A 139,071-nucleotide genomic window follows, 5' to 3' on the forward strand; every position below is an offset into this window, starting at 1 on the left:
TTCTAGATGTTGGGTGAAGGAAAAGGAAAAAAAGATGCTCAGAGTCCCATTGGGATTTGAATTTGAGCTAGTATTCTGAGTGGTTGTCAGACTCCCATGGGGCCATGCAGTGGCAACTCTATAGGCTGTCCTGAGTCCCAGGCTTGGTTGAGCCTTGCTGGATGGTGATGATGATTGCCCAAAGGGCTTTGGGAAATTCCTATTATAGCTCTACCTGGAGTAGATTTTTCTTATGTAAAATAGACTGGCCCAGGCCAGAGTAATGGCCCATTAGCAAAGGTGGGAGGCTGAGTTCTGCCTCTGAGTTTCTAATTTTCTTTTTAGGGGAAATATTCTGTCTTTTTAGCACATCCTCAAATATTTCGCTTTCCTAGGAGAGGGGTGGATGCCAACTTCCAAGAAAAAAAGTGACAAAAAGATGGGAGACATTGCAAGGAACATCTTGCCAGGAAGAAAAAAAAAAGATCAAAGGGATATTTTGGAAAACGAGGACTATGACAGGCATCTCTTTTGCCTGGCTGCCCTCTACTTCCAAGGGAGAGACCCCACGGTGAAGCGAAAAGCTGCAGCCCTTAACCGAACCAGCTCCATGCCTCCCGTCCGCGCCAGACCCAGCCATCCCTCGACACTGCGCAGGCGCCATCTGGCTGACTGAGGAAGGGCGACGCCGATTGGTCGTTCGGGGGACGGCGGCGATTGGCAGGGAGACTGCTTGGGGCGGTCCCTAAAGCGGAACAGGAGGAGCGTGTAGGAAAGGGCGCGCAACGAGGTCCTGCCTTCACTTCCGGAATCACACGCCTGAGACGATTAATGGATTCTGTTGCCGACGGGCTCGGAGACGCCTCTCCCGCAGAAGGGAGCCCGAGGCCTGGCCTGGCGCTGTGAAGTGGAGGCTGCATCCGCCTCGGGCCTCCCCGGGAGGACCGCGAGAGGCGGAGATTTTGGCCTAAGACTCCCCTGCCGGGAAGGGGACACAGCCGTGAAGCGCCTCTCTTTCTCCCCCTCAGGAGGACGGAGGAGCCCGGCGGGGGAAGGAAACTCCGCCCGAGTGGAGGAGGTTGAGGAGGAGACCGGGCCCCGCGGAGCAGCCATGGCCGGTCCCGAAGCGGCTCCCACGGTAGACGGCGGGGAAAGGCCGGGAGGCTCCGGGGCTGCAGGAGGGATGAATCCAGGTGGACCCCGGAAAAGGGGGCGGCCCACAGGACGATGCCGGGAGAAGGAAACGGGCGGAGACCCCGAGACATGCCTGGAGGCCGGAGGGTCCCTCGGAAGCTCCAGGAAGCCCCGAAGGATCCAGGAGGGAGAATCAGAATATCAGTGCCCGGAATGTGAAAAATCCTTCCAAAGAAATGAGTATCTTGAAATCCATCTCAGGACCCACTCGGGAGAGAAACCTTATACATGCCTGGAATGTGGAAAGAGCTTCAGTCAGAGGGGAAACCTCTCTAGACATCGAAGGATCCACTCGGGAGAGAAACCATACAAATGCATGGAATGCGGAAAGAGCTTCAATATGAGGGAAAGCCTTCATAGGCATCAAAGGATCCACACTGGAGAGAAACCATACAAATGCATGGAATGTGGAAAGAGCTTCAATGAGGTGGGCAACCTTCATACACATCAAAGATTCCATTCAGGGGAAAAGCCATATAAATGCCTGGAGTGTGGAAAGACCTTCGCTCTGAGCGGACATTTGTATACACATCAAAAAATCCACGCAGGAGAAAAGCCGTATAAGTGCCTGGAGTGTGGAAAGAGCTTTACTGAGGGTGGACAGCTCCATGACCATCAAAGGATCCACAGTGGAGAAAAACCATTTATCTGTTTGGAGTGCGGAAAGAGCTTTACTATGAGTGGACAGCTCCGTCGCCATCAAAGAATCCACACTGGAGAAAAACCGTATCAGTGCCTGGAGTGTGGAAAGAGCTTCAGTCAGAAGGAGCAGCTTTATCGACATCAAAGTGTCCATACTGGAGAAAAACCATATAAATGCCTGGAGTGTGGAAAGAGCTTTGGTCAGAAGGACAAGCTTTACAGACATGAAAAAATCCATACAAAAGAAACACCATAAAAATACCTGGAGTGTGGAGAATCCTTCACAGCAATCAGAATGCTCAGAAGTCATCAAAAAAATGCACTTGGAAAATTCTAACCTCTAAAATGGAGTGTAAAAAGTTTGTCAAAATATGTTTCAGTACAAATTATAAATTTTACACACTCAGAAGAAATTTTTTAAATACAGAGTCCTTCTGAACAAATGGCAATTCCAAAACCACCTAAAAATCCCTGTGAGAGAGAAACATGCTGGTAAATGGGCTGATTGTGGCTAATATGCTGCCAAATGTAGCCAGCAAACTGCAACCCTGGATGACATGCACAAGGGTTTCCCTAGTCCTAAGAACCTGCTTAAATACCTATCACAGACCTTTATTTATTCACAGGTGTAAATACCCATTCAAGCTGTGAATGTGTGTCAGTTTTTAAAACTATGTTGCATGATCATTATTTTCTTAGAAAATGGTCCACCACGGGTAGGGCTTGCCCATAACACAAAGAGGTTGGTGTAGAATCTGCTCCATTTCTTTCTTAACAACTGGATGGTGATCCCATGAATTTGTAGCCTCCAATCTCAGGCATTCCGGATTTGGCCTGGAGCCGATAATAACTTTACCCCTGAATTTGAGAGAAACTTTGACCTTTGGAAAGAGCTTATCTGCCCATTCAAAAATATGAATCTCCAAATAATTCAGGCAAAGCAAAAAGCATTTAAGGGGGAACCAAGTCTTTTTATAGGGTACGGAAACAAATGATAACATACATTCAGTATATTTGATGTGTCTGAAAGCAAATGATCAAGTGATATTGATTACATGTGAGACCTGAACAGCAGAAATCAGGGAGTCTACATCAGAGGTCCTGAATCTTTGGGCCTTTTGGTCACTGGACCATATTAGTGGCTGGCCAGTGCATGGGCACAATCCTTCCTCATGACATCGTGGCTCCAAAAGTGCCCGTGCAGCAGCTATAGCGACAACAGCATGAGTGGAGGGCTTCTGCGCTCAGAGATGCAGGCATACTAGCCAGTCACTCATGGTAATCCAAGAATATTTTTTATTTTCATTTTTTTATATTTTTTCCACATGGAAAAGATATTATTAAATACTTGAATTAATTTTGAAATAATCCTAGAAATTTGAAGGATTTCCTTTTTTGTGGATGTTTTGAAATACAGCAGCTACCTCATTCTGAATTTTAGGAAAGCTAGAGAAGATTATGTTACTTTTAAAAAAATTACTGTTGACCTTGATATTTCTGTAAATTGTTTGGATTCTAAATGTATTTAGCTTATTAGAACTTGCAAAATATATATTTCACGTTTATTTTTTTGCAAAGAACTGAAGGCAGTAAACATATAGTTCTATTTTTCTCACAAAAACCTTGTGAGGTGGGTTGGGCTGAGACTGACACCCAAGGTTACCCAGCTATCTTTTGTAGCTAAGGAATCACTTGAACATAGAACCTTGTGCCTTAATTACTAGACCAAATGTCTACAAATAAATAAAATAAATTGGGTTAAAATTTAGTAAAAGGTGATTGATCAGTGATGAGGTTCAGGTGGGGAATGTGGGAAGAAGGCCCAAAACCTTAGGGGACTCAAAGGGTCGGTGGGAAAATGGAGGGAGACAGGGGTGTCTGTGTGTTGCAGAGTTCTTTGGCTAATGGTGGGGAAACACCTGGTAGTACTAAAGTGGCTGTAACTTTGAAACTGGGTTGTCACTAAGGAACCAGTCGGAGGTAGAGAACTGCCTGTAATTGAAGCTGACACTCAGCCACTGATTCTTTGTGGCATACCACAAACGCACCAGGAATCTAGAGCCAATATATAAGCAGAACATCTAGAATCTGAAATCCAGATTGGAGAAGGGGTAGCTAAATTCCAGAGCCACCAAAGTCTTCTTTGGCTGGAACCCAAACCTGCTCCAGATCCTCAAGTCCTTAAGATGGTGGCAAGGAGTCTGGACAGCATCATTCGGTCGGCTGGATAGGGATGTAAATCTAGGTGGTCTCAGTGAAATAATTCTAATTTTCTAATTTCTATTAATGTTAGTATAAAGTGGTATAAAGTTACTACAGGTAGTCTTCGACCTATGACCATAATTGAGCACAAATTTTTGTTGCTAAGTGAAACATTTGTTAAGTCAATTTTGCCCCATTTTATGACCTTTCTGGCCACCATTGTTAGGTGAATCACTACAGCAGTTATGTTAGTATCACAGTGGTTAAGTTACATGACCCCGGCACACTGCAACGGCCATAAATACGAGTCAGTTGCCAAGCATCTAAGTTTTGATCACATGACCATGGCGATGCTGCAAGTTGCTAAGTGTGAGAAATGACCGTAAGTCACCTTGAATGGTCACTAAACGGACCATTATAAGTCAAGGGCTACCTGTAGTTACCTGTATCCATGACTAATAAAGATTTGATTTGGATAAGAGATGGGAAAGGGCTTTTCCTGCACCAGGGATCCAGTACCGAGGGAAATTTACCCCCTTTCTCTGGTAGATTGGGGCAAGAACAATATTGTCAATAGACATCAAGAGATTTAAACCTCCTCTCCCACTGCTGCTGACAATATTTGTGAAGGAAAGATAATGTATCAATAAAGGAGAATAAAGTGCCACGTGGATCTCTTCCTCACAAAGCATGGAGCAGCTCAAAATGCTAATCAGAATTGAAGCGTATGTCCAGTTTAGAGTCTTTCCCTTGCGGTTTCCATTTGCATGTTTAAAGGTATAAAATTGTGAAATCACATCTGGTTTGAACGCTAAGTCCTGTTTTTGAAGAGATGTAAGATCTTTGCTGTATGTGCAGTTAAATTTGGGTCTTCAACGAAATGGTCTGAAGTGCCAAGAACTAAACCTGGTTTCTGACCCTGGTTGTAAGAGTATATTATATCTACATAAACAGAAAGCACCGATATTATTGGGATGTCAAAGGAGGAATTAACAGATTAACAGAGTTGAAGGGGACCTTGCAGGTCATTTAGTCCAATCCGCAGCCCAACCAGGAGACCCTACACCATTTCTGACAGATGGCAGTCTGTTCTTGAAGGCTTCCAGGGTTCATCCCACAACTTCTGAAGGCAACATCTGTTCTATCGGTTGATTGCTCAGAAAATTCCTCCTTATTTCCAGGTTGAATCTCTCCTTGTTCAGTTTCCATCCATTATTCCTTGTCTGGCCTTCGGGTGCTTTGGAAAATAGCTTGACCCCTTCCTCCTCTCTGTGCAGCCCCTCAAATATTGAAAGGCTGGTCTCCCGTCTCCCCCAGGTCCTTCTCTCTAGAGTAGCCATGCCCAGTTCCTGGAACCGTTCATGTTTTAGCCTCCAGTCCTCTCACCATTCTGGTTGCTCTTCTCTGCACTTTTTCTAGTCTCAAACTCTTTTTTAAAAATGTGACCAAAAGTGGATGCAGTACTCTAGGCGTGGCCTTACTAAGGCTTTATAGAGTGGTATTAGTGCCTCCCTTGATCTGGATTGTATCAGAACGGATCTGTCCCAAATGGCCTGCTTAGAAAATGAAAAAGATTGGAGGGAGTCTGGCGGTGGGTTTGTGCTCGCTTGTTAAGAAAAAAGTGGCAAAAAGCGGGGAGACATTGAAAGGAGCATCCTGCCAGAGGGGGAAAAAAAGATCAAAGGGACAATTTTGGAAAACGAGGTTTCTAATGACAGGCATCTCTTCTGCCAGGCTGTTCCCCCACCCTCCCCTTGCCAAGGGAGAGACCCCCGGATGGGGAGGGAGGGGCAGAGACGCAGCCCCAGAAGGGACCCTCGGCTCCGGCTGCCTGGATGCCCCCCACCCGCCTTGCCTAGGGAGAAACCCCGGCCGAGGGTGAGCAGAAGAGCTGCGGCACCAGAACCTCCGCAGGACTGAATTGTGGGGATGGGGGTGAAGAGCGCACCAGGACGGCCCTCGGCACCGCGCAGGCGCCATCTGCCTGACTGAGGAAGTACGCCGCCGATTGGTCGTTCGGGAGACGGCGGCAGGGGATTGGCAGCGGGACTTCTTGGGGCGGTCCCTAAAGAGGAACAGGAGGAGCTTCTAGGAAAGGGCGCGCAACGAGGTCCCGCCTTCACTTCCGGACTCAAATAGACGCCTGAGGCGATTAATGAATTCGGTTGCCGACGGGCTCGGAGACGTCTGAGGGGGAACTTTCCCTCAGAAGGGAGTCGGAGGCCTGGCCTGGCGCTGTGAAGTGGAGGCTGTATCCGCCTCGGTCCTCCCCGGAAGGACCGCGAGAGGCGGAGGCTTCGGGAAGGGGACCCGCCTCTCTTTCTCCTCTTCAGGAGGACGGAGGAGCCCGACAGGGGGAAGGACGGAAGTGCCGCCCGAGAGGAGGAGCAGGAGAGCGGGCCCGGCCGAGCAGCTCTGCCCGGTCCTTGCGCAACTCCCCCGAGCAACGGCGGGGAAAGGGAGGGAGGCCCCGGGGCTGCACGAGGGATGAGCCCAGGGGGACCTCGGGAAAGGGCGCTGTCCGGAGAGCGATGCGGGGAGAAGGAAATGGGCGGAGACCCCGAGACCGGCCTGGAGGACGGAGGGTCCCTCGTAAGACCCGGGAATCCCCAGGGGATACATGAGGGAGATAAGAAATATCAGTGCCCAGAATGCGAAAAGTCCTTCAAAAGAAATGACTATCTAGAAAGCCACCTGAGGACCCACTCGGGAGAAAAACCTCACCAATGTCTTGAGTGTGGAAAGAGCTTCAGTCAGAGGAGCAACCTTTCTAGACATCAAAGGATCCACTCGGGAGAGAAACCATATGAATGCCTGGAGTGTGGAAAGAGCTTCAGTCAGAGGGGAAAACTTCATAGGCATCAAAGGATCCACACTGGAGAAAAACCATACAAATGCATGGAATGTGGAAAGAGCTTCAATGAGGCGGGCAACCTTCATACACATCAAAGATTCCATTCAGGAGAAAAGCCATATAAATGCCTGGAGTGTGGAAAGAGCTTCGCTCTGAGTGGACATTTGTATACACATCAAAAAATCCACGCAGGAGAAAAGCCGTATAAGTGCCTGGAGTGTGGAAAGAGCTTTACTGAGGGTGGACAGCTCCATAACCATCGAAGGATCCACACTGGAGAAAAACCATACAAATGCCTGGAGTGTGGAAAGAGTTTCAGTGAGAGTGGAAGTCTTTCTAAGCATCAAAGAATCCATACAAAAGAAAAACCATATAAATGCCTGCAGTGTGGAAAGAGCTTTACTGTGGGTGGACAGCTCCACAATCATCAAAGGATCCACACTGGAGAAAAACCGTATAAATGCCCAGAGTGTGGAAAGAGCTTTACTGAGGGTGGACACCTCTGTCGACATCAAAAGATTCACACAGGAGAAAAACCTTACAAATGCTTGGAGTGTGGAAAGAGCTTCAGTCAGAAGGGACAGCTTTGCAGACATCAAAAAAATCCATGCAGGAGAAAAACCATATAAATGCCTGGAGTGTGGAGAATCCTTCACAACAATCAGAAATCTCGGAAGTCATCAAAGAATTCACCTGGGGGGGAAATCCCTAAACATTCATGGGAGTATGGAAAAAGTTGTCAAAATATGATTCAGTAAAAATTATAAACTTTACACTCAGAAGAAAGTTTTTAAATGCAGAATGTGCTAAATCCTACTGAACAAATGGCAGTCTCAAAACCCACCTAAAAATCTAATGTAAATGTAGCCAGCAAACTCTGCAACCCTGGATGACATTTACACACAGGTGTAAATACTTTTTATTGCCCATTCAACCTGTGAATGTACACTGTATTATCAGCCCAAACCTTCAAGGATATGGAAACTTGGGAACAGAACTATTTTATTATTTCTTTTATTTGATGGTTTGTTTAATGTCCTAACTTATGAACATTAATATTTGAATCACATTACAATTTTTAAAAACATGTTGCGTTATCATTATTTGCTTACAAAATTGTCCCCCTTTTGCAAATTCTGCAAAGGGTGCAAAAACCTATGAATTCAAATGTATTCACATACTGACATCACAAACTTACTAAATCCATCGGAACAATGTGGTTGTAAAATATGTAGCCTTTAACTCAAACAATTTCAGCACTGCAGGAAATAGATTTCTTGCCTTGGCTATGAAAGAGCTCCTTCGTATAAGCTATATGGGTTTTCTAAATGCCAGTAGCATGTAGTACCATCCCAAATATTTAAAATTCTGAACTTGTCATGGATTCCCTCAGTGCTCCATTGATGCTTTGTTGATTTTTTAGTAAAGAAAAAACAAGAAACTTTCTACGGCCAACTAAGATTTGTGAAATATTGTCATCAAATATAAGAAAAGTACAATTGGGCCCACTGAGTGAGGCAGGTGTAAGCTGGGGACATAGCCTGTTGGGGAATGTAGGTTAAAATATACAAAGCCCACATTTAATAGAGTCGTTAATGATTATATCTCAATTATGAAAGAATTGAAGACAAAAGCATAAAAAGCAGCTCAATGGTAGCATACCTAGAGCAAAACCCAGTATTTTGTTATGTTTACACAGTCCTGCGATTCCCTATCTAGAGGACTGGTACAGAATGTACTACAGATGGTCTACACGAAACTACATCATAGCTGCAAGCTGGCTGGAGGCTAAGATGGCGACAAATAGGAAAACCCAAATGTTGAGCCACAGACTAATCATGCAAAGCTCTCTTAAGAAGAGGCTTTCGAACTCAGCATCCTGCTTCCTGAGGAGAAATGAACGTATTGAGTGGTGCAAACTGGGGGAGGGCTTGTCCGTTTAAAAAAAAGGATTGATAACAAGAATTGGCTCCATTTCTTTGAACAACTGGATGATGTTCCCATGAATTTGTAGCCTCCAGACTCGGCCATTGCAAGTTTGGCATGGAGCGGATAACCTGATCCCTGAATTTGAGAGAAACTTCGACCTTTGCAAAGGGGCTTATTTGCCCACCCAAAAATATGAATCTGGAAATAATTCAGGCAAAACAAAAAGCATTTAAGGAGGAACCGAGTCTTTTTATAGGGTACAGAAACAAATGATAATACATTCAGCATACGCCTAGAAGCAAGTGATCAAACAAAGATACTGATTACATGTGCGACTTAGCAGCAGAAAACAAGGAGTCTACATTAGACATTTGTTACTTGAGTTTTGCCTTATTTTACGACCTTTCTTGCAGTTGTTAAGTAAGTCACTGCTTCCATGGCCCGGTTCCGAACCGCTCATGGCTCAATAGTGGGTTGGGGACCCCTGATCTACAGTAAAAGGTGATTGGTCAGTGATGAGGTTCAGGAGGGGAATGTGGGACTCAGCAGGGTGGGAAGAAGGCCCAAAACCTAAGGGGACTCGAAGGGTGGGTGGGAAAATGGAGGGAGACGGGCTGTGTGTGTGTGTGCGTGTGTGCCAGAGTTCTTTAGCTCATTGGTAGGGGAAACATGGTAGTACTAAAGTGGCTGTAACTTTGAAACTGGGTTGTCGCTAAGGCACCGATTGGAAGTGGAGAACTACCTGGAATTAAAGCTGACAAAATCAGTCTTTGTGACTGTGGCATACCACATAAATGCACTAGGAAGCAAAAGTAAAAAGAAACAACAGCCAATATATAAGCAGAACATCTCGAATCTGAAATCCAGATGGGGGAAGGGGTAGCTAAACCCTAGAGCCACCAGTCTTTGGCTGGAACCCAAACCTGCTCCAGATCCTCAAGTCCTTCAGATGGTGGCAAGGAGTCTGGACAGCATCATTCGGTCGGCTGGATAGGGATGTAAATCTAGGTGGTCTCAGTGAAGTAATTCAAATTTTCTAATTGCTATTACTAATGTTAGTATAAAGTTACTATAGGTAGTCCTCGACCTATGACGATACTTGAGCAAAAAATTTTGCCGCTAAGTGAAAAATTTAAGTCAATTTTGCCCCATTTTATGACCACCATTGTTAAGTGAATCACTACACCTGTTATGTTAGTATCACAACTGTTAGGTTACATGACCCCAGGACACTGCAACGGCCATAAATACGAATCAGTTACCAAGCATCTAAGTTTTGATCACATGACCATGGGGATGCTGCAAGTTGCTAAGTGTGAGAAATGACCATAAGTCACTTCGAATGGTCACTAAACAGACCATTATAAGTCAAGGACTAGCTGTAATTACCTGTATTCATGACTGTAATAAAGATTTGACTTGATTGGCCTTACTAAGGCTTTATAGAGCGGTATTAGTGCCTCCCTTGATCTGGATTGTATCAGAACGGATCTGTCCCAAATGGCCTGCTCAGAAAATGAAAAAGACTGGAGAGAGTCTGGCGGTGGGTTTGTGCTCGTTAAGAAAAAAGTGGCAAAAAGCGGGGAGGCATTGAAAGGAACATCCTGCCAGAGGGGGAAAAAAGATCAAAGGGACAATTTTGGAAAACGAGGTTTCTAATGACAGGCATCTCTTCTGCCTGGCTGCCCCCCCACCCCTCTTGTCAGGGGAGAGACCCCCGGATGGGGAGGGAGGGGCAGAGACGCAGCCCCAGAAGGGACCCTCGGCTCCGGCTGCCTGGATGCCCCCCACCCGCCCTGCCCAGGCAGGGAGCCCGGGTGGGGGTGAAGAGCCCCTTAACCCCCGCAGGACAGAATTGGGGGGAGGGGGAAAGAAGACGGAATCCCCCCACGGCCTCCCCTCCACGCCGGACCCAGACGGCCCTTAGCACTGCGCAGGCGCCATCTGCCTGACTGAGGAAGTACGCCGCCGATTGGTCGTTCGGGAGACGGCGGCAGGGGATTGGCAGCGGGACTTCTTGGGGCGGTCCCTAAAGAGGAACAGGAGGAGCTTCTAGGAAAGGGCGCGCAACGAGGTCCCGCCTTCACTTCCGGACTCAAATAGACGCCTGAGGCGATTAATGGATTCGGTTGCCGACGGGCTCGGAGACGTCTGAGGGGGAACTTTCCCTCAGAAGGGAGTCGGAGGCCTGGACTGGCGCTGTGAAGTGGAGGCTGTATCCGCCTCGGGCCTCCCCGGAAGGACCGCGGGAGGCGGAGATTTCGGGCTAGGACTCCTCTGCCGTGAAGGGGAAACAGCAGTGAACCGCCTCTCTTTCTCGCCCTCAGGAGGATGCAGGAGCCCGGAGAGGGAAGGAACTGATGCCCGAGAAAAGGAGGTTGAGGAGGAGACCGGGCCCCGCAGACCCGACCGAGCAGCCATGGCCGGTCCCGAAGCGGCTCCCACGGTAGACGGCGGGGAAAGGCCGGGAGGCTCCGGGGCTGCAGGTGGGATGAATCCAGGTGGACGCCGGAAAAGGGGGCGGCCCAGAGGACAATGCCGGGAGAAGGAAACGGATGGAGACCCCGAGACGTTCCTGGAGGCCGGAGGGTCCCTCGGAAGCTCCAGGAAGCCCCGAAGGATCCAGGAGGGAGAATCAGAGTATCAGTGCCCAGAATGTGAAAAATCCTTCCAAAGAAACGAGTATCTTGAAATCCATCTCAGGACCCACTCGGGAGAGAAACCTTATACATGTCTCGAGTGTGGAAAGAGCTTCAGTCAGAGGGGAAGCCTTCATAGGCATCAAAGGATCCACACTGGAGAGAAACCATACAAATGCATGGAATGTGGAAAGAGCTTCAATGAGGCGGGCAACCTTCATACACATCAAAGATTCCATTCAGGAGAAAAGCCATATAAATGCCTGGAGTGTGGAAAGAGCTTCACTCTGAGCGGACATTTGTATACACATCAAAAAATCCACGCAGGAGAAAAGCCGTATAAGTGCCTGGAGTGTGGAAAGAGCTTTACTGAGGGTGGACAGCTCCATGACCACCAAAGGATCCACAGTGGAGAAAAACCATTTATCTGTTTGGAGTGTGGAAAGAGCTTTACTGTGAGTGGACAGCTCCGTCGCCATCAAAGAATCCACACTGGAGAAAAACCGTATCAATGCCTGGAGTGTGGAAAGAGCTTCAGTCAGAAGGAGCATCTTTATCGACATCAGAGTGTCCATACTGGAGAAAAAATATAAATGCCTGGAGTGTGGAAAGAGCTTTGGTCAGAAGGACAAGCTTTACAGACATGTAAAAAATCCATACAAAAGAAACACCATAAAAATGCCTGGAGTGTGGAGAATCCTTCACAGCAATCAGAATGCTCAGAAGTCATCAAAAAATTCACCTGGAGAAAACCTCTAAAAATGTATGGAGTGTAAAAAGTTTGTCAAAATATGTTTCAGTAAAAATTATAAACTTTACACACTCAGAAGAAATTTTTTAAATACACAGAGTCCTCCTGAACAAATGGCAATTCCAAAACCACCTAAAAATCCCTATGAGAGAGAAACATACTGGTAAATGGGCTGATTGTGGCTAATATGCTGCCAAATGTAGCCAGCAAACCCTGGATGCCATGCACAAGGGTTTCCCTAGTCCTAAGAACCTGCTTAAATACCTATCACAGGCCTTTATTAATTTACAGGTGTAAATACCCATTCAAGCTGTGAATGTGTGTCACAGTTTTTAAAACTATGTTGCATAATCATTATTTTCTTAGAAAATTGTCCACCACGGGTAGGGCTTGCCCATAACAAAAAGAGGTTGTTGGTGTAGAATCTGCTCCATTTCTTTCTTAACAACTGGATGGTGATCCCATGAATTTGTAGCCTCCAATCTCAGGCATTCCGGGTTTGGCCTGGAGCCGATAATAACTTGACCCCTGAATTTGAGAGAAACTTTGACCTTTGGAAAGAGCTTATCTGCCCATTCAAAAATACGAATCTCCAAATAATTCAGGCAAAGCAAAAAGCATTTAAGGGGGAACCAAGTCTTTTTATAGGGTACGGAAACAAATGATAACATACATTCAAATGATAACATACGTTGTTTGAAAGCAAATGATCAAATGATATTGATTACATGTGAGACTTGAACAGCAGAAATCAGGGAGTCTAGATCAGAGGTCCTGAATCTTTGGGCCTTTTGGCCACTGGACCATATTAGTGGCTGGCCAGTGCATGGGCACAATCCTCCCTCATGACGTCGTGGCTCCAAAAGTGCCCGTGCAGCAGCTATAGTGACAACAGCGTGAGTGGAGGGCTTCTGCGCTCAGAGATGCACGCACACTGGCCAGTCACTCATGGTAATCCAAGAATATTTTTCATTTTCTGTTATATTTTCGTTTATATTTTTTCCGCATGGAAATGATATTATTAAATACTTGAATTAATTTTGAAATAATCCTAGAAATTTGAAGGATTTCCTTTTTTGTGGATGTTTTGAAATACAGTAGCTACCTCATTCTGAATTTTAGGAAAGCTAGAGAAGATTATGTTACTTTTTAAAAATTACTGCTAACCTTGATATTTCTGTAAATTGTTTGGATTCTAAATGTATTTAGCTTATTAGAACTTGCAAAATATATATTTCACCTTTATTAATTTTGCAAATAACTGAAGGCAGTAAACATATAGTTCTATTTTTCTCACAAAAACCTTGTGAGGTGGGTTGGGCTGAGACTGACGCCCAAGGTTACCCAGCTATCTTTTGTAGCTAAGGAATCACTTGAACTTATAACCTTGTGCCTTAATTACTAGACCAAATGTCTACAAATAAATAAAATAAATTGGGTTAAAACTGAGTAAAAGGTGATTGATCAGTGATGAGGTTCAGGTGGGGAATGTGGGACTCAGCAGGGTGGGAAGAAGGCCCAAAACCTAAGGGGACTCACAGGGTGGGTGGGAAAATGGAGGGAGACGGGCTGTGTGTGTGTTGCAGAGTTCTTTGGCTAATGGTGAGGAAACACCTGGTAGTACTAAAGTGGCTGTAACTTTGAAACTGGGTTGTCGCTAAGGAACCAGTCGGAAGTAGAGAACTGCCTGTAATTAAAGCTGACACTCAGCCACTGTGATTCTCTGTGGCATACCACATAAACGCACCAGGAATCTGTATAAGCAGAACATCTAGCATCTGAAATCCAGATGGGGGAAGAGGTAGCTAAATCCCAGAGCCACCAAAGTCTTCTTTGGCTGGCACCCAAACCTGCTCCAGATCCTCAAGTCCTTCAGATGGTGGCAAGGAGTCTGGACAGCATCATTCGGTCAGCTGGATAGGGATGTAAATCCAGGTGGTCTCAGCGAAATAATTCACTTATTTAGCCCTCCTGCTGTCCACATAGCTTGCGAATGAGAAGAGGACAGGTTGGAGATGAGCCAATTCTCCACTTCTCCCTCCAGGTAGCAGACGAGGTCAGGCGTCTTCAGTGTCTGTTGTCGCTTCCTGAGGAATGTTCCCAATAAGCTTCGTGATAGCGGCACACTTGCACCTGGTTGTAGAGCTCTCTGTAAGGAGATTCCACATAGGTTTAGAGGAAGAAACATGAATGCTGCCTCCGTCTGGCTAAAAACATATAGATGACCTCTGGCAGCTCTTTGCCAGTTTGTGGCATTTCCTTCTCATCCCAATCATCATCGCTGGCCCCGCCCCTCTTCTGTCCTCAAAGAATCATGGATGTTTGGAGGCCATTACGGTATACATACCCAGGGCACCCAGGACAATGGAGTGGTACCGCCTAGAGGTAGAGGTCTTGCCTTCCAATCAGGAGGCTAAGAGTTCAATCCTAGGTAGAGGCTGATATTTCTTTCTCAGGGCACAATATATCTGCTGCAAAAACTCCACAATGGCAACAGGAAGGGCAGCTGGCCAGTAAAGACTCAGCTCCATTCAGTTGTCCCGACTCTACCCTGCAAGGGATTATGGCATCGTTAAACGACAAACAACAACCACCCAGGACAATTCTACCCTTTCTTGCTGCTTGCAGGGGCTAATCCTGCTACGAGAGGTCACGTTGCCAGGTTCTGTGCAGCAGTATTTAAATTCCGTCGGGAGATAACCGTGGCATCAGCACACATTAAAGAGCCTCGGATTGATTACTCAAGAGTGATTTCTGTCCTGTTCCATCTTTTATGCTCCTGCACATTGCTAATTTTCTAATTGCTATTACTAATGTTAGTTAGTATAAAGTTACTTACTATAGGTAGTCCTCGACCTATGACCATAGTTGAGGACAAATTTTTGTTGCTAAGTGAAACATTTGTTAATTTTGCCCCATTTTATGACCTTTATGGCCACCATTGTTAAGTGAATCACTACACCAGTTATGTTAGTATTACAGTGGTTAAATTACATGACCCCAGGACACTGCAACGGCGACAAATACGAGTCAGTTGCCAAGCGTCTAAGTTTTGATCACATGACCACGGGGATGCTGCAAGTTGCTAAGTGTGAGAAAGTGACTTACGAAGTGACCATAAGTCACTTCGAATGGTCACTAAACAGACCATTATAAGTCAAGGACTAGCTGTAATTACCTGTATCCATGACTGTAATAAAGATTTGGCTTGATTGGCGTTACTAAGGCTTTATAGAGCGGTATTAGTGCCTCCCTTGATCTGGATTGTATCAGAACGGATCTGTCCCAAATGGCCTGCTCAGAAAATGAAAAAGATTGGAGGGAGTCTGGCGGTGGGTTTGTGCTCCTTGTTAAGAAGAAAGTGGCAAAAAGCGGGGAGACATTGAAAGGAGCATCCTGCCAGAGGGGGGAAAAAGATCAAAGGGACAATTTTGGAAAACGAGGTTTCTAATGACAGGCATCTCTTCTGCCAGGCTGCCCCCCCCCCAAGGGAGAGACCCCCGGATGGGGAGGGAGGGGCAGAGACGCAGCCCCAGAAGGGACCCTCGGCTCCGGCTGCCTGGATGCCCCCCACCCGCCTCGCCCAGGCAGGGAGCCCGGGCGGGGGTGAGGAGAAGAGCCCCTTAACCCCCGCAGGACTGAATTAGGGGGAAGAAGAGCGCACCCTCAGCACCGCGCAGGCGCCATCTGCCTGACTGAGGAAGGACGACGCTGATTGGTCGTTGGGAGACGGCGGCAGGGGATTGGCAGCGGGACTTCTTGGGGCGGTCCCTAAAGCGGAACAGGAGGAGTTTCTAGGAAAGGGCGCGCAACGAGGTCCCGCCTTCACTTCCGGACTCAAATAGACGCCTGAGGCGATTAATGGATTCGGTTGCCGACGGGCTCGGAGACGTCTGAGGGGGAACTTTCCCGCAGAAGGGAGTCGGAGGCCTGGCCTGGCGCTGAGAAGTGGAGGCTGTATCCGCCTCGGGCCTTCCCGGAAGGACCGCGAGAGGCGGAGATTTCGGTTTAGGACTCCCCTGCCGTGAAGGTGACACAGCCGTGAACCGCCTCTCTTTCTCGCCCTCAGGAGGATGCAGGAGCCCGGAGAGGGAAGGAACTGATGCCCGAGAAAAGGAGGTTGAGGAGGAGAGCAGGCCCCGCGGAGCAGCCATGGCGGGTCCCGAAGCAACTTCCACGGCAGACGGCGGGGAAAGGCCGGGAGGCTCCGCGATTGCAGCAGGGATGAGTCCAGGTGGACCCCGGAAAAGGGGGCGGCCCAGAGGACAATGCCGGGAGAAGGAAACGAGCGGAGACCCCGAGACGTTCCTGGAGGCCGGAGGGTCCCTCGGAAGGCCCGGGAATTTCCAGAGCATCCAGGAGGAAGGAAAGAAATATCAGTGCCCGGAATGCGAAAAGTCCTTCCAAAGAAATGACTATCTTCAACGCCATCTAAAACTCCACTCAGGAGAAAAACCTCATCAATGTCTCGAGTGTGGAAAGAGCTTCAGTCAGAAAGGAAAACTTTATAGGCATCAAAGGATCCACACTGGAGAGAAACCATACAAATGCATGGAATGTGGAAAGAGCTTCAATGAGGCGGGCAACCTTCATACACATCAAAGATTCCATTCAGGAGAAAAGCCATATAAATGCCTGGAGTGTGGAAAGAGCTTCGCTCTGAGCGGACATTTGTATACACATCAAAAAATCCACACAGGAGAAAAACCGTATAAGTGCCTGGAGTGTGGAAAGAGCTTTACTGAAGGTGGACAGCTCCATGACCACCAAAGGATCCACAGTGGAGAAAAACCATTTATCTGTTTGGAGTGTGGAAAGAGCTTTACTATGAGTGGACAGCTCCGTCGCCATCAAAGAATCCACACTGGAGAAAAACCGTATCAATGCCTGGAGTGTGGAAAGAGCTTCAGTCAGAAGGAGCAGCTTGATCGACATCGAAGTGTCCACACTGGAGAAAAACCGTATAAATGCCCAGAGTGTGGAAAGAGCTTTACTGAGGGTGGACACCTCCGTCGACATCAAATGATTCACACAGGAGAAAAACCTTACAAATGCCTGGAGTGTGGAAAGAGCTTCAGTCAGAAGGGACAGCTTTGTAGACATCAAAAAATCCATGCAGGAGAAAAACCATATAAATGCCTGGAGTGTGGAGAATCCTTCACAACAATCAGAAATCTTGGAAGTCATCAAAGAATTCACCTGGGGGGAAACCCTTAAACAGTCATTAAACATTCAAGTTTGTCAAAATATGATTCAGTAAAAGTTATAAACTTTACACTCAGAAGAAAGTTTTTAAATGCACAGAGTGTGCTAGATCCTTCTGAACAAATGGCAGTCTCAAAAACCACCTAAAAATCCACATGGTAGACAAACATTAATGGGCTGATTGTGGCTAATATGCTGCCAAATGTAGCCAGCAAACTCTGCAACCCTGGATGACATAGGTAAGGGTTTCCCTAGTGCTAAGAACCTGCTTAAATAAACACAGATGTAAATTCTTTTTATTGCCCATTCAACCTGTGAATGTATACTGTATTATCAGCTGAAACCTTCAAGGAAACCTTCATTACCATGGTTTGTTTAATATCCATACTTGTGAAATCTAATAGTATTGATTTGAGTCACATTACAGTTTTTTAAAGTATGTTACGTGATCATAATTTTCTCGCAAAATTGTCCACCTCTTGAAAATTCGGCAAAGGGTGCAAGTGTATTCTGCATACCGTCATAAACATTCAATCCATCATCGGAACAATGTAGCTGTGAAATATGTGGGTTATAAACTCAAACAATTTCCGCGCTGCGAGAAATATATTCCTTACCTTGGCTATGGAATAGCTCTGTGCTAATTCTGTCATAATTTATATGGGTTTTCCAAATGCCAGTAGTATGTAGGACCATTCCAAACTTGTTGTTTCGATTCCCTCAGTGTTCCATTGATGCTTTTTTTATTTTTTAGTAAAGAAAAACTACAAAAAATTTCTAAGGCCAACTAAGATATGTGAAATAATAATGTCATTGAATGTAAGAAAACTACAATTGGGCCCACTGAGTGAAGCAGGTGTAAACTGGCAACATGACCTGTTGGGGAATGTAGGTTAAAATTACAAATCCCACATCTAATTTACAGACCCCTCACATCCTGGACATAAACTGTTTCAACTCTTTCCCTAAAACAATGCTATAGAGCCCTGCACATCAGAACAACTAGATACAAGGACAGTTTTTTTTCCCAAATGGCATCATTCTGCTAAACAAATCCCTCAACACTGTCCAACTTTTCAAAGTCTACACTACTATTACTATTCATCTCATCACTCCTTATCGCCCATCCCTCCCCCACTTGCGACTGTATGACTAATTTTGTCACTTGTATCATTTATATTGACTGTTTCCTAGTATGATTTGATTGCTTATTGTACCTTGTAACTATTAAGTGTTGTATCTTATAATTCTTGACTCTTGGCAAATGTATCTTTTATGTATATTGAGAGCATTTGCACCAAGACAAATTCTTTGTGTGTCAAATCACACTTGACCAATACAAATTCTTATCTAATGGGGTCATGATTATATCTCTCAATTATGAAAGAATTGAAGACAAAAGCATAAAAAGCAGCTCAATGGTAGCATACCTAGAGCAAAAGCCAGCATTTTGTTATGTTTACACAGTCCTGCGATTCCCTATCTAGAGGACTGGTACAGAATGTACTACAGATGGTCTTACACGAGACTACATCATAGCCACAAGCTGGCTGGAGGCTAAGATGCCGACAAATAGGAAAACCCAAATGTTGACCTACAGATTAACCATGCAAAGCTCTCTTAAGCAGAGGCTCTCGAACTCAGCATCCTGCTTCCTGAGGAGAAATGAACGTATTGAGTGGTGCAAACTGGGGGAGGGCTCGTCCATTTAAAAAAAGGATAACAAGAATTGGCTCCATTTCTTTGAACAACTGGATGATGTTCCCATGAATTTGTAGCCTCCAGACTCGGCCATTGCAAGTTTGGCATGGAGCGGATAACCTGATCCCTGAATTTGAGAGAAACTTCGACCTTTGCAAAGGGGCTTATTTGCCCACCCAAAAATATGAATCTGGAAATAATTCAGGCAAAACAAAAAGCATTTAAGGAGGAACCAAGTCTTTTTATAGGGTACAGAAACAAATGATAATACATTCAGTATACACCTAGAAGCAAGTGATCAAACAAAGATACTGATTACATGTGAGACTTAGCGGCAGAAAATGAGTCTACATTAGACATTTGTTACTTGAGTTTTGCCTTATTTTATGACCTTTCTTGCAGTTGTTAAGTAAATCATTGCTTCCATGGCCCGGTTCAGAATGGCTCACGACTGAGTAGTGGGTTAGAGACAGGAAAAGGTGTGATCAGTGATGGGCTTGAGGAGGAGGAGGGTGTGGGACTCAGCAGATGAGAAGAAGGCCCAAACCCTTAGGGGACTTGAAGGGTGGGTTGGGAAATGGAGGGAGACAGATGGTGTGTATGCTGCAGAGTTCTTTGCCACAGTGGTAGGGGAAACACCTGGTAGCATTAAAGTGGCTGCAACTTTGAAACTGGGTTGTCGCTAAGGCACCGATCGGAAGTGGAGAACTACCTGGAATTAAAGCTGTGTGACTTTGGGCGGCATACCACATAAACGCACCAGGAAGCAAAAGAAAAAAGAAACAACTAATATATAAGCAGAACATCTAGAATCTGAAATCCAGATGGGAGAAAGGATAGCAGCAGCTAAACCCCACAGCCACTGGGTTGTCTTTGGCTGGAATCGAAACCTGCTCCAGATCCTCAAGTCCTTCAGATGGTGGCAAGGAAGCTGGACAGCATCATTTGGTCAGCTGGATAGGGATGTACATCCAGGTGGTCTCAGCGAAATAATTCACTTATTTAGCCCTCCCGCTGTCCACATAGCTTGCGAATGAGAAGAGGACGGGTTGGAGATCAGCCGATTCTCCACTTCTCCAGGTAGCAGACGAGGTCAGGCGTCTTCAGTGTCAGTGTTGTCGCTTCCTGAGGAATGTTCCCAATAAGCTTCGTGATAGCGGCTCTCTTGCACCCGTCGTAGAGCTCTCTTTCTGCAAGGAGATTCCACATAGGTTTAGAGGAAGAAACACGAATGCTGCCTCCGCCTGGCTAGAAACATAGATGACCTCTGGCAGCTCTTGCCAGTTTGTGGCATTTACCTGGCCTTGAAAGAGGAGGCTATGCCTGGAAGTTCAGCTTCTCCAGTGACTGGCCATTGAAATGAAGCTCAGCCTTTTGTTCTCATGCCAACCACCATAGCTGCCCCCCACCCGCCTTGTCCTCAAAGGATCGTGGATGTTTGGAGGCCGCAAGCAGGAGCCGCATCTTTGCGTCTTGCAATCTGCCCTCACAATGCAAAATTCAGCAAGTTTTTGAAGTCTGCAGCTTGCTAAACTGCCATGGTTTCTCTCAGGAGTGGCACACAAAATGCTGGTTTGGGTAATAATTATTTTCCTCTGTCTTCAAAATAACGGATGGTCCCAACAGGTGTTCTGCCTCTCCCATGGCACCCTTAACTAACCTTGAAATCTGTGTCTTGGAGGATCTTTGACAAGATGTTCCCCCTCCCCTCAGGGATGCTTGAAGGCTGATCTAGGAAGATTCCTTCCCCAGAGAGGCAAAAGCCTTGTGACTCTGGACGCACAGAAACAACAGAGCAAGTACTTCCCCTGTGCCTGTACTACAGAGACTCACCATTACTGTATAAATACCCAAGGCACCCAGGACAATGGAGTGGTGCAGTGGCCTAGAGGTGGAGCTCTCGCCTCACAATTAGGAGGCTGTGAATTTGATTCTAGGTACAGGCAGATATTTCACTCTGGGCACAATGAGAATATATCTGCTGCAAAAACTGCATTGGCGACAGGAAGGGCATCTGGCTAGTAAACAGCTCCGTTCAGTTGCCCCAACTCCAATCCACAAGGGATTATGGGGTCATTAAACAATGAACAACAACAGCCCAGGACGATTGTACCCTTCCCTGCTGCTTGCAGGAGCTAATCCTGTTATAACATGTCTGTTGTGGCTCGCCAACTGCCAGCGGAGCTGGTGGCAGACTAGGACGTGGAGGAGGATGGGGAGGAATTTGGGCCAGTCCTGGAGTCTGGGGAAGTCTCTGAAGGATGCTCTGTGTTGGAAGCAGAGAAAGAGCCAGGGCCCTCCAACACTTCCGAGTTGCCTTTGGAGTCGGAGTGGGGAAGAAGAACAGCTGGGGCTTGTTCCAGATGTGCACAGGCACAGAGCTGTCAGGAGAGGAGAACTGAGGACCAGGTTCTGACTCGGGAAGAAAGGCACACGTGGACACTGAATGCCCCTGGCTGGGGAATAAATAGAAGAAAAAGGGGAGTGGTATCGTAGAAGACAACCTGCTCCTGTGGTTTCTATTCTCAGAGACTGCTTGAGAGCGTTTAATTTACACCTTTGTGGCTGGAAGCTCCCAGCCTGGCAACTATCCCAGGAACTGATAAGTTCTGTACTTCAGTTAATCCTTGGAAGGATTATTGCCTGGACTTTTCTGTGAATGCCATGAATTCACAGTAGCTAAATAAAAAGGGGTTTTTCGGAAGCAGGAGTCTGTTTATTGGTTTTGCTAAGGCTGGGTCAGAACAGTGTCATGTTGCCAGGTTCTGTGCAACAGTGTTTAAATTCCGTCAGAGGGTCACAGTGGCATCACCACATATTAAAGAGCCTCGGATCCATTATTCAAGATTTCTGTCCTATTCCAACTTTTATGCTCCTGCACATTGCTAATTTTCTAATTGCTATTACTAATGCTAGTATAAAGTTACTTACTATAGGCAGTCCTCGACCTATGACCATAATTGAGCACAAATTTTTGTTGCTAAGTGAAACATTTGTTAAGTCAATTTTGCCCCATTTTATGACCTTTCTGGCCACCATTGTTAAGTGAATCACTACACCTGTTAGTATCACAACAGTTAGGTTACATGACCCCGGCACACTGCAATGGCCATAAATCTGACTTGCCAAGCCCCTGAGTTTTGATCACATGACCATAGGGATGTTGCAACGGTTGCTGAGTGTGAGAAATGGTCGTAAGTCACTTTGAATGGTCATTAAATGGACCATTATAACTCAAGGACTACCTGTAATTATCTGTATCCACAACTGTAATAACAATTTGGTTTGATTTGATTTGATTGGCCTTACTAAGGCTTTATAAAGTGATATTAGTGCCTCCCTTGATCTGGATTGTATCAGAATGAATCTGTCCCAGGGATCCAGTGCCCAGGGAGATTTACCTCCGATAATGCTCAAAACTGTCCTTCATTCGCCGATGTCCTTTCTCTGGCAGGTCCCCATCCACTGGGCTCCTTCCTGGAGGAGGAAAGCAGGAAGGAGAATTGAATAGTATAAAGGTACAGAATCAGGAAGCTCTCAGCAGCTCAAGAGAAGGTGAAAACTGCAAGACTTTTCCGCATGGAAAGTGAGTTCAAGGTTTGACTCTTCAAGTACGGTGAATTTGGAATTTCCGCAAATAAGGGAGTGGGAAGGATGATAATAAAGTCTGCAAACTGGCCACGTAAACACACTTAAGGGGTCTGCAAATGCTCCCCTTGCATACAAATCTGGTTCAAAAGTGTCGGGGAGAGAACCGATACAGTAAGACCAGACAAAACGGTCTTGTGGAATAAGGGATATTAGAATGTGCCCCAAGTGTCTGAATGGACAGTTAGCCCATTTCTGGACAGGGGTTCTGAAATAGGGCTAAGCTTATGCCCCAGACAAGCTTGGCTGACAATTCACTGGTGTAAAGGAAGGGTGGGTGTGGGGGTAGATCGTGGTAACCTTTCCTGATCAATTGGTAGGACTTCCAGGATCAAAACCCTCCTTGTGGTTGAATTGCAGAGCAGGAGAAAAGGAAGGAAGGAAGAAGGAGGGAGGGAGGAAGAGAGAGAGAGACAGAGAGAGAGAATAGCTAGTCACAGATAAACATACTTGGTTTGGTGCCTTTCCTATCTTCGTCCGGATTTCCATGGGGAGTCAGCTTTGGGCAAGAAAGGGAGAGAGGGGTGAAAAATGAGAACATATTCTATTTTTGAAGGAATATATTTTTTTTGTTTAGGAAATGCAAAAACAAATGATGTTTCCTGTAATAATTTTGAAACAAACCTGCATTTTAAGGAGATGTCGTGCCACAGAACTTTAAACTAAATCCACCCAATTAATGCAGAAGAGATGGAAATTTTATCTCATCATTTCAAAAATATAGTGAATTCCTGATGCTTGTTTTTTTTTTCCTGGTTCAACTGCGATGCAGCTGGTTTGTAGCTCTTAAAGTTGAAGTAAGCAGAAACCCAGCCTTTTTGCTTAATACTGTATATGATTTGGTGTAGTGTATTGGGCAAACCCACAAAAGATGAAGTCAACAAACAGTTGTAGTATGCTGTGTGAATGCAGTTCCTGCAATATAAGCAAACAGGGCTTGGACACTTTTCAGTTTCCCCTTCTTCTCCCATGGGCTGCCCCAGATAGTAACAGCAGAGCCTGAGGGTGCACGAAGCTGCAGCTCTACTCAAATGGGGGCAAGAATAGCAATAGCAAGAGGACTTAGGCTTATATACTGCTTCATGGTGATTTTGCAGCCCTCTCTAAGCAGTTTACAGAGCCAGCCTCTTGCCCCCCAACAATCTGGGTCCTCATTTTATCCACCTTGGAAGGACGGAAGGCTGAGTCAACCTGGAGCCGGTCAGGATCGAACTGCTGAACTGCTGGCAGTCGGCAGAGTTAGCTGGCTCTACTGCATTCTAGCCACTGCGCCACTATGGAATAGTTAAAGATAAGGAAGCAGAAACTCCTAACTCACCTCTTGAGAGCTGCGGGATGAGTTTTCTTCAAGATCGGAAGTCTGGAACAAGACGATGTTAATTGGCAAGATGTTAAAAACAGCTTAAGCACCGAAAGACTTACCTATACCCCAGTTGCCCAGAAAAAAAAAAAAGGCCACCGTCAGATCCGTGTATCTCTCGTTTCTTCAGTGGAAGAAGAAAAGGGGGAGAGGAGGCTGATGAAGAAATCCTTTCTTGATGTAACCTGAATATATTTAATCTTATATCGAATTTGTATAACCCACACATGATACAATGGAAGGAGAAAAGCCAGATGGCAAGAACCTATCACCTCTGAGAGGCACAACCAGGAGATGAGAAGATCATAAAAATTCCACAGTGAGATATGTCCTGGGAATCTCTGGAAAAGTTTGTTCTAAAAGGGGAGTGGGGAGAAATTAGGTATGCCCTGGGAAACTGTGAAAAAGATCTTTCCTTAAAAAAAGGAGCTGGGGAGGAATTAACATACTGGCTTTTGTTTCACTAAATACACATCGAGATAAGGGGAGCGGTTCTAAACTCCCTTATGTATCCCTGTATGCCTGAGGGACCTCAGTCCCTGCTTTGAACTCCTACAGGAATTGTCTCATCTCAGTAAAGGATCCTTTTTTGATACGTTTGGATACGTTTTCAGAAGTTCATTCTAGTTGAGTGAATGGGAAAAGTTCGGTCGCCTGACAGCCACACATTCAACCAGTTTTTTTTACTTACCCTCAATTAAGGTTTATTATAATACTACATATTTATTATTCCTGCCTGCTGCCCAACTCCCAGCAAAGTGTTTGGTAGTTTTTCCACGGCAGGAACCAGCAAGGGACATGTCATCTCTCACATCCCATCCCTCATAACTGGCCAGGAAGGAACACGCACATGAATAGCAATAGCCCTTAGATTATTGATTTCTCCCAACAATCTGGATCCTATTTGACCCTCCTCGGAAGGCTGGAAGGCTGAGTCAACCTTGAGCTGGTTAGGATCGAACTGCTGGCAGGGGGCAGAGTTAGCCTGCAATACTGCATTTTAACCACTGCGCCACCATGGCTCCTAATGCACATCCAATCGGCTATAATAATGGCCATAGCATTTAGACTTATATACCGCTTCACAGTGCTTTACAGTCCTTTCTAAGAGAGTCAGCACATTGCCCATAACAATCTGGGTCCTCATTTTACCGACCTCAAAAGGACAGAAGGCTGAGTCAATCGTGAGCAATGAGCAATCCTGCAATCCTGCATTCTAACCACTGGGAAGGAAGGGAGAAAGGAAGGGAAGGGAAGGAAAGGAAGGAAGGAAGGAAGGACAATGGCCCTTAGATTTATATACCGCTTCACAGTGCTTCTTAGCCCTCTCTAAGCAGTTTACAGAGTCAGCCTCTTTTTCCCTCAATAATCTCGGTCCTCATTTTACCAACCTCGGAAGGTCAGAAGGCTGAGTCAACCTTGAGCCAGTCAGGATCGAACTCCTGGCTGTGGGCAGACTTTGCCTGCAATGCTGCATTCTAACCACTGTGCCACCCCGGCTCCTTTCCCGTTGGCCCTTTTCCCAACAACCTTACCATGGTGGAGGGATCGCGGCACAGCCGTTTCAGCTGGGTTTCGGCACTCAGCAGCCGTCCCTCTTTCTGGAAGAGCTGAAGCTGCAGTTCATCACAACGCTCCCCGAATTCCCGGATCTGCTTTCGGTAGCTGTCTTTCTCTCTCAGGCCTTGGGAATATTGCTTGTGGCATTCCTCCTGGGTCAGAAGAGCCTGCAGCGATCCCATCAGGGAGCAGACAAAGAGAGCTGCTAGAAAAAGCCCACCAGTAACTCAGACCAGATGGACGGATTATTATTACCTTTATTATCCAAGTACAAGACGTGCACAATGAGATTGGCTGAGCCTCCCTTCGCGCACAATCCCCCCAATGCAACTCACAGTGAGGACAGAAGTCCCTAGCCCAGTCCCAATCTGATTGCAACACGTGACCTTGTTGCACAATGTGCCCTCCCTGCAAGTTTATCCTACTATGTTGACATGAAGTTATTTTCCATTCACGAGTCTGACAGCCCACGGGTAGAAACTGTCCTTCAGCCTGTTGGTGAGGCTGGCTGTGCTCATCTCCTACCCGATGGCAGGAGAGTGAAGGAGGGGCTGACCGGTGTGACCAAGCAGTGCTCTGCAGTTCCTGAGTACCTACACTCAGTCAACAGGGGGCAGAGTTTCCCATTGATCTCAGCATTTTCCCAACCGTGGCAACTTTCCGGTGTGCATTTTGATTCCCAGAATTCTCAGCAATGGCCACGCAGGCTGGGGGATTCTGGGTAGAGAAGCTCACACGCTGAGACATTGTAAGGTTGACAAACATGGAGCAGTCCCTTTCTCTTAAAAAGCTGAGACCCATGGTATTCTTTCGTAATCATTTCTAATCACTGATTTTAGGAGCCTTCTTGGAAGAGGAGAAAACAGGGTGATGCATCCTGGGAACTGAAATCCAGCCCAATGGAGGGAACCAGGTTGGGGAAAGGTAGAGTGATCCTGTCCTGCCCCTGGTGGAGACTGACTCCGAGGAAGAGGAGGAACAGCCAACAGGGAGTGGGAGTGTGGCTCCAGAGGTGGTGGAGGAGGCTGGGGAAGGGCAAAGGCCGGCTGAGCAGTCAGGGGAGAACCCAGACCCATCCCCTATCCATCCTAGGTCACGCAGGGAGGAGAGAATCAGGGAAAAGTGAGGTCTACTCAAGAGGAGATTACCATGATCCTCCTCGTGGCTTGCAGGTGGGAGCTATGTATGTAAGTTTGCAACTGCGCAGTTAGAATTTGCAGGAGTCAATTTAGTGTTCACCTTGAAAGAGGTTTAGCTTTGCTGGCGTTCTTCCCATGGACTTTTCTCGGTTATTTTCCTGAAGTTTATGATTAGTTATCTTGGCTTGCTTCGGAGCTCTCATCAACGAGGTTTGTTTTGGTTTTCTGTTTGCCTCCTTATTTACTTTTGTGACTTTAAACTGTGCCTAATAATACAGTGAAGTTAAGTTGAAGGCCTTACCGGACTTTAACATATGTTTTGGGTTTGGGGTTATTTTGAGAGACTACGGGTCATGACATTTTGACTCCTGCCACCCCTTCAACTTATTTTTGCTTTTTGTGGGGTGACCATGGATCAGCTCAGAGCAGAGATTGCCCAGTTAACCCAGCAAGTGGTTCTTTTGACTGCACAGGTGGCACAAATGCACAAATATATGTTTTGGGTTTTGGGTTATTTTGAGAGACTACGGGTCATCACAGGTCCTTACCTGATCTCTTTCAGCAGCCACTTCTTCCAGCTGCTTTAAAATAGCCTTGATACGATTTTGGTAAATTTGATTATCATTTTGCAAGGAAGTACATCTCAGCTCCAGCAGCTCCTTCTCTCCCTCAAGCTGTTAAAATAATACAATATAAGTCAACGGGAGAATCTCTGGCTTTTAGGCAGAGCAGAGTTTCCTTAGCTAGATTGTGAGTGAGAAGACGAATGGACTAAGTCAACATCTTCTTTCTTTCTGTTTATTTTATTTAAAAAAAACAAAATTACAAATCTCTATTTTCTTCTTTTAACAACCCTATAATCCCTTGCGGGGTGGAGTCTGGGCAACTGAATGGAGCTAGCAGTTTACTGGCCAGATGCCTTTCCTGTCACCAATGCGGAGTTTTGTTCAGCAAGTATATTCTCGTGCCCAAAGAGAGAATATCTGCTTCTACCTAGGATCAAACTCACAACCTCTTGATTGTGAGGTGAGAGCTCCACCTCTAGGCCACCTCACCACTCCCCATAATTCACCTACATGGTCCTTTTAAAAACCGTTGAGAAAAGAAACAAGTGATTCTGCTTGAAACATCACCCATCTATCTGCTCGGGCAGTTTCAGATTCCAAGCAAAGCTCCGAGCTTGGAGTCCAGGTGAATGGCCTCCAGGACAGACCTTGGCCATTTTGATCTTGAGTAGAAGACAACCTTGTGAAGTGAGAGGAGATGCCAAAATTTAGGGTAAAAAAGTAGAAAGGGCTCATTTTGCCCAGGAAAGTCTCTGTATATTCTGGGGAAAATATGTTTGTGTGGGGTGGGATCCGCTTTTAATGAACAGGAAAGGTGCTGCCCTTTTCAAGATCACAAAACACTTTATTGGACTCATTTTTAAAGCAGGCTTAAAGCAGAAAATGTTGACGAGAAAATTACCAGGACTTGAACTTTTAGTTTCCAGTGATTTGAGACTGAAACCCCCCTCTCTCCCTGTAAATTAGCTGCCACGGAAGGGCAGAATGTGGTGTAGCCATTGTGGTTCACACAGCCCAGAAAACTAAAATAAGCAACCCATGGTAGTATTTGAATGAGATGTGCAACTTGAAGAGTTGGGTATTAATACTGTGGAAGAAAAATGTGGTGGTAGGTTGTTGATGAAAGGAGGGAGATCTCGGTTCCATTTTCGGGATTCCCAGGTCAGAAGAAAAAGAAAGAAGAAAAGAAGGAAGGAAGGAAGGAAAGAAGGAAGGAAGGACGGAAGGAAGGAAAAGAAAGAAAGAGAAAGAAAGAAAGAAAGGAAGGAAGGAAGGAAGGAAGGAAGGAAGGAAGGAAGGAAGGAAGGAAGAAAAAAAAATCTTCTGTAAATCCCCCTCACCCTAGGAAGAGGAAAACAAGTGAAACCACTTCTGAAAAAGTTGCCAAGAAAACTTCAGGGATTTGCACATTTAGTCTCCATTGATTTGAGACTGTAAATTACCTGGTTGTCTTTCCCATGGAAACAAAAAGTGCGTTGGAAGGTTTACTTCATACAGATTCAATATAAATATTCATCAGTGCCATGGAGACCATTATCCCCCATGTTGGCGGTCACTCCTCTCTCCTTGGACAGCATTTGGGGAGAGTCCAGAGCTTTGCCTGGCCTTTGTGTCCACTTGTGGGAATGACGTCCAGTCCGATTGGAAAGGACAAAGACATGGATGAAACCAGGTTCAACTCCAAATCTGATTCACTTTCATTTCATTCCCCTCGGATTCCATCATTAGCCTCCGCACACTAATAATTCTCCTCAGAATTGCAGTGTAGAGAAGGAAGAATTCCTTCATTCCTTCCAGATTAAGAACTGCCGTCAGAGGAATCTCCTGGAGGGAAGTGAAGGCACTTCCAAAGTTCTTGTCGTGGCCCCGTCAGAGCCTGGGTCTGAGGAGGAAGACGGGATGACGGAGGAGGATCGTGCAAGGGGGATTCCCCCCCTTCCTCTACTCCCCTTGCACGATCCTCCTCTGTCGGACCCGGCGCTATTTCGTCCTCCTCCTTGGATCCAGTCTCCAACGGGGCCATGACAGTTCTCAAGGGCTTCTCAGGGGCACCTGTCCAAGTCTTCCTACTCTTCCTGCTGCCTCCAGTTGTCTCCCTTGAGCCTCTTCCTGCCCACAGCAATCTCCCCGCTGCCTTCCCGAGGTGACCAGTTTCCCCTCCATGACTTGCCAAGATGTAACATTGTGGCTTTGTAGGCAGGCCTGGCTACTTACTTTATCCCGCCCGTCTTCGGCTCTCTGGAGCGCTTGGCGTAAATTGCAGGCGGTGTTCACCAACTCCTGCTGCTCCTTCAGCACCCGCCTCCACTCGGCCTCGAGAGCTTGAAGGGGGACCCCGTCCTTCTCGGAGCTGCCATTCTTGGTGACCTAGAAGAGAGGAAAGGCACAAAATAAGCACCCCTTCATGTTTTCCCCCACCCTTTGCAAGCCATGGTGGCACAGTGGTCAAAATGCAGTACTGCAGTCTACTTCTGCTGACTGCCTGGTGCCTGGAATTTGGCAGTTCGAATCTCACCAAGCTCAAAGTTGACTCAACCTTCCAGCCTTCTGAGGTGGGTAAAATGAGGACCCAGATTGTTAGGGGCAAGAGGCTGATACTTGGGGAGGGCTGTAAAGCACTGTGAAGCGGGATATAAGTTTAAGCGCTATTGCTATTGTGCTGACACCCTCTCTCCCACCTCTGCCTTCCTCCTTCACTTAGGGAGACAGCATATCGCCTGGGAGGGGTGAGCTGCTTTCCCTGCCTCTTGCAGGGAGTGGGATGACCAAGGATGGTGAAGCTTTTGGTCTTGGTGTATCAAAAGTTTAGGAAATGCATAATTTTACTTTGCAGGTGCATAACTCATACATACAGGCACACACACACTAACACTAGCACTTAGAAGGAAGGAAGGAAGAAAGGAAGGAAGGAAGGAAGGAAGGAAGGAAGGAAGGGCTAGCAATAGCACTTATATCATGATGGATGTCAGATCCGTGTATCTGTCATTTCTTCAGTGGAAGAAGAAAAGCGGGCAGGGAGGCTGATAAAGAAATCCTTTCTTGATGTAACTTGAATATATTTAATCTTATATCGAATTTGTATAACCCGCACATGATACGATGGAAGGAGAAAAGCCAGATGGCAAGAACTTATCACCTCTGAGAGGCACAGCCAGGAGATGAGAAGATCATAAAAATTCCAGTGAGATGCGTCCTGGGAATCTTTGGAAAAGTTTATTCGAAAAAGGGGGTGGTGGGAAATTAGGTATGCCCTGCGAAACTGTGAAAAAGATCCTTCCTTACAAGAGGGGTGGGGAGGAATTAACATATTGGCTTTTGTTTCACTAAATGCACATCGGGATAAGGGGAGCGGTTCTAACCTCCCTTAGGTATCCCTGTATGCCTGAGGGACCTCAGACGCTGCTTTGAACTCCTACAGGAATGGTCTCATCTCAATAAAGGATTCCTTTTTTATACGTTTTGATACGTTTTCTGAAATTCATTCTAGCCGAGTGAATGGGAAAAGTTCTGTTGCCTGACAATGACCCAAACTGGATGCAATGGCAATAGCTATTATATAGCTATTGCTATTGGTATATAGACTTATATACCACTTCACAGTGCTTTAAGCCCTCCTTAAACTGTTTACAGAGCCAGCCTCTCTTGCCCCCAACAATCTGGGTCCTCATTTTACGCACGTCGAAAGGATGGAAGACAGAGTCAACCTTGAGCCTGGTGAGATTTCAATCTGCTAAACTGCTGACAGCTAGCAAGTCAGGAATAGTAGCCTGCAGTACTGCACTCTAACCACTGTGCCACCGTGGCTCCTTATCAGTAAACGGGATCAGAATTTTTGGGATATTTAATCAGGTAAGCCGTTATAAGCTGATTCCACGAGTCTCTCAATGGGGGCAAACTAATGATAAACAGCCAACCTATTTGCTGAGATCCCTTTCAGTGAATCCCTCCTTTTTGCAAAACCTGTCAAACTCAAGTTCAAGAACTTAAGACTTTCCCGCAGAGTTCCCATCAAAATCTGCATCCCGACGATACATTTGATCTGCAGTTTTGTCCAAGGGGCCCCATATGTTTGCAGACACCCCCCCCCCTGCCTTCCACCCCGTTCTGCCGATCGCTCCGCCTTCCTGAGCCAAAAGAGACCTGCAGCGTGCTCTCCAGCTCCTTGTTCTTGGCCAACAACAGGTCCTTCTCCCGCTGGATTTCCCACACGGCCTCGTGGCTGGGCCGCTGCTCCATGGCTTGCTTCAGGTTTAGTGTGTGCTTCCGTTCCAGGCTGCAGTGATCTTCAGCCTTTGTCAGGCTGTGCCGAAGGCAATCGATCTTGAGGGGGGCAGGAAAGGGAGGACATTATCATACAAGGGGGCCAGGGGAGATCAATTCCTGCATGGGGCCTGCTTTTTTTTTTAACAAATTATTTATATATTTTCACATTACATATATAAGTGCTTAGTGAATGGTGTATTGACTGGGTCAATTTATTTTCATACAATAATACTCTTCCCACTCCTAATTTCTTCCTCTGTTGTCCAACCAAGTCCCATGTTTGAAAATACTCTGTCTTCTTTTTCTTTTCTTTTTAATGTCAATCTGTCCATTTCTGCACCATCTAATTTTTTTTTTTTAATTACAACTTCTGTAGGCATCTCCTAATTTTTCCAGTACTGTGCATAAACAATTCTTGCTGCTGTCAAAGCATGTAATATTAAATATAGATTCCCTTTATCAGGGATTTTCAGGTATTATGCCTATTATCTTACTAATATTCTTAGTAAGAATATTTCTGGCTTCTAATCTATGTGTTGTTTTTAACATTTTCTCCAACCATGTATGTATTTTTCTCCAATACTTCTTTGTTTTCACACATGTCCACCACATATGATAATACCTCCCTGGTGTCTGTTTATATTTCCAGCATTTGGCAGGCATACTTTTAAACATCTTTGCCGGTGGTAAATGCCACCTATAGAACATTTTATATAAATTTTCCTTATATGTAGTTGCCATTGTCAACTTACAATTTCTTTCCCAAAGCTTTTGCCGTTCATCTAAATCTATAGTATATCCAAAGTTCTTTGCCCGTACTATTGTGGTTTCCTTTACCTGTTCCTCTTCCATTTTTAAGCTGAACAAGAAGTTATATATTTCCTTTTATCATTTTTTTCATCTACTCCAAGCATTATTTGGTCAAATGTTGTAGGTTCATTGTAAAAACCATAATCCTTAGTGTCTTTCTCATATCTCAATTTTATTTGCATATATGGCCACCATGATAAGTCTTCACCTTGATTCCACAGAGCTTGTTGGGTTTTAAGGCATGCGGCCTACTGTTAACCCCCAATACAGCCTGCAAATTGGGGTTCCCAAGATCAGAATGGGACAATCACAACTACAAGCCAACATGCTATAAGATGACATGGCCAACTCACCCATGGGACAACTTGCTGCAGCACTATTTAACAATTTGATTTAATTATTTAAAATAATTGGGGAAAAAAACACCAAAATGTTAAATTTTGCCCTGTACATTTGATTTGGCACCATCCTTTCTTTAATTATTCTGTTATATAAAAGGACAACGGTCATTTAAAAGAAGAATAATTATCATTATCATTGAGGACCCATATACTACCCGAGCCAAAAAGAGGGTTGACACCCCCACCCCGCAAGATAGGATAAACCACAAAGAACATCCCAATGTGAAAATAACCAAACTCGTGGAAACGTGGGGCCAGGTTTTAAATCAGCCGGGCTAAATGGGTCATATAAACACAGGTCATGGTGTGTACCAACTCATGGAAGAGTTGGTTATCGGAATTCAGGTATTCCCAGCTTAAATTCACATCAGTCCTAACTCCCCATCAGGGATGGGGCTGCTGGGGGTTTGCAGGGGTTCGGGAGAGCCCCTAGCTAAGATTCTGTGCAGTTTGGAGAACCCCAAAATCCCACTCCTGGCTGGCCCCTCCCAGATGTCCCCACAGGGCCCATTTTGGATGCAGGTAAGTTCGGGGCGCGCATGGAGGCTTGGGGAGGGCGAAAAACGGGCCTCCTAGAAGTTCAGGAAGGCCGTTAATTGGCCCATTTCCAGCTTCCAGAGAGCCTCCGGAGCCCGGGGAGGGAACTCCGCCCCCCTGCCTCCATGGTGCAGGAGGCTGACTAGGCCACACCCACCATGGCCATACCCATCGAGCAACTGGGCAGAGAACCCATTGCTAAAATGTTTGAAGCCCAGCCCTGCACCCCATCCCTGGCCTGTTCTGTTTCCCCTTGCCCCAAAGGAAGCAAGGAATGTCAACAAAGCGTCCTACCTCCAGCTGTAGGTCCCGGTTCTTCATCAGGGCCACATTCTTCTCCTCACTCTGCTTGGCGTAGCTCATGGCCAGCTTGTAGTTCTCCTCTCGGCACAGCATCAGTTCCTTGCTGAGGGAATCCCTCTCCTCCTTCACCTTGTGTGCCCGCTCCTGGTACTTGCGCAGGACGCTGTCCCTCACCCTCATCTCCTTGATGGTGTCCTCCTTGGTGCTGAGGGTCATGCTCAGGTCCTGGACCTTCTGCCTCTCTTCTCGGACGGCCGCCTGCAGCTTTGAGACCTCGCTCATCAGTACTTCCATCAGGCCGGACTCTCCCGCCGTGTCTGCAGAGGAGAGCAACCCTGGTGGGTGGGAGCAGCAAGGCGGGGACCCGAAAAACATGACAGAAAGCAACACTAAGGTGTTTCCCAGGTTTCAGTACTTCAGTGCCAGATGCCTCCCATTGCTGAAGTCTTGACTGTCGAGCTTCAAAAGACATTTTTGCTATTGCAACTATTATTATTTCTCAGCTTGCCAACACACCATAAGGGAGGGGGGAAAGGGTACAAATAAAGTAAGAAAATTCCAGGCATCAAGATGGGAACCAGGGACACTTCAGCAGTGTTTGCCAGAACTTTACCAGATGATCCCATAACAATAGCAAGAAACTCCATTGGACAATGTAGAAAGGCGGGACGGGAAAGGGCACATAGAAAGTTCCAGGCATCAAGGTGGGAACCAGGGACACTTTAGCAGGTGTTTGCCAGAACTTTACCAGACATTCCCAAAACATTACCAGGAAACTCCACTGGACAATGGAGAAAAATCAAGGAGAGAAAGGGAGAACCAAAACCACATTTATCAAGCACCTCCACTTTCCAACCCCCCCCCCCCCCCCCACTTGGCGACTTGGTCTCATAGGGGGAGGAAGAACCTGAACTTGAACTATGTGGGTTTTGCTTTCATTCTGTGCCAAAATGATGTACTCAGTGAAGTTTTGCAGGAAGAGATTGGATCATCTCCTTTGTGCTTGCTAGATTGGGTCCATCAATCAGAACCTTGACGTTGACTTCAGTTGACCAAAGATGGAACTATGATGTCACCATAAGACCTCAAGAGAGCTACCAGAGCAAACTATTACCTATTATCATGGAGAAGACTCGGGTGGGGTCGTTGCCGGTTATTTTCTTGTAGAGATGTGGGTAGTACAACTCCAGGCTCTCCAGAAAAGCCACAAAGCCCTTCTTGCCCGTCCTCTGGAGGAGATCTAGGAGCAGCCCTGCAAAGATGGACAGACCACAAACTCTTTAAAATCTCAACTTCTGGACTGGTCCGGTGGTTGGATTCATTGGTCCAAATCGTTCCTGCATTTCTAATCTTTTGCCTTTCTTTAAATGCCTAAAGATAACGAAGAAGCTCCAGACAGGCTCTCTGAAGCCCAGTTATAAATAAATAACAACAAAAAATAACAAGAATAACAACAACAAAAATTAAATAGAATACAGATAGAAGGGTCCCTGTAGGTCATCTAGTCCAACCCCCTCCCCAAGCAGGAGATTTGATGCTACACTCAATTCTCAAGAAACAGATTTCTCCATATCCTGTCAGATAAATATGAAGCCTATCAGATACAAAGTACAACTTTATCTTGGGTCAATTTCAAATTTCTAGTAAAGTGTGAAATTACCAACTATTACTTTCTACCAACCTGATAAAAAAGCTCTCCTAATTGCAATTCTGCATTTTGAAATGCAAAACTCAAAATGATCAGAACCAAGGAGGAGTCAAGGGTTTTGCAGCCATCGAAACTTCCAATTTTAGCAACAGATGTTAACGAAGAAGTTTATGATTTCAACACCAAACAGAAAATACTTTCTGATGTTGGCTTGACTCATTTTAATATTATTCAGAGTATTGCAGCGTAAATTCAGGGGCAGAAAAGTAAACATAGATGGCTGATGCTTCATTTAACTTCTTTATAAACATATAAAGTGAATTTTACAATACCAGTTGCGGATTTCTCCAACATGGAGCAAACTCAAACAGAAGCAGACACGTTACAGGTTCAGAGCAGAACAGCAGCTCAGGAGCTCAGAAACAGACGACCATTTCACTTTAGTTCAGCAGGCAAGCAAGCAAGTTAGTTTCTCTTTCACTTTTGTGCTGAGCACAGAAGAGAGACAAACTACGCCCAGATTCCCTCTTTAAGCTTCATCCCTCAATTCAGCTCTCATGTACGGTTTCATATATTCAGGAAACTATACAAAGGCAGGAAGAAATCTTCCTGAATGGGCCAGAGGTTTCAGCCAAGGGGATTGCGATCAAGGTCAATTTTAAAGAGGAGAATTTGGGACAGGATGAAAAGGAAAAAAGGCAGATTTTCTGGTCCCTGTCAGGTTCTCCCCATGAAGAGAGAAGGATGGAAGGTCAGATTAGATTGCCTCGCTCCTTTTGCTTCCGGTTCTTAAAAAGGGTGTCAGCTAAAACTCCATCCTGGAAGCTTCTTGTTTGATGTCTGTGGAGATTCTCAGTCATCCAGATCTTGGTTGTCCCAAAGGTGCTTTTTTCAAGAGGCAAGTGGACTTTCTGGTTTTTCTTTGAAGAGATTTTGCTTCTCGTTCAAGAAGCTTCTTCAGTTCTCACTGGATACTGGGAAATGGAAGGATTTATACTCCTTGCAGACAGCTGGTCATTTGCATCCTTTTAGAGAGTTGTTGAGGCCACCTGGAGGTTTATCTGTGTCCTTAGGCTCACCTGAGTGGTGCTCCTGGTTCCTGTAGTCTGCAATTTTTTCCCTCTGGAAGGCCATTCCTACTCCTACAACCCAGGGGTGGGATTCAACTGGTGTTACTACCAGTTCGGTAATTACATCTTCGGTAATTCGGTAATTATTGAAGCGAAATGTCTTCAAAAGAAAAAAAACAAGAAAGTCCAGTTGCCTCTTGAAAAAAAGTACCTTTGGGACAACCAGGACCTGGAGGACGGAGAATCTCTACAGACTTTTAGTCATACAATTTGGGATGAACCCCCTTAGAATGGTGTGGGAGTAGGAATGAATTTCCAGAGAGAAAAATTGAAGACTACAGGAACATTTGCACCACTCAGGTGACCCTGAGGACACAGATAAACCTCCAGGTGGCCTCAACAACCCTCTAAAAGGATGCAAATGACCAGCTGTCTGCAAGGAATATCAATCCTTCCATTCCCCACCATCCAGTCAGAGCTGAAGAAGCTTCTTGAATGAGAAGTGAAACACCTTCAAAGAAAAATCAGAAAGTCCAATTGCCTCCTGAAAAAGCACCTTTGGGACATCTTGCCTGAGATGGTAAACCCAGATTTCTTGTAAATCCAGAAAAATTGGCGGGTACCTGTTTTCCTTTTCCGGAGTACCAGGCTGGGATCATTCAGGACCTGCTCCTCATCATCATGGTTGATGACTCGGCACTGCCGGAGGTACGGCGTTATTCTGGAAGGGTCGACCACCGAAATCAGCTTCACACGGAAACTTTCCAGGTTGTTCCAACAAGTCTCACCATCCTCATCCTCTGGATCTGACATGGTGGAGGCCGAAAAGCTGAGGCTGGATTCAGGATCTTCTCGGAAAATGCAGGAGGGAGGTGTCTCCAATTGGGAAGCAAATGGGATGTTAGCAGAATTATAGCTTTTTCATTGACACTTGTTTTTCCTTCCTTCCTTCCTTCCTTATAGCTTTTTCATTGACACTTGTTTTTCCTTCCTTCCTTCCTTCCTTCCTTCCTTCCTTCCTTCCCTCCCTCCCTCCCTCCCTCCCTCCCTCCTTCCTCTTTCCTCCTTCTTTTCCTTCCTTCAACCATTCCTCATATGCTCATAAATGGTCTGTTAACAAAATACTCTTAATTTGAAATAAGCAATCCAGCACTTGATTCTTCTGTCCTTTCCTTCCACTCTCCTTCTTTCTCTCCCTCCTTTCCCTCCAACCATCCCTTCTTTCCCTTTCTTCCTCCCTCTTTTCCTTCCTTCTTTCCTCCCTCTTTTCCTTCTTTCCTTTCCTTTCTTCCTCCCTCCCTCCTTTCCCCGTTGCCTCTGACATCTTTACATCTCTCTCTCACCCTTTGTGTGTTTGTGCATGTGTGCTGTTTATCCAGAGTGTGTTAGGGCATCAGCTGTACTTCCTGTGAATAACCAAATTTCGGTTTGCAATAATCTAATCTCTAGACCCTCTAATATAATAAATAGAACAGCCAAAAACCCTGCCATAGGTGACCGGTGTTGTTCTTGGCATTAGCACAGGTATAACTAAGATTGGTAACTGATCTACTTATTTCTCAGATTTATAAAGCTGCCCCTCTGGCCAGGAGCATTCAACAATCCAATAAAACTAATATTTTTAATGAAGGAGTTAAGGAATTTTAGAATTAAGGAGGAACTTCCTAAAAGTGAGGACAATTAACCAGTGGAACAGCTCGCCTTCAGAAATTGCGGGCGCTGCATCGCTGGGGGCTTTTAAGAAGAGACTAGAGTAGACAATCACTTATCTGAAATGGTATAGTAGGTTCTCCTGCTTGAGCAAGAGGCTGGACTAGAAGACCTCCAAGGTCCCTTCCAGCTCTATTCTAATATAAAAGCAATTATTCTAACTAAACACGGTCACTGAAAAAATATAGAGATTTGCTATTAAAATTTTAAAACATTAAAACATTAAAATACACAAACCACAAATACAGAGAGGAATATCCAGGCACCACCAACAATAGGAGAATCACTAAATTGTAATTGCTTCCCTAGGACCTTTAAGCCTGGGGACATAACCATGTTTTGAGGGACCTCCTGAACATTAACCAGGATGGAGCTCTGTAGCGTTGTAATTGCAGGAATGTTCTTATCTTGGGTGGCAAACCTCAGATAAAGAACGTTTACAAGCAATTACAACTCAGGCAAACAAAGTCACTAATGTAAAGGAGGATTAGAGAGTGGAAGTAAACATATGTTAGACTTTAACTAGAGATAATTAATTGTGTTAATTACTATTATGCTAAGCAGTAACGAAAGTTAAGCAGTAACCAAAGTTAACCAATGTTGGAGGATTACTAAAAATGTGTATAAATGCAAGACTAGACTCCCAACAAAGTTCATTATGATTCAGTTGATCATGATCAAACAACTAGACTGCCTTGTCATTACAACAGAGCTCTGTTCCGTTTTAGGAGAATGTTCCATTAGATGGGTACTTGGCAGAGAACATGGCTCACCTTCTAGAACCCATCAATTGTAGGCATCTCACAGATGGAACCCATAGTATTCTCTCTCTGCTGGAATTAATGGGAGATGATGAGGTGGTTCCCGGCTATGAGGAAGGGCTGTGAAGGTTAAACTTTGACTTGACCCTTGAAGTTTCCAGATATTCTTCCAGAGCAGCTGTCAAAATCAGGAAACCCAGGCAGTCTAAAAGAATGTAAGGCTTTATTGCAAGCTTAAACTCTCTACAAGAATTACAAAGCAAATTGGTGGTAAATAAGATAGGGTGAACTTAGATACCTTGTGGGTGCCAAGGGACTCGAGCAGAGGTGGCATTCAGCAGGTTCTGACAGGTTCTGGAGAACCGGTCGCAGAAATTTTGAGTAGTTGGGAGAATTGACCAATACCACCTCTGACTGGTCCCTCCAGCCCCATCTATTCTCCACCTCCCATTGAGTCCCAAGCCACGCCCACAGAACCGGTAGTAAAAAAAATTGAATCCCATCATTGGACTCGAGGCTGATGACATGTTTGACTCCTCCCTCAGGCTTAGCCTGCTCATCTCCCACAGCAGCCTCGTGTAGAATGCATTACAGTAGTTCAGTCTGGAACTGAGTAGACATTCCCAGTCTAGGAAGAGGTACAACTGATGCACAACATGAAGCTGTGCTAAGGCCTTCCTAGTCACGACTGCCACTTGATTTTTGATTGGAGATGAGATGAATCTCCCCAACAGAGGGAATAGAAAGTGGACATAAAGAAAGTTTCCACAGCCTGACAAAAATACTCCTTCGTACACCCATTTTCCAGGCTGAGTCACTGGGATGAGGAAGACAAAGGAACGCTGCACCCTGAGTTGGGAAGGGAAGTCCCTGTTTCTTCAGCCCGATTTCTCCCTCACGGTTTCTCTGACTCATTTTCTCAGTGAGTAACTGGCATTGTGATCACCCAAGAAAGTGATTCCTTTGTGCCTCACAGACATTTGGTCCCTAAATCTCAACTTTCCTTTTGAAGAAATCCCTCCATCCAGGGGTTGGATTCTACCGGTTCACACCTATTCGCTAGAACCGGTTGTTACCATTCTAAGCAGCTCGGAGAACCGGTTGTTTGAAGAAATTACTGGCCTAATCCTGTAAGGAAGGCAGGAAGGAAACATTCTGGTGTTGCTTACAGAACCTGCCTCTCCGTTATCCCTTATTACATTCTTGGCAGGACTAGACTTTCTGTCTCAGGAACTTCTCTGGAGTTTTTTCCCCTCCTTTGCTGGTACTTTGCTTGTGTGGAGGGACCGTTCAAAGTTACAATGGCATTGAAAAAAGTGATTTATGGCCATTTTTCACACTTACGACTGTTGCAGCATCCTCACAGTCATGAGAGGCCAGGCGAGGAGATGCGTGCCTCGATGTGAGTGATGTTGAGTTGGCCACACCCAGCCAATAACATGACCACCAAGCCATGTCCACCCAGTCACATGACCACCAAGCTACGCCCACCACCTAAGCCACGCCCACAGAACCGGTTGTTAAAAATGTTGAATCCCACCCCTGGATTCAAACGGTGTTAATACTGGTTCGGTGACTGCATGCTGCGCACACATGTAAAAATCCTTAAGCTGTGCCTCCCAGACAGCTGAAAAGTGCTGTGCACATGCGTGCACAACATTTGAAAAGCCACTTTTCCCCTGCTTTTTTCAACCTCAGCTGTGCCGTGCAAAGCAGCTGAGGTTGAAAAAGCAGGAAATAAAAGACAGGTAAGAGCCCGGGCAGGTGGGTCAAACATCAGCAGACACAGAACTGGTTCGGTGTCTGCTGCTCTTCAGAGGTACTGGTTCTACAGAGCCAGGGATAACCAGTAGCATCTCACCCCTGGCTCCATCCCTCTGTCTCTTAAAGCAGGCCTCTCAAACGCTGCAGCCAGATAGCCAGAATTTTGGCTGTATAGTGTATACCACCATGCACCATTAGTAGCAGAGGCAATCCGATGTGGTTTGGAATGGGACGTCCATAGATACGCCTCTTCCTTCAATAATTGAGAGCTAGAGAATATATCTAGTGAAATCGTATGTCCTCACTCTTAGGAAGTTTCTCCTTAATACTACGTTGCTTCTCTCCTTGCTTAATTTCCATCCATTGTTTCTTATCTTGCCTTCTGGTGCTTTGGAAAAAAAAAATTAAACGGTGCCATTGGAATTAAGCAAAGAGAAAATTTTGTCCTGATGAAGTTGCCTAGTTGGGTCTACAAGGAAACAACCAAGCTGAGAGAGAGCAATAAGGAGTCCGCAAGGAAAAAAAATGACAAAATGAAAAAATGATGTTTAAAGGGAGGGTGCATTTTGCTGCTGTTTCCTGATATTTAGGCCACCAGGCCAGCTCTGACTCCAGGGTACTTAACTGGCATTTTTTTGGCAAAATATGTCAGATGGTTTTTCCCCTGACCCAAACTCCCCCAGTGGCTTCTCTGCTTCAGCCAGCTCAGGAAAAAAAATAAAGATTATTTGCTGGCTTTTAAGCCCACTCCTCTCAAACTGCACTTAGTCTTTCCTCATGTTTACGACTAGGAACTGATTCACAAGACAAGCTGATGTGGTAAAGGTTCAGCTTCTGAATGTCTACGTTCCATGGGCACCGTTCCAATTTATATTTTCAAACAGAAAAGGCTGTTTTGTTGAAATTTTCTTCTGGCGTTGCTCAATATCCTGTGTGGCCTTTATGGAAAGGAGGCCCTGAAATCATTCTGAAAAGTAATTGCGAAAGAGGCAAATAGGGAAGTGGACCTTCTTTTTCCAGAAGACCACCCAAAACTTGGGAGGACTGGACCGTCTCTAGTGGTAGGGAAGTGTTATCCCCAAAACTGGGCTCTTGCTTGGTGTTGAAGCCGATAAGACACCGGACACAAGGTGTGATACAATATACTTTTATTTTGGTACCAAGATAAGGACCACAGCTCAAAAGCTAACCAAAGGGTCTTGATGAGAATCTTACAGCAATTTTCGTAGTCAAGGGGTGGTCGCATTCGTCCCTTTGCCCTTCCCCTAATAATGCATGCATAACAGATAATACTGACTGGTTATTTGGATCTCAGCCCCCTACGTAGCTAAATGTGGCGTCACCTGCGTTTCACCCCAGATCACGGTTATCTTGCAAAGTGTCCTACTTTCATGTGCCAGCTATGTGGTTTTTGGGGTAGTTTTCTTATAAGCAAGCTATTCTTGTTCCTGATATCCTGGCTAGTGGTTTAAGGTGCTAACTTCTCCCTTAAGAATGTGCAGTTCCAACCCCTTCCCTATTGCAGAGCAGCTCGAGGCAGCTCCCCGATTCCCCGCGACCCCGCTCCTTCCACAAAGTAAAAGCAGTTTTAACTTTGTCTGAGGCAGCACCCCCCCCACTCCTGCGACCCCCACTCCTTTTGTAGGGAGAGAGAGAAGACAGGAAGGAGCCAGGCTGCTTAAGGCACAGAAACGAAGACAAGAGAAAATGTTTTGATCTACATTCATATTCCTAACTCTCGTGTCCATTCCATCCATACCTGGGTCCATATGACCCTTCCTCTGACCCCACCCCCCAGGGCCTCCTCTGTACATACATCCCATCATCTGACCCTTCAGAAGGATATGTCCCTGGGAGTGATTTGGGAAGGGGGCAGAGAGAGCTGGGCCAAAATGGGGGACCAGGATGGAGGCATTATAAAATAAGGCGGGGGGGAAGAGAGAAGAGAAACCACTCTCAGAACGCAAGATCTCAAAAGGGGATTTAAGGAGGATGCAGGATAAGGGAGAGATGTAACGGCCTGCTTGCCTCAAGTGTGGGTGGCATTCAAAAGTCATCAGAGCAGCCTGACGGGCAACCAGGATGGTGCTGGAGCCGTCTGTGGCAAGCGAGGCTCAGCCCTGTGTCTCCTAATTATTTCAATGTATGATTTGATTGGATGCGCTACCTGGCCATAATCAAACGCTGCTCAGGGACTCAAACAGATCCCCCATTGTTAACCAACATCCTTGATGTAACGTTACTCTTTTAAAAATGGGAGTTTGATCAAGGCCAGTCAGCAATCATGAAAATAATAAAAAGCGATAAATAAGAAGCGATAAATAAGTTAAAAAAAAAAAAAAGAGGCTATGATCACAACCCAAATGCTGGATCTCTAGGGAGATGTTCAGTCATCCGAGGCAACCCGAATTGTTTTCAAAATAACTCAGTTCTGAGATGGATAAAAATGCTAATAAGGAGTCGGGCTGATCGTATCTCAGAGAAAAAAAGTCGCCCATGGGGCAAGGAAGAAGCCCCAGAGAAGGTCTGTGGCCATTAGGCGGAGGAAGCAGGTTGGTTGTCTTTGGACTTTCCTGCTTAACAGTTGGGCTCTGCTGGTCTCCACCCCTCCAAAAAAAAATTATCTCTTCATAGACAACCAGGGACATCTTCATAGCTCCAGCACCTTCCACCTGCTGGAATCTGGTTGGCCTTCCTAGCTCTTGCTTCACTGATCCAGCAGAACTTTTATTTCATATAATTTTGCCTGAGAGTTCTTTCGGTTTTGAAATCACATGACCTCCCTGCCACCACCTCCAACAAGAGGACATTCCAACCCCCATCCCGCTCCCCAAATGCTTTGCATTTTTAGCTTCCAGCCAAGGATTTCAGCTCCTAATGCTAAGCTCCACAGTTTCTCCACTCCTAATCCCCACTCCTCTGTCCTCCAAAGGCAGGACAGAAGAGAAAGGTACACCCACCACAGGCACTCCGATGGCTTACTCACCTGTTGGGGAAAGATTCTGATATGGCAGATTCAGGCACAAATAACTGGACTCCCAAACTCTCCCACCAATCGCTCCAAGTTCTCTTACAAGAGCTGCTCCCACCAGGAAGATTTCCACCTTCCCCAGAGGTCTAAAGATGTCATCCATTCCTACTTCAGTGGGCCGATGGATCCCCCATTCGGCATCCAGAGAGCCCGTGTCAGCAGAGGGGCTCTCCTTCCCCTCCTTCTCAACACCCCAGGGAAAACGCTCCTGCTTTGCCCAGGAAACCAATCCCGCCCACCTGAGCAGGAGCTTGCGAAGCAGCAGTCCCGACTGACCTGACCAGGGTTCCAGATTCACAGCTCCTGGTTCCTTCCAAGCTGCCGGATCGAAGGAAGAAGCTGACTTTCCATGAGGCATCGGGCAGGAAGGAAGGGGTGTCAACTCCCACCCGGTGAAAGTTGTGTGAAGAATGAGAGAAAGAGAGAGAAAAGAGGAAGTGCAAGGACGGATGAGGAGTCTTGGATGAGAAGTGAAAGCTCTACTTATCCAGCGAAAGAAAAAATATAATCCAGTTGCCTTTGGAGGTGTGGGGAAAACCCCACCTTTGAGACAACCATAACTTGGATGGCTGAGAATCTCTGTAGACATGCAAGGACTGGTGATTTATACTCTTTATGTTCATGGCTGCAGTCCCACTCGGGCCAGCAATACTATTACTAAATTTGCAGATGATGCAACAGTGGTGGGACTCATCTCCGGGGGTGGGGGTGGGGGATGAGTCTGCCTACCGAGATGAGGTGGACCGGTTGCTTTCGTGGTGTGGAGACAATAACTTGGTCCTCAACACCAATAAGACCTGGGAGCTTATAGTGGACTATAATAGAAGGAACAGATCAGACATCCAGCCCTTGCTTGGCCAGGGAGACTGAGTGGAACAAGTGGCCAGTTTTAAGTTTCTGAGTGTTACCCTAAAAGAGGACCTGACTTGGGGTGCTCACATTGCAGCCCTGGTCAAAAGGGCCCAGCAGAGATTAGACTACCTGAGGCTTCTCAGGAAACAACAACTGAGTGAAAAACTGCTGGTGACCTTCCACCGCTGCACCATAGAGAGCATTTTAACATACTGCACCTCTGCATGGTTTGCCAATTGCACAGGGGCAGATAGGACAGCGCTCCAGAGGGTTAATGTCATTGCCCAGAGGATTACTAGTTGCCCTCTTCCCTCTTTGGAAGAGCTTTAGAGCTTCCGCTCCCTTAAGAAAATTCAAAACATTCTCGAAGATCCATCTTATCCTGGGAACCCTTTTTTTGAACTACTACCATCTGGTAGACGGTACAGGATAATAAAACAAGGACAAATTGGCTGAAAAACAGCTTCTATCTCAGGGCAGTAACTATACTGAATTCTATTGTAGAGTGCAATATTAATGCAGTATCAGGGGTTTTCATTTCAAATGTACAGAATGTGAAGGATGTGTGTTTGTGTTTTATTTTCATCGTTTTCTTGTGTATGATGTACACTGAAGATGGCATTTAATTTTGTTGTATGGGGTGCAATGACAATCATCATCATCATAGAAGAAAAAAGTGTGGATTGTCAACATTGCCATACCTGGTGACAGCAGAATCGATGAGAAACAATTTGAAACAATCACCAGACATCGGGACTTGAGAATCGAACTGCAGAGACTCTGGTATCAACCAGTGCAGGTGGTTCCAGTGGTACTGGGCACACTGGGTGCTGCTGTGCCTAAAAACCTAGGCAAGCATTTAAAAACAATTGGCACTGACCAGATCACCATTGGTCAGCTGCAGAAGGCCACCTTACTGGGATCTGCTTGCATAATCCGCTGATACATCACACAGTGCTTGGGAAGGGTTTGACTAGTGATTTGTGATACTAAACCCAGCATAGTTATCCCATTTGCTGTGTACACTGTCATTTTTGTGAATAATAATAATAATAATAATAATAATAATAATAATAATAATAATAATAATAATATTTGAGAATGACGCCTTCCACAATGCAGGGGCAAGATTAAATAGTAGTGGTTCCTGAGAGACTGTTTGAGGTAGGTTCCAAGGCTGCCATTACCTCCATAGAGATGTCACACTGGCAGCCTTTTCCAGGTGCCAACATCAAAATTGCCAAGCCATTTCCCCCCAGTTCTGCCCCCTGCTCTGGCTCCCACGGCCGACAGCATCTCTTCCTCCACAGCTGTGCTCAACTTTTGAACCACAGGTCCAGTGTGGGCTCCGTCTTTTCAGTCCCAGAAGAACCAACCTTCCACCCACTCTGCTTGGGGTCTCACCACAGCCCCATGGCTTCAGGGCGGCTCCTCCTATGCAGCTTGTACTAATCCCAGAGGGCAGAAGGGACCGTCTTGGCTTTGTCATCTGACCCAGACAAAGAACTTGCTCTCTTCTTTCCATCAGACCCTCCTAACCATCAGGTTGCTTAAAGTAGCTTTCCAATCTAAGGGGAGAAGCCAGTGTGGAACAAGAGGGATCTCCCCATAGTTTATTCCCTCTGCCCTACATTTAAAGGCGCTGCGTTAAAAGCAAAATTTGTGACCCTGAAAATTCCCGGTGGATGGGAACTCTTCAATCAGAAGTAGCAGGGAGCATCTCCCGTAGCTGAAAACAGTTCCCTGCTCATTGTTGTATCTTCCCTGTCCCACCAGATTGTTGCAATTTTCAGAAAACAGGATTGGAAAATGAAGATTTGCAAAGCAATTTAGGAATAATGAATGAGGGGATGAATCAACGGAGCAGGTCAAAGATGCATTCTTAGGGGGTGGGGGGAAAGCAAACTGAAGCTTGAGTGAATTTTTTCATTTGGAAGTCCGAGGGTTCAGGAAACAATTGCGAGTCAGAGGTCCAGAATGGGAAGCCAGGAAGGTGCAACCCGCCCCTTCCCCCAGGAGGATAGGGGGCCACCTGGAGATGCCCCGAAAAGTATCCCGCAAAAGGAGAATCGGGCAAGGAGAGAAACTACCCAGAAGTTCCTAAACCACGAAATGAAAGAAGAAGAAAAAGAGGATTTTTCCCGTCACCCCACCCCCGCCCCCCCGATGCAGGGGCCTCACAACAACGCGAGCGGGTTTGAGCATTTGCAAACGGCCAGGAGTCTCCGGGGATCAGGAGGCCTTTAGAAACTGCCATCATATTTCTTCTCACAGACGGAAGGATCGCTCTATTCGCGGCTTCTTTGAGGCTGGCAAGAACAGGTGGGACCTCGCCCTTCCTTCCAGCCGGGAGAGAAAGGGATGCCAGGCGGCCTGGAGCAGCTGGACTGGGGGTGCTTGGCGGGGAAGACTCAGTTGCAACCCGCCCTCTTCTCCCCAGGGGGAAAGGGGGCCACCCGGAGATGCCCACCCGGCTGCAGGCTCCTGGGGCGGGGGAGGGAGCAGCTCCCGGGGGGCAGAGAGGGGGGGGCTCCGGCACACGAAAGCCGAGGCCCGCGAGGGAAACCTCCCTCCATTCCCCTCCATTGAGGCCCCTTTGGGAATCCCCCATTCACCCCCCCATGCCGCCAAGCCGGGCAGAGGGGAGGGGGCGGAGTCAGCGGTGCAGGGGAGGAGCCAAGCGAGCGGAGGAACCCAGACGGGAAGGAAAGCCAGAAGGCAGGGGCGGGACCACGAGGCCCCGCCCGCCAATGGGATGGCGCAGAAGCCGCCCGATGCAGCGGGGGAAAAGTTCTTTCTTCCCGACTTCCGCAATCGGACTAAGAGAGCGAGAGCAACATGAGAGGTGGCTCAGCGCCAGCAGCGGAAGAGGCGGAGCTTGACCGAAAGGGGACGGAGGCCGGTCTGGCCCTTACTTTCGGAATCGAAGAGGCGACGGAAGGACTTTTTTTTTCGATTGGTGTGCGCATGCGGCCGGATGCAGGTGGGGCGCGTGGAACGCCGGGAGTCGCAGTCCTGGAGGGTCCCTCCGGAGAAAGGAGGGAGGGAATGGGCGGTGTCCGAGGCCTAGTCTGTCATGGGGACGCTGGGAGGGAGGCCCGTGAGAGGCGGAGGCTTCGGCCTGGGCCTCCCCTGCGGGGAAGGGGGCGCACCGGTGACCCTTTTCTCTTTCTCTCCCGCAGGAGGACAGAGGAGCTCGGCGGGGGAAGGAAGTAGAGAGGAGGAGGAGAGCGGCCCCGCGGAGCAGCCCTGCCCGGCGCGGCTTGCCCGGGGAACGGCGGAGAAAGGCCGGGAAGCCCCGGGGCTGCAGGAGGGATGAGCCCAGGGAGACCCCGGGAAAGGCGGCTGCCCGGAGGGCGCTGCGGGAAGAAGGAAACGGGCGGAGACCCCGAGACGGTCCTGGAGGGCGGAGAGCACTTCGAAAGACCCGGGAATCCCCAGAGGATCCAGGAGGGAGGAAAGAGATTTCAGTGCCCGGAATGTGAAAAATCCTTCAAAACAAATTCACATCTTAAAAGCCATCTAAGCATCCACACAGCAGAGAAGAAATACGAATGCCCGGAATGTGAAAAATCCTTCAGAAGAAACGACCATCTTCAAAGGCATCTAAGGATCCACTCTGGAGAGAAGCCTCATAAGTGCCTGGAGTGTGGAAAGTGCTTCCCTCAGACAGGCAACCTTTATATACATCAAAGGATCCACACAGGAGAAAAACCTCACAAATGCCTGGAGTGTGGAAAGAGCTTCAGTCAGACCAGCAGCCTTTACAGACATGAAGGGATCCACTCGGGAGAGAAACCTCATAAATGCCTAGAATGTGGAAAGAGCTTCAGTCAGTTGGGAAACCTTTATCGACATCAATGGATGCATTCGGGAGAGAAACCGTACAAGTGCCAGGAGTGTGGAAAGAGATTCAGTTTGAAGCAATACCTTTATAAACATCAAAGGGTCCACTCTGGGGAGAAACCGAATCAATGCTTGGAGGGTGGAGAGGCCTTCGGAAGACTCTGGAATCCCCAACGAATCCAGAAGACAGGGAGGATTCACAAATGCCCGGAATGCGAAAAATCCTTCAAAAGAAACGACCATCTTCAAAGGCATCTAAGAACCCACTCGGGAGAGAAACCTTATACATGCCTGGAATGTGGAAAGAGCTTCAGTCAGAGGAGTCACCTTCATGTACATCAAATGATCCACTGGAGAGAGAAACCGAATAAATGCCTGGAGGGTGGAGGGTCCTTTGGACGACCCAGGAATCCCCAAAGGATCCATGAGGCAGAAAAGAAATATCAATGCCCGGAATGTGAAAAATCATTCAGAAGAAACAGAGAACTTCAAAGGCATTTAAGGATCCACTCAGGAGAGAAACCTTATAAATGCTTTGAGTGTGGAAAGAACTTCCGTGACAGGAGCACCCATGATAAACATCAAAGAATCCACAGAGGAGAAAAACCTTATAAATGCTTTGAGTGTGGAAAGAGCTTCACTCAGACGGGCAACCTTTATACACATCAAAGAATCCACACAGGAGAAAAACCTCATAAATGCCTGGAGTGTGGAAAGAACTTTGGAGATAGCAGCACCCTTTATAGACATCGAAGGATCCACTCGGGAGAAAAACCTCATAAATGCCTGGAGTGTGGAAAGAGCTTCCATCAAAGGGGACATCTTTATAGACATCAAAGGATCCACTCAGGAGAGAAACCTTATAAGTGCCTGGAGTGTGGAAAGAGCTTCAGTCATAGCTGCAGCCTTTATAGACATCAAAGAATCCACTCGGAATAAATGCCTGGAGGGAGGAACGTCCTTCGGAAGACATTGGAATTCCCAAAGGATCTATGTGGGAGAAAAGAAATATCCATGCCCGGAATGTGAAAAATCCTTTAAAAGAGATAGAGAACTTCAAAGACGTCTATGGATCCACTCGAGAGAAAAGGAATACAATTGACCAGAAAGTAAAAAAATCCTTCAAAAATAATGGAAATCTGGAAAACCATCTAAAGATCCACTTAGGAGAGAAACAATTTAAATGCTAGGAGTGTGGAATGAGCTTCAATTATAGGAGCAGCTTTAGTAGATATCTAAAGATCCACTCGGGAGAAAAAATGTAATAAATGCCTGGAGGGTGGAAAGTGCTTCGGTCAGAAGAGCAGCCTTTATTAGACATCAAAGACTCCATTTACAAAAACCTTACCAATGCGGGGAATGTGAAAAATCCCTAAAAAAATGGATATTTTGAAAACTAAGCATCTACTCAGGAAGGAAATCTGGAATGTGGAAAGAGTCTGAGGGGAAGCCTTCATAGACATCAAAGATTCCATTTACAAAAAACGTACGAATGCAGGGACTGTGAAAAATCCTTCAAAACAATTCAAATCCTTGAAAAACATCTAATAATCCACAAACCATGTATATGCCTGGAGTGTGGAAAGAGCTTCAGTCAAAGGAGAAATCTTGATAACCAGCAAAGAGTGTGAAAAGAGCTTTACTGAGGGTGCAAACCTCCGTGAACATCAAAGAATTCACACAGGAGAAAAACCACATAAATGTCTGCAGTGTGGAAAGAGCTTCAGTCGGAGAGGGCACCTTGACTGACATCAAAGAATCCATTCGGGAGAAAAACCACATCAATGCCAGGAGTGTGGAAAGAGCTTTATTCAGAGTAGTAGCCTCCATCAACGCTAAATTATTCACGTGGGAGAAAAATGATAAACATGGCTGAGTATGATAATACCTTCAGTCACAGTGTGTATCTCAGGAATATATGTATTCAATTTGGCCAAGTGAATAGACACACTAGGAATTTGTCTCGAATGCATAAGCTCTCAGTGTATATACAAAGCAACAGAATAATGATATTCATAATAATTATACCAATAAGAGGATTGAGTAAAGAAGACAATAAGGGTAAATAACTACAAAATAAGGGACTTTCTCAAGCTGAATAATAAGGACTTTTTCAATCGGACATGCTAGATGTTTCAAGTGGCTGAAATTGCACCTTTTCACAAGAGACGTGATTCATGATGCCATTTTCCATCTGAACATTCTTTTAATCCAATGCTAATTTCAGTAGTTATGCTTAATATTATGGGATGTTACTGTCCATGTCTCTGGTGTAACTGTAAGTGAGCAGGATTATTTCTTCCATGCAATCAAGTCTTGTACTTTTTCCTACTGTATGGAGTATAATAATTGGTCATCAAAGTATAATATGGAGTATAATAATTGGTCATTAAAGTGACCATCCCATTTGGTGCCCAATTGAAGCGAGTGTTCCATGATTGAATCTAAGGTTAATTTGACCCATGTTGTGGGTATAAAAGAGCTTCTCCCAGTCATTGTTTGATATAATCTGTATTGTTTTTCCAAATGAATCTCCAAACATCTGAAACTCTTGTCAGTTGGATTCCCTGCATGGTCCCCCTTGTCTTCTAGTAGAAACTGCTAAAAGACGTTCTCTTCTCTAAAGCCAGCAAAGCTTTGTGAGATGCGAGCCGTATTCTAAAAAGGCCTCAACCCCTTTAGCCTTAAAACTCCTGGCTTTTCCCCAGGCGCTGGGAGATCAGAGAATGAGAAGTTGGCATGGATTAGTGCCCGGCTTTTTTGTTTTTTTTATTTTCAATATTTTATGTTTTAATGTGTTGGATAGTTTTTAAAACGGCTTTATGGGAGCTGCAGTGAGTTGACTGAAAGTGTTTTGACCCAACCCTGTTGCCAGCAAGAAAATCTCAAACGTAGCTTTAATCTACAAACAAATCTACTCTTTGTGGGTAAAAGATGGCCAATTAGTCCAACCAGAAAAGTCTTGACAGAATTCTTCAAATAAGCCGGAGTCTCTACACACAATGCTGAGACCGTAGAACATTTTTGCTTTCTGCAAAAGCAAAAACCTTTTGAAACTAGGCTTATATTCCCTTGAGGGAGGGGCATCCTTACTTCTGAGTTGCCTGTGATGCTCCAGAATCATCCTGCATTCACGCACACTTGGCACAGGCTCCTCGGGAACCTCCTCATCACTGCTGTCAGCCCCCACAATCCCTGAAGGCAGCAGTCCACTCCCTGATGGTCCCGGTCCCTCATCCGAGTCCTCGTTCTCCTGCACCGTCCGCACCTGCTGCCCGCTAACCACAATAGAAAGATGGGCAGTTAGAAGAATGTTTTAAATGAATAAGACTCATCAGGAACCCGTTTGCTCCCCCACTAGGTGCAGAGATGAGGTCTTTCCCACTTGTCAGGATAGTGAAAGTCGACCCGTTACTATGCATTCTGTTCCTCCGCTGAATGATTTAGCAAAAGGTTCCTCTAGTTCCTCTGATTGGGTAGTGCAGAGTATACACCTATGGCAATCTCATTCCAGTTTCCTTTCATATTAACACAAGTAAGGAAGAGTGGTGCGGTGGCCAAAGGCGGCACTCTTGCCTCACATTCAGGCGGCTGTGAGTTCAATCCTAGGTAGAGGCAGGTATTCCCCTCTCTGTACAATGAGAATATTATCTGCTGAAAAAAAAACCTCCATATTGGTGATAGGAAGGGCATCTAGCCAGTAAACACTCAGCTCCATTCAGTTGCCCAGACTGCACCCTGCAAGGGATTATGGGGTCATTAAAAGAAGATGTAGAGAGAGTAATGAAAATGAAGCCATGGAAGGTAATTGGAGGCAGAGGTTTATACCTAGGCCAAAGAAGGTGGTGTGAGGATTGCGGTTCCAGAATTTCCAGCTGTCATGTCCTGACGTTCAGGGAATAAAAGCAGCATTGAGGGAGGTGGAACAAGCATGCAAGTCAAAATAGGTAAGGAAACAGTAAGAGAATCCATCCTGAATATATACAAAACACCTGGCTGAGGAATTCTGGGAGTTGAAGTCCACAAGTCATAAAGGGGGCCATAGTTCCCCACCCCTGCCTTAATGGAACTACATGGCGGGGAAAGTAGGCAATGGGGTACCCTAAGCCAGGGCTCTCCAATCTCGGCTGCTTTAAGCCTGGAGGACTTCAACTCCCAGAATTCCCCAGTGGGGAATTCTGGGAGTTGAAGTCCTCCAGGCTTAAAGTGGCCAAGGTTGCAGACCCCTGCCCTAAAGTTCTGATTGGGCCCAATGCTCTTCCATTCTCTTCGTAAACAATTCAGAAGAGGTGTTAGAAGGGGAACTCACCTAACTGGCGGATGGCGCCGTCCCGCGAGACACTACTAGCGCTTTACTAAACGGGCTCAAAATTCAGGATGTGGACGGATTGAAAAGCCTGGGCCGCAACGGAAACGCAGCGCCGAGAAAGACGAGCGACTCTTCCTGTTTAGTAGCTCTCTGGTCCGGGGGGCGTGGCGCCGAGGTCTTCCGCCCCCCCCCCTTCCCGGAAGTCCGCCCCTCTGCCGGCAGAGGAGGAGGAGGAGGAAGGAGTCGCTCGGCCGTCTCCCGCGGCCCATGGCCGGGCACAGCGCTCTCCCGCCCGGCGCCACCGCCGCCGTCCTCGAGGAAAGCGGGGAGTCTCCCTGGGCAGGCCTTGCCGGTAAGAAGGCCGCCTGGATACCTTGCCTCTGAGCACGTGCAGAGTGTCTTCTGCCCTGTGTGTGTGTGTGTGAAATTCCTTCGGGATGCTGTGCCTCTTTCCTGACCAGGCTGGGGATGATGGTTCCTGGGAGGGGTGGAGGAGGGCTGGCCCGGAGGAGAACCGTCCTCTCTCAACTCTCAGAGAGGACTCCAGGCCCCATGCTGCCCACCCAGGGGGTCGTAGGGACTGGTGGTGGGGTGTGGCTGGATGGCTGGGTGTGGCGGTGGGGTGGCTTCAACAGGGAAGGGCGTGTGGGCCTGGGGTGCAATTCCCATTTTCTGCAACAGAGCCGAGGAAGAAAGTCCTTCTGAGCACGTGCAAAGTGCTTTTACTTGCATTTTTATTTTTTAATTAATTGCATTCTTAGTGCATAATAAGCATCGCATTGTCTGAGCGTGCAGTTTGCTTAACAATGCAGATTACATTTTTAATCTCCACCCCCTTTTCTTCCGACCTTTGACAAAACAGTTTTCCACGTTTGATAATATTCCGTATCTTCTTTCTGTTTAATTCTTAATGTAGGTCTGCCCACTTCTGCGGGCTTTTAATTTTTTTTCTTAATTATTTCTTCATCACACGGTGTTTCTTGGTTTTTTTTCCCCCAGCCTTGCGCAAATACAAATAACAATCCTCGCTGCGGTCAAGACGTGCAAGATTAAATGCATGCTTTTCTTACCAAGTTTACCCGATATTATACCTAATAAAAGTAATTCATGTTTGAAATCTACATGCTTTCCTATTATCTTTTCTAGCCATTTATGTATTTATGCTCTCTTGGGTTTGGGGGTTTTTTTTGGCTTCAAGCACAAGTCCACCACATGTGATACTATGTGCCTGTTTTATTTTTTATTTTTTTTTCTAGCTCGATACCTATGCTTCGCTACAAAACTATCTGATCAGGCTTAGATTTGGGGGAGGAAAATAAAGGGAGGAATTTGTCCTCTGCCTACCAGCATCCATTGGTATTCATCTGGCTAACGTCCTGTCAGTGTGCGAGAGAGTTGAGGGCTGTTTGGAAACTGAAACATTATTTGCTGTGTGAGCAAAGAGGAGACAGCAAGGAGCCTGGGCATGGTTAGCTCAACTGTTCTGTACTAAAGCTGCTTGGTGCTCTGAAACTCAAACTCAAACTCCTCTGCTTGTGTTTTGCATTCGGAAGAGATTTCTTTTCGGATGGGGAGGGGGAGTAGAACTCCTTAGTATCAGAGTATGTTAATAATAATAATATAGGAAATGGTAATGCTCTGATAGTCATTTCGAAAAAACCCTTTCTTAGTGAGCCCCTAGAAGCCAAGAGGAACCTACGTGCCAAATTTCACGTTTGTAGGCTTTACGGTTCTGGAGATTTTGTGATGATGTGGGAGGGGTATTTCGCATATATATATATATATATATATATGCGAAATACCCTCCCATCATCACATACATACATACATACATACACACACACACACACACACACACACACACACACATGCATACATATGTGAAGAGGAGGTGTTCATCCCAGCCTCAGCTTCTAAGGACTGATACTGGCAAGCCAAATTGCCTTGTGTGGGGAGAGGGGTGATTTAGAGCAGGGGTCTCCAACTTTGACAACTTTAAGACTTGTGGACTTCAACTCCCAGAATTCTGTCTTTCAAGCTGCCAAGGTCGGAGACCCCTGATTTAGAGGGTCTCCCTGTCCTATTCTGACCTGTTTTCTTACCTGCTGCAGGTGGGCCACCTGGCATCCTCGGGGAAGGAGCCAACCCCTTTTCCTTTAAGGCCTTCGTGAGGAGTCAGGAGCAGAAGACGTCCACACCCTCCTATGTGGGCACCAAGAATGGCAGCCCCGAGGTGAGGGGGAAAGCCGGGGAGGGGTGGGAGGTTGGGTTTTTGGGAGGGAGCCAGGAAAAGAGGGGGGGACTAGCCTTTTTCCTTTCCAGGAACCCCCCCTCATCCTGACACTGCCTCCCTCAAAATGATTCAGCTGGACAAAAAAATAAAAGCAGGGACATTTTTGCAGGAAGTCTAGAGTCAGTTATGAATTTGGGGAAGAGGAGCTGCAGGGGAGGCTTTGGATACTGATCGATTAATGCAGAACTAATCACTGCAAAATGGATTCCTAGAGGGAGAAAGCTGGCAGGGCCAAACTGCCTGCCTGTGGCTGCCGTAACCAGATCTGGCAGGTCCCCAACCTCAGGGTCCCAGTCCACTACCAGACCTTGAGCCTTTCGGAACCGGGCGGTGGAAGTGGTGGGTGAGCAGGTGCCCTCACTTGCACAAGCAGCAGGGGTCGGCAACCTGAAACGACAAGAGCCATTTGGACCCATTTTCCACAGAAAAGAAAACACCAGGAGCCACAAAACCCCTTTGACATCTACAGTGAAGATAACACTGCATATATCGTGTTTTTTTTTAACCTTTATGCTATATATAAAAAAACTTATAAGTTATTGCATTTATGAAATCAATAAACTGCTACCGAGAAAACATTTTTTAATTCTGCATGCAAAAAAACCATTTTGAACACTGGGAAAAAAACAAACTCTGGTTTGAAGGTTACTTTCAAATAAAATAATGTCTATTTGGGTTGTCCTCGTATTTATGAAATAAAAAGCAACACTTAAATTATCCACCTGCAGCAAACTAAAAATGCCTGCTCCTAAACCTCAACGCACAGCGCCTCCACATCGGGGCTGTAAGACGTCCAAAAGCTCAATAAATGGCGTGCTGGCGGGTGTCGCACATTGGCGGTTGTGACACATATTTTGAGCGATGGAGCCACAGCAGAGGGATGAAAAAGCCACGTGCAGCTCCAGAGCACTCTGTGCTAGACAGTTTGGTGCAGAAAGGTCCTATGAAGGCCTCAGCGTGGGAAAGGCGTGAGATGGTCAAAATCCCAAACGTTCTCAACTCATAAAATATTTCTTTTTAGAGTTGCCAACAGAAAGGGAGGGGGGAGCAGCGGGGCAGCTTTGTAACCTGAAAGCGCATTCCATAAATGTTTTCAAAGATAGTTTCTAGGTGACTGAAGTTTCTGCCAGGCAAAATTCTAACTGGAGAGTATGATCGTTGACTCTGGGCTATGGATGTGTCCCGTTGGAGAATATGAATTAGGATACACCCAGGGGGTGGGGGGAAAAACAGGGCCAAGGGTGACAAGGAATGATGTGTCTCAGAGTCAGCTACACCCAGGCAATGTCGGACCTTTTAACTCCCAATAAATCCTTTTGAAGTTTTGGAAGTTTGTCTCGAGACTCATGATTTAATTGGGGTAACTGCCGGAGCCCTGACAAACGTTTTGATTCACTTGCAGGGACCACTGAGGCCCTGCCTCTTGCTGGATGAGAGCTCCTTCTTGGCCGGGTCGCTGCGGTTGAAGGAGGATTTGCGAGAGCCATTTTTTGCAGACCCAACTGCCTTGGACTCCTTGCTACAAGATGACGAGGACGACTGGAGCGGCTCGTATCAGCCCTCAGCCGTCGAAGAAGCCCACTTTGTCAGAGCCCCCAGCATCTCACTCAGCAGCAGCCCTTTAGACTCTTTCTATTGCAATGTCTCGGACCTCCAGACCTCCTCCCCAGAGCAGCCGGGAAGAAGTGACCACGTCTCCTTTAGCTGTCTTGGGAAAGGGGACCAGAGCTCGTCTAGTGAACAGATGTCCCCAGAAGATGGTTTCTTCCGACTGTTGCCGCTGCGTTACCAAGAAGTGAGTGTTGATATCTCTCTTGGGAAGCTGTTCTCCCTCATGGCTTCCCCAAAACAAGAAAGCTAAATTCCTAGCAAATGTAATTTTCCTGCATGTATATCCCACCTTTCTTCCTCTGAGGTAACATGTATAGTATTCTCCCCTTCATTTTTACCTCCACAGCAACAATTTGATGAAGTAGGTTGAAGGTGAACATACCTTGAACATACCTTGTTGCCCATCCACTTTTTGAACAATTCCCAGAATTCCCAAATCCTTCAGTGTCTGAATCCTTCCCTCTTTTACGTAGCTGAAAGAAGAAAATTCCAAGTTAAGAAGAACACTAAGCCAAACTCAAGCTGTTGCTGAATCTCAGGCGGAAAGGTGCGTATAAAGAAAAACAAATCTTTAATTGATTAGTTCTGGGACTTGAACCCCCTGAATCAAGAGAGAAAGTACATTTAATCTGGAGAAATACAACATGGGGACTGATAGCACTCTAAAAATATGAAGGTTTGTCAAAACGAAGGTGACCTGGTCCTTCCAGAGTGTAGGTTACAAAACAGTTACACAAAAGCAGGTTTGTCGAACGTTAGAAAAATACTTCCTTGCGGCTGAAACGTTTCCACAGTTCAAGCAAGGAGGTGTTGGGCTCTCCCTCATTGGATGCCCTGCTGCAGAGATAAGCCATAATGTCAAATCATTAATTCTTCTTTATAAGACTAACAGGGAAGCATAATGATTGTGGGCGCCGCCTTTTGGATTCTTTGCTGAACAGGCGGGTAGGACTGAATGGCCCAATCCAATGCTGTAATGCTAAAATTTGTTTATATAAACCAGGGGTCTTCAAACTTGGCAGCTTTAAGACTGGTGGACTTCAACTCCCAGAATTCCTCCTCCAGTCATGTTAGCTCAGGAATTATCTTGAGTTGAAGTCCACAAGTCTTACAGTTGCCAAGTTTGAAGACCCTTGTTATAAATTATCCTTCTCTTGTTCGGGGGACATCAACTTCCAAGTTCCAACAAGGTAGCAGAAAGGTTTACTTAACATATGGGGTTAGCAAGCCTGCTTTAAAAGTCATCCTGGCTTATCTTGGGCAGAATGCGAGACTTAAAGCTGAGGGGGTGGGGCCCAAGGTGTGGACTCATTCCTTCTCTCAAGCAGAATAAGGCACCTGGAAAAGACCTTAGAGAAGAGCAAACGGAAAGAGGAGAAGGAGGCTCGCGAGTTGGAGGCCATGGTGCAGCAAGTGGAAGAGAATCTGCAGTTAATGACGGTGGGTCTGGGGGCGCTGTGGGAACCAGCCCTCTCCCCTGAACGACTCTGCACCGGGGTAAGGTGGTAGCTGAGCCCGTCTCGTTCTGGGGCTCTGAGGGGCATGAGTGCTTCTCTCTCATCCTCCTGACAGAATAGGCCAGGGGTCTCCAAACTTGGCAACTTTAAGACGTGTGGACTTCAGCTCTCAGAATTCTCCAGCCAGCTGGCTGGAGAATTCTGGGAGTTGAAGTCCACACGTCTTAAAGTTGCCAAGTTTGGAGACCTCTGGAATAGGTGGTGGGATGATCTTTGTGTGCCTCTATTTACCTGTGTGGTGGTCCTTCTCTCCTGGTATTAAGAACTGTGGATTGTGTTTCCCCTCAGCTCCCCAAATATATCTTCCTCTGCTTTCTGTTCCAGAAACGGGCCGTGAAAGCCGAAAACAGTGTCATTAAGTTGAAGCAGGAAAACACGCACCTTCAGGTACAGAGTGAGGCCTTGCACCAAAGGGGCGGATAGAAAAATTCCGAAGGAGCTTGGGGAATTAAAATAGAGATGGCCCTTGACTTACAACTGAATTTGGAACTGGAATCCGGTCGTAAGTCAAGCCTCCTACGTGACTGGAAGTGTTTTTCTAACTTTTGTTGTTGTTGTTGTGGAAGTTGTTAAGTGAACTCTGCCTTTCATTGAACACCGTGGTCCTTCAGTCAGTCTCTTTGTTCAAATGGCATTTTGTGCTGGAAAAGTGGCAAAAAACCATCACAAATTGGAGTTCACTTGAACTGGTTGTAAAGTCGATGGGTTGCAAGGCACCTGACTTACAGTGACAGGGTGGGGGTGGGTGGGCAGACCCGTTACAATGGCCAGGTTGTTGTTTTTTTTCCCCTGTGGCTGTCAAAAATTTGAAGAAACTGGTTAAGTTGAGAACCACCTGCATCGGAGCTGGTGAATGTCGATTTTGTAAATTGCGCAGAGTTCCATCAGTGTGTGGTCTCTGAAGCACATTGTCTTCACTTGAATAGTGCACGCTTTTGAGGTTCAGGTGCATAGCTGGACAGACAGCCTCTTAACTGCTGCCTTCTGCCCTGTTTCTTCCCAAGCCAGCTAGAGATCTAAAGTCAGCAGCTGCGCCAGCTTCTGGAATTGCGATTATAGTTGGCTGTGGGTCTGAGTTCTAAGCTGTTTTGACTCCGTGCTGATGGGAAAACCTGCCTTTCTACAGGGCTTGTAAGGACAAATAGTTCTTATTTGAAAAATCAGTGAGGTAGGACAGAGGTCGCCAACTTTTGGACCTCAGGGACCACCAAAAATTTTAAATCCCACACACCAGAGATCCCGGGAAAATCGCCCCAAAAGCAGGAAAATTCCCCACCCTGTTTTCCTACTGATCGATCATTCCTTATTTGGGATCGCAAGATACCGTCTCCAGCTCCGGGGGAAGAGAGATACTTTTGACTTCATGCAAAGAAAGCAGAAGCTGCCGACGTCTTTCTTTCTCTCCCCGAAACTCCGCCAGAAACGAGTCTTTGTGAGACTTGTTGCACCGGCGCAGCCTCTTGGAGCAGGAGGCCTTGCAGGGTCCCAAAGATTCGTTTCTGGTGGAGTTTGGGGCAGAGAAAGAAAGACTTTGGATGCTTTCCTTGCGTGCAGCCAAAAGCAGAAGTAGTGGAAAGAGGCAGCCTGGTGTCCAGGACGAGGAGTGTGGGGCGTGCGAGGTAAGTTCTCCCCCTCTGCTCTTTCCCCCCCTCCCCTCACTACCTCGTGTTATGTGCAGTGCAAGTGATGCAACTCTTGTGTTCCCATGGACCATGTGGGTGGCACAGCCTTGTGTTCCCGTGCAGCCTGGATTAATTGCTTTGGGGAGTGCTTTCATTTCTCTGCGGACCACCAAGATTTTCTCGCAGGCCACCAGTGGTCCCTGGCCCACTGGTCGGCGACCACTGAGGTAGAAGGCTCTGCAAGTCAACTTTTTTTTTTCCTGTAAATGCTTTTTTTAAATGGTTTGCTAAAATAAAAATATAGTGAAGTGAGCTGATCCTATGCAATGGGAGTAAATCTTGGAGGTCTTGAATGTTGTGCCAGAAACACCCTTAGCTCGTGTCACACTTTGAAAACCACAGGGGCTGATAAAAGTAAACGTTTGGGAAGCCAGCTACTAATAAGCGCTTCTCTGCTTAACACGAAGGTTCAGATGGAAAGCTACAAATCCGAGAACAAAGCCTTAAAGTCTGGCCATCTACAAAAACTGACTGCAGTCAAGCAAAACGCAGATGTTGCCTTGCAGAATCTCCTGGCTGTGATGACAAGATCTAAGTCATCAATAAAGTAAGTCTTGAGTAGATGAAGCAGATGAAAACACTGAATTCACACCAGACGCAAAATTTTGTTCAACCAGCCAGTGTTTGTTTAACTCAGCGGTGCATATACAACTAACCAGTTTGCGGGTTTACAGTATATCCCACTTTAGCTATAAAAGCCAGTTGGCTGAGCTTGGGCCGGTCCCTTTCTCATCCTTACTCACTTCATAGGGTTTGTTGATGTGAGGAGTAAGGAAGAGATATGTTCCCCACCTTGAGTTGTTTATAAAAATAATAAAGGTGGGATAGAAATAAATAATAAACCTTTCTCTTCCAATGGTTTTTTTTTTAAATGGTCCTGGAGTTTAAACAAATTGTATGACGGACGGGCCTTTCCCAGGTGTTGGTATGTTGCTTCCTACTGCTTTTATTTTTAGTGTTTTCAAAACCCTTCTAACTTGCTAAATATATGTGGTAGCTACCCAGCATAATTCTGAAGTACATTGATTATAACAAAAGTTTATGGGGGCTTTACAAACCATTGTTTTCCAGTTTGAATTGATTTTGGCTTCAGCCACCCAGCTGCTAAAGTATCATCCAGGTGCATTTATTTATATAGGGGTGTACAGACTGGTAACCTTTATTCTGAACCAAACACTTGGAAGAATCTTGGAAGAATCCAAAATTGCTGGAAAACAAGGTCAGAGCAGAAAACCCTTGTAGCGCAGGAGTCAAACTCGATTGTGTCATGTGACATTGCAATGTTTTTTGCCTTTGCGCAGCTGGGGGTGGGCATGGTCTGTATGATGCATCCGGCCCACGGGCCGCCAGTCTGACACCCCTGTTGTAATGGCTCACATTTGGGGGGAGGGTATAGTTGTGACCTCAAAGAGGATAGGTTTAAGAGATGGGATTTCTTGTTTCCTTAGGGTTTGGGGGGAGGGGATGGAAACATGGAGTTTTACATTAATTTAGCCTATTTATAGTTTTATTTGGGTTTTCCACTCCAGAATTGCAGGTGCTAGGGAATACAGTAGATCCCAGAGACAGCAGGCTGTAAGAGAATATAGGCTTGAACAAGTTGGGTTTGGCTGAATCTCTGCAGGCAGCAACGTAGGTATCACCATTGCACTTGTGTTTCTCCTAGGCAGCTGATTTCTGGTGCAGAAGATCTGCAGCTTGTGGCTGACCTTCTGAAGTCTCTAGACAAAATATCTGAGATGCCATCACAAGGAACCCCCTGAGAATCTATTACCTCTCGTTCTTGGAGAAAACGAAGATTGGATTTTTTTAATGGTTTTGTGCTGTGATCTTTCACTTCTGAGACTGTTAAGAAGGTTTGCAGCTCTTGGTTATTACATCTGGATTGATCAATGGAAAGTATTTCATAAGGTGCAAAGATATCCAAGTATATTTTTGCACTTCACTGGTTGGCTGCTCAATTAGAGATTGCTTTAATAATATTGCTTTAATAATATATTTCTTATTTAACATGGCTGCCAGTCAGAGTTGTCCTCCAGCACAGATACTATTAAAACTATCTTGATAGAAATTATTTTTTGAAAACCAGCTGTTGTACAGGTACAATAAAACCTTATATTTCTTTTGCAGTGAAGTATCCAAGATTTAACCTTCTGAATATACAGTTTTGAAGCTTTTTAATTTCTCCAGGTTTTGTAATAGTATTATTTTTTAAATTAAAATGAAACTGCAAGTATGGAGTTTGGTTTGGCTTATCCTCTTCTTCTTATATATATATATATATATAAAAAAAAAGCAAAATACCCCTCATGCATCATTACAAAATCTCCAGAACTGTAAAGCCTACAAACTTGAAATTTGCCTACAAATTTGAAATATGTTCCTCTTAGCTTCTAGGGGCTCACTAAGAAAGAATTTTTCGAAATGGCCATCAGAGCATTAGTATTTGGTATACTATTATTAACACCCTCTGATGCTAAAGAGTTCTACTCCCCCTCCCCACCTGAAAAGAAATCTGTTCCAACTGCCAGTTGCCTCACATTCTGTTACCTCAGTAACTTCACAGCCATTTGCACCACTCTCTAAAAGGATGCAGGAATGGAACGGGAAAGGACTGGAAGGGGAGCGGAGGAAAGAAGGAAGGAAAGGAACAATAAGGAAAGGAAGAAGAAAAGGAAAAGGGGGGACAGGAGGAAAGGAAGGGAAAGGAAAGCCCAAGCTCCTGCTTAGCTTAATCACAAAGTTTCATTGCTAAGTACAGGTATCCAGCTAGTATATTTTGTTTTTTTCTAATCATGGTAAAAACCAGGTCCATAAGCAGATGCCTCTTTAGGGATTGGGGTTCTGGAAGGATTAAGCACCACCGTGACCTCTGTTTTTTGGACTGAACATTCCAACTGCTGCCTGTGTGTTGGGAGTGCACATACATTTTTATATTGTTTTTTTATGAGGACTGCTTTCATATATTTAGTTTTCTGTTATATACTGCTCAGTCACATTTTTGTAAGATGGACAGCCACATAAATATAATACATAAATATATAAAATGCACCTCTTTTCCAGTTCATAGTAGTGGTTTAGTAGTGCTAAAGGATATGAGTTGTTGTTCTCATTATCAGAAAGTTTCTCCTTATTTCTAGGTTGAATCTCTCCATGTTAGATAGGGGGTTGATTGAACAGGCAGGATGATTAGGAAAGTGATAACAGCTTCCATCTCATTTGTCAGAGTTTCCCAAGCCTCTTGGAGTTGTTTTCCCTTTTAGGAGTTCCATCCATGGAATCCTCCCCAAACTCTGTCTTAGGTGATTGTAATCAGCTCTCTGAAAGCCTAAGACACTCGTTTGTCTTTATTCAGATTATCAGAGTTGGAAGAGACCTTGTAGGGCATCTAGTCCAACCCCACCCCTGCTCCCTGCCGCCCAAGCAGGAGACCCTGCACCATTTCTGACAGAGGGCAGTCCAGTCTCTTCTCGAAAGCCACCAGGGATGAAGCTCCCACAACTTCTGGAGAGAAACTGTTCCACTGGCTGTTCTCACTGTCAGGAAATGTCTCCTTATTTCCAGATTGAATCTCTCCTTGATCAGTTTCCATCCATTATTCCTTGTCTGGCCTTCGGGTGCCTTGGAAAATAGCTTGATCCCCTCCTCTCTGAAGCAGCGCTCCTATTTTCTCCCTAACAACCCTGCGAGGTAGGCCGGTTCTCTCCGCATCGTCCAATGAGGCCATGGGGGAGGGTTGGCCTTGAACGTAGAGCCTGCACGCGACAGTGGCTTTCGGTGGCTTCCCCGTCACGGCACGCACACAAAAAAATCCAACCGTCCGCCGCGGGAGACTGGGCGGACTGAGGGGCTCCTAGTGTAAACCGCGCCGTGCGCATTGCGTCCTCTCCGTTCATTGGCTACCGCCCCACGTTTTCCCTTTCTTTTCCTCCTGATTGGCTGCTCCCAAGACATCACGTGCTCATACTACAACGTCTCTCTCTCTCTCTCTCTCTCTCTCTCTCTCTCGACGTGCGCCGCTATTGGATGATCCGCGGCCGCAGATTGGCAAAGCCCGGAAAAGAAAGCAAAGAGCCCATTGGCCGACGCTTGGGCAGGAGGGCGGAGCCTAGGCGATCGTTGCCCCCCCTCCAAATAGGTGGAGCTTTCTCTTTCCTGAGACGGGGAAAAAGTTGTAATTCCGGCTTCATTAACGAACCCCTCGTGAGTGACGTAACTTCCTGGTCCGTCACCCGGCATGTTTCCCCCCACCAACTCCCGCTTCCGGCGGAGCGTTGCTAAGCGCTCTCTCCAGCCGTGGCGGCTTTGAGCTGGTGGGCTCCGCGTCGGCGATCAGGTTGGGGCAGCCGCAGCCTCTTTCGGCCTGAGGGAGCGGCGTCCGGCAGGTAGGCCCGCGAGAAGCCACGGCTGGATTAGCTGTGCTTTACTCAGCCGGCTGGGCTGGGATGGGTTCACACACGCGAGGCGAATGTGTTGTGTGAACGCAGCAGACCCGGGGACGGAAGGAGCGGGTGGCTTTTGCAGGTGCGACGCTTGAAAAGGAGAAGCCTCTTCCCTGATCCTCCTGGCTTTCTCCTCACGGGCCCTTCCCGACGGTCCCTTCCCCATCCACACGTTTGGAGGGCGCTTTGTTTTTGCGTGTGGCGCTTATTCGTGTCAGAAGCACCTGCGAATGGCAATAAAATGGGTGTAAAATCGGCCGTAAAAATACAGCACGCTGAGGAGCCGCCCAGAATCCTTTGGACAAGGACACATTGAATGAATAAAATGCATAAAAGAAATGAGTGTGGGCCCCTTTTAATAATCTGACTTGGGGTCTTCAGACGTTATCTTGTGTGCAAACCAGCATCTGCATTTCCTGCAAAGGATGACAGCACATCTTTTTCCTTCTGTCCTGGCCGCTTTTTACGGAGGCATAATTGAGATCATTTTAACAAAATGCATCCCTGTCTGATTCGTGGCTGCAATGCCTCAGATAGAAAGTCCTTACAGAGAGTGGTGAGGACAGCCAAGGAGATCATAGGAAGCTCGCTTCCTGTTATTGAGGATGCTGCTTATAAGCGCTACAGACTTAGAGCTGGAAGCCTTGTCAGACACCCCACACACCAACTGTATAGTTTGTTTCTTCCGCTCCTCTGGGAGGAGGTTTCGAGGTATTTGTAGCAGGACTACTAGATTCTATAACAACTTTGTTTCTTATGCCATCCCTCTTGTAAATTTGCAAGATTCTTTTTTTCACCAATGTATATGTATACCTACGTACTAGACTGTGATGTATCTCGGTGTCATATATTGTGTATATGTGGATATGTGTATAATAGTTATCCTTTGAGAGCGGAGTGCAACATTTCATTTTAATATATGCTGATTAATGTACATTTAAAGTGACAAAGTTCTCTTTTGTTCTGTCCCGTTCCATTCCGTTCCATTCTGCATTCTGTTCTAGTCTATATTGTGTTCTGTTCTAATTCTGTTTTGTTCTGTTCTAGTCTCATTCTTTTTATTCTGTACTCTGTGTTCTATTCCCTATTCCTATTTTATTCTATTTATTCCTATTCTATTATTTGACTTTTCTTTCTTGTTTATAGGAGTCTCAGGAATGGAACTTGAGGCGGAACGAGAGAAAATCAGGCAGGAGATTGAAGAACTGGAGAGGAGTTTGGGCCCAGTCATTCCGTCAGATGGAATTGGAGAGCTAGACTCTAGCTTGGAATCTGGCTCGGAAGAGGAAGGTGCGGTCTGGTGGAAAAGATCTTCATCTTGCCTTTTTCAGATCTTTCTGCATCACAAGTCTCCTGTGGCTGGACCCCGCTTTGGTGGGGAAGAGAGCCAAGAAATAACTACAACCAGAAGCTGGGCCTTGAGTACTGTGGACAGCATTGTTGTTCTAAAGATTCACCTTCTCCTTTTACAAGATGTCCACGGTGGTTAAATGATATTGTAAAACACCACAAGAGAGAAAAATGTGGTGGGTCCTGGTGGAAATTAGCAGAAACTCACAGCACTGTTAATTATTACAAAAACTAGACTATTGTTATAAGGATCACTTGTACACTATGTGTGAAATGAGCTTCCTGGTCACCATGTCTGTCTCAGCAACATAGTCATAAGTAGTTTGTGGTTTCCAAGTTATCTTTTGAGGTCTTTACATTGCAAGTTGCCCAAAGTTGTCTCAAACTGCCAGATGGGCTGCACATAAATTTAGTAAATAATTAAAATGTTTCTTTCTCTCACATTTATACCTTCTCTCCTCAGATGACCTGGAAGAGGATGAATCTGATACTCAACTTGACATGGCAAGTACCCAAGTCGGAATTCTGCCTTGGAAGTCGGGAGGGCTTTTGAGTATCGTTGCACTTCTGGGCATGTTTTCCTTTCTAACGTTCATCTTTATAGAAATACAGGAATAACTTTAAAGCAATCCGCGTAATCTCCTGCGGCAAACTTTGGGTCTCTTTGCGTGCCGTGATGGGGAAGGCACGGAATTGTCTGCAGCCTCTTATGTTCAAGGCCAACACGCACCCCTGGCCTAATTGGACAAGGCAGGGCGAACTGGCCTACTTTGCAGGATTGTTAGGTAAAAAATAGGAGTGCTGCTTCAGAGAGGAGGGGATCAAGCTATTTTCCAAGGCCAGACAAGGAATAATGGATGGAAACTGAACAAGGAGAGATTCAACCTGGAGATAAGGAGGAATTTCCTGACAGTGGGAACAGTCAACTGATGGAACAGAAGTTGCCTTCAGAAGTTGTGGGAGCTTCATCCCTGGAAGCTTTCAAGAAGAGATTAGACTGCCCTCTGTCATAAATGGTGTGGGGTCTGCTGCTTGGGGAGGGGTTGGACTACATGACCTTCAAGGTCCCTTCCAACTCTGTTAATCTGTTAATTTCGGAAGAAAGCGATATGATGGCTAGAAATTGAGAGAAAGCAGAGTTTCTTGTTGATTTAGATGCCTTTTGCCACCCATCTTCGCCTCTTATTCAAGATTTTAAATGTACAGCCAATGTTCCATACAGCCGATTTACATGCTTTCCATTCATAACAGGACTTTAAAACTATGCAACTGGCTCTTAAATTATACTTACAACATAGCTAAGTAACAAAACTCATAGTTAAACTCCCTGATTAAATAATACCTAGCATTAAAATAATAACAGGAGATGGAAAAAAGAAATGAAGCTGTACTAACATAATCCTGCAGCCCTTGAACTTAACTGTTTTATTTAGAGGAGTTTCTTTTTTTCAGGAACAGCAATTTTCTAGCTTTAATCCCTTCTCTTTTTATTTTTTATTTATTCTATTCATATAACATATAAAAATTCCATTTCAATCAAACTCTCTTGTCTGGGTACAATTGTTTTTAGGCAATCGTGATCAAGATTTGCAATAGTATTCATCACAATAACAATTCTATAATAATATTTAGCTTGTCTATTTAACAGATCGCTGCTTTAACATTTATTCTTTTTGTGTCTCCACATCTCTTAACTCCTTTAATCCCTTCTTCTGTTTCAGGAGGTGGACCAAGATGGGGAGAAAGAGGACGGTGAGGAAGAGGAAGTCAACCTACCCCAAACCCCAGAAACCTGCCTCCAGATGAACCTGGTTTATCAGGAAGTGATTCAGGAGAAGATTGAGGAGATCAACAGCTTCCTTGCCCAAAATAAAAAGCAGCAGGTGAGTTGAGCTGCAGGGATCTTGGGAAGAGAGCAGGAAAGCCTCATCTCCTTTGAGTCTCTCTCAGCTTTCCCAGAAGAATTGTCACAGTGTGCCCATTTCACAAGTGAATGGGGATCAGAGGATCTAATAGTTCTAGTCAAGGTGTGGTGTGACTGTTGTGGTTCGCCGGCAACCTGAGCAGACGGCAGCGGAATCGGACAGTGCGGAAGAATGGGGACCAGTCCTGGAGTCTGGAGAGGACTCGGATGAGATTCCTGCATCTGATGCAGAGGTGGGGCCAGGACCATCTGGGAGTGGGGTGCTGACTCCGGAGCCTCCGGAGTCCGGCATTAGCGAGGCAGAGGAGCAAGGGGAGCCTGTTCCCAGTGCGTGTCTGCGCAGAGCTGCTAGAAGGTGAGAGCAGCTGAAACAAAAGGGGCGTGTCAGGCTACAGAACGTTTCCCATTCAATCCACAAGAATGAACTTCTGAAAACCAAACGTATCAAAAGGAAAATCCTTTACTGAGATGAGACAATTCACGTAGGGATTAAAAGCAGCGTCTGAGGTCCCTCAGTCATGCAGGGATACATAAGGGAGTTTAGAACCCCTCCCCTTATCTCGATGTGTATTTGGTGAAACAAAAGCCAGTATGTTTATTCAACAAGTCAGCAACTGGCCTTGCCTTGTGTTTCGGTCAGTCCTCGACTTATGACCGCAATTGAGCCCACAATCTTGTTCCTAAAGTGGGTCATCACGTAACTATGCCTGATTTTATGATCGTGTTTTTTTTCACTGGTGGTTAAGTGAACCCATTGTATACTATTGGGCAGTTTTTGCTGGAAACTGGAAGTAGATTCCCACAACACTTTCAAACTCTCTAGAAAGGCTGTATTACCATCCTTATTCTCATCTCCTTATCTTTTTATGACTAAAACTTTGTTGCTTATATCTTACCATCTATATCATTTATTTAGTATCCTAGTATGATTTATGCTGACTGCTTATTATCCATGACTATCACTAAGCGTTGTATTTAATGTTTTAGGACACATGTATTTTTTACAATGACTATGATAATGATCTATAACTACTGTTGTATGTACCCTGAGAGCTTATGCACTGGAGACAAATTCCTTGTGTGTCTAATCACGCTTGGCCAATAAAAAAATTCTTCTAAACTCTGGTTTCCAGCAAAAACGCAAATTGTGGCCCTATAACAGAGGTGGGTATTCAGCAGGTTCTGATCATTTCTGGAGAACCGTTAGCAGAAATTTTGAGTAGTTTGGAGAACCGGCATAAATCCCACCTCTGTCTGGAGATTTTACAGTATCCTTCCCCTGCCACGCCCACAGAACTGGTAGTAAAAAAATTTTGGAATCCCACTACTGTCCTCTGAGCATAGGCACTGCAACCTACGATGATGGATTTCAAAGATCAGTCATTGTGCAGGGTGCCAAGAGGTCTGACTGCTTGGGCAGCGTTTATTCTTTTATACCATTTTTACAAGCAAGGAAGAGTAGCATAGATACGGTATTTGGATTGGAGAATAGATCCCACATGGGTGAAACCTGTCACAACCACATTGGTACAACCTCCCAACCAATCCTTAAGACTAGCGGTGATGTTAGTCAATGAGATCACCTAAATACCTGGAAAGTCCGGGGCTTTCCACCTTCACCAAGGTGAGATCTTGCAAGTAGCCAGGAGGCCCTATATAAGGTTTTTAAACACTGCAGTTTGCTGCTAGCATCTAGCACCACCCATAGGATCTCAGTAGCTACTACACTACCATTAATGTGGACTGGCTGCAAGAGCTCAGAATGTCCCGGTGAGGGAAGGGGTAGAGACCTTACATTTGGCTTGCAAGTCCGGCGCTTTTTCCCAGCTCTGCCAAAAGCAAGAAGAATTTTGCAAGGAGGATCACTCAGCCGAGCTGTCTGAATAATGGCAGGATGGTGATTTCAAAAATTTCTCTGCTTGGTGGCTGGGTGGGCCTGGCCTAGTCGGCCTCCATCATAATGTGTGTGTGTGTGTGTGGGGGGGTCATTTTCCCCAGCCTGTGGGAGGGCGAAAACAGTCCCCTCCCCGGGCTCTGGAGGTCAGAAATGTAGAGACTCTTGGGAGGGGAGAGGGCAGAGGTGGGAGGGGAGAGGCAGGGTAGGGTGGGCGGGACCAGCCTGGGGTGGGATCTGGCAGTTCACCAAACCAGCCCTAACGCTAGCAGCCCCCCCTTGGATGGTGGGATGCTTTCAACTCAGTTCTGGGGTGCAGTTGGACCGGGGCTCACGCAGGCCCAGAATTCTGGCCCTCATGGGCGCCTTCGGTTTGTGATTGTCCTGCAGGAAAAACTCACCTGGGAGCTCGCCGGAACGAAAGGGATAAAATCGAGCGACGGGAAATCCTTGCCAGCAAATATGTTCTTGGGCCATTTTATGAAGCCGTATTTCAAGGACAAAACGTCGGGGTTTGTAAGTATGATTGCAAGGGTAACGTATTCGACTCCGATGCTGCCTGGCTCTGAACATCCCTGGGTGGCTCCTAATAATCAAATGTACATTCGGGTCATAAAAAAGAAAAGATGGCAAGCGTGATAAGGGGTGTCCCTCTCCCTTGGCCAAGGCCCTTCTGGACCGCAGTTGAGTGGGGGCTCTCAGGGTCTCAGGAGGGGAAATTCACTCTAGACCAGGAGGTCTCCAACCTTGGCAACTTTCAGACTTGTGGACTTCCACTCCCAGAATTCCTCAGCCAGCTAGGCAGATCCTATGGGAGACAGGTAGTCCCTTAGGAGGTAACCAGATCTGGCAGGTCCCCAACCTCAGGGTCCCGGTCCACTACCAGACCTTGAGCCTTTGGGAACTGGGCCGTGGAAGTGGTGGGTGAGCGGGTGCCCTCACTTGCACAAGCAGCGGGTGAGTGTGTGGGCTCCATCGGCGCAAGCAGCAGACCTGCATGTCCGTGGAGCTGCCCACGGTATCGACCGTGGCAATTTCTAACTCCCCTGGTTGGCTTCTCCTTTCCTATGGACGTCAGCTTTGTCGCTGTTCTTTTCTGCTTGTCTCCAAGGGCGTAGTAGTAGTCCCCACTGGTTGTCAAGGGAAGGAGAAAAAATTCAGCCAGATCAGGTGTCCCTCCTAACAGGATTACTCTGATCGGTGCCATGCAAGTCATTTTCTCTCCCCCTCCCTCCCTCTCTGCCCCTCCCCCTGCCCCTCCCTCCCTCTCCCCTCCTTCCTCCTCTCTCTCCCTCCCCCTCCTCTCTCTCTCCCCCTCCCCTCTCTCCCCCCCCTCTCTCTCTCCCTCTCTCTCCCTTCCTCTCCCTCCCTTCCCTCTCTCTCCTCTCTCTCCCTCCCTCTCTCCCTCCCCTCTCTCCCTCTCTCTCCTCCTCTCCCCCTCTCCCCCTCCCTCCTCACTCTCTCTCCCTCTCCCTCTCCCTCTCTCTCTCTCTCCTTCTCTCCCTCCCCCTCTCCCTCCCTCTCTCCCCCCCTCACCCTCTCTCCCTCCCTCTCTCTCGCTCCCCCTCCCTCCGTCTCTCCCTTTCCCTCTCCTTCTCTCCCTCTCTCTCCCTCCTCCTCCCTCTCCTCTCCCTCCCTCCCTCTCCCTCACCCTCCCTCCCTCTCTCTCCACCTCCTTTCCCCCCCCTCCCTCCTCCTGTGATCTGAAATCTTGAGCAGAATCTCCCCTTTATTCTAGAAGTCCCCAGGGACAGGAATTGTCTTATGGCAGGGATTGAAATGGGAACTGCAATCAACGTGTCGGGTTTTGTCCCCAGGGCCCTCCTGCCAACGACGACGCTCGAGAAAAGGCACGTCAAGGCATCAAGTCTTTCGAGGAGCTGATCACTGTCAAATGTAAGGAGCCACGGTGAAGGGACCGTTCATTGGGGGGGAGGAGGTGGCTCCTCACGCATGACCCTGGCAGGTTGTACCTGTGGTAAATCCATTGCTGGCTGCCAAGCATCCGAACACGGGTAACGTGTTTGGGGATGCCGCTACGGGTGTAAGTGTGAGGACCAGTTTTAAGTTATCGTTTGTAATGCCACTGTAACTTTGAACAGTCACTAAACAAGCAGTTTTAAGTTGAGGATTACCTATACATTACCTCTCCAAGGGCATTGCACAGGGATTAAGAGTTGCAGTGGCCCAGTGGTAGGAATGCAATACTGCAGGCTACTTCTGCTGACTGCCAGCAGTTCAAGTCCCACTCGCTCAAGGTTGACTCAGCCTTCCATCCTTCCAAGGTCGGTAAAATGAGGACCCAGATTGTTGGGGTGGGCGTGATAGGCTGACTCTGTAAAGCACTTAGAGAGGGCTGTAAAACTGTGAAAGGGTATATAAATCCAAGTGCTATTGCTATTGTTTTCCCTCCCTCCCTCCCTCCCTCCCTCCTTCCTTCCTTCCTTCCTTCCCCTTCTTATTCTGATATCTCTCCTTCCTTCCTTCCTTCCTTCCTTCCTTCCTTCCTTCCTTCCCTGCTTCTTATTCTGATCTTCCTTCCTTCCTTCCTTCCTTTCCCCTTCCTTCCTTCCTTCCTTCCTCCTTCCTTCCTTCCTTCCTTCCTTCCCTGCTTCTTATTCTGATCTCCTTCCTTTCCTTCCTTCCTTCCTTTCTTTGCTTGCTTCTTTTCTTCCTTTCCTCCTTCCTTCCTTTCCTTTCCTTTCCTTCCTTATTCTGATCTTTCCTTCCTTCCTTCCTTCCTTCCTCCTTCCTTTCCTTCCTTCCTTCCTTTCCTTTCCTTTCTTCCTTCCTGCTTCTTATTCTGATCTCCTTCCTTCCTTCCTTGTTATTCTGATCTTCCTTCCTTCCCTCCTTCCTTCCTTCCTTCCATCCATCCATCCATCCATCCATCCATCCATGGTGTGCCGTGGTTAGAATGAAGGATTACAGGCTAATTCTGCCCACTGCCAGCAATTCAGTCCTGACAGGCTTAAGATTGACTCAGCCTTCCATCCTTCCAAAGTCGCTAAAGTGAGGACCCAGATTGTTTTGGGGTGGGTGGGGTGGACAAGAGGCTGACTCTGTAAACTGCTTAGAGAGGACTGCAAAAGCACCGTGAAGCGGTATATAAGGCTAAGGGCTATTGCTATTTGCCTATGAAGTCCTGGCCAGCGGACTGGGCTATCTCTTTCCCTGATAAGGACTTCACAACATTCAAAACTAGCATTTTCCGCACCCCGGACTGAGAATCCCATCCGGAGTTTGATCCATTGGGTGTTGAATGCCACTTTCCTAAACCCCGACTCTCCGTCTTCTTCCCCAGGGAAGAGCCGGGAGAAACTGCTCCTACAACAAGCCGTCGTGAGCGACCGCTTACAGCATCTGCTGCAGCCAAAGATGCTCAAGTAAGTTACCTTAGTTTAGTTTAGTTTACTCTATTGTCACTGCACACCGTGCAATGAAGTTAAATACCATGTTCAGTGTACTATGCAGCAGAATTCAAAAGAGCTCCTGCCCTGGGATAGAAGCTGTTTTCCAGCCTGTTTGTCCTTGTTTTTATTGTCCTGTACCTCCTGTCAGATGGCAATAATGCAAAAAAAGATGAGATCGCTCTTTGAGGATGTTTTGAACTTTCTTAAGAGCTATGAAGCTCTTCCAAAGAGGGGAGAAGGCAACCAGTGATCCTCTGGGCAATGACATTCACCCTCTGGAGCGCTGTCCTATCTGCCCCTGTGCAACTGGCAAACCATACAGAGGTGCAGTCAGTTAAGATGCTCTCTCTGGTGCAGCGCTAGAAGGTCACCAGCAGTTTTCCTATTCAGTTGTTGTTTCCTGAGAAGCCTCAGGTCGTATAATCTCTGCTGGGCCCTTTTGACCAGGGCTGCAATGCGAGCACCCCAAATCAGGTCCTCTTTGATGACAACACCCAGAAACTTAAAACTGGCCACTTGCTCCCCTTGGTCTCCATGGATAAGCAAAGGCTGGATGTCTGATCTTGTCAGATCCGTGTATCTGCCATTCTTCATGGAAGAAGTTGGTATAAGGCATCCTTGTTGATGTAACCTGGTTATATTAAATCTTATGTTGAAATTGGATAACCCATGATATACTATGGAGGGACAGAGACCAGATGCCCGGAACCCTGTCACCTCTGAAAGAGACAGCCACAGGATGAAGATACCATAAAAATTCCTGCTGGGAGATGCCTCCTGGGAACCTCAAAAAAGATCCTTCTCAGAAGAGGTGGGGGGATAAACATATTGGCTCCTTGTTTTACTAAATACACATCAAGAGAAGGGGAGGGGTCTTAAACTCCCTTATCTATCTCTGCCTGCCTGAGGCACGTTAGCCGCTGCTTTAAATCCCTACAGGAATTGTCTCATCTCAATAAAGGATTCCTTTTGATATGTTTGGTTTTCAGAAGTTCATTCTTGTGGATTGAATGGGAAAAGTTCTGTAGCCTGACAGATCTGTCCCTTCTATAGTCCACTATAAGCTTCTTGGTCTTCTTGGTGTTTGAGTACCAAGCAGCTTCTGGTAAGAAACAGGAGGGAGAAAAACGCCTTGTTAGCCCCACCAATTGCGTCAACCCCGAACAACCCACATTTTCTGTCAAGCGATATTGGGCTTTTTGTAACCTTTCTTGAATTAGAAGGAGATTTATTCAATGCCATCGCTCTAACCTTGGGTCTGCATCTCCTAAGGAAGAAAATCCCAGCCTTGGGGTGAGAACCTTTGTTTCTTCATCACCGCATAGACAAGTTGGCTTTAAAGCTTCAGGTGGTTTCTGTTCTCCAATCTGCTCTTAGAAGGGGGTTCCCAAAAATACAAACTGAGGCAACTCTAGAATCAGCCCAGGCACGCGCGGAGTCTGGCCCGCAAGGCTGCGGTGGTTGTGCCTCTTGAGATGAATTTCGTAGTACAACTGAAAAAATGCGACAGGACGAGACCCCTCCTATCATCCAGCTTGTTGCAGGGGGTTGTTCCCATCTCTGGGTGTTTTTTTGTGCGTGTGTGTGTCTCTGCACAGACCTCTTCCAATTTTTTTTAACAGGGTGGATTATCTGAATGAAAAACGGGAGAAATCCAAGGATGAGGTGGAAAAGCAGATCTTGGGGAAGCAAATCCAGGAAACGGAACGTGAAATAAGTGAAATCAAGTAAGATTTGCCGCTTGAATTTGTTGACTGCTTGTGTCCCTGAGACAGATGTGAGCCGGTAATTTGGGAAGCTTTCCTAAAGCAATTTGAATCCACCTGCCAGCAAGAGTGATCTGGCAAACAGGAGCCGGAGAGAAGGAGGGGAGGAGTTGACTTCTACCTTGATCCTGGCAGCCAACTAAAATGATTCAGTTGTCAACTCATAAATCATTCCTATGCCTGTTTCTGAGTTGCCATAAGAAAGGAGGGGGAGGGGCTGAGGGAGCAGTGCGGCAGAAGCACATTCCACACTTATCTTGTGGAGATTGTAGCTGGATCTTCTACCCAAGGAAATCCTTCATTGGAGAGTGTGATTGATGACACCCAGCCCAGAAACGTGTTTTAGTTGGAGAATCTGATGTATGACATACCCAGGGGGTGGTGGGGAGAAACAGGGTCATAGGTGTCGTAAATTATGTATCTCAGAGTTGGCTTCATATGGGTTAGTGCCGGACATGTTGCTCCTAATAAATCCTTTGGATTCTTTTGAAGTTTGGCTCGAGGCTCATGATTTAATTAGGGCGATCGTCGGAACCCTGACATTACTTGCATCTCCAAGAGCCTCAGTGGCTCTCTACCAAGTATTCTCTATGCGAGTCTTTCTCAACGTTGGCAACTTCAAACTGTGTGGATTTCAGCTCCCAGAATTCCACCGGCCAGCATGCTTGGGACAAAATTCTGGAGTTGAAATTCGTAGGTCCTAAAGTTGCCAAAGTTGAGGGAGATGCTCTGTTCCAGCGGTGGCTAACTTTTTTGGGCTCCCGTGCCAAAAATTGTGCCTGTGCTAGCACGCTCACGTGCAGCAACCAGAAGGCAATGTACGCCATTGCCTACGTACCCCATGCCCCCTACGCACGTGCATGCAATCCCTACCCACCCTATCCACCGCCCCCTTACCTGCACTGCGCCTCACAGCTGATTTTTGGCCTCCCAGAGGCTTGAGGAAGGCTTCTGCGGGCTTTGCAGGCCGAAAACTAGCCCTGTTTTGTCACTTATGGTATTTTCGGAAAAACAGGAAGTGACAAAACGGGGCTAGTTTTTGGCCAGCAAAGCCTGGAGAAGCCTTTGGGAGAAGCCTTTGGGAGGCCAAAAAAAAGGCCTCAAACTGGCCGAAAATCAGCTGTGAGGCAGGCGCATGCACAATGAGGTAAGTTTACCTACAACTCGTGTGCCGGCACAAATGGCTCTGCATGCCGTAGATTCGCCATCACGGCTCTATTCTAAGAAAACTTTTCATTTTTGTAGGGGTCTTACACAATATGCAGTGCTAGAATTGGCTGATAGTTCCTTAAAGTTGCTCAAGAAAACTGGCATACTGGATTTACACCTGACTGGTCTAAAACTGTGTCCAGATGCAGGTTTTTTGTTTCCTGATATCCGGTCTTTGATTGAGGACCACCTTGGCAGTTGTTAGGAAGTAAGGGCTAGGATTATAGGAGCAGCCTATACATTGTGAGATACTCTGAATTTGAAGCTGCTCTGGTTCCTTTGGGTGCATGCCAAAATTTTCTGGGCAGCCAGTTCAGCAGTAAAACCAATGACTCACCTTGGGTGTGGTTTTGCCAAGAACAGAAGTAACTTCAGTCTTCAGTGTTGTAAAACACTGTCATGTGACCGTAGGACACTGCAAATGGCTACAATTGTGGGCGTCTTGCAGAGGGACGAAGTTCGCTCATGTGGCCGAACTTGTGTCAGAAATTTGAATGTAGGTCACAAGCCAAGATAGGTGTAAGTTCCTGCCTCCCCTCCTTACCCAAGAAAGTAAAATACTCTTGAAACTTGGTATTTCAAAAGGAATCTTTTATTGAACTGAAGTGATCGCAGAACAAAGGCAAAGCAGACTCTGAATCCCTTCAGGTAATGGAGTTAGAAATAAGACATTAGAAACCTTTTCTACCAGCCCAATGTGGATTCAGCCAATCCACAGGTGTGAAGATGTTATTGTAACGGCTCTCCTGAGAACCAGATAAGCAGGCATTCCCAGGGGTCATCTTCTGCCAGCTTTCAGAGTGAAACAACCCACATGGCCCTCCTCCCTTATACATTCCCCAAAAGGTGATAAAATCTCAGGGTGTTTAGGTGCCAGGATAAAGGTTACACCAGAGCAACTAGACACAAGGACAGTTTTTTCCCGAATGCCATCACTCCGCTAAACAAATAATTCCCTCAACACTGACCAACTATTTACAAAGTCTGCACTACTCTTACCATTAGTCTTCTCATCACTCCTTATCACCCATCCCCTCCCTCTTGTGACTGTATGACTAACTTTGCCGCTTGTATCCTTACAATTTATATGGACTGTTTCCCAGTATGATGTGATGGCTTATTGTCCCCTATGACTATTATTAAGTGTTGGACCTTATAATTCTTGACAAATGTATCTTCTCTTTTATGTACACTGAGAGCCTTTGCATCAAGACAAATTCCTTGTGTGTCCAATCATACTTGAATAAAGAATAGAATAAAGAATTTTATTCCTATTTCTATTCTATTCCTGTTCTATTCCTGTTCTATTCGTGTTCTGTTCTATTCTACTCTATTCAATTCTACTCTATTCTATTCTATTCTATTCTATTCTATTCTATTCTATTCTATTCTATTCTATTCTATTCTATTCTATTCTATAAAACAACAGTTGTCAAAGTAAAATTAAAGAAATACATTCAGAGTCCCTTCCCCCCTTTCCCTAGTTGAGTTGCAGTATCTAGGGGTCTGGTAGTAGGCTGTAACTTTGACTAGTAGCTAAGCTACTGTAAGTCATGTAAGTCATCTGTATGTTAATAAGCAAAACTGATTTGAAACTCGTGCCGCCACATTTAAACCAAGAAGGGGAGATGACTGCAAACTCTGCCTTCTCCTACGCAGCTGCTTAAAGAACAGCACAAACGCTTTTCTAACTGCCGTTCTGCTTCTTCCGGATCTAGCATGTTGCCAGAAGAAACACTACTGGGAAACAGACACGATGAACACGACTGGGACAAGATTGCCAACATCAACGTGAGTCCACCCCGGTCCCTCTGCCTGGTGCCTCTAAAAACTTCTGCGGGAGCAACGGAGGGAACTGTGCCTGGAAATGAAATTTCCCCTGTGTTTCTTTGTTTATATATATATATATTTTTAAAAAACCCCAACCTGCTGAAGTTGCGGCCGTTTATTCTGACTTGCACCCTCTCTAGTTTGAAGGAACACGCAACGCAAATGAGCTGAGGAAATACTGGCAAAATTTTGAGCATCCTAACATCAACAAGAAGGAGTGGAGCGAGGAGGAGATTGAGAAATTGAAGGAAATTGCTGTCCAGCATGGCGGTCTGCACTGGGAAGCCATCGCCCAAGAGCTGGGGGTAAGGTCAGCGAGTCTAGCCAGGATGTGGTAGAACCTCTGACTGGAATGTTTGTATGTGTGTGTGTAAAGGACAAATGTCCAAGGCAGCATTAAAATCGCCCATTTCATAAAGCCGGAGAATTTTGTAGGCATTTTAGATGGCCAGGGATAGCTGTGGCGCTCGGAAAGAATCACAAACCGGTGCAGTTGGTAGAATTTCTCTTGTTAAGTGAGACCGTTGTTAAGTGAGTTGTGCCTCTCTCTTGCTTCAGTTGTGAAGTGAATGCGGTTGATTGTTAAGTTAGTAACCTGGTTGTTAAGTGAACCTGGCTTCGTCTTTGCTTGTCAGGAGGTTGGAAAAGGGGATCGCGTAACCCCAGGATATAAATACATGCCAGTTGCCAAACACCTGAATTTTGATCATGTGACCAAGCAGATGCCGTGACAGTTGTCAGTTTGAAAAACAACCATAAGTCACTTGCTTCAGTGCCGTTGTACTTTGAACAGTCACTAAGTTGAGGATTATTATTGATCACCTGCTTGCAAGAATCTGGCTAGACCAAGGGTCTTCAAACTTGGCACGTTTAAGACTTGTGGAGTTCAACTCCCAGAATTCCTGAGCTAACATGGCTGGAGGAGGAATTCTGGGAGTTGAAGTCCACCAGTCTTCAAGCTGTCAAGTGTGAAGACCCCTGGGCTAGACTAACTGCATTCTCTTGCCAGCAGACAGATAAAAGATCCAGGAGTCTGTCCTCTGTTGCTTCCTCCCACAGAGAGATTCCAAGCTATGCCCCCTCTTAACTCCCACCTCTACTCTAGCTGGTGATTCTACCATCGTTCCTTATCCCTTGGATGTCCATATGAATCGATGAAATAAATGCACGCTGTCAGAGCGTTTGCAGCATGACTGCTATTGTGAGACAGCCCAGGAGCAAAACACAGCAGACAGAGATCTAGACATTTAACAGTGATTTATCTACAAGACATATACAGAAATACATATATGGTAGGCAAATACCTTACAAGCAATCACTCTTAACTCTACACAGAGAACTCTGCAATGGATACAGGACACAAGGAGAGAGAATACTCCCTACATAAGATCAGCCTTATATAAACAATTCTTAAAGGGATAAAGACTTCTGGGAGCCCATTCTTTGTCTTAAAAGGGCAGTACCCATGCTATGCTAATTTGTCCTTATTGCATCATCCTTATATTACACCAGCCTTACATTGCACCAGACTTACAACAGCTGGCAGCTATTAAATCTTATACCTCAACACACACGTGGGTCGTCCATGCAGCAGCTCTGACCTTCTGCCTTCCCCATTTCTGCCCCACCCCTTCTGGCCTGCTATTCCCCCCCACCCAATTGCTGTTTCTCCCTCCCCAGACACAGCGCACAGCCTTTCAGTGCCTCCAGAAGTTCCAGTCCCACAACAAAGATTTCAAACGGAGCGAATGGAGCCCCGAAGAAGACCAGATGCTTAGGCAGCTCGTGCAGGAAATGCGTTGGGAATCACATTCCCTACCGGAAAAGTAAGCTACCTCCTGGGGGCGGGTGGGGAGTGTCGTGATTATAGCACCCGCTGTTAAGGTTCCGACTGATAAACCCAAACAAACAAGCACTGTCGAAACGATCCGATTTCTTAAATGCAAAACTTTGTTGAGTACGTCATTTTGGCACAGCATGAAAGCATTGTTGAAAGCAAAGTGTTGTTATAGGAAAATCTCCACGACTCTGGCAGACACCTGCTGAAATGTCCTTGGTTCCCATGAGACCATTTCTTGTTATCATCTGGAATGCACATTCCACCTTTCTAATGGTCTTGTCTTCCTTCAACCAGAGGGTGAGCAGCCCCTTTTGAGCACAACTAGGACCTGTTTCTTGGCTCTTGTGACCTGGGGGTCAATGTAGCCTTCCTCAGTTTCCCAGTATGGATTCACTGGCTTTCTGGAACTGTGTGTCCTTTGGTTATGGAGGTAGTACTGCTTTTGCTGCTGGTGCCAAAGTGTTTTTGTCTTGATTGGTCAAGTCATCAGTGGCCTCTGTCTAATTCAGCATTTCTCAACCTTGACCTCTTGAAGATGTGTGGGTGTCAGGCTACAGAACTTTTCCCATTCAATCAACTAGAATGAACTTCTGAAACGTATCAAAAAGGAATCCTTTACTGAGATGAGACAATTCATGTAGGGGTTAAAAGCAGCATCTAAGGTCTCTCAGGCATGCAGAGATAGATAAGGGAGTTTAAAACCTCTCCCCTTATCTTGATGTGTATTTAGTAAAACAAAGAGCCAACATGTTAATTCCCCCCATCCCCTTTTTAGAACGATCTTTTCCAGAGTTTCCCAGGACACGTCTCACTGTGGAATTTTTATGGTCTTTTCATCTCCTGGCTGTCTCTCTCAGAGGCGATAGGTTCCGGCCATCTGGGTTTCATCCCTCCATAGTATATCATGTGTAGGTTATACAAATTCCATATAAGATTAAATACATTCAGGTTACATCAAGAAGGATTTCTTTATCAGTTCCCCCCCCCCACCCTTTTCTTCTTCTATTGAAGAAATGACAAGATACGCGGATCTGACAGTGGGCTTCCAGTTCCCAGAATTCCCCAACCCAACATGGCTACCTGGGGAATTCTGGGAGCTGAAGTCCACACATCGTACCGTGGCCAAAGTTGGGAAATGCTGGTCTAGGTTCTTGTATGACTCCTTCCCAAATGCCTCCGGTTGGTATTTGAGAGCCAAAGAGGCTTGAGATGTTGAAGTAGCTGATCGTGAGAGGCACCTGGCTCAGGTAGTGCGAGGATGCCCTCTTCTGCAGGAGGGGTCAGAGCAGCCTTTCTGGTGCTGCGCATAAGCGACGATCAAGCCATAGGGATGTTCTGGTCCAGCAAAGCGCTGAGTGCAAGTGTTGCCTGTTCCACAGTGGCGTACTACATGGAGGGGAGGGACTCTGCCCAGCTGATCTACCGATGGACCAAGCGAGTGGACCCCAACTTAAAGCGAGGCGCCTGGACACCCAAAGAGGATGCTGTAAGTAAGGGGCCTTTTCCACAGGGAGGCTCAACAAACATCTCTCGGCGAACTTCTTTGGGGAAACTGCTCCGGGGGACCATGTGGGCGTCTCCACCAGCTCCCTTTTTTCTTTTTTTCTAATAAATTTTATCAGTTTTCTCTTAATTACGTTTCTTAGTGCTTAATAACCATTGTGTTGTCTGGGTGTTTAATTTGGTTAACAATACAGGTGCCATTCTTACTCGCCACCCCTTCGTTTCCAACCACTGGTAAAATATGTTCCATGTTTGATAATATTCTGTGTTTTCTTTCTGTTTGATTTTCGATGTCAGTCTGTCCATTTTCTGAACAGTTCTAGTATCTTCTTAACTATCTCTTCACCTTGAGGCGTTTCTTCATCTTTCCAATAAATATGGTGCGAAGAAAGTCCTCGTTGCTGTTAAGGCATGTCGTACTAAACAAATACTTTTCTTATCCAATTTTTTTTGATATCATCCCTCATAAAAACAGTTCAGGTTGAAAATCTACATGTTTCCCTATTATTTTTTCTAGACAACTGTGTATTTTTGCCCATGCTCCCTGAGGAAAGGGAAAAAAAGAAGCCTGTCCCTTTAAGGAATAGGCAAAGTTCTTTCCTTTTGCAGATTCAAGTTTCCCGGCTGGGAGATTTTAATGCAAAATGATTTGGTCAGCTGCTTGGAAGTCAGAATCAGTTTATTAATAGGAAGGCAGGTAAAAAGAAATCTCACAGCGTTCCTAGGATTAATCTAAGAAGGGGGTAAGAAAACCAACCCCTTTCTTATCCTTTTTCAGGTTCTTTGATTTGGAAGTGAAATCTTTGATTTGTGTGTGTTGAATTCCTGTCTCTTTGAGATTGGGATCTTTTCCTGGGATCTTGGTTTTATGGTCCTGATCCTTTGTAGTTGCTTGTTTGCTATCGTGGTTCCTTCCTGCCGTGCCTTTTGGTTAAAAGTTTTTATAACTTGCCATCTATTTGATTTCTATGGGAAAGGATCTTAGCTAGTTTGTAGGGGTTTTTTTCTATGTACCCCATGCCTTTAAATTTTCTCCTTCCTTTGTTGTGAAAAGTAAGCTGGCTCCAGCTATTTGAATAGCCCTATTTGACAAAGGGTGGGGGCTGTTTTCCTAGAAGGGAGGGGAATTGTAACTTCCAACATCCCTTTTCTTGATTCCCTCCGTTGCTCCTTCTTGAAGGAGGGCAGGCACACCCCTCTTCCCTCCACCAACAGCACACATTCACCTGACCCTCTTTTGGCTTGTCCCCTCCAGTTGCTCCTGAAGGCCGTGGCCAAGTACGGAGAGCGAGACTGGTATAAGATCCGGGCGGAGGTGCCTGGCAGGAACGACCTGCAGTGCCGAGACAGGTAGGTCCCAGCTCAGCACGTTGGCTGCTTGAATCGGAGGGTTGCTACTTAGAGCAGGCCTGTCTCTGCCTGCCCTGTGTAGACCATGGAAATACTGTGGACATAACATACTTAGACTTCATCAAGGCATTCGACAAAATAGACCACCACCTACTTCTTGGGAAGCTAGAAAAAAGTGGGATAGACTGCATCACCACCAGATGGATTCGTAACCGTCTGACAGACAGTGCTCAATGTGTAGTCCTTAATGGTACTACATCTACATAGAGGGAAGTAAGCAGTGGGGTGCCACAAGGTTCCATCTTAGGCCCAGGACTCTTCAATGTCTTCATAAATGATTTAGATGAGGGAATAGAAGGGGAACTTCCAAATTTTGCAGATGATACTAAACTGGCAGGATTAACCAACATCCTAGAAGATAGGCTCAAGATCCAGATGGATCTTGACAGACTAGAACACTGGGCCCTTTCTAACAAAATGAAATTCAAGGTAGAATTTTAGGCAAGAAAAACCAAAAGGACACATATAGACTGGGTGAAACCAGGCTCAATAGCAGGAACTGGGAGAGGGATCTTGGAGTCTTAGTGGACAAGCAGCTAAATAGGAGCCAGCCCTGTGCAGCAGCAGCCAAAAAAGCTAATGCAATCCTAAATTGCATTAACAGAGGGATACAATCAAGATCAAATGAGGTACTAACACTACTCTATAAAGCCTTAGTAAGGCCACACCTAGCGTACTGCATCCAGTTTTGGTCACCACACTATTAAAAAATTGTTGAGACTCTAGAAAGAGTGCAGAGAAGAGCAACCAGGATGATGAGGGGACTGGAGGCTCAAACATACGATGAACAGTTGCAGGAACTGGGCCTGGCTGGTCTAGGGAAGAAAAGGACCAGGGGAGACATGATAGCAGACTTCCAACATTTGAGGGGCTGCCACAGAGAGGAGGAGAGGGTCAAGCTATTCTCCAAAGCCCCCAAAGGCCAGACAAGGATTAATGGATGGAAACTGAACAAGGAGAGATTCAACCCGGAAATAGGGAGAATTTTTCTGACTTTTATTAAATGAACCACTGCAGTTGTTAGTAAGAGAGTTGTTATGCGTATCTGGCTTCCCCGTTGACTTTGCTTGTCAGAAGGTGGCAAAGGGGGCTAAATGTGAATGAGTTGTTAAGCATCCGAATGTAAATCCCTGACCATGGGGATATCGCAACGGTCGTAAGTGTGAAAACTGGTCCTAAGTCGCTTTTTTTCAGTGCCGTTGTAACTTCGGACGGCCGCTATATGAATGGTTGCCGTTCGAGGACTCCCTGTGTGTCCAATGGGTCCCCATTATCCAGCAGCGTGTAATATCTTTCCTCTCCACCTATGATTGCAGGTACTTGCACTCCTTACACTACGACATAAAGAAGGGGAAATGGAGCCAAGAGGAGGAGAAGAAACTCATTGAGCTGACCGAAAAATACGGCAGGGGTAAGCGGGGGGTGAGGGGGCGACTTCTGACCAAGATGGCGGGGAGGCCTGGGGCCTGTGCACTTGCTCTGTTGAGGCGGGGGGTGTTCAATGGGCCCTCGAGGTGTCCTGTTATTTTTACAAGGGGTATTAGTGGCTTCCCATGTGCTCACAGAGGAAAGACTGGACTGCCATCCGATTGTGAAATGGTGTAGGGTCTCCTGCTTGGGCGGGGCGGTTGGACTAGGTGACCTAGAAGGTCCCTTCCAACTCTGTTAATCTGTTAAGGAAGGTTGTCAATCACGTGAAGTATTGGTACCCCTTTATAAAGCCTTAGTATGGCCACACCTGGAATACCGCAACTAATTTTGGTCACCACACTACAAAAAAGATGTTGAGACTTTGGAACAAGTGCAGAGAAGCGCAACTAAGAGGATCAAAGGTCTGGAGACTAAAACATAGGAAGAACGGCTGCAGGAATTGGATTTGGCTAGTCTAGAGGAAAGAAGGACTCTAGGGGAGATATGATAGCAGTGTTCCAATATCTCAGGGACTGCCCCAAAGAAGAGGGAGTCAAGCTATTCTCCAAAGCACCAGAGGGCAGGACAAGAAACAATGGATGGAAACTCATCAAGCAGAGAAGCAACCTAGAACTAAGGAGAGACTTCCTGACTGTGAGGACAATTAACCAGTGGAACTGCTTGCCACCAGAAATCGTGGGTGCTCCATCACTGGAGGTTTTTAAAAAGAATCTAGAGACAGTCACTTGTCTAAAATGGCATAGGATATCCTGCTTGAGCAGGAGGCTGGACTAGAAGATCTCCAAGGTCCCTTCCGGCTCTATTCAATTCTAAACCTGATGCACTTCCCATTGTTTTGATTCTTGCACAGATAGCAGAAAGCTGGCTGTATGTCCTGCCCCAGGATCCACGAGGCAGAGGCCCTTTAAAAAAATCAATGCTTATCTTGCCTTAATGGACATCATCATTCATTTTGGATGGCTTCTAAATTTTCTTTGCCCCTTTGCTACAAGAAAGGCAGGATGATTTTGGAGCGTAATCCTCAGAAAGAAGAAAGCCTGCCCTGTATTTACAGATTTATTTTAGTTCCCGGGAAGGAAGTGACTCCTTTGTTCTCTCTCAGAAGTTGTGGGAGTGCCATCACTTGAGACCTTCAAGAAGAGATTGGACTGCCATTTGTCAGAAGTGGTGTAGGGTCCCTTCTTGGGCGGGGGGTGGTGGTGGACTAGATGACCTATAAGGTCCCTTCTTGGGCAGGGGGGTGGATGGACTAGATGACCTATAAGGTCCCTTCCAACTATCTGATTAACAGATTATCTGTTAATCTGTTATCTCTTTAGGCCACTGGGCAAAAATAGCCTCGGAGTTGCCCCACCGCTCGGGATCTCAGTGTCTAAGCAAGTGGAAAATCCTGCTGGGGTATCGAGTGAGTTCAGCTCTTCCTTATGCCATGTTTGTTTGTTCGTTTGTTTGTTTGTTTTTGAGAATGCCCATCGGTTCTGACCCAGCTCCCCAAACACGACAAACCCTCTGAAGGGAACTCAAAGATTCCTTTATTAGGAGTGCCAAGTTTCTCTCTCACTGCAGGCTAACAAGTCCATCCAGCCGGAAGAAGAATAGTTGTGTGCCACATTTATTCATCTCTGGCCCTGCCTTTTATCCCCAGAGCTGGGGTAGGGCTTTGCTAGCAGCAGTGGCTCTTCTGTCCCAAGGGCCGGCCCATAGATTTCCACGGCTCTCCTCTCCTCTGCATTTTGTGCATCCGTGCGTCAGGCACTGGACCCAGCTGTTCCTCACCAGCCACCTCCAGACCTGGGGGCTCTTGACTCTCCATCCAAGGCCCAGGCTCCCCGCCGTCTCTCTCTGCCGGCTCCATTCCTTCTTCCTCCTCTCAAATTGCCTGATGCTGTCCCATGTCTCCTGCTCCTCCTCTGATTTAGCTGCTGCAGGGGCTGGCGGCCAATAGGCCACAACACCCTTTACGGGTGAGGTCCCACTCCTCCTGTCCCGCCAGATCTCCTGTCCTGCCATCATGCGGTGGGTTGGGTCAGACACAAAAAGGCTGAAGCTGGGCTGGTTGCGCCCTGCTAAACAAGAGAGGTTCTGTGGTAGGAACGATATCCCAAGAAATGCGACAGGCGGTCCTCAACTTACAGCAGTTCACTTAGTGACCCGTCAAAGCTACGACGGCCCTGAAAAAAGGGTTAACCGAGAAGCCAGATGCACTGAACAATTGTGTGACTAGCTTAACACGGGCAATGACCCGCGTGTAACATGGGTCACGAGAAAAGGGGGTAAAAATGGACAAACTCGCTTAACAAAACTTCCACTCAGCAGCTTAAAGGTTGGGGCTCAATTGTGGTCGTAACTCGAGGACTCCCTGTACTTTCTGCCCTTGTGAGATGCTTTAGAACCGTGATGGGGAATCTATGGCACCCCTGCCGGAAAAGCCACTTCTGCCGGCATGTGAGGGGTCGCCCCGAGGAGCCCCACTGCTCAACAGCTGATTGTTGGGTGCCTGGCGTGCATGTGCAGGAAGCGGCAGTGCGCAGGATTTCGCGCACGGTTTTCGGCACGGGAGCCCAAAAAGATTATCCACCACTGGATAAGGAAAGGGTGATCAACCATTAGAAGGAAAGGGTGATGCTGGTGTTGCGGTAACACACACACACACACATATACACACACACACACACTGCCTCCCCCAAGTGCCTTGCTCTGTGTTGCAGCCCTCTCCTTTGTGTTAAAGAGGTACAGGAGGAAGAAAGAAGGAAACAGGCGGCATCCGAGGCGCAGACGTGTCCACCGATGGAGCTCCAGCCCCTCGGAGTCCAGCAGTGAATATTCAGACCTGGATTTGGATGCCGAGGAGGAGGAGGAGGACGAGAGGCCCAAGGCCCATCAGCCCAAGGGGGCGGGTCGCTGGAGGGTTCCCAGCCTGGATCTCTGGGTCCCTGCCAGGAAAGAGCCTTTGGAGGCCAACCCTGGAGGGCTGCCCGCTGTCACTCTGCTTTCCAAAGGTTTTGATGTCAACAGGAAGCGGCGGATGGACTCTGGGCCTCTGCTGGGTCTGGAAGAAGACCAGAGGACAGACGATCTCGTTGACCTTGTCCCAGAGACTCCAGAATTGGCTCAAATGAAAGGGAATGAGGTAAATAATAAAAAAAACACACACACGGGATGTAAGGTACCTAAAATCCCAGCTCCCCGATTTTGGATGTGATTCCCAGAGATCTTCTAGCATTGCCACTGAATTACCATATTTGCAGAGTCTTCGACTTTCATGCGAAAAGAAATAAAAATGTGGAGTTTCTGGCCTACCCTCGAAAGGAATTCTTATATAAAGCCTCCTGTTAAGAAAAAAAGTTGAACTCCCCTGGATTAAGAATCTAATTCTTGTTTAAAAGTGGAAGTGTGAATTATTCTTCGGTCATTATTATTTTTTCCTTCTTTCTCCTTTTCCGCAGAATTCTGGAAAGCCGAGGGAGGCATGGAAGGTTTCCTTGGCTTATGTGAAAAGTGTCCTGAGGAGGAACAGCTATGAGCAGCAGAGGAGAAATGTAAGCGTCTTCTGAGCACCCCACTTTTAAATGAGGGAGGTGGTGGAGGGTTCCCCTGTACCCAAAAGCTCCAGTCTGGGTAGTTCTTGACTTATGACCACTAGCTTAGCGACTGTTGCAACTGATTGGGCTTATGCCCTGGGTCTGAAGTGATTGTTCTGACCTGGGCTTCACAAAAATCACGAAGCAGATTCCTCGTCCGGACAAAACCCCTTTTTAATAAAATAATGTGAATTCCTCTCATTCACATCCAGCAAAGTTTTGGCAAACAGTCTTTCAAGGGTGAATTCCAACCACAGACCTTATCAGGGCTGGAAAGCTGCCAGGCCGATAGCTTCCAAGCGCAATGCTGTAGCGGAAAATACTTGGCAAGGAGTCTCTGAGAGTCACGAACAAATCTTCACACTACTTAAACAAACTAATTGTCTCCTGCAAACACCACTCCCCTTTCACTCCTTTTTATTCCCTGTGGGAAGGGCCATTTATCTGTGCTTTTACTCCCGAGTCAGCCCTTGTTCCTTAACTGTTCCCTTCTCCTGGCAGCTCTGCACATGCGCACACTGGGAACAGGCTCCAGCTGTTCTTCTTCCCCACTGATCTCGGCCTCCTAAGGCAGTTGATAACTCTCAAATGACCCTGGCCCCATCTCTGTCTCTAATGCAGAGCCCTCGTCCGAGCCTTCCCCAGACTCCAGGACTGGCCCAGGTTCCTCCCCAACCTCCTCACTGTCCGAGTCTGCCGCCACCTCCGTTGACCGCTGGCAGGCCGCAACAGTTATAACAGTTAATCCCACAGCCACATTTGTGGCTGTTTGCAATGTCCCATGGTTATGTGAGCACTTCTAGTTTTGGTAAAGCTACCGCCATACCGAATTACTGGTTTATATAAGAACCACAGTATTTGCTTAAAAACTGCTGCTAGAAAAACTTCTTAAAATCACGTCTGTGGAGCATCTCAGTCATCCAGGTCATGGTTGTCCCAAAGCTGCTGCTTTTTCAAGAGGCAACTAGACTTTCTGGGGGTTTTTTCCTTGAAGACGTTTCGCTTCTCATCCAAGAAGCTTCTTCAGCTCTGACAGGACAGTGGAGAATGGAAGGATTTATACTCCTTGAGACAGCTGGTCATTTGCATCCTTTTACCGAGTCACTGAGGCCACTTGGAGGTTTGTCTGTGTCCTCAGGAGTCACCTGAGTGATGCTCCTGGTTCCTGCAATCCCCCCGCCCTTCCCGGAAATCCATTCCTACTCCCACACCATTCCAAAGGTGTCCATTCCAAATTGTATATTTAAAAAGTCTGTAGAGGTTCTCAGTCATTCAGTTCATGGTTGTCCCAGGGCTTCAGTGACCCTCTCAAAGGATGCAAATGACCAGCTGTCTGCAAGGAGTATAAATCCTTCCATTCCCCACCATCCAGTCCGAGCTGAAGAAGCTTCTTAGATGAGAAGTGAAACGCCTTCAAAAAATCCCCCAAGAAAAGTCCAGTTGCCTCTTGAAAAAGCACCTTTAGGACAGCTGTAAAATCATGCAACTGACCTGTTTTAGTGACCACAACATACGATCATAATGGTCGGGCTCCTTCACTGTCATACATCGAGGACTTTCTGTACATCTGTTCCCACCGGAGGGCTTGTTCCTCCTCCCCCAACTTCTATAAATGGGTTTGGGCTTTGGGGCACCGGATTTAAAATGGGGTTTCCTTGGGGAAGGAAAGGCTGTAATTCAGCTGGATGGCTTGTATGACTTCATCCCTCAAGGTTCCTGGAATGAGGTGTAAGGCCCAGACTCTCCCCCCACTCAGAGGACAAGAATGAACTTTTGAAAACGGCATTTCAAAATGAATTCTTGATTGAAAAGGAAGACAGCCAGTCCACATTCCAAGCAGGATCTGATATCCTTCCAGGCCTGCAGCTTAGATAAAGGGAGTTAGAACGCCTCCCCTTAGTCTGGTGTGGATTTTGTCAATACAAAGAAGCAACATGTTAATTCCCCCCACCCACCCCTTTTCCGGGAACGTAGTTGAGAACAGATTCCCAGGAATTTTTCTTTTGGAGTTGGAATTTTTTTTTAAAAAAACAAACAAACAATTTTATTGTTTTTTTAACAAACAAACAAAACATAAAAGCATCAGCTCTCTTCCGTACTTATATACAAACAGTGGTGTCGGTTGGTTCATCAGTTTTGTGCATTCATTTCGTAGTCTCAATTACAATTATATTACATAATAACTCTTATTATCAATCCAAACTTATATATCCTCATATCATTATTAAAAAAAAAAAAATCATTTGACTATACTTTTATTCATTCATGCCTTATGAGATAACTATAATTTAAATAATTTATTCTATAACAAATCATATAATCATACCAATTCTATCCAGGAGCTGGAATTTTTATGGTCCCTTTTCCTCTTGCTATCTCTCCAAGAGGAGACAGGCTTCCAGGCATTGGGGGTGGGGGCGGTGGGGCTCCAGTCCACAGTTGTAAATCGTGTAAAGGTCCTACAGATTCAGGACAAGAATTAGGATAGGCAGGTTACATCCAAAAGGATTACTTGTATCCACCCCTCCCCCCTCCTTCTTCTCCCATTGAAAAATGGCAGATCCACGGATCTGACACGACGTCCTCATAAGGCCTGACCTTCAGCGGATGAACCCCGTGAAACCTCCCTGCGGAAACGTGGCTTATTCTCTGTTCCTTTCCCAGAGGGAAATCAGAAGAAAGAAACGCTTTGCCTCCAGCTCCTCTGCTGGCCCCAGAGGCTCCCAGTTGACCCTGCTGGCCAGTGTGACGAATGGAGCCAGGCGGCAGAGGGACGGGATAGGGAAGACGACCCTCAACCGGAGATTGATGCTGGCAGTCACGCCCTGGGCTGGGAACATGGTGCAGGAGTGGGCCCTCCGGATGAAGGAGGCGGCTTCCCGCAAGTCAAAAGGTACCTGCGATCCAAGCGGCAGCCTGTCTTGCTTTAAGGAAGCCTAGAAGGGCCAGTTTAGAGAGGATCGTAAGGCCATCAAGTCCAGTGCCCTCCTCGGTGCAGAAATCCCTGTGAAAATATCCCTGCAGGACAGTTCTTGGGAATCTCGGGCTCCCCTCTTGAACCGTGTTAGGAAGATGCCACTTGGGACGGCAAGATAGCCATCGCCCTTAGACTTCTATACTGCTTCCCAGGGCTTTCCAGCCCTCTCTAAGCAGTTTACAGAGTCAGCCTCTGGCCCCCAACAATCTGGCTCCTCATTTGACCCACCTGGGAATGACAGGAAGCAGAAGGAGACTGCAGTACCGCATTCTAACCGCTGTGCCACCGTGGCTCAAGGAAAGGAAGGAAGGAAGGGAGGGAGGGAGGGAAGGAGGGAGGGAGGAGGGAGGAAGAAAGGAAGGAAGGAGATCAGACTAAGAGGGAAGGAAGGAAGGAAGGAAGGAAGGAAGGAAGGAAGGAAGGAAGGAAGGAGATCAGAATAAGAAGGAAGGAGGAAAGGGAAGGAAGGAAGGAAAGGAAGGAAGGAGGGAAGGAAGGAAGAAAGGAAGGAGATCAGAATAAGAAGGAAGGAAGAAAGGAAAGGAAAGGAAAGGAAGGAAGGAAGGAAGGAAGGAAAATGGTCATAAGTCACTTTTGTCAGTGCCATTGTAACTTTGAATGGTCCCTCCACACAAGCAAAGTACCAGCAAAGGAGGGAAAAAAACTCCAGAGAAGTTCCTGAGACAGGAAGTCTAGTCCTGCCAAGAATGTAAAAAGGGTTAACGGAGAGGCAGTTTCTGTAAACAACACCAGAATGTTTCCTTCCTGCCTTCCTTACAGGATTAGCCCAGTAATTCCTTCTAACAACCGGTTCTCTGAACTGCTTAGGATGTTAACAACCGGTTCTAGCGAAAAGGTGTGAACCGGTAGAATCCCACCCCTGGTTTGAGACCCTCTTTCTCTTTCTCCTTCCAGCGGACATGATCTTCAGGCAGCTGCAGACGAGCCAGCTCACCAGCACACCTTTGTTCACGTTCCTGATTCAGGTGGGTGGCACTGGCCTGGTGAAGATCGTTAGTCCCATGCGCCTTTCCTAGGCTGCAGCCAAGTGGCCTCCAGTCAGGCGTCCTTGGGGAGACGGGGGGGAACCGGTTGTTTCAGTCCAGGAGGGGGGTGGAGTCAAAGGGGTCCAGAGGAGCTCCATCCAGGTTTGCTGGGATCGTCCAGCCCTAGAATTTGTATCTTCCCACAACGGAGCCTCAGTGAGCCTCACTCACCCCTCCTCCCTCTGTTTCTCTCAGCTCCTCCATATTGACGTGGACGGCTGCATGAAGGTGATTCAGAGGAGGAAATCCCGGCAGCCGGAGCTGCTGAAGGCCATCGCTCTGCCTGGGGGCAACAGCAAGCAGGTCTGGTCTCCTCTGTGTCTCTTTTTTTAAGACCAAGGGAGGAGGAGGAGGAGGAGGAGGAGGAAGGGCAAGTTCACTGTCAGCGGAGAAGCCCTGGAGAGCTGGAATCTCGGCTCACAGTCGGCTTCTTGGGCAGCAGCAGGGGGGCTTGGGGGCTTTTCCTCTTGGCAGAGGAGAAGAGGCGTCTGGCCAGCGAGGTGGGGAAAGGGGCTGCTCCAGGACTCGGTGGTGGGCTGCAAATTTTTGAGTCAAATTTTTGAACCACTGGCTGGGTGGGCGTGGCCGGTTGGTCATGTGACTGAGTGGGTGATGTCACTCATCACACCCACCTCTCAGCCACTCGCCTCAAAGGAACAGGTAGGATTCAGGTGGTTGGGACGAATCCCATCACGGGCTGGCCCTACCCCCACCTAGTTTGGGGCCATTTTCAGGCCCTTTTTGGGGCATTTTCAGGGCATTTTTCAGACCGTTTTAAGACTGATTCTGGCCGGAAAAATGGTCCCAAAAATGGCCTGAAAAAAGCCCCCCCAAACAGGCTATTTTTCAGGCTCTTTTCTGGCTGTTTATCCAGGCCATTTTCAGGTTGTTTTTTGGGCTGTTTTCAGGCCGTTTTCTGCCCAAAAAACAGCCAAAAATGGCCGCAAAAACAGGCGGGCCCAGGGCCGGCTGGTGGTCTGATTTGCTGGTTCTCCGAACCGCACAGAATCAGAACAAGGCATTTGGGAAAACCTGTCTGAACCTGCAGCAACCCACCTCTGCTTCTTCGATTAAAGAATGCCATCTGTTAGGGCCTGGAAAGTGCCCACGGTTCAGTCTCAGGGCCTGCCCTTTGCAGGTCCATACAGTTCCCATGCGGAAAACTTCCCAAAACTGTGAAAAGAACTGGGTTTGTTTCTCTAAATACAATTTAAGGAGTTAATTCAAGCTGAGCTTTTGGTCCTGCAGGCTGGTGTAGGCCTTCCGGAAGGAAGGGAAAGGAAAGGAAAGGGAAGGGAAGGGAAGGGAAGGGAAGGAAGGAAGGAAAGGAAGGGAAGGGAGGAAGGAAAGAAAAAAGAAAGAAAGAAAGAAAGAAAGAAAGAAAGAAAGAAAGAAAGAAAGAAAGAAAGAAAGAAAGAAAGAAAGAAAGAAAGAAAGAAAGAGTTCTTTCCCAGACGGTCACCTTCCTGCTTGCTTTAATTCAGAGCACCCGTTGTCAGTAATTTTTCCCCTGCAAGGGGACAACTCATGTTCCTCATTTGGGTCTCCTTTTCCAGGAGAGATTTGAGGCGGGTGGGGCGGGGGAAGAGGCTGTTAGGATTCCAGCAATCACCCTAATTGAATCATGAGCCTCGAGCCAAACTTCAAAGAGATTCGAAGAATTCATTAGGAGCGACATATTGGCATGACCTGGGTGTAGCCATTCTGAGACAGGTAATTCACTGTCACCCTTGACCCCTGGTTTTCCCCCACCTCTCTGGGTGCACCATAATTCATATTCTCCAACAAAAGACATCCATAGCCGAGCGTCATCCATCATGTTCTCCAATTGGAGTCTTGCGTGGCAGAAACGCCAGTCGCTTAGTTACAGTCTTTGCAGGGCCTGCATGGAACGTACTTCCAAACTGCTGCCTTGCTCTTTCAAACTCTTGTCGTCTTCCCCCCGCATTTCTGTTGGCAGCTATAAAGCGGGCACAGAAAATGTTTTATGAGTTGACAGGGATGAGATTTAACCTGCCAATCACTGAAGCTGGTTCTTTTTTTTTCCTTCATAGCCCTCGTCTTCACAGGATGCCAAAGGTGTGTGTCCCCTCTTGGTTTTTTGCTCCCAGTTTCCCTGTCGAGCTGGCACTGGGAGGGTGCTGTTTCCAGGGCTACCTTTGCAGTCCTTGCCAGGTCCAAGTGCCAGTCTGTGGGCACGGGACGAGAGCGGATGCCAGGGCCAAGAAAGGTCACCAGCCTGGGTGTAAGAGGGGATACTCAGGACCTGTGCTCAAATCTCAGGCTGCTGTCAGAGGCCTTGCCTTGCCTGGGATCTCACTGTGGCTCCCGCCTGGAGGCTTCCCACCGGTCATCCCGAGTAGCAGGAGCAGATGCCTGAAGGTGAAATTGAGCCAACAGAGGGTTCTAGTCCAGTGGCAGGCTGAGATTCCAGAGCCAAAGGGCTGCCCCCTTGGAGGATTGGGACTCTGTGTAGCCAGACCCTGGCAGGTGATGGAAGGACGGAGGGAGGAGAGGCTGTAACAGGGGTCAGGGGTCAGGCAGTTAACTCCAATTAAATCGTGAGCCTTGAGCCTAGTTGACAACAGGGTGGTTGTGTCCTGTCTGCAAATGACGCAGCTGGAGGGACGGGCTTTGGGCTTTTTTTTAGTAGAGGTGCTGCAAAGATCCCAAATTTGAGCTTCTGCTTTTTTTTTTCTGCCCAGCTCAGCTCGGCCAGCCAGCAGCCAGCGGCCAGCCCAACAAGAAGCTGATTCCTCTGAAGGCTAAAGAGGGGCCTGTCCCCGCCAACACCTGGAAGGCCCGCTCACCGCCCGGCCTGGCCCCGAAGCCGAAAACCGTCTCGGAGCTGCTGCGGGAGAAGAGGCTGCGCGAGCAGTCGGCCAGGAAGGGCTCCCAGAAGAGGATCTTCCTCGCCCCTCAGCTGCTCCTCTCGGCCTCTGTCGTGGTCCCACAGACAAGGGGTCCCATGGCCCCCCTGGCCAACTGCCCTAACGCTCCTGCGGCCAGCCAGGTGTCCCCAAGGCCTCCTCCTGCTTCGGCTTCCATGCCTGGAAGAGACTCGGCCTCTCCCACAGACCTGGCGGGGGCCTCTCGGGAGAGGAGCCTTCCCTGCAATGGGGACAAGGACGAGGCCGCTGGAGGGGAAGGCAGAGACAGCAACCAAGAGAGCTTTTCACCTCAGGGGGATCCTGCTGGGCCTCCTGCTAAGGTGAACCCCATCCTGGCAGAGGCCCTTTGCCCCTCTCCGGCCTCTGGTGCTTTCCCTCCCCTCCTGCCTACATTGGTAGCTGCCCACGCGCAGCCCACGGCCGTGGCCCAGCCCGCCCTGCCCATCAGCTGGGTGCTGACCCCTCAGGGCCTTCTCCCGGTCACCTTGCTGACCCTCCCCAGCCAAGGAAAGCCGCTGGCCAGTGGCCCTCCGACAAATCCCAGCCAGCCTGCAGAGACTTCAGTCCAGATCCCCACCCCAACTATGGGGGATCCGGTGGTAGAGGGATCCCCAATGCCAGCGGGCCATCCTGGCTGCCCCCAGAGTGATGCAGGCCCCCGGCTGGCAGATGTTCCCCCTCCTCCTCCTCCGCCGCCGCCACTACTTGGAAACTCCACAGAAGTGGGGTGCCCTCCGTCCCCTGCTGGTCCGGGGGCGCCTTCCTTGCTTTGCACTGTCTTTGAAGGGACGGCGGCCAGCGCCCCCAATTCAGAGGCTTCGCCCCCACCCCATCTGAATCAAGGCCCAGCCACGCAAGAGGTCCCCTCCAACCCGGCCCTGCAGGCCTGCCCCACGCCACGTCCACCCCAGGAGGGCGCCTCTTCCCCACTTTCGCGTCTCCTTTCCCTCGAAGCAGAGCCGGCAGTGAAGGCGTGGGCCAAGGAGAACCGGGAGGGTAGGGCTCCTGTGCTGGGAAGGGGCCTGCCTTATCTGCCCCCGTTTCTGTGCAGCTTGAAAACCCTCTCGGCGCTGCTGCTGAACAAACGGTCCCTGGAGCAGAGCGCTGCCTCTCTTCTGGACCCCGAAGGGCAGCGGGAGGAGCCCAGCCAGCCGGACCTGGAGGCCTTGAGGCAGGCGGTGCGCCAGAAGCTCCAGGACAACCCTGCCTATCAGCTCCTGAGAGAACGGTTCTTGGCGGCCTTTAGTTTCCCAGCTGCTCTGGCCGCGCTGCCCCCTCCCAGGGTGGTCACGACCCTCTCGGGGGGCAGGTGGTGGGAAGGCAGCCAGGGAGAAGATTCCAGCTCGGCTTTGGAAGAGGAGGAGGAGGAGGAGGAAGGAGAAGAGGAGGAAGAAGAAGAGGGGCAGGAAGGAGAAGAGGAGGAGGCTGAGAGAGAACCCCAAGGAGCAACCAGAGATGGCCCTGCTGAAACAATGGAGGCCAGCGAGGAACTGGAGGTAATCTTGCTGGTGGGAATCCTTAAAAGGGAGATTTTAGTGCTTTTTTTCTATGTAGACCTGTGGTATCTTACCCCAAATACGCAATTTAAGAGCCATGGTGGCCCGGTGGTCAGAGTGCAGTACTGCAGGCTACTTCTGCTGACTGCCAGCTGCCTGCAGTTTGGCAGATCGAATCTCCACTGGGCTCAAGGTTGACTCGGCCTTCCATCCTTCCCAGGTGGGCATGCGAGCAATATGCCAGACCCAGGAATCCCTCTGTAGCGTACAATTGGTCTTGTGCTGCATCTGTGAATCTTGTCTTCTTTTCAGGAGCCTGGAACCTATGTCGACTCAGGCCACAGCAGCCCAGGCAGGATCCGGAGAAGCCGGCGCCTCCAGAAAAGGGGGATCCATCAGTGACGGCAGCAGCCCCTTTGGTTCCATTCGTCTCTTTATTCCTAAACCCCAGTGTGTGTTTCTGGGGCCCTTGGCCTGGAAATGTAACCCCCAAACCCAGGAAGGGGTCGAGTTTTTGGGGGTGGCATCTTTGCTACTGGGTAGATTTTGACAATTATGAGCAGCATCTCCTGTCTTAGGATGCAGGGAAATTGCCTTCCTCACTTCTCAAGCTGCCTTCCCCAATCTAGCGTAACCAACAGAGGCTAAGATTGCGGTTTTCGGAATTCACCCGCTGGCACGGTCAACACTGAGAATTCTGGGACTTTGGCAGATGGAAGCTTGAGGAAATTGGCACGAGTCCTAGTTGTCCAACTGCATTGTGAACATTGCACTGTCTGGCAATCAAAACCGCCCTTTTTTGCTCTTATTTGTGACAGCAGGACAGTCCCCACATGCTAGATCTGGTGTTAAGCCTTGATGAAGGTATGTGTTGTTGGGGCACGTCACTTTTTTGTGTTTTGTTAACCAAAGGGTGGAACCAAGTCCTTTGTGTAAGCACTGAGACACAATTCTGCCACCCATAGGATTTTTCCTACAACTCCCCGCTTCTTGCGGGCCTGAGCTGCTTCTCCCAAGACCATTTGCATCAACTCCCAGTGATGGGAGTGACCTTCCAGGAAAGGAGAAGCAGGAAGTGATTGGCCCGTAGCTATGTTGACTTGGATTCCTGAAAGAAGCTATTTGGGTTATATGGACGGTTTCTCATTTTGGAGAAAGGAAGAAAACGTAGCTGATCTTCTAAGACATCGGCCTCAGTTGAATCCCTGCGCAGACCTGTGTTGTGAGCAAGCAAACAATGGGCTCCCACAATTGGAATAGCAGCTGCTTGGAACACGTTTTTTTTAAATTTTTTACTCGATTCCGAGTTGAATTTGTCTCTTTTGCGTTAAAATGCTTTGTGTTTCACAAGACTGGGTTTTATTTCTGACCGTCTGGTAGGAGAAACGTTAGCAGGAGAAGCTTGGCATTGTGTGAAAGGCAGAATAAGTAGTCCTGCTCACCCAAATTGGCCAGGAACAGAATAACAGAATTGGAAGGGACCTTGGAGGTCTTCTAGTCTGACCCCGCTCAAGCAGGAGACCATTTCAGACACATGGGGGGGATCCATGGGTGGGTGGGGGCAGGGGGTGCCGGGGGATGGGAGGCAGAGGAAGGGTACGGGAAACGCGCCCCCCTTTCTGCTCCCCCTCCTAGGGCGCTTTGCGGGGCGAGGTAGGCCGGGCGTTGGGAAGGCGGGCCTTCCTGTCAGAGTATCCCCCTCAACCGCCGCCCCGCCCCGGAAGGAGACCCCGCAGGGAGGCCGGACACTCCGGGCATGGCGCGGCCGGCGAGGCCCGTAGAGGGGCGGAGCCAAGGTAGGGGGAGGAGCCAGGAGGCGGAACGAGAAAGGGCGGTGCCACAGATTCGAGCAAGGGGCGGTCGGCAGCCAATGGGAGGGCGCAGAGGGCACACGTATGCCAATACGAACGGCGTGAAAGCCCAGAAGTCCCACATTCGGAAAAATCGAAGAGATTTAAAGAAGGCGCTGGGCGGGTCTTCACGGAAAGGAGGCGGCGATTGGGAGGTCTGGCCTACTTCCGGAACCAGAGAGCTGACGGAAGGAACGGTGCGCTTCGGAGACGGAGAAACCGGATGCAAGTAGACCGCGGGGCCTGCTGGGAGCCGCGGGGGGGGGGCATGCCCGTCTGGGGCCTACCTGAAGGCCCGTGAGAGGCGGAGGCTTCGGCCGGGCCTCCCCTGCGGGGAAGGGGATGCAGCCGCGACCCGCCTCCATTTCTCCCCTGCAGGAGCACGGAGGAGCCCGGCGGAGGAAAGGAGGAGGCGCCGCTCGAGAGGAGGAGGCTGGAAAAGGCCGGCAGTCTCCGGGGCTGCAGGAGGGATGAGTCGAAGGGGACTTCGGGAAAGGCGGCTGTCCGGAGGGCGATGCGGGGAGAAGGACACGGGCGGAGACCCCGAGATGGGCCTGGAGGGCGGAGAGTCCTTCGAAAGACCCGGGAATCCCCAGAGAATCCAGGAGGGAGGAAAGGAATATCAGTGCCCGGAATGTGAAAAATCCTTCAAAACAAATTCACATCTTCAGAGCCATCTAAGGAGCCACCCAAAAGACCAACCATTTAAATGCCTGAAGTGCGGAAAAAGCTTCAATCATAGGGGCAACTTTGATAGACATCAAAGAATCCACTCAGGAGAAAAGCCTCATAAATGCCCGGAGTGTGGAAAGAGCTTCAGTCAGTTGGGAAACCTCTCTAGACATCAAAGGGTCCATTCCAGAGAAAAGCCATACAAATGCCTGGAGTGTGGAAAGAGATTCCATCTGAAGGAATACCTTTATAGACATCAACAAAGGATCCACTCGGAAGAGACACTGAATAAATGCCTGGAGGGTGGAGGGTCCTTCGGAAGACCTGGGAATCCCCAGAGGATCCAGGAGGGAGAAGAGAAATATCAGTGCCCACAATGCGAAAAATCCTTCAAAAGAAACGGAGATCTTGAAAGGCATCTAAGAATCCACTTATTTGGAAACCCATTTCAATGCTTTGAGTGTGGAAAGAACTTCAATCGGACAAGAGATCTTACGCAACATCAAAGAATCCACACAGGAGAGAAACCTTATAAGTGCCCGGAGTGTGAAAAGCGCTTCTGTCATAGCAGCAGCCTTCATAAACATCAAAGGATCCACTCGGAAGAGAAACTAAATCAATCCCTGGAGGGCGGAGGGTCCTTCCGAAGAGCCAGGAGGCCCCAAAGGATGCAGGAGGGAGGAAAGAAATACAAATGCCCGGAATGTGAAAAATCCTTCAAAAGAAATGGACATCTTCAAGGCCATCTAAGCATCCATTCAGGAGAAAAGAAATACGAATGCCCAGAATGTGAAAAATCCTTCAGAACAAAAGATCTTCTTCAAAGCCATCTAAAAATCCACACGGGAGAAAAACCTTATAAATGCTTTGAGTGTGGAAAGAGCTTCCCTCACAGGAGCAGCCATGATAGACATCAAAGAGTCCACACAGGAGAAAAACCTTATAAATGCTTTGAGTGTGGAAAGAGCTTCAGTCAGACGAGCAGCCTTAATGCACATCAAAGAATCCACACAGGAGAAAAACCTCATAAATGCTTGGAGTGTGGAAAGAACTTTGGTCATAGCAGCATCCTTTATAGACACCAAAGGATCCACTCAGGAGAGAAACCTTATAAGTGCCTGGAGTGTGGAAAGAACTTTGGTCATAGCAGCAGCCTTAGTAAACATCAAGTAATTCATTTACAAGAACACTACGAATGCTGGGAATGTGAAAAAGGCTTCAAAACCATTCAAATCCTTGAAAAACATGTAAGAATCCACTCAATAGAACAAATGAACAAGTGACCTTCTTCAAAGCCATCTAAGAAATCCACTTAGGAGAAAACCCTAATAAATGCCTGGCGTGTGGCAAAAGCTTCAGTCAGACAAGCAGCTGTTACGCACATCAAAGAATCCGCGTGGGAGAAAAATGTCATAAATGTCTGACATGAGGAAAAACCTTTGGTAATGAGACCATCCTCTATGAACATCAAAGGATCCACTCAGGAGAGAAACCCTATAAATGCCTGGAGTGTGGAAAGAGTTCTGTCACAGGAGCATCCTCTACAAGCATCAAAGAATCCACATGGGAGAAAAACCTTATAAGTGTCTGCAGTGTGGGAAGAGCTTCAACATAAGAGGTTCTCTGTATAGACAGCAAAGGATCCACTCAGAAGAGAAACCGAATAAATGCCTGGAGGGCAGAGGGTTCTAGGAAGACCCAGGAGTCCCCCTCCCCAGGAGGGAGAAAGGAAGTATCAATGCCCAGACTGTAAAAAAATTCCTTCAAAAGAAATAACCATCTTCAAAACCATCTAGGAACCCACACGGGAGAAAAACCTTATAAATGCCTGGAGTGTGCAAAGACCTTCAGTCACACGAGCCTCTTTTATGCACATAAAAGAATCCACATGGGAGAAAAACCTTATCAGTGTCTGAAATGTAGGAAGAGCTCCAGTGGGAGAGGTTCTCTCTATAGACATCAAATGCTTCACACAAGAGAAAACCATATCCGGGCCTGGAGTATGGAAAGAGTTTCTGTGAGAGTGGAAGTCTCCACATGGGAGAATAACCAGATACAGTTAGTCCTCGATTTACAGTAGTTCATTTAGTGACTGTTCAAAGTTACAATGGCACTGAAAACAGTGACTTATGGCTGTTTTTCACACTTATGTCACATGATCACAATTCAGACGTTTGTAAACCGACTCCTATTTATGATGGTTGCAGTGTTCTGGGATCATTTGGTCACCTTTTGTGACCTTCCTACAAGCAAAATCACTTAAGATTCACTTAACTGCGTTACAGTGATTTACATAATTGGCAAGAAGGGTCATAAAATCCACTTAAATGTTTCACTGAGCAAGAAAAATTTGTGGCTGAATTGTAGTTGTAAATCGAGGGCTACCTGCAAATACCTGGAATGTGGTAAGAGATTCAATTCACAGCAAACCCGTAATTCACATCAAAGACTCCACAGAGGAGAAAAACCGTATAAATGTTGTGAGTGAGAAGCGCTTCTATATCGAAGGATTCACATGGGGAAAAAACAAACTTGTCTGAGTGTGGAATGACTTTCGGTCATGTATGTCTGAGTAGATTAGATTAGAATTCTTTATTGGTCAAGTGTGATTGGACACAAGGAATTAGTCTTCGGTGCATAAACTCTCATTGTACATAAAGGCTATAAGTGATAATCATGATCATAGTAATAAAAATACAAATCAAATTAAATACTTTATTTGGTCAAGTGTAATTAGATGTGCGAGGAATATGTCTCCAGTGCAGAAGGTCTCAGTGTACATGCACAGCAACAGAATAACAATAATAATTGGAAAGTATCTTGGAGGTCTTGTGCTCCAACTTTGTGATCCTATACCATTCCAGACAAGTTCAGGCTCTTATGAAAAGCCTCCCGGAATGGAGCACTCACAACTTCTGAAGGCAAGCTGTTCCACTGATTAATTGTTTTCACTCGTAGGAAGTTGGCAGAGAGCATTGGCACTTAGGATCAATGTTAAGACTTCTAGCTGGCTTTCCCACTGACTTCTGGAAATGATCATGATGTGCATGGCATCACGGCAATGCTAAAACAACCATAACTCTTCCAAATTTCAATCCCACAGGAATGATAGGTCCTCTATTTTTGTCCTAGAAGAAACAGTTGCACCTTACGATTCAGGAGTTGCTACTGGAACGTTCTGAGGAAACTTACCAATTTCCATTGTCCCCACAGGTCTTCCCATGTGCCTGGAAATTAGGGAGTTTTCTTCTGGGTTAATTCTTCCCTTGAAAATAAGACTCTCACCCCTTCTGTACCTTTTGGCACACTCCGTCCTTCCATACAGAGAATAAACTGCACTCTTGATTGTTAATGGGCCAACTCACCCTTTTCTCTCCTTTTTGCCTCCAACCTGATCCAGGGCTACCTTTACTCCCTCTTTAGCAATTCAAGTTATGCACGCCATAACGGGTTTCTTGTACTTCCTTGTAACTTTTATATTTTTATCATAACCTTGTAATATAGAAAGTTTCTAGATGCTTGTAACTTTACAACTGTCTGATAAGGGACTTTCTCAGGCCGAATAATAAAGGACTTTTTCGGTTGCACTTGCTAGAAGTTTCAGTTGATTATAATTGTATTTTTTTCACAACAGAAGCTTATGAGGCTCGACGCTTTTCCCCGTGCAAGCATTCTTTTAGTACAATGCTCATTTCAATGCAGCCCCATGCAGTTAATGTGGTTCTCCTGCACCCTCATCCTGGCTTCGCTTGCCGTTTTCATTTCTTCTCTTGGAATTGAGAAAAAACTTCCGACCAGTGAGGACAATTAACCAGTGGGACAGCTTGCCACCACAAACCATCACTGGAGGTTTTAAAGAAGAAACGACAGTCACTTGTCTTGAGATGGCATGGATTTCTCCTGCTTGAGCAGGGGTCTGGGCAAGAAGACCTCCAAGGTCCCTTCAAAATTTTCTTTGCTCCAGAAGGTAGGGCAAGAAACAATGGTTTAAATTACAGGGATTTGACTTTAGATTACTATTATGGCAACTGTCCTGGGAGGGATGAGAGGCCTTGTGGGAGTCTGGATCAGGAATGTTGGGTTCTCAACTGGGCAGCTGTGGACAAGATCCCTGCCTGATACCTGTCCAAGGGCTACACAGGGTCCAGCCCTCCCTCTGCCCTGCCTAAAAGTGCTGCTGTGCAGACTTGCTATAGGCTACCTGCACAAAAGAAAACAACCCAATCCTGCTGGTAATTGAAGTTCAAAATTCGAGAGAATTTCTCTCCGTCCTTAAACTTGGCACCATTTAACAATACTTTGGGGTTCAGAAAAATGTGTCTGCACCTAAGCAGAAATAATGGAGGGAGCTCACCTGGGATGATGGAACAAAACAACAGCACGGCAGCACAAAGGGAATGTGATGGGACGTTGACCTGAGGCTATATAAATGAGACTTGGTGAAGCGTCCCTAGAAAGAGGCACTTGACACCCAACAATCTACCTTTTGTGCAAAAACATGAGAAGTGGGCAGCTTTAGTGATTGGTCTGGTCGCTTCCTGTAGACATTTGCCTGGCATTGGTGCAAAAGGTGGAGCAGGTGAGGTTTGATAGGCCACCTGTCATCTCCATGTGAATTCCGATGGCTTTATGACCTCATCCATGCAGGCTAAACTGCCAGTTACTGTCAGTTATCAGAGTGAGGATGCCTTCCAAGAGGCAGGTTGGTTTCAGAAGGGCTCCTGGACTTGGGGAAGCCTTTCCCTATTGGTAGCTAATATATCAGAGTTGTATTCAAAAGTGAAAATGCGTATTTGGTCCTTTCCTGGAAAGGGAAGCAGGAAGAAAATGAGAACAGCGCCATCACCAAACAAACCATAAGAATAAAAGAAATAGCAAAATGGTCCTTTTGCTGAAGCAAGAGTAAAACTGAGTCCAATAGTAAATCGTGGTTATTGCTTTTGCAGTTGAGGGGCTGCCCTACCTCGCAGGGTTGATTAATGGGGAAGCCATGTTCGACTCCTGGAAAGTGTCCTAGGAAGAGACTCACCTGGGGGGGGTTCCTTTTGATGGCTCCCCAGGTGATCTCCTCGTCCCCGCCCCTCCCCCCCAGATGCGTCCCCCGGGGAAGGGAAGCCCTCACGGCTGTATTTGCTTGGCTGCTCTTAACTCGGGTTAATTTTGCTTTGCAGTCAGCCCGTGACGGCAGCGGGGGTGGGAAGCGTGTTGCGTGGACGGGGCCTCGGGCCCCACCGAGTCCTCTTTCAGGTCCTTTCAGTTCTCCTCTTCCCCGTTGGATGTCCCTCTCGGCTTCCGTACTTCTGCCAGATGCAAGGATGGCGCTGGGGGTTGGGGCTGCGCTCCCTTCTGCTTCCCACCTGCTACAAAGACAAGCCCCCCCCCGCCCCCCCTTCCACTCTGGGCCTCCGTCTCGCCAAGAGCCACGGGGCTTTTCATCCGAAACCTCCAGAAAGCCCACATTCGAGGAGACCTAAAATGATGCGCTGCCTAGAGAGGAAGGGACGGCGGTTGGGAGGTCTCGCTCCACTTCCGGAATCAGAGAGCTGACGGAAGGAGCGGTGCGGCTCGGACACAGAGGAACCGGATGCAAATAGAGCGCGGGGCCTGCTTGGAAGTTACGGGAGACGGGGAAGGCCTCGGCCTGGGCTTCTCCTGTGGGGCCGGGGACGCAGCCACGACCCGCTTCTCTTTCTCCCCCTCAGGAGGACGGAGCGGCCTGGCGGGGGAAGGAAGGAGGCGCTGCCCGAAAGGAGGAGGAGGACGAGAGCGGCCCCCGCGGAGCAGCCCTGCCCGGTCCCGACGCGGCTTGTCCGGGAGATGGCGGAGAAAGGCCGGGAGGCCTCGGGGCTGCAGGAGGGATGAGCCCAGGGGAACCCCGGGAAAGGCGGCTGCCCGGAGGGCAATGCGGGGAGAAGGAAACGGGCGGAGACTCCGAGACGGTCCTGGCGGGCGGAGAGTCCTTCGAAAGACCCGGGAATCCCCAGAGGATCCAGGAGGGAGGAAAGCGATATCAGTGCCCGGAATGTGAAAAGTCCTTCAAAAGAAATGGACATCTTGAAAACCATTTAAAAATCCACTCTGGAGAAAAGAAATACGGTTGCTCAGAATGTGAAAAATCCTTCAAAACATACGAAAACTTCAAAAACCATCTAAAAATCCACATGGGAGAGAAACCGTTTCAATGCCGGGAATGTGGGAAAAATTTCACTCAGAGAGGAACTCTTCGTGTTCACGAAAGAATCCACACTGGGCAAAAGCCGTATAAATGCCTGGAATGTGGAAAAACCTTCAGTTTGAGTGGAAACCTTTATGCACACCAAAGAATCCATACAGGAGAAAAACCATATAAATGCCTTCAATGTGGAAAAAGCTTCAGGCTCAGTGGGAACCTTAATATACATAAAAGAACCCACACTGGAGAAAAGCCATATAAATGCCAGGAGTGTGGAAAAAGCTTTGTTGTGGGTGGACACCTCCTTAGACATCAAAGAATTCACATAGGTGAAAAGCTGCATAAATGCCTGAAATGTGAAAAGACTTTTACTGAGAGGGAGAGCCTTTGTAAACATAAAAAAATCCACGCGAGAGAAAAACTGCATAAATGCCTGGAATGTGGAAAGAGCTTCAGTCAGAGGAGAAGCCTTTATAATCATCAAAGAATTCACACTACAGAACAAATCTGGAAATGCCCAGAGTGTGGAGTGTCCTTTACAAAACTCAGAAGTCTGAGAAATCATCAAAGAATCCACATGAGAGAAAAGGAATATAAATGCCCGGAGTGTGGAAAGAGCTTCAGTCAGAAGGGACATCTTTATAGACATCAAAGGATCCATTCAGGGGAGAAGCCATACAAATGTCTGGAGTGTGGAAAGAGCTTTACTGAGAGTGCACATCTCTGTCAACATCAAAGAATCCACACGGGAGAGAAACCATATGAATGCCTGGATTGTGGAAAGAGATTCCGTCAAAATGGGAGCCTTTATATGCATCAAAGAATCCACACAGGAGAGAAACCATATAAATGCTTCGAGTGTGGAAAGAGCTTTACTGATGGCAGACACCTCAGTCAACATCAAAGAATCCACACAGGAGAGAAACCATATCAGTGTCTGGATTGTGGAAAATCTTTCAGTCGGGTAGAACACCTCCATCGACATGAAAGAATCCACACAGGACAGAAACCGTATAAATGTTTAAAGTGTGGAAAGAGTTTCAGTCACAAGACAAGCCTTTATACACATCAGAGAATCCATTTGGGAAAAAAACCCTTTAAATGCCTAGAGTGTGGAAAATGCTTTACTCAGGCTGGGCATCTCTGTCAACATCAAAGAATTCATACAGGAGAGAAACCGTATAAATGCCTGGAATGTGGAAAGAGCTTCAGTCAGAGAGGAAACCTCCATATACATCAAAGAATCCATTCAGGTGAGAAATCCTATAAACGTCAGGCAGTGGAAAGAAATTTACTAAGTGTGGACACATTCACCAACTTCAAAGAGTTTGCACAGGAATAAAACTGTGTACATGTCTGGAGTGTGGAAAGAGCTTCAGTGACAAGGTCTCAGTAAATATGGACCTTATCCAGCTAAGAAAGTTTACAGATGCACAGAGTAAAAAATTCTTTAAAACAAATGGAAATCTCCAAAATCATGGAGATTTCACGGAAGGATCCACACAGAAACAAAACCATAGAAATTCACAGGTAGAGGTTTCCCCTGTCCAGTTGTGTCCAACACTAAGCGTGCTGTTCATCTCTGTTTCTTAGCCAAAGGAGCCAGCATTGTCTGAAGAAATTTCCTGGTCATGTGGCCAGCATGGCTATATGCTGATGCACCTGGAATGCTGTTACCCTACCTATTTATCAACTTGCATTCACATGCTTTCAAAATCACTCCTTGGGCAGGAACTGGGGCAAGGAAGAGAGTTCATTCAGTCATGCAGCTCTTTTTTCAAACGCTGGGGAAATCAGGAGATGCAAACAGTTCAAATGTGTATAAAGATTTATCGTAAACTTAAGCTCTCCACAAGAATCTGAGCTACTAATGGTCAAGGGAAGGTGGGCTGGATTTAGATAGCTTATGGGCATGGAGGGACTTCATGATGCATTTGACCCCTGCTTCCAGCTCAGCTTAGTCTTCTACAGCTCTTGGGTCTTGAACCCGAGCTTCCCAGGTCAGAATCTTTCACCGCTGAGCCATCGCGGCTCCATATGGAGTGTTGCTACAATGCTTCGGTGCCCAGCAAAGTCGGTGCAGCCCCAGATGTAATGCACAAGGACTTTTAAAGGCTTGAACTTCACAGCCCTATTTGCCATTCAGTAACGTACAGATGTAGATACTTAACCCTTCACTGCCATCTCAACCTGTGTGTTTCAACTTGAGTGTATAATTTATTATCAGCCCAAGCATTAAGGACCAAACTTCTGAAGAGGACCGTTTTAGTATTTATTGCTATGGTTTGTTGAACGAATGTGCTATTTGTGTGACCTCACACTTTAACATTCCAAATTATTAAAGTATTTTCTCTGATCACTCATAATACAAATTGATCCACATCTTGCAAATACTGCAAGGGGTACGCAATTAGTTTGACTATATTCAATTATGCATAGTACTTATCCTCACAAATTTATTCAGTCAACGGTGATGTAATTTATATATTACTCAGCAAGCCAGACCAGAATCGTTTTTTTTTTTAGTAGTTGAGGCTCATGCTGGGAACTCAGGCTGAGCTTCTGAAGAAACCACCCCTCTGCTTCTTGGAGCTGTCCGTACATCTAACATAAGTCACTTGCCTGTCCGTCCTGACCTGAAGACATCTGTCCCAACATAGCTGATAGCGAGCAGAGGAAACCAGACGTATTTTGCAGCGTTCAAAGGTGTTTACTTTCAGGAGGATTCTGAGTGGCAAATGTAACACCTTCCCCCAAAATGCTTTGTGATGCAACTCTACAGATCTCGACAGTTTTTGTTACTATTTATTGTTAATGCAATGGAACATAGAATGTTTAAACTCATGACAGAGTGTCATTTTACTACATGTGATTGACACAAAGTCAAATTCAGGTCTGGGACCGTGGTGGTGGCCCTAAAAGACTGTAAAGGAATTTAGAGCTGATTTTGGAGAAGGAATCCATTAAAGGGGAATGTATTTCAGATTAACAGATGGAAGGGATGGTGTAGGCCTAGTCCAACCCTCTGCCCAAGCAGGAGACCCTACACCATTTCTGACCGAGGGCAGTCCAGTCTCTTCTTGAAAGCTTCCAGTGATGAAGCTCCCACAACTTCTGAAGGCAACGTCTGTTCCATTGGCTTGATTGTTCTCACAGTCAGGAAATCCCTCCTTTACAATTGACTCCCAAATTTCTGTTGATAAATGAGACATTTGTTATGCGGGTTTTATCCCATTTTATGACCACCGTTAAGTGAATCACTGCAGTTAAGTTACTTAACCCAGTTGTTAAATGAATCTGACTTCCCCATTGACTTTGCTTGTCAGAAGGTTGCAAAATGGCCTTGGGATACAGCAGTGATCGTAAGTGTGAACCAGTTGCCTAGTACCTGAAGTCTGATTACGTGATGATGGTGATGCTATAAATAAGTTGCTTTTTTTTTCATTTTCTTCAGTGCCATTTTAACTTTGGTCACTAAAGGATTTATTGTAAGTCAAGGACTCTATAGGTCTCGATAAAGGAGAATATTTAGCTCAGGGTTGAAATGTGGTCCAGATTATGCAGTTCAGAGGGTGAATGAAATGTAAGAATCTCAAAACTAAGGCCTCCTTGAGTAGCATAAGAAGGAACAGGCAACCTGGACAGGTGTTGTGGACACATCTTGTTTAACCCCCATCCATACTCTTCCCCAATGTGGTCATTAAAGGGGGGGGCATTGTTAACGGCAACACCGAGTACCTTGGGGAGGGAACATTGTGGGTGACTTAGTGCAGTCCCAGGCCCACCTCTCACCAGCCTTCCTAGGCCTCTGTCCTTCGAGGCACCCCATACTTTGTTTTCCACCCCTCAGGTCCCCACTGGCCTTAAGGTTGCTTCCTCTCCCCTCTCCTATCATTAAAGGTTAATTCTCTGTAGCTCTCCAGAGCTTATAATGTAGAGAGTTGGGCGCTCCATCTTTGGAATCCCTGCAGGCCAGATGGCATCGTCCTTGAAAGGCGGCCATTTTGCAGTGGCCACAATTCATTGCTTGGGTAGCACAGTGCAAAAGCAGAGGGGGGGTTAGGGCTTTACCCTCCAGTCCCCTCATCATCCTGGTTGCTTTTCTCTGCACTTTTTCTAGAGTCTCAGCCTCTTTTTTAATAGTGCGGTGACCAAAACTGGATGCAGTTACTCTAGGTGTGGCCTTACTAAGGTTTTATAGAATGGTATCAGTACCTCCCTTGATCTTGATCAAATCCCTGTTAATGCAACTTAGGATTGCATTGGCGTTTTTGGCTGCCGCTGCACTCTGGACAACACTGAACATCAGCTCAAACAAACAAAACCCCTTGAGAAAAAGCCTATAGCTGAGAAGAAGACTGAGGCAAAGTCCAAGAAAACATAGTTAATTCACAGAAAGTTAAATAGGGTGCATGATCCTGTTGTCTCAGATTTTATGCTTCATCACGAATGTAAAAGGTCATATTAGCCCTTTCAACATGGCAGACTACTCCTCTTTTAAAAGTTTAACAATGCATGTTTTTCCTTTCTTGACTAAGGCTCTTCATTTGCTATGTGAAAACTTGCTTTTTCAGCAACTACATGACAGAGTTCTGAAAGGTTTCTGAAAGCCTTTGAATACATCTGCAACTTTCAAGAAAGTCGAACTCACTTGGGAAAGACTAATGTAACCCATAAATTTGTCACGTATGGAATATTATCTAGAATCAATGTTTTCGGCCGTTCAAACTTCACAATAAGTATGTTGTTCGTGTTTTCAAATCTTTATTAGTTTATCATAGCATAAAATACAAAATATACAGAAAAATAAAAGTAAAGGTAAAATAGTGGCGGAAGAGGGAAGGAGAGAAAAGTGTAGGATAGAGGGAGAAGCATTACTTTCCCGACTCCTTATTGAAAGGAAGTGATCCCAGCACTAGTCAAAGCAGAATCTAAGATGCTTCCAGACATACAGTAATAAAGGGGGTTAGAACCCCTCCCCTTAATTCTAATGTGGATTTAGTCAAACAAAGAACCAACATGTTAATTCCCCCCCACACCCCTTTTCAGGGAACATATCTTATAAGAGGTTCCCAGGAAGTATCTTTCAGAGCTGGAATTTTTATGGTCCCTTCTCCTCTTGCTATCTCTCCAAGAGGCGACAAGTTTCCAGACATCTGGCTCCAGTCCACCAGTTGTATATCATGTACATGTATACAAATTCAATACAAGATTTTAAGATATTCAGGTTAAATCAAAAAGGATTACTTGTATCAATCCCCCCCCTTTCTTCTTCCATTGAAGAATGGCAGATGCACGGATGTGACACAATTTCTGCTTTGCTTCAATTTGTGATTTGTATTTTCTGGTGAGTAAAGAAGCCACTTTACAAATGTAAAAACCCTCTCAAATTCAGGTAATTAATCTCTTTTCAGCTCCATAGCAAACTTGAAGTGATCAAAAACTATCAAGCACTAATTAAAAGGAAGAAGGAAGGAAGCTCGGGTGTTCTCTGGAGCACATCTTCACCCAGCTTCCCTTTCCTAAGAAGGGAAATTGAATGGAGGATTTGGCACGTTTGCTCTTGGAACGCAAGTTTTTATACATTGGCTACAAATAGAGGAAAGACTTCCCCAAGTCCAGGAGCCCTTCTGAAAACCAACTTACCTCTTGGAAGGCACCTTCACTCACATAACTAACAGTCTAGCCTGCATGGATGAGCTCATAAAGCCATCAGGGCTCCCTAGGAGTTAAGAGGTGCCTCTTGGTCCTCACCTGCTCTCCCTGCACCAATCACTAAAGCTGCCCTTTTCTCACCCGTTTGCACCAATGGCAGATTTTTGGAGGTAGACTGCCTCTGTCTAGGCAGGCTCCCCAAAAGTCTCCTGGTCCGCTTCCCACCCCATTTTGCCTTGCTCCAGTTCCCACACCCTTAGGTCCCAAGTCCGCTCCCCTCTATTATCCCGGCCTAGGGGCTGACCCCCATTCCACCGAAAGACACCCTTAGAAAGTATTGTGAGGGGGTGCCAAGTTTGAGGACCGAGAAAGAAATTCTCTCCGAGCGATCCGGGCCAGGAAAGTAAAATCCGCCCTTCCTAGAACAGATTCTGCCAAAGCAAAATGGAGGGGAGCGGGGAGGGGGGAGAAGGGAGCGGAAGGGAGGAGCCAACGCGGGGGAGGAGCCCAGAGGCCGAGCAGCGTGAGGAAGGAGGGGCGGAGCCACGGAGCGGACCCGCCAATGGGGTGGCGCAGATGGCGCCGCATGCAAATATACCCCAGGCCTGCAGGGAAAGTTTTCCTCCCGTCTTTCGTAATCGGGGAAACACACGGGAGCCCCGCCCGCAGTTGCGTCATCAGACGAGCGACGGAAAGAGGTGAGTTGGTTACGCGACGGAAGTGACTGGAGGCAGCTAGGCCGTGAGGGCTGCTGGGAGTCGCACTCTGAGAGACTCTGCTTCGGCCTGGGCTTCCTCTGCAGGGAAAGGGGACGCACCGTGACCCGCCTCCCTTTCTTCCCCTCAGGAGGACGGAGGAGCCCGGCGGAGGAAGGAAGGAGGCTTCGCCCGAGAGGAGGGGGAGAGCGGGCCGCGCGGAGCAGCCCTGCACGGTGCCGGCGCGGCTTCTCCGGGAGACGGCGGGGAAAGGCCGGGAGGCTCCTCGGCTGAAGGAGGGATGAGTCCAGGGGGAGCCTCGGAAAGGGGGCCGCCTGGAGGGCGATGCGGGGAGGAGGAAACGGGCAGAGATCCCGAGACGGGCCTGGAGGACGGAGAGTTCTTCGGAATACCCGGGAATCCCCAGAGCATCCAGGAGGGGGGAAAGAAATATCAGTGCCCGGAATGTGAAAAGTCCTTCAAGACAAATGGATATTTTCAAAAGCATCTAAACATCCACATAGAGAAGAAATTTCAATACCCGGAATGTGAGAAATCCTTCATAATCAATAGACATTTTGAAAACCACCTAGAAATCCACTCATTTAGCAACGCACATAAATGCTTTGAGTGTGGAAAGAAGTTCAATAACAGAGCAGATCTTAATCAACATGAAAGAATTCACACAGGAGAAAAACCTTATAAATGCTTTGAGTGTGGAAAGAGCTTCCGTCACAGGGGCAGCCATGAGAGACATCAAGTAATCCACACGGGAGAAAAACCATTTAAATGCTTTGTGTGTGGAAACTGCTTCCGTCATATGTGCAACCTTAATGTACATCAAAGGATCCACTCCGGAGAAAAACTTCATAAATGCCTTGAGTGTGGAAAGAGCTTCAGACATAGGAGCACCCTTTACGCACACCAAAGAATCCACACAGGAGAAAAACGTCATGAATGCAAAGAGTGTGGAAAGTGCTTCTATAATAGGTACAACCTTAACGTACATCAAAGGATCCACTCCGGAGAAAAACCTCATGAATGCCTTGAGTGTGGAAAGAGCTTCAGACATAGCAGCACCCTTTACACACATCAAAGAATCCACACAGGAGAAAAACTTCATGAATGCAAAGAGTGTGGAAAGTGCTTCTATAATAGGTACAACCTTAATGTACATCAAAGGATCCACTCTGGAGAAAAACTACATAAATGCCTTGAGTGTGGAAAGAGCTTCAGACATAGCAGCACCCTTTACACACACCGAAGAATCCACACAGGAGAAAAAGTTCATGAATGCAAAGAGTGTGGAAAGAGCTTCAGTAACAGCTACAACCTTAATGTACATCAAAGGATCCACTCCGGAGAAAAACCTCATAAATGCCTTGAGTGTGGAAAGAGCTTCAGACATAGCAGCACCCTTTACACACACCAAAGAATCCACACAGGAGAAAAACGTCATGAATGCAAAGAGTGTGGAAAGCGCTTCAGTAATAGGCGCAACCTTAATGTACATCAAAGGATCCACTCCGAAGAAAAACTTCATAAATGCCTTGAGTGTGGAAAGAGCTTCAGACATAGCAGCACCTTTCACACACACCAAAGAATCCACATAGGAGAAAAACTTAATGAATGCAAAGAGTGTGGAAAGTGCTTCTGTAATAGGCGCAACCTTAATGTACATCAAAGGATCCACTCCGGAGAAAAACCTCATAAATGCCTTGAGTGTGGAAAGAGTTTCGGACATAGCAGCACCCTTTACACACACCAAAGAATCCACACAGGAGAAAAACTTCACGAATGCCTTGAGTGTGGAAAAAGCTTCAGACATAGCAGCACCCTTTACACACACCAAAGAATCCACACAGGAGAAAAACCTCATGAATGCAAAGAGTGTGGAAAGAGCTTTAGACATAGCAGCACGCTTGACACACACCAAAGAATCCACACAGGAGAAAAACCTCATGAATGCAAAGTGTGTGGAAAGTGCTTCAGTCTGTTGAGAAGCCTTTCTAGACATCAAAGTACCCACACCGGAAAGAAGCCATACAATTGCCTGGAGTGTGGAAAGAGCTTCAGTCTGAAGGAATACCTTTATAGGCATCATCAAAATATCCACGAGAAACAAAGGAAGCACAAATGCCCAGAATGTGAAAAATCCTTCCAAACAAATGGAGATCTTCAAAGGCATAAAACAGTCCACACAGGAGTATAGAAATATCAGTGCCCCAAATGTGAAAAATCTTTCAAAAGAAGTGACCATCTTCACAGCCGTCTAAGGGTCCACATGGATAACTGAATAAATGTCGAGCGTGGAATGAGCTTCAGTCCTAGGAGCAGCCTTTATAGACATCAAAGGATCCATTTGGAGGAGAAACCAAATAAATGCCTGGAGGGCAGCAAGACCATCGGAAGACTCTGGAATCCCCAAAGGATGCAAAAGGGGGAAAAGAAATATCAATGCCCAGAATGTGACATTTTTATTGTACATGCTAGATCAGGGGTGTCAAACTCAGCTTCATTGAGGGCTGCATCAGGGCTGTATTTAACCTCGGTGGGGCCAGGATGTGTGTGTTTATGGCCGGGGATAGTGGCTCCAGAGTGCTGCTGGAAGCTGCTGGCCTGTGGGAGGTATGGCAATAGTTCAAAAAAAGGGAGCCCAACATGAGATGGATCTTTGAGAATATTTTGAACTTTCTTAAGGCAGCAGGAGCTCTAAAGCTCTTCCAAAGAGGGGAGAGGACAACCCATGATCCTCTGGGCAATAACCTTAACCCTCTGGAGTGCTGTCCTATCTGCCACTGTACAACTGGCAAACCATACAGAGGTGCAGTAAAGATACTCCGTCTGGTGCAGCTGTAGAAGGTCACCAGCAGTTTTCCATTCAGTTGTTTCCTTAGAAGTCTCAGGTAGTATATAATCTCTGCTGGGCCCTTTGGATCAGGGCTGCAGTGTGAGCACCCCAAGTCAGTGAGGTTCTCAGGGTGTTTTTAGACATATGTAGGAAGTTCCCTTGTCAGCTAACAGAACAAACAAGCTGGAAGGGACCTAGAAGGTCTTCTAGTTTAACCCCCTGCTCATGCACGAGGCCTTATTGTCCCAAAGGAGCTTTTCAAGAGGCAACCGGGCTTCATTTTTCATTGAAGAGTTTCACTTCTCTTCAAAGAACCTTCACCAGTTGTGCCATCTCCAGTCAGAGCTGAAAAAGCTTCTAGGATGAGGAGCGAAACGCCTTCAAGGGGAAACCAATAAACACCAGCTGCCTCTTGCAAAAGCACCTTTGGGACAACCCTGACCTGATAGGTGACTGAGACTCTCCAGAAACATCCAGGAGACCTTATAGTCTTCCAGTTATTCCTTTGAAAATATTTAGATTTGTTTCCTTCAAGGTGAATGGTTAATTTTTAGACTTTGATGTTTGTTCTTTTTGATTGATCAAACCACAATGGACTGTCTTTGATCTTAATAAAGGATTGATCAGATAACCTTTATTGTCAAGCTTTCATGTGAACAAACTGGTACCCATTAAAAAATGGGATTCTGATACGATATCAGATCTGTGTATCTGTCATTTCTTCAGTGGAAGAAGAAAAGGGGGAGGGGAGGCTGATAAAGAAATCCTCTCTTGTTGTAACCTTAATAAATTCAATCTTATATCAAATTTGTATAACCCACACATGATACAATGGGGGGAGAAAAGCCAGATGGCCAGAACTTATCACCTCTGAGAGGCACAGCCAGGAGATGAGAAGACCATAAAAATTCCACAGTGAGACGTGTCCTGGGAATCTCTGGAAAAGATCATTCCTTCAGAAGGGGTGGGAGGGAATAAACATACTGGCTTTTGTTTCACTAAATACACATTGAGAGAAAGGGAGGGGTTCTAAACTCCCTTATCTATCCCGGTAGGCCTGAGGGACCTCAGACGCTGCTTTGAACTCCTACAGGAATTGTCTCATCTCGATAAAGGATTCCTTTTGCTATGTTTTGATACGTTTTCAGAAGTTCATTCTAGTTGAGTGAATGGGAAAAGTTCTGTAGCCTGACATGCCTTCTTTCGAGAATATAAATGTACCCATAGACACACATATGCTACACACAGACACACACACTAATCACAGCCCGAAGTTCTTCAGTGGGATGAGATAGTTTATCTTTAATTTGAGAATTGTCATATTTATATCTTCTGTGGGTTCCAATTTGGGAGCTATTTTGGAATATTTTTAAATTGCTGTGCAGATAAATAGTCCTTGACTTATGATTCGCTTAAGGACTGTTCCATCAGTCCTTAAGCGAATCATAAGTCAAGGACTATTTATCTGCTTACGACCGTTCCAGCACGCCCAGGGTCATGTGATCAAATGGCGGCACTGCCAGGGTCACCTTGTTTTGTAACCTTCCCAGCTGGCATCCGACAAAGTCATTGGAGGATTCCCTTCACAAGTTCACAGCTCACTTCACAACTGTCAGTTATGGCAAAAAAAAAGTGGGGCGCAGCCACTGTCAACAACAGAAATGTCCCGCTCAATTCTAACGGTAGATCGGGTACTACCCGTACAGTTTGGGGGCAACAGATCCATCCAATCGTCAGGAACAATCACCCCCAAATACATCCCAGCGACAGCAAGCAGGGTGGAGTCAGCCAGGCACACACACCAGCCCCCAACCCCGGCATCTCCTGGCTCATCCCTCCTTTCCGTCTTCTTTCTGAAGGGCCTCTTGGGAAACCTACAGCAAAGGGGAAAATCCCCTCCAATATTGCCCCCTTCATATAGGCGCCGCGTGCAAACAGGCCTCAGGCCTGCAGAGAGGTTTTCCTCCCGTCTTTCGTAACCAGGGAAACACACGGGAGCCCCGCCCGCAGTTGCGTCATCAGACGAGCGACGGAAAGAGGTGAGTTGGTTACGCGACGGAAGGGACTGGAGGCAGCTAGGCCGTGAGGGCTGCTGGGAGTCGCACTCTGAGAGACTCTGCTTCGGCCTGGGCCTCCCCTGCGGGGGAAAGGGGACGCAGCCGTGACCCGCCTCCCTTTCTTCCCCTCAGGAGGACGGAGGAGCCCGGCGGAGGAAGGAAGGAGGCTTCGCCCGAGAGGAGGGGGAGAGCGGGCCGCGCGGAGCAGCCCTGCACGGTGCCGGCGCGGCTTCCCCGAGAGACGGCGGGGAAAGGCCGGGAGGCTCCTCGGTTGAAGGAGGGATGAGTCCAGGGGGAGCCCCGGAAAGTGGGCCGCCTGGAGGGCGATGCGGGGAGGAGGAAACGGGCAGCGATCCCGAGACGGGCCTGGAAGACGGAGAGTTCTTCGGAAGACCCGGGAATCCCCAGAGCATCCAGGAGGGGGGAAAGAAATATCAGTGCCCGGAATGTGAAAAGTCCTTCATAATCAATGGACATTTTGAAAACCACCTAAAAATCCACTTATTTAGCAACGCATATAAATGCTTTGAGTGTGGAAAGAACTTCAATAAGAGAGCAGATCTTAATCAACATGAAAGAATCCACACAGGAGAAAAACCTTATAAATGCCTTGAGTGTGGAAAGAGCTTCAGACATAGCAGCACCTTTTACACACATCAAAGAATCCACACAGGAGAAAAGCCTCATGAATGCAAAGAGTGTGGAAAGTGCTTCCGTCATATGTGGAACCTTAAGGAACATCAAAGGATCCACTCCGGAGAAAAACCTCATGAATGCCTTGAGTGTGGAAAGAGCTTCAGACATAGCAGCGCCTTTCACACACATCAAAAAATCCACACAGGAGAAAAACTTCATGAATGCAAAGAGTGTGGAAAGTGCTTCTATAATAGGTACAACCTTAATGTACATCAAAGGATCCACTCCGGAGAAAAACCTCATGAATGCCTTGAGTGTGGAAAGAGCTTCAGACATAGCAGCATCCTTTACACACACCAAAGTGTTCACACAGGAGAAAAACTTCATGAATGCAAAGAGTGTGGAAAGTGCTTCGGTAATAGCTTCAACCTTAATGAACATCAAAGGATCCACTCTGGAGAAAAACCTCATAAATGCCTTGAGTGTGGAAAGAGCTTCAGACATATCAGCACCCTTTACACACACCAAAGAATCCACACAGGAGAAAAACGTCATGAATGCAAAGAGTGTGGAAAGCGCTTCAGTGTGTTGAAAAGCCTTTCTAGACATCAAAGTAGCCACACCGGAAAGAAGCCATAAAAATGCCTGGAGTGTGGAAAGAGCTTCAGTCTGGAGGAATACCTTTATAGGCATCATCAAAATATCCACGAGAAACAAAGGAAGCACAAATGCCCAGAATGTGAAAAATCCTTCCCAACAAATGGAGATCTTCAAAGGCATAAAACAGTCCACACAGGAGTATAGAAATATCAGTGCCCCGAATGTGAAAAATCTTTCAAAAGAAGTGACCATCTTCACAGCCATCTAAGGGTCCACATGGATAACTGAATAAATGTCTGGAGCGTGGAATGAGCTTCAGTCATAGAGCATCCTTTATAGACATCAAAGGATCCATTTAGAGGAGAAACCAAATAAAAGCCTGGAGGGCAGCAAGACCATCGGAAGACTCTGGAATCCCCAAAGGATGCAAGAGGGGGAAAAGAAATATCAATGCCCAGAATGTGACATTTTTATTGTACACGCTAGATCAGGGATGTCAAACTCAGCTTCATTGAGGGCTGCATCAGGGCTGTATTTAACCTCGGTGGGGCCAGGATGTGTGTGTTTATGGCCAGGGATAGTGGCTCCAGAGTGCTGCTGGAAGTTGCTGGCCTGTGGGAGGTATGGCAATAGTTCAAAAAAAGGGAGCCCAACATCAGATGGATCTTTGAGAATATTTTGAACTTTCTTAAGGCAGCAGGAGCTCTAAAGCTCTTCCAAAGAGGGGAGAGGGCAACCCATGATCCTCTGGGCAATGACATGAACCCTCTGGAGCGCTGTCCTATCTGCCACTGTACAACTGGCAAACCATGCAGAGGTGCAGTAAAGATACTCCGTCTGGTGCAGCTGTAGAAGGTCACCAGTAGTTTTCCATTCAGTTGTTTCCTTAGACGTCTCAGGTAGACTCTCCAGAAACATCCAGGAGACCTTATAGTCTTCCAGTTATTCCTTTGAAAATATTTAGATTTGTTTCCTTCAAGGTGAATGGTTAATTTTTAGACTTTGACGTTTGTTCTTTTTGATTGATCAAACCCCAATGGACTGTCTTTGATCTTAATAAAGGTTTGATAAGATAACCTTTATTGTCAAGCTTTCATGTGAACAAACTGGTACCCATTAAAAAAAATGGGATTCTGATACGATATCAGATCTGTGTATCTGTCATTTCTTCAGTGGAAGAAGAAAAGGGGGAGGGGAGGCTGATAAAGAAATCTTTTCTTGATGTAACCTGAATATATTTAATCTTATATTGAATTTGTATAACCCACACATGATAGAATGGGGGGAGAAAAGCCAGATGGCCAGAACTTATCACCTCTGAGAGGCACAGCCAGGAGATGAGAAGATCATAAAAATTCCACAGTGAGATGTATCCTGGGAATCTGGAAAAGTTTGTTCTAAAAGGGGGCTGGGGGGGAAATTAGGTATGTCCTGGAAAACTGAAAAAGAGTTCCTTACAAAAGGGGCTGGGGGGAATTAAGATACTGGCTTTTGTTTTATTAAATACACATCGAGTTAAGTGTGGGGGAGCTTCTAAACTCCCTTATGTACCCCTGTAGGCCTGAGGGACCTCAGACGCTGCTTTGAATTCCTACAGGAATTGTCTCATCTCGATAAAGGATTCTTTTTGCTATGTTTTGATACGTTTTCAGAAGTTCATTCTAGTTGAGTGAATGGGAAAAGTTCTGTAGCCTGACATGCCTTCTTTCGAGAATATACATGTACCCATACACACACATATGCTACACACAGACACACACACACTAATCACAGCCCCTTAATCACAACCCAAAGTTCTTCAGTGGGATGAGATAGTTTATCTTTAATTTGAGAATTGTCATATTTATATCTTCTGTGGGTTCCAATTTGGGAGCTATTTTGGAATATTTTTAAAGCACTGTACAGATAGACAGTCCTTGACTTATAATGATTCGCTTAAGGACTGATCAAAGTTCTAGCAGCACTGAAAAAAGTGACCTTGGGCAGTTTCCACAGTTACGACCGTTCCAGCACGCCCAGGGTCATGTGATCAAATGGCGGCACTGTGCCAAGGTCACGTTTTGTAACCTTCCCAGCTGGCATCTGACAAAGTCATTGGAGGATTCCCTTCACAAGTTCACAGCTCACTTCACAACTGTCAGTTATGGCAAAAAAAGTGGGGCGCAGCCACTGTCAACAACAGAAATGTCCCGCTCAATTCTAACGGTAGATCGGGTACTACCCGTACAGTTTGGGGGCAACAGATCCATCCAATCGTCAGGAACAATCACCCCCAAATACATCCCAGCGACAGCAAGCAGGATGGAGTCAGCCAGGCACACACACACACACACCCCAACCCCGGCATCTCCTGGCTCATCCCTCCTTTCCGTCTTCTTTCTGAAGGGCCCCCTTGGGAAACCTACAGCAAAGGGGGAAAATCCCCTCCAATATTGCCCCCTTCATATAGGCGCCGCGTGCAAACAGGCCTCAGGCCTGCAGAGAGAGTTTTCCTCCCGTCTTTCGTAACCAGGGAAACACACGGGAGCCCCGCCCGCAGTTGCGTCATCAGACGAGCGACGGAAGGAGGTGAGTTGGTTACGCGACGGAAGGGACTGGAGGCAGCTAGGCCGTGAGGGCTGCTGGGAGTCGCACTCTGAGAGACTCTGCTTCGGCCTGGGCCTCCCCTGCGGGGGAAAGGGGACGCAGCCGTGACCCGCCTCCCTTTCTTCCCCTCAGGAGGACGGAGGAGCCCGGCGGCGGAAGGAAGGAGGCTTCGCCCGAGAGGAGGGGGAGAGCGGGCCGCGCGGAGCAGCCCTGCACGGTTCCGGCGCGGCTTCCCCGGGAGACGGCGGGGAAAGGCCGGGAGGCTCCTCGGCTGAAGGAGGGATGAGTCCAGGGGGAGCCTCGGAAAGGGGGCCGCCTGGAGGGCGATGCGGGGAGGAGGAAACGGGCAGAGACCTCGAGGCGGGCCTGGAGGACGGAGAGTTCTTCGGAAGACCCGGGAATCCCCAGAGCATCCAGGAGGGAGGAAAGAAATATCAGTGCCCGGAATGTGAAAAGTCCTTCATAATCAATGGACATTTTCAAAACCACCTAAAAATCCACTTATTTAGCAACGCATATAAATGCTTTGAGTGTGGAAAGAACTTCAATAAGAGAGCAGATCTTAATCAACATGAAAGAATCCACACAAGAGAAAAACCTTATAAATGCCTTGAGTGTGGAAAGAGCTTCGGACATAGCAGCACCCTTTACGCACACCAAAGAATCCACACAGGAGAAAAACGTCATGAATGCAAAGAGTGTGGAAAGTGCTTCCGTCATATGTGGAACTTTAATGTACATCAAAGGATCCACTCCGGAGAAAAACCTCATGAATGCCTTGAGTGTGGAAAGAGCTTCAGACATAGCAGCGCCTTTTACACACATCAAAAAATCCACACAGGAGAAAAACTTCATGAATGCAAAGAGTGTGGAAAGTGCTTCTATAATAGGTACAACCTTAATGTACATCAAAGGATCCACTCTGGAGAAAAACCTCATAAATGCCTTGAGTGTGGAAAGAGCTTCAGACATAGCAGCACCTTTTACACACACCAAAGTGTTCACACAGGAGAAAAACGTCATGAATGCAAAGAGTGTGGAAAGTGCTTCGGTAATAGCTTCAACCTTAATGAACATCAAAGGATCCACTCTGGAGAAAAACCTCATAAATGCCTTGAGTGTGGAAAGAGCTTCAGACATATCAGCACCCTTTACACACACCAAAGAATCCACACAGGAGAAAAACGTCATGAATGCAAAGAGTGTGGAAAGCGCTTCAGTGTGTTGAAAAGCCTTTCTAGACATCAAAGTAGCCACACCGGAAAGAAGCCATAAAAATGCCTGGAGTGTGGAAAGAGCTTCAGTCTGGAGGAATACCTTTATAGGCATCATCAAAATATCCACGAGAAACAAAGGAAGCACAAATGCCCAGAATGTGAAAAATCCTTCCCAACAAATGGAGATCTTCAAAGGCATAGAACAGTCCACACAGGAGTATAGAAATATCAGTGCCCCGAATGTGAAAAATCTTTCAAAAGAAGTGACCATCTTCACAGCCATCTAAGGGTCCACATGGATAACTGAATAAATGTCTGGAGCGTGGAATGAGCTTCAGTCCTAGGAGCATCCTTTATAGACATCAAAGGATCCATTTGGAGGAGAAACCAAATAAAAGCCTGGAGGGCAGCAAGACCATCGGAAGACTCTGGAATCCCCAAAGGATGCAAGAGGGGGAAAAGAAATATCAATGCCCAGAATGTGACATTTTTATTGTACACGCTAGATCAGGGATGTCAAACTCAGCTTCATTGAGGGCTGCATCAGGGCTGTATTTAACCTCAGTGGGGCCAGGATGTGTGTGTTTATGGCCAGGGATAGTGGCTCCAGAGTGCTGCTGGAAGCTGCTGGCCTGTGGGAGGTATGGCTATAGTTCAAAAAAAGGGAGCCCAACATGAGATGGATCTTTGAGAATATTTTGAACTTTCTTAAGGCAGCAGGAGCTCTAAAGCTCTTCCAAAGAGGGGAGAGGACAACCCATGATCCTCTGGGCAATAACCGTAACCCTCTGGAGTGCTGTCCTATCTGCCACTGTACAACTGGCAAACCATACAGAGGTGCAGTAAAGATACTCCGTCTGGTGCAGCTGTAGAAGGTCACCAGCAGTTTTCCATTCAGTTGTTTCCTTAGACGTCTCAGGTAGACTCTCCAGAAACATCCAGGAGACCTTATAGTCTTCCAGTTATTCCTTTGAAAATATTTAGATTTGTTTCCTTCAAGGTGAATGGTTAATTTTTAGACTTTGACGTTTGTTCTTTTTGATTGATCAAACCCCAATGGACTGTCTTTGATCTTAATAAAGGTTTGATAAGATAACCTTTATTGTCAAGCTTTCATGTGAACAAACTGGTACCCATTAAAAAATGGGATTCTGATACGATATCAGATCCGTGTATCTGTCATTTCTTCAGTGGAAGAAGAAAAATGGGTGGGGGGGAGCCTGATAAAGAAATCTTTTTTTGATGTAACCTGAATATATTTAATCTTATATTGAATTTGTATAACCCACACATGATAGAATGGGGGGAGAAAAGCCAGATGGCCAGAACTTATCACCTCTGAGAGGCACAGCCAGGAGATGAGAAGATCATAAAAATTCCACAGTGAGATGTGTCCTGGGAATCTCTGGAAAAGTTTGTTCTAAAAGGGGGCTGGGGGGAAATTAGGTATGTCCTGGAAAACTGAAAAAGAGTTCCTTACAAAAGGGGCTGGGGGGAATTAAGATACTGGCTTTTGTTTTATTAAATACACATCGAGTTAAGTGTGGGGGAGCTTCTAAACTCCCTTATGTATCCCTGTAGGCCTGAGGGACCTCAGACGCTGCTTTGAATTCCTACAGGAATTGTCTCATCTCGATAAAGGATTCCTTTTGCTATGTTTTGATACGTTTTCAGAAGTTCATTCTAGTTGAGTGAATGGGAAATGTTCTGTAGCCTGACATGCCTTCTTTTGAGAATATACATGTACCCATACACACACATATGCTACACACAGACACACACACACTAATCACAGCCCCTTAATCACAACCCAAAGTTCTTCAGTGGGATGAGATAGTTTATCTTTAATTTGAGAATTGTCATATTTATATCTTCTGTGGGTTCCAATTTGGGAGCTATTTTGGAATATTTTTAAAGCACTGTACAGATAGACAGTCCTTGACTTATAATTATTCGCCTAAGGACTGATCAAAGTTCTAGCAGCACTGAAAAAAGTGACCTTGGGCAGTTTCCCCACTTACGACCGTTCCAGCACGCCCAGGGTCATGTGATCAAATGGCGGCACTGTGCCAGGGTCACCTTGTTTTGTAACCTTCCCAGCTGGCATCCGACAAAGTCATTGGGGGATTCCCTTCACAAGTTCACAGTTCACTCCACAAAACTGTAGAATATGACCTGTCAGTTATGGCAAAAAAAGTGGGGCGCAGCCACTGTCAACAACAGAAATGTCCCGCTCAATTCTAACGGTAGATCGGGTACTACCCGTACAGTTTGGGGGCAACAGATCCATCCAATCGTCAGGAACAATCACCCCCAAATACATCCCAGCGACAGCAAGCAGGATGGAGTCAGCCAGGCACACACACACACACACCCCAACCCCGGCATCTCCTGGCTCATCCCTCCTTTCCGTCTTCTTTCTGAAGGGCCCCTTGGGGAACCTACAGCAAAGGGGGAAAATCCCCTCCAATATTGGCCCCCCTTCATATAGGCGCCGCGTGCAAACAGGCCTCAGGCCTGCAGAGAGTGTTTTCCTCCCGTCTTTCGTAACCAGGGAAACACACGGGAGCCCCGCCCGCAGTTGTCAATTTGGCACAGCCAGGAGATGAGAAGACCATAAAAATTCCACAGTGAGATGTGTCCTGGGAAACTCTGGAAAAGATCATTCCTTCAGAAGGGGTGGGAGGGAATAAACATACTGGCTTTTGTTTCACTAAATACACATTGAGAGAAAGGGAGGGGTTCTAAACTCCCTTATCTATCCCGGTAGGCCTGAGGGACCTCAGACGCTGCTTTGAACTCCTACAGGAATTGTCTCATCTCGATAAAGGATTCCTTTTGCTATGTTTTGATACGTTTTCAGAAGTTCATTCTAGTTGAGTGAATGGGAAAAGTTCTGTAGCCTGACATGCCTGCTTTCGGGAATATACATGTACCCATACACACACATATGCTACACACAGACACACACACACTAATCACAGCCCGAAGTTCTTCAGTGGGATGAGATAGTTTATCTTTAATTTGAGAATTGTCATATTTATATCTTCTGTGGGTTCCAATTTGGGAGCTGTTTTGGAATATTTTTAAAGCACTGTACAGATAGACAGTCCTTGACTTATAATGATTCGCTTAAGGACCGATCGAAGTTCTAGCAGCACTGAAAAAAGTGACCTTGGGCAGTTTCCACACTTACGACCGTTCCAGCACGCCCAGGGTCATGTGATCAAATGGCACTGTGCCAAGGTCACGTTTTGTAACCTTCCCAGCTGGCATCCGACAAAGTCATTGGAGGATTCCCTTCACAAGTTCACAGCTCACTTCATAACTGTAGAATACGACCTGTCAGTTATGGCAAAAAAAAAAGTGGGGCGCAGCCACTGTCAACAACAGAAATGTCCCGCTCAATTCTAATGGTACCTGTACAGTTTGGGGGCAATAGATCCAATCGTCAGGAACAATCACCCCCAAATACATCCCAGCGACAGCAAGCAGGATGGAGTCAGCCAGGCACACACACACACACACCCCAACCCCGGCATCTCCTGGCTCATCCCTCCTTTCCGTCTTCTTTCTGAAGGGCCCCCTTGGGAAACCTACAGCAAAGGGGGAAAATCCCCTCCAATATTGCCCCCCCTTCATATAGGCGCCGCGTCCAAACAGGCCTCAGGCCTGCAGAGAGTGTTTTCCTCCCGTCTTTCGTAACCAGGGAAACACACGGGAGCCCCGCCCGCAGTTGCGTCATCAGACGAGCGACGGAAAGAGGTGAGTTGGTTACGCGACGGAAGGGACTGGAGGCAGCTAGGCCGTGAGGGCTGCTGGGAGTCGCACTCTGAGAGACTCTGCTTCGGCCTGGGCCTCCCCTGCGGGGGAAAGGGGACGCAGCCGTGACCCGCCTCCCTTTCTTCCCCTCAGGAGGACGGAGGAGCCCTGCGGAGGAAGGAAGGAGGCTTCGCCCGAGAGGGGGGGAGAGCGGGCCGCGCGGAGCAGCCCTGCACGGTGCCGGCGCGGCTTCCCCGAGAGACGGCGGGGAAAGCCCGGGAGGCTCCTCGGCTGAAGGAGGGATGAGTCCAGGGGGAGCCCCGGAAAGGGGGCCGCCTGGAGGGCGATGCGGGGAGGAGGAAACGGGCAGAGATCCCGAGACGGGCCTGGAAGACGGAGAGTTCTTCGGAAGACCCGGGAATCCCCCGAGTATCCCCAGGAGGGAGGAAAGAAATATCAGTGCCCGGAATGTGAAAAGTCCTTCAAGACAAATGGATATTTTCAAAAGCATCTAAACATCCACACAGAGAAGAAATTTCAATGCCCGGAATGTCAAAAATCCTTCATAATCAATAGACATTTTGAAAACCATCTAAAAATCCACTCATTTGGCAACCCGCATAAATGCTTTGAGTGTGGAAAGAATTTTAATAACAGAGCAGATCTTAATCAACATGAAAGAATCCACACAGGAGAAAAACCTTATAAATGCTTTGAGTGTGGAAAGAACTTCCGTCACAGGAGCAGCCATGAGAGACATCAAAGGATCCACACGGGAGAGAAACCATTTAAATGCTTTGTGTGTGGAAAGTGCTTTAGTCATAGGTGCAACCTTCATGTACATCAAAGGACCCACACAGGAGAAAAACCACATAAATGCACAGAGTGTGGAAAGAGTTTTCGTCAGAAGAGTTATCTTTATATACATCAGAGGATCCATTCTGGAGAGAAACCGTATAAATGCAAGGAGTGTGGAAAGCGATTCAGTCAGAGGTGCCACCTTGTAATACATCAAAGAGTCCACTTGAGAGAGAAACAGCAAAAACGCCTCGGGAACCCCCAAGGATTCCGTGAAGGAGAAAAACAATATCAATGTACAGAATGTGAAAAATCTTTCAAAAGAAAGGCAGACCTTAAAAGCCATCTAAGGATGCACACTGGAGAGAGACCATTCAAATGCCTGGAGTGTGGAAAGAGCTTCAGTCTGAGTGGAAACTTTTACAAACATCAAAGAATTCACTCAGGAGAAAAACCATATGAATGCCTGCAGTGTGGAAAGAGCTTTACAGAGGGTTCAGCACTCCAATGTCATAAAAAAATCCATACTGGAGAGAAACCGTATAAATGCCACGAATGTGGAAACCACTTCAGTTCAAGAAAAGACCTGTGTAGACATGAAATGATTCACACAGGAGAAAAACCTCATAAATGTCTGGAGTGTGGAAAAAGCTTCAATCGGACAGGGAATCTTTACATACATCAAAGAATCCACTCAGGAGACAAACCTCATAAATGCCTGGACTGTGGCAAGGCTTTCTCTTCAAAGAGAAACCTTGATTCACATCAAAGAATCCACTCAGGAGAAAAACCATATAAATGTCTGCAGTGTGGAAAGAGCTTCAATCAGAGGGGAAACCTTTACATACATCAAAAAATCCACTCAGGAGACAAACCATTTCAATGCCTGGATTGTGGCAAGGGTTTCTCTTCAAAGAAAACCCTTGATTCACATCAAAGAATCCACTCAGGAGACAAACGACACAAATGTCTGGAGTGTGGAAACAGCTTCAGTCGGAGGGGAAGCCTTTACATTCATCAAAGAATCCACTCAGGAGACAAACCATTTCAATGCCTGGATTGTGGCAAGAGTTTCTCTTCAAAGAGAAGCCTTGATTCACATCAAAGAATCCATACTGGAGAAAAACGATACAAATGTCTGGAGTGTGGAAACAGCTTCAGTCGGAGGGGAAGTCTTTACATTCATCAAAGAATCCACACTGGAGAAAAACCATATAAATGTTTGGAGTGTGGAAATAGCTTTAGTCGGAGGGGAAGCCTTTACATTCATCAGAGAATCCACACTGGAGAGAAACCATATAAATGTTTGGAGTGTGGAAACAGCTTTAGTAGGAGGGGAAGCCTTTACATTCATCAAAGAATTCACACTGGAGAGAAAACCTAGAATCACCATAAAATTGTGTTTCCCGGAAAATAAGCCCTAGTGGTTATTTTGGGGTCCAAAAGAAAATAAGGCTGGATGTTATTTTGGGTGGAACATGATAAATGCAATCAGGGTGGAAAAGAGCTTTACTAAGGATGCAAATCTCTGTCATCATTAAGGAATCCACACAGGAGAAAAATCACATAAATTCCTGGACTGAGGGAAAAGTTCAGATCAAAGCAGGACCTGTATTCCCATCAAGGAATCGAACATGAGGAAAAACGTTTTATATGCTTTGAGTGTGGAAAGAGCTTTACTGATGATGGACTCCTTCATCGACATGAATGGATTCACATGGGGAGAAATGCTAAATGTGCCTGAGTGTGGAAAGACCTTCAGTCAGATATGTGCCTGAATAATTCAGTTCAATTGGTTCAGTCAAGTGTGATTAGACCTACAAGGAATTTGCTTCCGGTGCTGAAGCTCTCAGTGTACACACAAAACAACAGAGTAATGATAACAGAAAAACAGAACAGTGGATGGGAGCTTGAAGGCCTTCTAGTCCAACCCCCCATTTAAAGCAGTAGACCCCCTATACCATTCAAGAGGCCATTCAACTAGTTAATTGTTTTCACTGCTAGGAAATTACTCCTTAGTTCTAGGTTGCTTCTCTCCTTCATTAGTTTCCATCCATTGTTTTTTGTTGTCTTGTGCTTTGGAAAATAGGTTGACCCCCTTATCTTTGTGGCAGCCCCTCAAATACTGGAACACTACTATCATGTCACCCCTAGACCTTCCTTTCAGAATCACCAGAATAGCATCACAAGCAGAATAGAAAATCAGAGCTGGAAGGAACCTTGGAGGTCTAGTCCAGCCCGCTGCTGAAGCAGGAGACCCTATACAATTTGAAACAAGTGGCTGTTCAGTCTATTGTCAAAAACATCTAGTGATGAAGCACCCACAACTTCAGAAGGCAAGCTGTTCCACTGGTTAATTGTCATATATTGGAACAGTGTCATCCAGTCACCTGGTCCTTCTTATCTCTAGACTAGCCATATCCAGTTCCCGCTACAATTCTTCATATGCTTTAGTCTCCAGGCCCTTAATCCTCCTAGTTGCTCTTTGCACGTTTTCCAAAGTCTCAACAACTTTTCATAATGTGGTGACCAAAATTGAATGTAGTATTCAGATGTAGCTTTACTAAGATTTTATAGAGTGGTGTTAATACTTTATGTCATGTTGATTCTGTGCCTCTGTTCATGCAGCCAAATATTCCCCCAGCAAGAAAAACCATTGAGAAAAAGCCTGGAACAGAGAAGACTGAGGCAAAGTCTAAGAAAGAAAGTTGATTCACATCAAGTTTAAATGCATGATCCAATTGCCTCAAATTTTAAGCTTCACCGCTAATTTAATGACATATTACCCCTTTTCACTTGGCCATCTACACCTCTTAAGTTTAAGAATACTTGTTTTTCCCTTCCTGACTAAGGCTCTTTATTTGGTATGTGAGAACTTGCTTTTTCAGCGACTACACCACATAGGATTCTGAGTGTCTTTGAATACATCTGCACCTTTCAAGAAAGACACAAACCCAGATGGGAAAAACTAAGACGTAAATTTGTCACGTCTGGCGTTTTATCTGGAATCAATGTTTTCTGCTGTTCAAACATCACAAGCAATCAGTGCATTTTATTGTTTGTTTTTTCAATTTTTATTAGTTTATCACAGCATAAAATACAAAATATAAAGAAAAATACAAGTAAAGGTAAAATACTGGAAGAGGAGAGAACAGTGTAGGGTAGAGGAGAAAGCATTAATGTCCACCACTCCGTTTGATGCAGAATAACACTTCAGCCTTTTACTTTTATATAATACATACCTTCTGTAGCATCAAATCTAATAGGCAAATCCCAAAATCAAAGATTTCTTTGCATCATAAGCACAAAGTCCAAAAGTGGTTTCCAAGTAGAAACAGAATTATGTTTTCTTGAGTAAAAGGTGTATTGTTTGGTTTTAGCATTTCTTTCTCTCCATGTATCTTTTAGATTTAATTAATCAACCATTTTAAAACAGGATTTTGGGAGAGTCTTTCTGTTTTGCTTTGTTGGTGGACTTGTGCGGACGCTAGAAAATACTGGACCAAAATCCACATGTGGTTGGAAAAAATGACAAAAAAACATATAGATTTTAAACCAGAGATATTTTTATTGGGAATTTTACCTGATACATATAGCAAAGACTTGAAATACCTGATTCTAAATGTATTAACAGCAGCTAGGATTGTATTTGCTAAAAATTGGAAAAATGAGAAAACACCATCACAGGAGGAAATCATTAAGAAAATATTGGAATGTGCTGAAATGAGTAGATTGACATTTCAAATTAGAGAACAAGAGGATAAACAATTTTATAAAATTTGGGACCTTTTCTATCAATGGTTAGATAATAAAATACAATAATAAAATACATAGAATTTTAGAAAATAATAAATATATAAAGATGGTTTTTTTTCTTTTTTTAATGATATCTACAGAATGTTTTTAGGATAGATTTGGGAGGATTATATGAATTGTTATAAAATAAACTAAGTAAACTATGGTTATCTCATAAAATGAATGAATAAAATTATTGTCAAATGATTAATAATGATACTAGGGTATTCAATTTTTGATTGATAATATGAGCCATTATGCAATGTAACTAACTGAAGACTACGGAATGGATGCACAAAAAAATTTGTAAACCAACCGGCACACTGCTTGTATATTTACGGAAGAAAGTTTGATGTTTTTATGTTTTGTTTATGTTTGTCTTTAATAATCAGTAAAATTTACACACAAAAAATTATGTTTTCTTTAATTGGTGCATTTAGCTACCTCTGTTAACTTCATCAACTTTTGCAGCCATTTGTCCAATGAGGGAATTTGTTTGATCATTTGCTTACTGATGTGTCACTTGTACTGAATATTATATTTCTTTATACCCTGTGAAAAAAAAACATGACCCCTCCCTTAATCAGCAATTTTTGCTTTGCTTGAATTACTTGATTTGTATTTGTATTTCCAGGCGAGCAAAGAATCCCCTTTACAAAGGTAAAGGTCTCCCAAAACGGAGGTAATTAGTCTCTTCAGCTCCACACCAAACTCGGAGTGCCTGGGGTTACAAGCAACATCCCACATGATTAAAAACTATCAAGCACTAATTAAAAGGAACAAGGAAGGGAGCTGAGTGTTCTCTTAGAGCACATCTTCACCCAGCTCCCCTTTCCTAAGAAGGGAAATTGAGTTGAGGAATTTGCGTTTTCGCTCTTGGAATGCAAATTTTATAAACTGGCTACAAATAGAAGATTTCCCTGAGCGCTTAGACTTATACACCACTTTATAGTGCTTTCCAGCCCTCTTAAGTGGTTTTACAGAACCAGCCCCCAACAATCTGGGTCCTCATTTTACCCACCACAGAAGGCTGGGTCAACTTTGAGCCTGGTGGGATTCAATCTGCCAAATTGTAGGCAAATGTCTGATAGTCAGCAGAAGTAGCCTGCATTACTGCACTCTAACCACTGGGCCACCGAGGCTCTTCATTCTCATAGCTGGCAGTAACTGCATGGATGAGGCCACCCCATTTTGCCCTCCTCCTGTTCCCATGTCCACTCCCTCTATTCCTTCAGTCAGAGGGGAAGCCTTTGTAAACATCAAAGGATCTACTGGAGAGAGAAACTGAATAAATGCCTGGAGGGTGGAGGATCCTTTTGGGGATCCCCAAAGGATCTAGGAGGAAGGAAAGATACTTCAGTGCCCAGAATGTGAAAAATCCTTCAAAAAGAAACTGAAATCTGGAAAGCCATCTAAGGATCCATTCAGGAGGGAAGCCATAGGAAAGTCCAGGATGTGAAAAATCCTTCGAAACAAGACATTTTGAAAACCACCTAAAAAATCACTCAGTTGGAAACCCATATGAATATTTTGAGTGTGGAAAGAACTTCAATCAGAGAGGAGATCTTGATCAACATCAGAGAATCCACACAGGAGAAAAACCTTATAAATGCTTTGAATGTGGAAAGAGCTTCAGTCATAGGAACAGCCTTTATGTACATCTAAGAATCCACTCAGGAGAGAAACTATAATGCCTGGAGTGTGGAAAGTGATTTACTGATGGCGGAAACCTTTATAAGCATCAAAGTATTCACACGGGAGAACAACGCTATAAATGCCTCAAGTGTGGAAAGAGTTTTACTATACCTGGACGCCTTTATGACCATCAAAGGATTCACACTGGAGAGAAACCCTATACATGCATGGAACGTGAAAGCAGCTTCCTTAGTAAAACAGCCCTGTATAGTCATCAAAGGATGCACACGGGAAAAACCATATAAACGCCTGCATTGTGGAAAGAGCTTCAGTCAGACAAGACACATCAAAGAGTCCACATAGGAGAGAAACACCTGGAGTGTGGAAAGAGCTTAAGTGAGAGAACAGACACAAGATACTTGCTGAGGTGGGTTCAAAGGCCGCCATTTCCCCTCCATGGAGACCTTGGGGTGAGGCTGCTCCCAAGGGAAGACCCAGCAGCCAAGGAGGAAACTTCCTGCAGTGTCACGATGCAGACTGTAGCCTCTTGTCGTCGCTTCCTTAATGCCCCGTGCAAGAATATAAATCTCACATGATTTTGGCTGTCTTCACCTCGCCCCTTTGTCCCCCTGGAGATACACGAAACTCACCGTATCTGAAGGAGGGGAATGGAATTCACGATTTCAAGTGTGGGGAATGTATGTATGCATTGGATTTATACAAGCAGAAGCTTCAACAAGAGCAGAAAAAGAGCCCCCCAAGGTGTCTGGGATCCCATCCGGCCCCCCTGGAGACGCTCCCTCCTCTCCCCGGTCGGGGTTGTTTGTCCCAAAGGCGCTTTTCTTTCAAGGGGCAGCTGGACTTTTTGGGAGGCGTCTCGCTCCTCATCCCAGAAGCTTCCTCACTTCCGACTGGAGGTGTCAGAGGCCGAGGGGCCCACATATCGAGAAGGGGGGGGGTCCTGGCGCGATTCCCCCGTCAGATTTGCAAAGGGGTCCTGGGGGGAGCTCGCTGCCTGGAGGCCACGGAGGAGCCTGGCCGGAGCCCCCCAGGAGGAAGCGGAGCCCCTTCACAGCTCCGCCTGCCTGGACGCCCCCCGCCCCCCCGCCTTGCCTAGGGGGACCCCGGAGAGGAGGGAGGGGGAAAGCCGCAGCCCCAGAAGGGCCCCTCGAGCTCCGCCAGACCGGATGCGGAAGAGGGGAGAAGACCGGACCCCCAAAATCAAAGGGAGCCCCCCGCCTCAACTCCGCGCGGGACCAGGGGAGACCCTCGGCACAGCGCAGGCGCGCTCTGGCTCACTGCAGGAAGTCGGCCGCCGATTGGCCGCTCTGGGGAGGGCGGCGATTGGCAGGAGGACCCCTTGGGGCGGGTCCCTACACGCTAAAGTGGAGGAGAAAAGTTCCGGAAACAAAAGGGGAACGAGCGAGCTTCCCAAATCGGCGATAGAAGAGCCCGGATGTAGGTAGGAGGAAGAGGCGGAGCTTGGCCGGAAAAGGAGGAAGGCCGCTCTGGCCCTTACTTTCGGAATCAGGCGAACTTACGCCCACGGTCGAGTGCAGGTAGGGCGCAGGGGATGCTGGGAGTCTCAGTCTGGGTGGGTCTCTTTCGGGTCCGCAGGAAGTAAAGGCTTCGGCCTGGGGAAGGGAACGTCGCTGTGACCCGCCTCTCTTTCTTCCCCTCAGGAGGACGGAGGAGCCCGGCGGGGGAAGGAAGGAGGCACCGCCCGAGAGGAGGAGGAGAGCGGGCCCGCGGAGCAGCCCTGCCCGGTCCCGGCGCAGCTTCCCCGGGAGACGGCGGGGAAAGGCCGGAAGGCTCCGGGGCTGATGAGCCCAGGGGAACCCCGGGAAAGTGGACTGCCCAAAGGGCGATGCGCGAAGAAGGAAACGGGAGGAGGGTCCTTCGGAATCCCCAGAGGATTCAGGAGGGAGAAGAGGAATATCAATGCCCGGAATGTGAAGAATCCTTCAAAAGAATTGACTATCTTGAAACCCATCTAAGGACCCACTCGGGAGAGAAACCTTATACGTGCCCAGAGTGTGGAAAGAGCTTCAGTCAGAGGGGAAACCTTTCTAGACATCAAAGGATCCATTTGGGAGAGAAACTTTATAAATGCTGGGAGGATGGAGAGTCCTTCGGAAGATCCGGGAATCCCCAAAGGATCCAGGAGGAAAGAAAGAGATATCAGTGCCCAGAATGTGAAAAATCTTTCAACAGAAACAACAATCTTCAAAGGCATCTAAGAATCCACTCATTGGGAAAGCCATTTCAATGCTTTGAGTGTGGAAAGAATTTCAATCTGACAAGAGAGTTTATGGAACATCAAAGGATCCACACAGGAGAAAAACCTCATAAATGCCTGGAGTGTGGAAAGAGCTTCAGATATAGCAGCAGCCTTTATACACATCAAACAATCCACACAGGAGAAAAACCACACAGATGCTTGGAATGTGGAAAGAGCTTCAGTCAGAGGAGCAGCCTTTATACACATCAAAGAATCCACACAGGAGAAAAACCTCATAAATGTCTGCAGTGTGGAAAGAGCTTCAGTCAGACCAGCAGCCTTTACAGACATCAAAGGATCCACTCTGCAGAGAAACTGAATAAAAGTCTGGAGGGCAGAGGGTCCTTCAAAAAACCTGGGAATCCCCAGAGGATCCAGGAGGGAGGAAAGAAATATCAGTGCCCGGAATGCGAAAAATTCTTCAGAACAAATAATGTACTTGAAGACCATCTAAGAATCCATGCAGAAGAGACATCACATAAATGCTTGGATTGTGGAAAGAGCTTCAGGCAAAGTGAACATCTTTATAGACATCAAAGGATCCATTGCAGAGAGAAGCCATACAAATGCCTAAAGTGTGGAAAGAGCTTCAACATGGAGGAAAACCTTTATAGACATGGAAGTATTCATACTGGAGAGAAACTGAATAAGTTCCTCAAGGATGGAGAGTCCTTTGGAAGACCTGGGAGTCCTCAAAGGGTCCACAAGAGAGGAAGGAAGCACAAATGCCCAAAATGTGAAAAATCCTTCAAAAAATATGGAGATCTTCAAAGGCATATAACAGTCCACACAGGAGTAAGGAAATATCAGTGCCCCGAATGTGAAAAATCTTTCAAAAGAAGTGACCATCTTCAAAGCCATCTAAGGATCCACACGGGAGAGAAACTGAATAAATGTCTGGAGTGTGGAATGAGCTTCAGTCATAGGAGCAGCCTTTATAGACATCAAAGGATCCATTTAGAGGAGAAACCAAATAAATGCCTGGAGGGCAGCAAGACCATCGGAAGACTCTGGAATCCCCAAAGGATCCAAGAGGGGGAAAAGAAATATCAATGCCCAGAATGTGAAAAATCCTTCAAAACAAATAAAGAACTGCAAAGGCATATAACAGTCCACACAGGAGAAAGGAAATATCAATGCTGGGAATGTAAAAAATCCTTCAAAAGAAGTGACCATCTTCAAAGCCATCTAACAATCCACACAAGACAAAGGAGATATCAATGCCCAGAATGTGAAGAATCCTTCAACAGAAATGAAGATCTTGAAAGGCACCTAAGAATCCACACAGATGGAAACCTACATAAATGCCTGGAATGTGGAAAGAGCTTCAATTGTAAAAGCAACCTTTATACACACCAAAGAATCCACACAGGAGAGAAACCATATAAATGCCTGGAGTGTGGAAAGAACTTCACTCAGGCGGGCAACCTTTATGTACATCAAAGACTCCATTTACAGAAACCATACCAATGTGGGAAATGTGAAAAATGCTTCAAAAATATTCAAATCCTTGAAAAACATCTAAGAATCCATAAGCCATGTATACACATTGAATGATTCACACTGGAGAAAAACCGAATCAATGCCTGGAGTGTGGAAAGAGCTTCAGTTGGAGAAGTGCATCAAAGAATCCATTGAGAATAAAAAAAATGTTTTTTTTTTTTAATTTTTATTGTTTTTAAGACAAACCTAGACAAACACAACATAAAAACATCGAACCATCTTCCCTATATGTAGAGTTGTAATTGCAGGAATGTTCCAATCTTGGATGGCAAACCTCAGAAAAAGAATGTTTCCAAGCAAATACAACTCAGGTAAACGAAGTCACTAATCTAAAGGAGGATTAGAGAGAGGAAGTAAACATATGTTAGACTTTAACTAGAGACAATTAATTGTATGGATTACTGTGCTAAACAGTAACAAAAGTTAAGCAGTAACCAAAGTTAACTAGTGATGGAGGATAACTAAAAATGTGTATAAATGCAAGACTAGACTCCAATAAAGATCATCATGATTCAGTTGTTCATGATCAAACAACTCTACTGCCTCTTCATTACAAGTGGCACATGAACAGGGACCCTCTTACTTCGTCCGGCAAAGATTTGGTGCACCTTCAACCCTTTGTGGTTTCTTCAACCTTTTGGTTTCTGTAAGTATGGGGTCTTCACTTTCTGAGGAAGAAAGGAAGCATGTAGATCAATTGGGCTATTTGTTGAAGAAAAATAATACCGAGGTACCACAGAGAAATCTCTGAAGGCTGGTCCAGGAGTTTGCAGCTCAGTGCCTATGGTACCCAGAAAAGGGGTTTTTAAAATTAACTGATTGGGAATGTATAGAGAAAACATTGCATACTGAACTTCGAGCAAAAATAGAAGTTTTGCATGTGTGGCACTTATGTAGGCATGCAATTGAAAAATTTGGTCTCTCTTTTAACACCACCTTCACGTTATACTAATGCTGTCATTTGTTCCCCTTCTTCACCTGAATATATGTCTTCAATTCCCTCAGCTCCTGCAGATACAGGGCAAAAGCCTCCTGACTCAGTCTTCTTTTCAGAAAATGGTAGAGACTTGTAAAAGGGATACCTCTGTCTCAGGAACAGAACTTGCAGAATTACTGTCTGTTTGTCCAGTACAATATCGTCCTGGTCAGGGGCCACAGCTTGGACTGCAAGTAGCAGAATGGGAGTGTCTGCCTTATCAGATCTTAAGAGAGTTAAAAAAGGCAGTTACAGACTATGGGATTAGTGGTAATTTTACAAGAGGACTTGTAGAAGGAATAAAAAATGGCTATCCTTGAAGATTGGAAGCAAATATTTCGCATGGAGCAGGAGGCGGCCTTGGGGACGCCTGGCTGGCTGCGGGAGCGTTAGGGCAGTTTTAGAACTGCAGTGCTGCCATGCAGCTGCAGTGAAAGTATGATAGTTTTCAAAACTACAGAAAGCTCTCAAGCCACTGGGAAACACTATGGGGAGATCTATAAGCCTAAATTGCTATTTTAGTGACACCATATCCATTTCTACGGATATTTATACGATTATATGAAAACAACCAGTGGAACAGCTTGCCTTCCAAAAATTGTAGGTGGTCTATCATTGGAGGTTTTTACGAATATACTGGACAGCCACTTGTTTCAATTTGCAGTGTCTCCTGCTTAAGCAGGGGGTTGGACTAGAAGACCTCCAAGGTCCTTTCCAGCCTTGATTCTATCCTGATAGTGGAAAAAATAGGAGTAGAGTTTACATAGTAGCACTGTTCCAATATCTGAGGGGTTGCCACAAAGAAGAGGGAGGGGGTCAGCCTATTTTCCAAAGCACCAGAAGGGAAGAAAGAAATGATGGATGGGAAATATTCAAGGAGAGAAGCAACCTGGAATTAAGGAGAAATTTCCTGACAGTGAGAAAAATTAACCAGCGCATTGCCTAGAGAACTTGTACTCTTATCACTGAAATCTTAGACATTGGTAGGAAATGTATACGGTTTCCTCCCTGAGAAAGGGAGCGGACTAAAAGGCATCCAAGATCCCTTCCAACTCTTATCATTCTTGTGTTGCTTGTCAGGCTACGGAACTTTTCCCATTCAATCCACAAGAATGAACTTCTGAAAACCAAACGTATCAAAAGGAATCCTTTATTGAGATGAGACAATTCATGTAGGGATTAAAAGCAGCTGCTAACGTGCCTCAGGCAGGCAGGGATAGATAAGGGAGTTTAGAACCCCTCCCCTTGTCTCGATGTGTATTTAGAGAAACAAAGAACCAACATGTTTATCCCCCCTCCCGCTCTTCTGAGAACGATCTTTTTTGAGGTTTCCAGGAGGCATCTCCCAGCAGGAATTTTTATGGTCTCTTCATCCTGTGGCTGTCTCTTTTCAAAGGTGACAGGTTTCCGGGCATCTGGTCTCTGTCCCTCCATAGTATATCATGGGTTATCCAAATTCAATACGAGATTTAATATATCCAGGTTACATCAAAAAGGATTTCTTATACCAACTTCCGCCACTACTACTTCCATGAAGAATGGCAGACACACGGATCTGACAGCTTTGCATGTACATGGAGAGCTTCTGCACCAGAGACAATTTCCTTGTGTCTAACCACATTTGGCTAAACAAATTATTCAATTGAATTCAATTGCTCAGACATACATAGTAACTGAACTCTTTCCATGCTCAGCCACATTTATATTTTTCTCCTCCCCATGTGAATCCTTTGATGTTAATGAAGGTCTCCATTCTCGGTAAACCTGTTTCCACACTCAAGGCATGTATATGGTTTTTCTCTTCTGTGGATTTTTTATGTGAATAAGTTTCTTTTTGAAGACAAACTCTTTCCACACTCAAGGCACTTATGTGATTTGTCTTCCGAGTGTATTCTTTGATGTATGTAAGGGTTTCCTATCTGATTGAAGCTCTTTCCACCCTCGACATTTATGTGGTTTTCCTCCAGTCTATACGAGGCTCTTCCACTAAGCCTTTTCCACATTCCAGGAATTTATTTATCTCATGTGTGAATCATTTGATGTCCATACAGAGTTCCTCTCCTACTGAAACTCCACATTCGAGGCAGTTATTGGGTTTCTCTCCTGTGTGAATGATGTTGATGGGAGGTTTGGACCCTGAGGAAAGCACATTGCACACTTGGTCTTTGTAGGGATTTTCTCCTGTAGGGTTTTATACATGCCTTGTGGATTCTTCTTTCAAGGATTTGGATAGTTTGAAGCTTTCTTCACATTCCCAGCATTCATACTGTTTTTGTAAATGGATTCTTTGATGTTTATAAAGGCTGCTGTTATGACTGAAGCTCTTTCCACACTCCAGGCATTTATGCGGTTTTTCTCGTGTGTGGATTCTTTGATGTGTATAAAGGTTGCTTGTCTGACTGAAGCTCTTTCCACACTCCAGGCATTTATAGGGTTTCTCTCCCGTGTGGATTCTTTGATGTTGACGGAGATGTCCACCCTCAGTAAAGCTCCTTCCACAATCTAGGCACTTATACGGATTCTCTCCTGAGTGGATTCTGAGATATTTATAATAGTTTCTTCTGTGATTGAATGTCTTTCCATACACCAGGAATTTATCTTGTTGCTCTAATGAATGGATTATTTGATGCCTATTAAGGCTTCTCTTCTGCCTCAAGCTCTTTCCACATTCCAAGCATTTATATGGTTTTTCCCCTGAATGGATTCTTTCATGTGTATAAAGATTTTCCCTCCTATTGAAGCTCTTTCCACACTCCAGGCATTTATATGGTTTTTCTCCAGTGTGGATTCTTTGATGTTTATAAAGGTTTCCCCTCCTATTGAAACTCTTACCACACTCCAGACATTTATAAGGTTTCTCTCCTGAGTGAATCATTTGATGTTGATTGAGGTGTCCAACAACAACAAAGCTCTTTCCACATTCCAGACATTTATATGGTTTCTCTCCTGAGTGGATTCTTAGATGGTTTACAAGATGTCCATTCCTTTGGAAAGATTTTTCACATTCTGGGCATTCAAATTTCTTTTCTCCCAAGTGGATCCTTAAATGCCTTTGAAAATGTCCATTTTTTTGGAAGAATTTTTCACATTCCAGGCATTGATACTTCTTTTCTCCCACCTGGATCCTTCGGGGATTCCTGGGTCTTCCAAGGGACCCTCCACCCTCCAGGAATTTATTTGGTTTTTCTCTCCAGTGGATCTTTTGATGTCTATAAAAGTTTCCCAAATGCCTGAAGCTCTTTCCACACTCCAGGCATTTATGAAGTTTCTCTCCTGAGTGGATTTTTAGATGGCTTTGCAAAAGGTTATTTGTTCGGAAGGATTTTTCACATTTTAGGCATTCATATTTCTTCTCTCCTGTGTGGATGCTTAGATGCTTTTTAAGATGTCCATTTTTTACGAAGGATTTTTCGCATTCTGGGCACTGAAATTTCTTTCCTCCCTCCTGGGTCCTTCGGGGATTCCCCAATCTTCTGAACGACCCTCCACCCTCCAGGCCTGTCTTGGGGTCTCCGTCCATCCCTCCTGCAGCCCCACGGCCTCCCGGCCT

The 139,071-nt window shown here is 46.4% G+C and overlaps 12 protein-coding genes, 3 long non-coding RNA genes and 4 pseudogenes across 19 annotated transcripts in view; 15 read left to right on the forward strand and 4 right to left on the reverse strand.

Moving 5' to 3' along the window:
- The first annotated feature begins 753 nt into the window (after positions 1-753).
- LOC113448468 (uncharacterized) lies at positions 754-2,213 on the forward strand. Its single transcript, XM_026719168.2, has one exon. It carries the CDS (start codon positions 1,091-1,093, stop codon positions 2,069-2,071), a length of 981 nt encoding a protein of 326 aa, XP_026574953.2. The 5' UTR covers positions 754-1,090; the 3' UTR covers positions 2,072-2,213.
- A 3,914-nt stretch (positions 2,214-6,127) lies between these two features.
- Positions 6,128-8,084, forward strand: LOC148124500 (uncharacterized). Its single transcript, XM_087914421.1, is given in 2 exon segments — positions 6,128-7,455; positions 7,457-8,084. Coding segments are annotated over 2 exon segments (1,116 nt in total). The 5' UTR covers positions 6,128-6,504; the 3' UTR covers positions 7,622-8,084.
- Positions 8,085-10,847: 2,763 nt separating this feature from the next.
- Positions 10,848-18,736, forward strand: LOC148124501 (uncharacterized; annotated as a pseudogene).
- Positions 12,637-15,887, reverse strand: LOC148124502 (uncharacterized). Its single transcript, XR_015739745.1, has 2 exons — positions 15,369-15,887; positions 12,637-14,339 (listed from the first exon to the last, which is right to left on the reverse strand). It is a non-coding gene; the product is annotated as an uncharacterized LOC148124502 (long non-coding RNA).
- Positions 18,737-19,316: 580 nt separating the features above from the next.
- On the reverse strand, positions 19,317-44,085 carry CARD9 (caspase recruitment domain family member 9). Of its 4 annotated transcripts, XM_087914414.1 has the most exons (14): positions 43,907-44,085; positions 38,885-39,077; positions 37,745-37,807; positions 37,025-37,249; positions 34,798-34,935; positions 33,675-34,000; positions 31,510-31,689; positions 29,584-29,736; positions 27,352-27,477; positions 25,640-25,831; positions 24,063-24,104; positions 23,195-23,243; positions 22,498-22,573; positions 19,317-20,286 (listed from the first exon to the last, which is right to left on the reverse strand). In XM_087914414.1, the coding sequence occupies exons 3-14, from the start codon at positions 37,761-37,763 to the stop codon at positions 20,190-20,192; spliced, it is 1,623 nt and encodes a 540-aa protein (XP_087770540.1). In that variant the 5' UTR covers positions 37,764-37,807; positions 38,885-39,077; positions 43,907-44,085; the 3' UTR covers positions 19,317-20,189. The 4 variants fall into 4 exon arrangements, with proteins under 4 accessions (XP_087770540.1, XP_087770542.1, XP_087770543.1 ...); XM_087914416.1 differs by lacking the exon at positions 37,745-37,807 and having other exon boundaries at positions 37,025-37,277; positions 43,944-44,085; XM_087914417.1 differs by lacking the exon at positions 38,885-39,077 and having other exon boundaries at positions 37,025-37,277.
- A 3,130-nt stretch (positions 44,086-47,215) lies between these two features.
- On the forward strand, positions 47,216-50,913 carry LOC148124503 (uncharacterized). 2 transcript variants are annotated; one of them, XM_087914418.1, is made up of 2 exons: positions 47,216-47,502; positions 47,702-50,913. In XM_087914418.1, exon 2 carries the CDS (start codon positions 47,835-47,837, stop codon positions 49,302-49,304), a length of 1,470 nt encoding a protein of 489 aa, XP_087770544.1. In that variant the 5' UTR covers positions 47,216-47,502; positions 47,702-47,834; the 3' UTR covers positions 49,305-50,913. The 2 variants fall into 2 exon arrangements, 1 of the variants encoding a protein (XP_087770544.1); XR_015739742.1 differs by lacking the exon at positions 47,216-47,502 and having other exon boundaries at positions 47,536-49,390; positions 49,476-50,913.
- LOC148124504 (uncharacterized) lies at positions 50,145-52,803 on the reverse strand. The gene is made up of 2 exons (XR_015739743.1): positions 52,675-52,803; positions 50,145-52,016 (listed from the first exon to the last, which is right to left on the reverse strand). It is a non-coding gene; the product is annotated as an uncharacterized LOC148124504 (long non-coding RNA).
- Positions 52,804-52,838: 35 nt separating this feature from the next.
- Positions 52,839-62,011, forward strand: ENTR1 (endosome associated trafficking regulator 1). Its single transcript, XM_087914422.1, has 8 exons — positions 52,839-53,026; positions 54,786-54,907; positions 56,370-56,762; positions 57,052-57,125; positions 57,907-58,018; positions 58,420-58,482; positions 60,185-60,324; positions 61,444-62,011. The coding sequence occupies exons 1-8, from the start codon at positions 52,942-52,944 to the stop codon at positions 61,538-61,540; spliced, it is 1,086 nt and encodes a 361-aa protein (XP_087770548.1). The 5' UTR covers positions 52,839-52,941; the 3' UTR covers positions 61,541-62,011.
- Positions 62,012-67,275: 5,264 nt separating this feature from the next.
- SNAPC4 (small nuclear RNA activating complex polypeptide 4) lies at positions 67,276-97,127 on the forward strand (the record flags this gene model as incomplete). The annotated part of the gene is given in 21 exon segments (XM_026719129.2): positions 67,276-67,452; positions 69,778-69,903; positions 71,205-71,283; positions 72,692-72,773; positions 74,423-74,527; positions 77,494-77,566; positions 77,746-77,910; positions 79,286-79,404; positions 79,406-79,431; positions 80,825-80,931; positions 82,204-82,298; positions 83,675-83,769; positions 85,109-85,194; positions 86,518-86,919; positions 87,236-87,328; positions 90,035-90,263; positions 91,263-91,333; positions 91,589-91,696; positions 93,448-93,472; positions 94,099-95,780; positions 96,093-97,127. Coding segments are annotated over 21 exon segments (4,035 nt in total), but the record flags the coding sequence as incomplete, so codon positions are not given.
- A 745-nt stretch (positions 97,128-97,872) lies between these two features.
- LOC113448445 (uncharacterized) lies at positions 97,873-101,013 on the forward strand. The gene is given in 6 exon segments (XM_087914723.1): positions 97,873-99,584; positions 99,656-99,660; positions 99,733-99,819; positions 99,822-99,991; positions 99,994-100,059; positions 100,062-101,013. Coding segments are annotated over 6 exon segments (2,133 nt in total). The 5' UTR covers positions 97,873-98,100; the 3' UTR covers positions 100,383-101,013.
- Positions 101,014-103,757: 2,744 nt separating this feature from the next.
- Positions 103,758-107,318, forward strand: LOC113448449 (uncharacterized). Its single transcript, XM_087914412.1, has one exon. The coding sequence runs from the start codon at positions 104,161-104,163 to the stop codon at positions 105,814-105,816; it is 1,656 nt and encodes a 551-aa protein (XP_087770538.1). The 5' UTR covers positions 103,758-104,160; the 3' UTR covers positions 105,817-107,318.
- Positions 107,319-110,839: 3,521 nt separating this feature from the next.
- Positions 110,840-114,372, forward strand: LOC148124505 (uncharacterized). Its single transcript, XM_087914407.1, has one exon. It carries the CDS (start codon positions 111,126-111,128, stop codon positions 113,034-113,036), a length of 1,911 nt encoding a protein of 636 aa, XP_087770533.1. The 5' UTR covers positions 110,840-111,125; the 3' UTR covers positions 113,037-114,372.
- Positions 114,373-115,716: 1,344 nt separating this feature from the next.
- Positions 115,717-118,044, forward strand: LOC148124506 (uncharacterized; annotated as a pseudogene).
- Positions 118,045-119,535: 1,491 nt separating this feature from the next.
- On the forward strand, positions 119,536-121,933 carry LOC148124507 (uncharacterized; annotated as a pseudogene).
- A 2,492-nt stretch (positions 121,934-124,425) lies between these two features.
- Positions 124,426-135,079, forward strand: LOC113448466 (uncharacterized). The gene is made up of 2 exons (XM_087914406.1): positions 124,426-124,536; positions 132,444-135,079. Exon 2 carries the CDS (start codon positions 132,629-132,631, stop codon positions 134,597-134,599), a length of 1,971 nt encoding a protein of 656 aa, XP_087770532.1. The 5' UTR covers positions 124,426-124,536; positions 132,444-132,628; the 3' UTR covers positions 134,600-135,079.
- LOC148124508 (uncharacterized) lies at positions 124,570-130,626 on the forward strand. The gene has a single exon (XM_087914410.1). The coding sequence runs from the start codon at positions 124,880-124,882 to the stop codon at positions 126,713-126,715; it is 1,836 nt and encodes a 611-aa protein (XP_087770536.1). The 5' UTR covers positions 124,570-124,879; the 3' UTR covers positions 126,716-130,626.
- On the forward strand, positions 126,966-131,124 carry LOC148124509 (uncharacterized; annotated as a pseudogene).
- Positions 135,080-136,655: 1,576 nt separating the features above from the next.
- Positions 136,656-139,071, reverse strand: part of LOC113448465 (uncharacterized) — a 3,634-nt gene continuing 1,218 nt past the window's right edge. Inside the window, exon 2 of the mRNA XM_087914419.1 lies at positions 136,656-139,071. This exon is cut by the window's right edge and continues 93 nt beyond it. Coding sequence (XP_087770545.1) covers positions 137,713-139,071 — 1,359 coding nt within the window. The 3' untranslated portion in view covers positions 136,656-137,712.
- LOC148124510 (uncharacterized) overlaps positions 138,374-139,071 on the forward strand; it is a 104,990-nt gene continuing 104,292 nt past the window's right edge. The window contains exon 1 of the long non-coding RNA XR_015739744.1: positions 138,374-138,411. This is a non-coding gene — a long non-coding RNA (uncharacterized LOC148124510). The remainder of the gene's footprint in view (positions 138,412-139,071) is intronic.

The sequence above is a fragment of the Pseudonaja textilis genome, chromosome 17, assembly GCF_049901715.1.
Source record: "Pseudonaja textilis isolate UNSWEBS1 chromosome 17, rPseTex1.2, whole genome shotgun sequence".
Classification (NCBI taxonomy): Eukaryota; Metazoa; Chordata; class Lepidosauria; order Squamata; family Elapidae; genus Pseudonaja; species Pseudonaja textilis.

Coding starts and splice junctions, on each gene's coding strand:
- LOC113448468 (XM_026719168.2), top strand. CDS start 1,091: ATGGCCGGTCCCGAAGCGGCTCCCACGGTAGACGGCGGGGAAAGGCCG.
- CARD9 (XM_087914414.1), bottom strand. Junction 25,832..27,351: donor TGGCTGCTGAAAGAGATCAG/GTAAGGACCTGT, acceptor GGATCGCTGCAG/GCTCTTCTGACCCAGGAGGA. Junction 20,287..22,497: donor AGTTTTGAGCATTATCGGAG/GTAAATCTCCCT, acceptor ATCTCCTTGCAG/AAAGAGAGCTCTACGACGGG.
- LOC148124503 (XM_087914418.1), top strand. CDS start 47,835: ATGAGCCCAGGGAGACCCCGGGAAAGGCGGCTGCCCGGAGGGCGCTGC.
- ENTR1 (XM_087914422.1), top strand. CDS start 52,942: ATGGCCGGGCACAGCGCTCTCCCGCCCGGCGCCACCGCCGCCGTCCTC. Junction 54,908..56,369: donor CCAAGAATGGCAGCCCCGAG/GTGAGGGGGAAA, acceptor ATTCACTTGCAG/GGACCACTGAGGCCCTGCCT. Junction 60,325..61,443: donor AGATCTAAGTCATCAATAAA/GTAAGTCTTGAG, acceptor TGTTTCTCCTAG/GCAGCTGATTTCTGGTGCAG.
- LOC113448449 (XM_087914412.1), top strand. CDS start 104,161: ATGAGCCCAGGGGAACCCCGGGAAAGGCGGCTGCCCGGAGGGCAATGC.
- LOC148124505 (XM_087914407.1), top strand. CDS start 111,126: ATGAGTCCAGGGGGAGCCTCGGAAAGGGGGCCGCCTGGAGGGCGATGC.
- LOC148124508 (XM_087914410.1), top strand. CDS start 124,880: ATGCGGGGAGGAGGAAACGGGCAGAGATCCCGAGACGGGCCTGGAAGA.
- LOC113448466 (XM_087914406.1), top strand. CDS start 132,629: ATGCGCGAAGAAGGAAACGGGAGGAGGGTCCTTCGGAATCCCCAGAGG.